At 34.1% G+C, this 144,179-nt stretch overlaps 1 protein-coding gene, 3 long non-coding RNA genes, 1 other non-coding gene and 4 pseudogenes across 11 annotated transcripts; 6 read left to right on the top strand and 3 right to left on the bottom strand.

Moving 5' to 3' along the window:
• Positions 1–10,672: 10,672 nt before the first annotated feature.
• LOC121209011 (small nucleolar RNA R71) lies at positions 10,673–10,780 on the bottom strand. The gene has a single exon (XR_005904129.1). It is a non-coding gene; the product is annotated as a small nucleolar RNA R71 (small nucleolar RNA).
• A 14,236-nt stretch (positions 10,781–25,016) lies between these two features.
• LOC121208101 (probable disease resistance protein At4g27220) lies at positions 25,017–30,563 on the top strand (annotated as a pseudogene).
• An 11,139-nt stretch (positions 30,564–41,702) lies between these two features.
• LOC107934536 (probable disease resistance protein At4g27220) lies at positions 41,703–45,265 on the top strand (annotated as a pseudogene).
• Positions 45,266–48,844: 3,579 nt separating this feature from the next.
• Positions 48,845–55,298, top strand: LOC121208099 (probable disease resistance protein At4g27220; annotated as a pseudogene).
• Positions 55,299–61,321: 6,023 nt separating this feature from the next.
• LOC107934532 (uncharacterized) lies at positions 61,322–67,020 on the bottom strand. 4 transcript variants are annotated; one of them, XR_001693929.2, is made up of 6 exons: positions 66,831–67,020; positions 66,619–66,666; positions 66,397–66,487; positions 64,262–64,581; positions 62,540–62,608; positions 61,322–62,458 (listed from the first exon to the last, which is right to left on the bottom strand). It is a non-coding gene; the product is annotated as an uncharacterized lncRNA (long non-coding RNA). The 4 variants fall into 4 exon arrangements; XR_001693931.2 differs by lacking the exon at positions 62,540–62,608 and having other exon boundaries at positions 61,322–61,497; positions 66,831–67,019; XR_001693937.2 differs by lacking the exons at positions 61,322–62,458; positions 62,540–62,608 and having other exon boundaries at positions 63,792–64,581; positions 66,397–66,502; positions 66,831–67,018.
• An 11,267-nt stretch (positions 67,021–78,287) lies between these two features.
• On the top strand, positions 78,288–82,168 carry LOC107944017 (probable disease resistance protein At4g27220). The gene is made up of 2 exons (XM_041078079.1): positions 78,288–78,546; positions 78,995–82,168. The coding sequence occupies exon 2, from the start codon at positions 79,013–79,015 to the stop codon at positions 81,890–81,892; it is 2,880 nt and encodes a 959-aa protein (XP_040934013.1). The 5' UTR covers positions 78,288–78,546; positions 78,995–79,012; the 3' UTR covers positions 81,893–82,168.
• Positions 82,169–83,909: 1,741 nt separating this feature from the next.
• LOC107950327 (uncharacterized) lies at positions 83,910–86,545 on the bottom strand. Of its 4 annotated transcripts, none has more exons than XR_005902830.1 (5): positions 86,229–86,545; positions 85,798–85,941; positions 84,682–84,824; positions 84,276–84,462; positions 83,910–84,188 (listed from the first exon to the last, which is right to left on the bottom strand). It is a non-coding gene; the product is annotated as an uncharacterized lncRNA (long non-coding RNA). The 4 variants fall into 4 exon arrangements; XR_001697986.2 differs by having other exon boundaries at positions 85,798–85,951; positions 86,229–86,543; XR_001697985.2 differs by having other exon boundaries at positions 84,268–84,462; positions 85,798–85,951; positions 86,229–86,511.
• On the top strand, positions 84,408–84,906 carry LOC121207709 (uncharacterized). The gene is made up of 2 exons (XR_005902831.1): positions 84,408–84,501; positions 84,642–84,906. It is a non-coding gene; the product is annotated as an uncharacterized lncRNA (long non-coding RNA).
• Positions 86,546–99,448: 12,903 nt separating the features above from the next.
• Positions 99,449–102,544, top strand: LOC107934540 (disease resistance protein At4g27190-like; annotated as a pseudogene).
• Positions 102,545–144,179: the final 41,635 nt, after the last annotated feature.

Here is a 144,179-nt window from a genome sequence, read left to right as displayed (position 1 = left end):
TATTTGTTTTAGCCATAACGATGCCATTTTGTAGGTTTTTAGTGGCATTTTTGGTTAAACGCCGCAATAGGTAGGGATTTAGCGGCGTGAGTGGATAAATGCCACAAAAGATGATGATTTCTTTTAGTCAAAACGTCGTCATTTTGCTCTCCCCCTTTTTCCAACCAATAAACCCAATGATAATGTATTCATTTCCCTCTTCTTTCCTCTGTTTTTTTCCCTAACCAAAGTCTGAAATCCCTAAATTTCTCCTAAAATTTGCAGCCCACCCTTTTTTCCTTTGCTTTTCTTCCCCAACCTTGTCTCTTTATTCTTTTTTCCCCCTAAAATCCCTAATTTCCACCTGAAATCAGCAGCCCAACTATTTTTCCCTAAATCGGCAGCCTTGAAATCGATTTTGGCGCATTAAACAAGTATCAAAAGCGAAACAACAAAATGAGAAGGAGGCTTTCGCCATGCCTACTTGCAAGTACGTAATTTTTTTGTACATTAATATCTTGGTATGAAAGCATTCCATGCTATTTACTAAGGATCCGGTTTAATCAGGTGGTGGCTTAACTTTACATGTGTTCAACATCCAGTGATTTGGTCGACTACAAAAGAAAAGTTATGTTGCCATTTACAAGGTTAAGGAATGAGAAATGAATAAAGCAAAAGCAGGTGAATAAACAAAAGTGATTTTCTGGTTCCTGTTCGTGGTTTGAAAAAATCCTGTTAGTTATTTCTTTAATTTAACCTATTTGGATTCAAGTGCTCTTTCTGCCAAACTTACCAGCCACTTTGAGCAACTCTTGTATTGAATCAGGTAGGAGTATCAACTTTCCAAGTTGTCTAAGCAGCCCAACTATTTGATTATCCTTGCTAAAACTTCATGCTATGTTTTAATGAGATTTTGGCGCATATTCTAAACTCATTTGATAAGATATATCCATATTCCATGGCATAGGAACTGTAACTTTGCTTGCATATTGTATTGGGGTGATGGAATAAACCAACAGTCTTGTCACGTTTGCGGTAAATCTCGTTGGATGAATAGAAATACAGAAGATGTGAATGAGGATGAATATAAGGCACAGTCAAGAAAGAAGCCAATAAATATTTTGTGATATTTTTCGCTAATACCAAGGCTTCAAAGGCTTTTCATGTCATCAAAGACAGCCGAGTCTATGACGTAGCATCATGATCAACGAACTAATGATGGATTATTAAGGCATCCTGTGGATTCTTTAGCTTGGAAATCATTTGACAGTAAATTTCCAGGTTTTGCAAGCGATCCTCGAAGTGTGAGGCTTGGGCTAGCATATGATGGATTTAATCCTTATAAAATCATGAGCACTTCGTACAGTACTTGGTCTGTAGTGCTTGTTCCTTACAATTTGCCTCCATGGATTTGCATGAAGCAATCTTCTTTTATCTTATCTATGATTATCCCTAGAGATAAAGGTCCCAAAAATGATATCGATATTTATTTGCAGCCACTTATTAAAGAGTTAAAACAGTTATGGGCGGGTGTTGAGACATATGATGTATTGGGAGAACTTTTATTTACGTGCAGCTTTGTTGTGGACTATTAATGATTTCTTGGCTTATGCTAATTTATCTGGTTGGAGTACCAACGGACGTTATGATTGTCCTTGTTGTGCTGCGCAAACATGTTCGAAGTGGTTATATAATGGGAAAAAGTTCTCTTATATGGAGTATCGCTGGTGGTTAGATGGAAATCATAAATTTAGATTTCAAAGGACTCTATTTGATGGTACTATAGAGTTCAGAGAAGCTCCTAAGTAGACCATTGGATCTGAAATCTTATTCATGTTGAAAGATATCAATTTTAGTTATGGGAAGATGAATCAACCACCCAACACGTAAACAAAGAGAAGATCGAGGGATGAATCTGATGATGAATCTAATGAAGAGGATGATCCTAATGAGGCAGACTTGTGGAAAAAATGAAGTACTTTTTTTTGAGTTGCCTTATTGGGAGCATCAGATTTTACGACACAATCTTGATGTCATGCATAGTGAGAAAAATGTTTGCGAGAACATCATTGGGACAATTTTGAATATCGATGAAAAATTGAAAGATAATCTTCAGAGTCGACTTGATTTAGTTAACATGGGAATTCGGCGTGATCTTCATCCCCAAGTACTTCCAAATGGGAAATATCGGTTGCCGCCTTTTATTTTTGCAATGTCGAAGGAAGAGAAAGAAGTGTTCTGCATGGTGTTGAAGGATATAAAGGTCCCAGATGCGTATGCATCAAATATATCTCAATGTATGAGTCTTAAAGATCAAAGACTATATTCCTTAAAATCACATGATTATCACATCTTGATGCAAAATTTACTGCTAGTTGCTTTACGGTGCTGTATGTCAAAAAAGGTGATGTCCTGTATAATTGAACTATCCAATATAATGAAAGCTATTTGTGGCAAAGTTTTGAATGTTGACGAACTTGAGAAAGTACAAGATTGAGCCGCTTTGACTTTTTGCAATTTGGAGAAGATCTTTCCACCTTCCTTCTTCACTATTATGGTGCACTTGCTAATCCATCTCCCTTGTGAAGCAATACTTGGTGGACCAATTTTCTATCGATGGATGTATCCTATAGAAAGGTGCTAATTTATTTGTAACGTATTCATTCATTCACCTCTATACCTTTAATTATAACTTTTGATAATGTTGTATATCGTGTTTAGGTTCCTATGCAAATGACGTCGCCGCTTTGACTTTTTGCAATTTGAAGAAGATCTTTCCACCTTCCTTCTTCACTATTATGGTGCACTTGCTAATCCATCTCCCTTGTGAAGCAATACTTGGTGGACCAATTTTCTATCGATGGATGTATCCTATAGAAAGGTGCTAATTTATTTGTAACGTATTCATTCATTCACCTCTATACCTTTAATTATAACTTTTGATAATGTTGTATATCGTGTTTAGGTTCCTATGCAAATGACGTCTTATTGTCGTAATAAGCGTTATCCAGAAGGATCAATTGCTGAAGGTTACTTGGCAGAGGAATGTATGACTTTCTGTTCTAGATATTTAGAAGATGTTGAAAAAAGACTGAATAGACCAAGTAGAAATGCTGGGCTCACTGATCATAACTTGGCCAAAACTTATTTATTTCAAAGTTATGGAGAACCAATCGATAAATTTGAAATTGCAGAATTAGATAATAGATCTCGGATACAAGCACATCGATATGTTCTTTTTCACCATGATTCAATTGAACCATTACGCAAGTAAGTTATAGAATTTGATAAATATTCATCTTTTTGATTTGTTTATCTTCTAACCAATTAAACCTATTTTTAACATAGCGAGTACAAACAAATCTTGAGATCTCGTTCAAGTCCCCGAAGATTACAACATCGAGAGATTAATAAGTTATTCACAGAATCTTTTCATGAATGGTTAAGCCAAACGGTATGCAACTGAAGTTAATGAGTTATACATAATCGCGATATTTTTCTATCAAATAATAATGTTTTCTCATAACATTTATAATTACTCAATTTACTTTTGATTCAATAGGTTTAGAGTTGGAAGGGCGTCAATGACAAAGTTAAATGGTTTTTCCAAGGTCCGAATAGAGTAGTAAAGAGATATAGTGCCTTCCTCATCAATGGATTCAGATTTTATACAAAATATAGCGAGAGAATGAGGAAAACTCAAAATTGTGGAATTGTTGTTAATTCTTTAATTACAAGTTATGCTAGTGCTAGGGACAGTAATCCTGTTGAAGGAAATGTGGAGTATTACGGACTTCTTACTGTCATTATTGAGTTGGATTACTATGGAAATGGAAGTTGTCTTATTTTGATGTGATTGGGCTGATGTTAATACTGCTCGCGGAATTAAAAAAGATCAATTTGGTTTTACAATGGTGAAATTTCTCTCGCTAGATTCACACTGGACAACAATTGATATACGAGCCGTATGTATTTTCTTCTCAAGTGAAACAAGTTTTTTATTTGAAAGATCCAACTGATGAGGGTTGGTACGTTGTACTCCGAAACACCCCTAGAGACTTGTTTGACATGGGCAATGGAAGTAGAGATGATATCGTCGAAAGATCAGAAAATTTCCCTTTTCCAGAACAAAAATTAAATAAAAATATCCCTAGTACTAGTGCACAATTTCAATGGGTTTGCTAGGATGTGGATGAAGATATTTACGAATTATGATGTAGGAAGATTTTACGATTTTTTAATTATATATAATATTATAATTTAAATCTTAGTCTTGTTAAATATTTCAACTATTTTATATGTACTATTATTGTTGTAATTACTTATTAAAATTTCAACTATTTTATGTGTATTGCAAAAAAAAATGCCTAGAAGAAGATTACGAGATCTAAGTATTATTCAGAATACTCCAAATTCAGAAGAAACAAATAGTGAACAACAGATTGCTACTGGATCTTCGAATGTTTCAGAAACACCTAACGAGCCTGTAGAAATTCAAAGTAATGTTAAATTTAATTTACATGCGTGTTGACTTTTATTATTGATTTCTTTTTCAAATTCTTATATTATAATATACCATTTTTCAGCTGAAAGTTGTGGGACGCGCAGAGGTCGAGGACGTACGCTACTTAAAGATTTATACGAGTTAAATCCTGTTGAGCATGTCAAAGTATCTAGAAACAATTTTGGTCAGTTTGTTGGATCAAAAGCTCGACTTTTAGCAGGATATTTGGGCATTATAGCACGAAATGCCAATATGTTGCCTATCAACTACGAATCATGGCATCAAATGCCTGATAGTAACAAAAATCAAGCTCTCGATAATATTAAGGTAACAAAACATAAATGTAATTTATAATACTTTGGTTTAAGTTTCATTTATATTTACTTTCTAAACTTGTGTTTCTTCAGGAGAGATTTGCTTTAGAGGTCTCGGATGCTTATATCAAGAAGGCATTGGGGAAAAAATGGAGATACCATACAAGCACCGTAAAAAAAGAATATTTTAAGAAAGATATAAGCCTCAAAGAGAAATTGCGAAATGTCCTGCCGGGAATGCTAAGGTACCAACGGGAAGATGCGGTTAGATTCTGGAATTCAAAGAAAGGAGAGGTATTATGTACTTCCAAACTCTTATAATTATTTCAGTTTATAGTATTTACTATATACGTAATAATAATTTCATAATGTAGGACCGTGTGTGAGTTGGAACAAGCAGCAAGCAAAAACAAAAATTCACGCACACAGTAGGGTAGAAAAGTTTTGTTTGTGTAGCTGAGGTCGAGGTATTTTGAATTTATTAATTGTGTCAAATATAATTACTTTCTATTAAATAATATTTTTACTACTATATTGTAGGAACTCTCGTTTAGTCAAAAAACACCTTCAGCTTTTTGACATTATACATAGGAAGAAAGATGAATCTCCAATAACTTCTGAAGCTAGTGAAATTATGGTATATTTACTTAATAAAATTTGATTTATTTTAAATATTTATAATGTTTAATTATAATGGTTTAATTCATCGTTAGTAGTTTTAAATAATGTTAAGTTATGTTGCATTTGTTTTTATTATATATTTCGTTTCTAACTTTTTGATTGATTTATTAGGAGAAACTAAAGGATAAAAAAGGCGGAGTATGAAACGATTGCTTCGAGTGATAGTTCTGTTAATCTTGAGGACATTGATAATAGAATTATTACTGAAGTTTTGGGTCCTGAAAGGTATGGTCAGGTTCGAATTCAAGGATCTGCTGTTAATCAAGCCTAATATTTTGGATCCAGCTCATAGCAATACATGCCTTCGGAGAGTCAAGCTCAAGCTGAAGTTCAGAGGTTAAGAAACCAGATGGCTCAGATACAAGCGAGCACAGTTGAGCAAATTGCTCAACTTAAAGTGGAGGCAGCATCGACAGAAGTAGAGGTTCAAAGAAAATATGAAGAACTCCAGCTACAACTTAAAGAGGAGGCAACAGCGAGGGAAGCTGAGCAAAATAGAAAATACAACGAACTCCAGCAACGGCTTCAGAATATGATGAAGATGTTTCAGCAGTCACAGAATCCGCCATCTTAGACGTTTATTTTCTTATTGTAAGAATGTTTTAACAATATAACTTTTAACATTACTATAAAAATATTTTGTTATTTCATTTATTAATTTAGATAATATATTTTTCGTTGGATTTTTGAAGCATCATTTAGATTTGCTGTTATTGGTTGGATTTGATGTTACAGGAAGGATTGTATATGAATGAAAATAGGACATTAGAAAACTGCTAAAATTAGTGGCGTTTTTACTAAAAATGTCGCAAAAGAACATGACCTTTAGTGGCGTTTTTTAGAAGAGCGCCGCTAAAGGTCATGTTCTTTAGCGGCGTTTGCATGAAAAGTACTGCTAAAAGTCATGTTTTTTAGCAGTATTTTTTTACATAAACGCCGCAAAATGTTAGCAGCATTTTTTGCGGCGCTTGGGTAAGTGCCGCAAATAGTTTTAGTGGCGCTTATTAAGCGCCGCTAAAGGCAAAAAAGAGGCCGCTAAAAACCTGTTTTATTGTAGTGTTTGATTACATTTTACTTCTTTTAAATTCAATTCATAGGTTTAAACTCAACCTATTACCTCGTCTAGCCTAAGGGTCGTAATATTTATTACCTCTTTTATTGACATGACTTTAATATCAAAATATTTTGACAAAAGAAATGAATAATTTCCAATTGATTTTAAATTTTTATTAAAATGAAAATTTTCATAGGTGACCAGTCACACCTAAAAAAAAGAAACTAGTGACCATTTCCTTTTTTTTTTTAACTTGTTTAGTGATCTTCAAAAAAACCATTATGATAAGCTAAATGTTATTGGTTGTATTTTCACATGGCATTTATTGGAAATATATTACTACAAAATGAAATAGCTAGTTCTGATAGGATAAATAAATTGAGTATAAATAAATAAAATAATCGTTGTGTCATAGAAGAACTACTGCCTTAGAAACAATTTTTCCTTGACCGGTATAATTGTGTAGTAGACATCGCCCAATAGTGATCATACCTCGATTTTGAGTTTAGATTTTGGAACTTTTTTATAGGTGATTTATTCTAGTTCAGTGGCTAAGTGTTGTGTTTGTGTGTGAGAGGTTCTTGGTTCAAATCCTATCTTTTGAAATTTTGCTACTTTTGATTAAACCCCTGTCTTTGGACACATGGGTTATCAGTTAAATTTAGTCAAATGATAATAAGAATGAGCCTATTGGTTCAATGGTTAAGTTTTTGTGTACTATTCGGTTTGATGTTTGAATCCCTGTTAAAGCAATAGGAAATGTTTAATTTTTGAATTGCTTTCTGTGGTAGTTATTTTCGGTTCGTTATTAAACTTCCAAAAAACCTCCTAGGTTGGGGCATTTGTTTTGTTTTTCTTTTTACTTTCCATTTATGTTTCTATCATTCCTCCGTTATTTCTTTATTTTCTCTTCGTTTTGATTTTTCTCTTCAAACTACTTTCCTTTTTGCTATGTTATGCCAAATTGATTCTGTACGGGGTCGGACTTCCCTTTTTGGTTCAATTTGGCACCGGTAAGTTCGATTTAAAGCTTGTGTCGAAATTTCTTCAACTTAACTTCAGTCTCGGACACTAATCTTAGTATTTTGAGTGCAAATACGTTGTCTGATTTGTCTTTGTAATGTCGTTTTAGGGACGGGAATTCATCCTTGTTGCTTCTACATTGAATTTTTATCAGGTGGGTACCGAAACCCCTTATTCTTTGAGTTTTAGTCATCAAAAAATAGGACTGTCGAAGCCACACGGTCGTGTGCCAGGCGGTGTGGTAGGCTATGTGAGCCACACGATCGTGTGTCAAGCCGTGTAACTCATTACTCACAAAAATTTGAGGCACACGGGCATGTGCTAGGTCGTGTGAAGGCACATGGGCCAACTATCCAGGTTGTGTGAAACCATATGGGCGTGTAGACCAATATTTGATATTTTTCCCTCAGGCCACAAACGTCATTCAAAACGAATGCAAGCCTATTGTAGGGTCTGTACAATCTGAATTAGGCTATATAACTTGATATCGAATAATCTAATAATGAATAACTTGTGATATGTATGCATGTCTGCTATGTTTGAACCTAAGTAGGATCAGTCAGAACGTAACCTGCTCTTGTTTAATGTATACGAATTATCCAAGTATGACTCGTTTTCTTTTAAGTCTGATGGTACACCCTACATTACTCTGTGATTTAGAATATGAGATATCCGAATATGTTGAATTGATTGGTATTGATTTTGACTTATAACCATGCACATGATTTCATGGCAATCTAATGCGATCCGTCGAGATTTGATATATTTGTTTTACAAAGCATGGACTTTCATGACTATTGATTCTATTATTGTACGATAGCGTGAACTACATGCTTAGCACATTGACTCTGTATTTGCATGTCATGAAATACTGCATGAGATTTAGATCATGTGAGAGGAGGAAGTTTGCGGCAATTTAATTATTTGCATTATCTAGTGGTTATCAACAATTCTGTTCTAGCAGTATCTCTGCAATATAGTGGCTCGACCACATATTTTTGATATGGTAGTTGATAAACTGCAATTTATACATATTTCTATCCCATGCTTAGCATGTTTTTGGGTGATTTATTCTTAGAATTGGTGAATTCGATGCTCCTAACCCTTTAATTTCATGTTTTATACTTAGGTGAGCTTAGGAGAGTAAAAAGAGCGAGAAACGGACCGAAAACGGAGAAAATGGGCCAACATATGAAATCAACACGGCTTGGACTTCCTCACACGGGTGGACCACACGGCCGTGTCAATCTGGCAGAATCGAAGCACGACTCACACAGGTAGACCACACGTCCGTGCCCATTTAACAGCCTTGACCACGGCTTGAAGATATCGCACACGGGCGTGTCACACGGGCGTGTTCCTGTTGAGCCCAAGTTTAGTTCTATTTGGAAAAGGGCACTTTTGAGGGCTTGGGGACATTCTAAAGCCTATATAAACACCCTAGAGGAGGATTAAAAGGGACATAGAGTAGGAAGTGAGGAATTACTTGAAGAAAGCCAATTGATCCATCTCAGAAGCCGGATTCACCTTCAAGACGAAAGATCTCCCTTCAATTTCCCTCAGGAGTTTTTGGGTTTTCTTTATGTTTTGTATTAATTATTCTTCTGAGATATTTTCCTTTTCAATTATGAGCTAAACCTCCTAAATACCTAAGGGGAATGAAACCTAAGACAAATCTTGTTATTATTTTCTGAATTGTATGATAAATATTTGACTTGTTCTTAATTATGTGTTCTTAATTCTTGCTTCAATATTTCAGGATATTGTCTCAAGTTTATGCGCTTATTCAAATGAGCAAAAGTCCCCGTTTAAGAGTAACTTTGTCATAATTAAGCAGAGTTGATTGCACGCCTAGACATAAGATGACAAGATTTTTTTGGATTAGGGTGAAACCTAATAAGGAAATCCATAGATCGAGTTAATGCAACAATAGGGAGTTAATTAGAAAGAGATTTCAATTAATCAACCTAGGGTTAGACGTTGTTAGTCTCGACGGAGATAATAATATAACTTAGGGATTTCTACAGATCAAGTTAAATGAATAAATCGTCTGATTCAGAGTCAAATAACAAGTGAAGTCAAAGTGGATTTCTCCCTGGGTGTTCTCTTAATCAATCAGTTTTTCCTAAAAGTATTTTCCCAAATTTTCTTTCTGTGCACCCTTACTTTAGTTAATTAAGTTTAGATAAATAAATCCCTTAATTTTTAGGTTAGATAATAAAAAGAAGGTAATTACTAGTACTTTTAGCTCTTTTGGGTTCGACAATTCGGTCTTGCTAAAGCTATACTACTATTCAATAAGTACACTTGCCTTTATCGTGATAATAGTTACTTTCAAGAACGATTAATTATAAATATTTAAAACCTGTCGCGAATATCACGTATCAATTTTTTGGCACCGTTGCCGGGGAACTAAGATATTAGGGACACTCGATTTTTATCACTTTAGCCATTTACTTTTATTGCAATTTAAATTTTGTTTTCATTTTATTTTACTAAATTCTCCTTTTCTTTCTCCTGGTAGGTTCTTATAGTTTATGAGTAGAAGAAACCCGTCAGGACCATTGCTTTTTGACAGTGAGATTGATCGCACAGCTCGTAGAAACCGAAGATAAATAAGGCGAAGCTTAAGATACACAGAGGAAGAGCAAGAGGATGATATTCAAACCACAATCGAGGAGATGGCTGAAAACCAGGAAAATCCGCTACCTCCTACGATTGCCGCTGAACAAGTAAATCAGAATCATGCTCCACGCACTATGTATGACTATGCTAAGCCAAATTTAACAGGAACTGAGTCAAGTATAGTTAGGCCTGCTATTGTTGCAAATAATTTTGAACTAAAACCTAACACGGTTCAAATGATACAGTAATTGTTCAGTTTGATGGTTTGCAGGACGAGGATCCCAACGCTCACTTGGCAAACTTTCTGGAATTCTGTGACACATTTAAAATTAATGGCATTTCTGATGATGTCATTCGCCTTAGGTTATTCCCTTTTTCATTGAGAAACAAAGCTAAACAGTGGTTGAATTCGTTACCACAAGGGTCAATCACTACTTGGAAACAAATGACCGAAATGTTTTTATTAAAATATTTTCCGCCGGCTAAAATGACTACATTACGTAATGATATCTCTTCTTTTGTGCAGATGGATTTAGAAACATTCTACGATGCATGGGAGAGATACAAGGACCTCTTGAGAAGGTGCCCTCACCATGGGTTACCACTCTGGATACAGGTTCAAACGTTTCACAATGGCCTGAATCCCTCGACTAGACAAATGGTTGACGCAGTCGCTGGTGGAACTATCAATAATAAGACACCTGAAAATGCTTATGAATTTATAGAAGAGATGTCACTGAATAATTACCAGTGGCAAGTTATGAGGACAAAGCCGACAAAATCAGCCGGCGTTTTTAACGTCGATTCAGTCACCATGCTCTCAAATCAGGTAGAATTTTTGAATAGAAAAATTGATGGTTTTATTGCCTCTTCACAGGTTCACCCAGTAATACAATGTGAAGCTAGTGGAGGTGGATCGAGCAATACAGAATATCCACCCTATGTCCACAGCATGGAGAACAAGCAATTAAATTATATGGGTAATAATCTTCGACCTCAAAATAATCCTTATAGTAACACCTACAATGCAGGTTGGAGAAACCACCCAAATTTCTCGTGGGGAGGTCAAGGGAATCAGAAACCACCACCCCCTCTAGGCTTCCAACAACAACCTTACCAGCAAGATAAAAGGCCAGACATTGAGGAGATGATGGCAAAATTTATTTCAGTAGCAGAAACTAGTTTTCAGAACACTAAAACTGCACTTAAAATTCAGCAAGCATCGATTCAAGGGCTCGAGAATCAAATTAAATAGTTGGCTAAGATGATTTCAGAAAGACCACTAGGAAATCTACCTAGTAACACCGAACCCAATCTAAAAGAACATGTGAAAGCAGTTACACTAAAGAGTGAGAAAATGTTAGCTGAATCTGAAAAGAAGCCACAACAAGAAGCTGACAAAAGCAAAGGAGAGGAGGTAAAACCCGAAAGCAATGATAATCCAATGCCGAAGGAATTTAAACCACCATTCCCATATCCAGCAAAGTTGAAGAAAGATCGCATGGATGCACAATTTGGTAAATTTCTTGAACTTTTTAAACAACTGCATATTAACTTACCTTTTGTTGAAGCTATATCGCAGATGCCTACATACACAAAATTTTTAAAGGAGCTTCTAACAAAAAAAAGGAAGTTTGAAGATTTATCTACGGTGGAACTTAACAAGGAGTGCTCGGCTATTCTCCAAAATAAACTACCAACCAAACTAAAAGATCCAGGAAGTTTTACTATTCCCTGCTTAATTGGTAGTTTGAATGTTGATAAGGCACTAGCTGATTTAGGCGCTAGCATTAATTTGATGCCATATAAAATGTTTAAACAACTTGGTCTTGGGGAACCTAAACCCACTAGGATGAGTATTCAACTAGCTGATAGATCTATTAAATGTCCTAGGGGTATTATAGAGGACGTACTTATAAAAGTAGGTAAATTTATATTTCCTATTGATTTCATTGTGCTTGATATCGATGAAGATGTTGAAATGCCTTTAATTTTAGGGCATCCATTTTTAACCACTGCTAGGGTTGTTATTGATATGGGTGATGGTAAATTGGTACTTAAAGTAGGTGACGAAGAGATCGTTTTTAAAATTTATGATGCCATGAGATATTCTAGGGATAGGATGACTCATGTTATTTTATTGACTCTATTGATCATGCTACTCAAGACTCTTTTCAGAAAATCATACATAAGGACACGTTGGAACTGTGCCTTGCCCAAGGAGAGGAGGTAGATGACGATGATTCCGAGACACGTAAAATAAAAGCTGAACTAAACTTCAATGAACCCTTCCCTAAACAAGCAGAATATGAGGGGATTAAAGTAAACAATAATCTTAAGCAAAAACCCTCTATTGAAGAACCTCCCAAACTGGAACTTAAACAATTGGCAAATCACTTGGAATACGCATTCCTTGGAAATAATTCTACATTACCAGTGATTATTGCTTCTAATTTGAAACCCAAGTAGAAAAAGGAATTACTCCAAGTATTAAAAGAACATAAAAAGGCCATAGCTTGGAAAATTTCTGACATTAAAGGAATCAGCCCTTCTTTTTGCACCCACAAAATTTTAATGGAAGATGAATATAAACCATATGTGCAAGCTCAAAGATAACTGAACCCCAATATGAATGAAGTTGTTAAAGCTGAAGTAATTAAACTTCTAGATACTGGAATTATTTATCCTATTTCTGACAGTTCTTGGGTAAGTCTAGTGCAGGTTGTCCCTAAGAAAGGAGGCATGATTGTTGTAACCAATGAAAAGAATGAATTAATCCCAAAAAGGACAGTCACAGGCTGGAGAGTGTGCATTGACTATAGGAAGCTGAACGGTGCCACGAGAATAGATCACTTCCCCCTTCCATTCATTGATCAAATGTTGGAAAGATTATCCGGGCACATGTACTACTACTTTTTAGACGGACTCTTTAGTTGTTTTCAAATCCCAATAGCTCCTGAAGATCAAGAAAAGACAACTTTTACATGTTCATATAGTACGTTTGCTTATCGTAGAATGCCTTTCGGATTGTGTAATGCTCCTGCCACTTTTCAGCGCTGCATGACGGCCATCTTTGATGAACTCATAGAGGATATTATGGAGGTATTTATGGATGATTTCTTGGTATTCGGTAACTTTTTCCATCTTTTCCTTAAAATTTTAAAACGAGTTTTAATAAGATGTGAGGAAACGAACCTTGTGCTGAACTGGGAAAAATGTCACTTTATGGTTCAAGAAGGTATTGTGATAGGACATAAAATTTCTAGTAAAGGGATTGAGGTTGATAAATCAAAAATTGAAACCATTGAAAAACTACCTCCCCCTAGTTCGGTTAAGGCTATTAGAAGCTTTTTAGGACATGCTGGGTTCTATAGAAGATTTATTAAAGACTTTTCTAATATAGCTAAGCCTTTGACTAAATTACTAGAAAAATATGTGCCTTTTAATTTCGATCAGGAATGTTTAGAAACATTTAATACTTTAAAGGACAAATTGATTAATACTCCAATTATAATCGCACCTGATTGGAATTTACCTTTTGAACTAATTTGTGATGCGAGTGGTTTTGCAGTGGGAGCAGTTTTGGGATAGCGAAGAGACAAGCATTTTCAACCTGTTTATTATGCTAGCAAAACTTTAACAGCCACACAAGAGAACTACACCACCATGGAGCAAGAATTGTTAGCTGTGGTTTTTGCATTCGATAAATTTAGGCCATATTTAATACTGTCTAGAGCTATCGTTTATACTGACCATTCTGATGTTCGCTACCTTTTAACTAAGACTGATGCAAAACCTCGACTCATTCGAAGGAATTTGTTATTACAAGAATTTGACCTGGAGATTAAGGATAAGAAAGGAGCAGAAAATCTCGGGGTTGATCATCTTTCCAGGCTTGAAAATTCAAGTACTAAAGAGTTAGACGAAGTGGAAATTAATGATTCGTTTCCTGAAGAACAATTTTTTATTATATCTGACTCTGAGGTACCTTGGTTTGCAGACATTACGAACTTTTTAACCGCTAACGTTATCCCAAAAGGGTTGACACATCAGCAAAAGAAGCAATTCTTTACTGATGTGAAAAATTACTTTTGGGAAAACCCTTTTCTTTTCCGTATATGTGCAGATCAAGTCATTAGGAGATGCGTTATAGAATCAGAAGCATTGAAGATCTTAGAACACTGCCACTCAAGACCGACCGGAGGACATTACAGTGGAACTAAGACCGCACATAAAACGCTTGAGTTAGGTTTTTATTGCCCCACGCTATTCAAAGACGCCAACAAGTATGTTACTTCTTGTGAAAAATGCCAAAGGACAGGTAATATCTCCAAACATGATAAAATGCCTCAAACATATATGCTTTCTTGTGAAATATTTGCATTTGGGGTATCAACTTCATAGGTCAATTTCCTAGTTCATTTGGGAATAAATACATCTTAGTAGCCGTTGATTATATGTCCAAATGGGTGGAAGCCCAAGCTTTACCCATAATGATGCTAGAGTGGTAGTACGATTCCTTAAGAAACTCTTTTCTCAATTTGGAACACCTAGAGCAATTATCAGTGATAGAGGTACTCATTTTTGTAACGCGCAATTTGATAAGACCCTTAAGAAATACAGAGTTCACCACAGAACCGCTACCCCCTACCATCTTCAAACTAGTAGACAAGTCGAAGTAGCAAACCGAGAGCTTAAACATATTTTTAGAAAATATGGTAGAATCAAATAGGAAAGATTGGGCAATGAAAGTAGATGATGCTTTATGGGCTTATAGAACTCCTTTTAAGACTCCCACAGGAACATCACCGTATAGACTTGTGTATGGAAAAAGTTATCATCTACCATTTGAGCTAGAACACAAGGCATTCTGGGCTATAAAATTTCTAAACTTGGATCCCAAACTTGCAGGTGAAAATAGGTTGATGCAGTTGAATGAGTTAGATGAGTGGCGAACCAATGCATATGAGAATTCATGCCTCTACAAGGGAGCAACAAAGCACCGCCATGACACTCGTTTAAGGTAACACAAACAATTTAAAGTCGGAGATCTTGTCTTGTTATATAACTCGAGACTTAAATTATTTCCTGGGAAGCTTAAATCATGATGGTCAGGTCCTTTCATAGTCCAAACTGTCTTTCCATATGAAATAGTAGAGGTAAGCCACCCATCACATGGCACTTTCAAGGTAAATGGACATCGTCTCAAACTTTATAACTGTGAGAATTTTAAAGAAGATAGAGAGGAGCTACGGCTCCACGAACTTCCCTAAATACCCTGACAAGGTAAAGTCGAGCTTAGACTATAAATAAGCGCTTCTTGAGAGGCAACCCGAGCACTAACAGTGTTGATTTTTCTAGATTTTAGTTTCTAACATCTAAATCATTAACTAAGTTCTTAAACATAGGATGTCCAAATCCATACGACCAGGCACACGGGCGTGCCATAGGCTGTGATCACACCACGGGAGGCGACATGGCCATGCGATACGACCGTGTGAAAATAGGGAAAAAATTTTCCCCACACACGGGATACGATAAGTTGCCACGGCCGTGCGACATGGCCGTGGGAAATCATGCCAAAACAACACGGGCATGTGACACGCCCGTGTCTTAGAACTTTGGTTGAAACTAAGAAAGTAACACGGGTGTGCAACACTTCCGTGCCCAATACCCATGGTCGACACTGTCAAACTACCACGGGCGTGTGCATTTATACACGAGCGTGGGAGAAGCGAATAACATCGCACATGGTCAAGTGATACGACCGTGCAAACCACACGGCCGAGACACGTAGGCGTGTCCTCAGGCCGTGTTAGACAATAAAATTTCGCGATAGACACGGGCTAAACTTGAACCACACGGGCATGTGATACGACAGTATGGCCCATGTCCAATTATTTTAATTTTAATTCCATTCATTTATTAAAAAAACCTATATTTCATACTTTGCTTATCTTTATGGTTCTTTTCGAATTGTTCCCTATTTCTCTTCCAAAGTGGTGTTTATTTTCTCAGAATCATGCCTTTCATTAGCCTTATTTACAATTCCTATTTTTGCTCTTCCAAGGATTTCATCCAAAAATTCAAGGCAGTTTCGCTTTTCTCCCTCTCTTCTGATATTATGCTTATATTGCCATTATCTATCTTTGTACATTGAGGACAATGTACATCTTAAGTGTGGGGGGTCATTTATACCATTATCAGAAAAACCCCTAAATTTTGTCTTATTCTCAAGTAACTCACTCATATCACTATTAGAATTGAATTTTTATTAATTTATGATTTTTATTAATATGTCTTGAATTAAAACATAGGCATCCATGCATTGATTGTTAAACTTTAAGACATTAGAGAATCAAGCATGATAAGTTGATTTCTAAGAATTTAAATTTTTTAGGTTGTTTTCCCAAGTTTAGGTATTATCTTGAGTTGAAATTCACAGGTTTAAACATCAAAAAGCCATAATTTTGGTGAGATCTTGAGCCTTTAAGATCATCTATTATTTCTTTCATGCTCACTTTTATTATTGTTATGAGTACATCAATATTGATTTGTTATTCTAGAACTTGCGTCAATTATGCATGTCAAGACCACACCGTTGATTTGATAGGTCGAAATGATAAAGGCACTTAGGTTTAACCCACTCATTCCATAAAAGCCTACCTTCATAATTAACCCTTAGTGAACCCCCTTGAGCCTAATAAGCCATTCATTTATTAACCCATAACTCATTATTGTTGAAATCCTTCAATTAATTTTATCCCTATTTTTGTCGAGATTTGATTTGAATAAATTGCTTAGCTTTGATTTATCTTGATAGTTAGCCGATGTTATTTGACTTGTTCTATATATATATACATACATACTTATATATTAGTAATAATTCGTTATTTTTGAGCTTAAGTGTTTAATTCTATATTCTAAGAAGAAGCTCACTTGTACTCAATTGATGATTAAATATTTTTTTAGTTAGGTAATTTTTCAATTCAATCTCGATTCTAACCTTTTCTTTCAGCTTGTGACCACACCCCCAACCGAAGCCACGTTACAACCCTTTAAAGACCTTTTGATTGATGTATCATCTCAATATATAGTGGTGAAGATTTGATTTTCATGCAAGCCTATGGTAATAGCTTCTCATATTGACTGTTGAGTGCTAAATTTCTTGTCCTTAAACATCTTGAGTGATTTGAGTGAATCTTTAGTGAGAATGTTAAACTCTGTGGTATTTTGAATTAAAGGTAATTACTTAAATAAAGGGAGACACCTATGTTTTCGTGCAAAAATGCTCAACTTGGAATATTTGAAACTTTGATGCTCTTCTAGTCGAATTTTCAATGTATGATTACTGATAGGTTATTTTGAGAAAGTATTGATAGGAATTATAAGTTGTGAAAAATTTATTTTAATTGTGAGTTGAGGGTTTTGCTTGAGGACAAGCAAACGCTTAAGTATGGTGTATTTGATAAACCGTAATTTATACATATTTCTATCCCATACTTAGCACGTTTTTAGGTGATTTATCCTTAGAATTGGTGAATTCGATGCTTCTAACCCTTTAATTTCATGTTTTATACTTAGGTGAGCTTAGGAGAGTAAAAAGAGTGAGAAACGGGCCGAAACCGAAGAAAATGGGCCAACATAGGAAATCAGCACGGCCTGGACTTCCTCACACGGGTAGACCACACGACCGTGTCAATCTAGCAGAATCAAAGCATGACTCACACGGGTAGACCACACGCCCGTGCCTATTTAACAACCTTGACTACAGCTTGAAAATATCACAAAAGGGCGTGTCCCTGTCGAGCTCAAGTTTAGGTCTATTTGGAAAAGGGAACTTTTGAGGGCCTGGAGACATTCTAAAGACTATATAAACACCCTAGAGGAGGATTAAAGGGGACGCAGAGTAGGAAGCGAGGAATTACTCGAAGAAAGCCGATTGATCCATCTCAGAAGCAGGATTCACCTTCAAGACAGAAGATCTCCCTTCAATTTCCCTCAGGAGTTTTTGGGTTTTCTTTATGTTTTGTATTCATTATTCTTCTGAGATGTTTTCTTTTACAATTATGAGCTAAACCCCCTAAATACCTAAGGGAAATGAAACCCAAGACGAATCTTGTTATTATTTTCTGAATTGTATGATAAATATTTGACTTGTTCTTAATTATGTGTTCTTAATTCTTTCTTCAATATTTCAGTATATTGTCTCAAGTTTATGCGCTTATTCAGGGAGCAAAAGTCCCTGTTTAAGAGTAACTTTGTCATAATTAAGCGGAGTTGATTGCACGCCTAGACATAGGGTGACAAGATTTTTTCAGATTAGGGTGAAACCTAATAAGGGAATCCATAGATTGAGTTAATGCAACACTAGGGAGTTAATTAGAAAGAGATTTCAATTAATTAACCTAGGGTTAGACGTTGTTAGTCTCGACGGAGATAATAATATAACTTAGGGATTTCTACGGATCAAGTCAAATGAATAAATCGTCTAATTCAGAGTCAAATAACAAGTGAAGTCTAGAAGGATTTCTCCCTAGGTATTGTCTTAATCAATCAGTTTTTCCTAAAAGTATTTTCCCCAATTTTCTCTCTGTACACCCTTAGTTTAGTTAATTAAGTTTAGATAAATAAATACCTAAATTTTTAGGTTAGATAATAAAAAGAAGGTAATTACTAGTAGTTTTAGTTCCTTTGGGTTTGACAATCCGGTCTTGCTAAAGCTATACTACTATTCGATAGGTACACTTGCCTTTATAGTGATAATAAGTAGTTTCAAGAACAATTAATTATAAATATTTAAAACATGTCGCGAATATCATGTATCAGTAGTTTCACTGCAAATTCAAGTGGCACTATCCACAGTTATCTATTAGTATGACTTGATTGGACAAGTTCTGGGAAACTTTATTTTGGTGTGTAGTAGAGTTAGGTAGGATGATTTCTGATAAATCTACACTCTGATTGGTTTTGAAAAATATTGCATTGACATCGACATACATTTTTTGTTATGTTTTGTACTATTTTGTTCGGTTCTGCTCTGGTTTGATTTGTTTTGTTCTGCTTTGTTTGGTTTTGTCTTGTTCTGTTCTGTTGTGCTACCATTGTTGAGATCTCTATGATACTCTAGAATTGTTTTGTACTGGTTACTAAATTGTTATTAAATTCTATGCATTATTATGATTTATATGTTACGATCTGTCTATTTGTATTTGAGTTTGGTTATACGTGATGCTTGGTATCTCAACTTTGTCTTATCTTTATCTGTTCAGGTAAACATCTGACTTAGGATTGAACGACGTCCGAGATCTCATATTATTCTTGCACTAATGTAAATATGTTTGATCTTTTGGAATTATAAACTATTTTTGAACTTGTTTTGGTTTTGCTAATTTCGTCAATAATTGACAATTTCTAACACGAAGCTACAAAATTGTTAAGTCAACCAAAATGGATTTCAGTTTTCAGAATAAGACTCCGAAAAGATTTTTTGCTATTAATCGAGTAATCTTTGAACATTTTTTGGATACCTATTGACATCAGTTTTCTATGTGTTGATGTAACTTCTCCAGATTTAGTCATAACTTCTAGGCCAAGTTTTGGGTGTTATAGTACACCTGAACAAAGAAGGTGAAACACAAATGGTATTGCTTTTTTTAACAGTATTCAGAAAAGTACACTGAAAACTAAAGTTAAAAACTTGGTCGAAAATCAGACCGAAAAAATTTTCTGAATAGAAAACAGGTGAGCTAAGAAAGGCAGAGAAGAGATTGTTGTTTGCTTATTGTTGTGAAAAATAAGAAATGACCTGCTATTTATACTTCTTTTTTGAATAGGGAAAAAATGGTAAAATAGAAATGTCAGTTTCTAAAAATAGCAGAGGATTTTTCTCAACCCAACATATTTTGCAACAGCCAACAGATTTTCTACAACTAAAAAAATATTCTAAAAACAAAATAAAATATTTCTAATAAAATGAATATAAATTTTATTCAAAAAGAAACACGCATACAAATCGGGTGGTAGCATGTGTGTGTTGAGCCTTTAACCCCAATTACCCAAAGAGGATAAGAAGCAAGGCTAAATTTAAACCATCAATGTGGAATTACCCACTTTACATTATCAACATTGATTGTGGATCCAATAACAAGAAATTTTATTCCTAGTAATCACTTTAACAAAATTACTTAATAATTATAGTGTGGAAGGTATCCACACATTGCAATTGCATATGGTGAGACTTAGTCTTTATCGGCAATGCAAACACCTCATTGGCAACTACTTTTTACATTTTAGTGAATTAAAAAATGGTAACTATTTTATACACTTTAGTTAATTAAAAAATGTCATAAATGAAAGAAATTCATTTCATGGCCAACTATTTACCTCTTTAAAGAAGACTCGTGGCAAGAGAGAATAGCCATTACTACTAGCATTGGATACTCTAATTTCAACCAAAAATGCATGAAATTATATACCACAAATATGCATCAAATATACAACACATTTTAGCTAAAATTAAGAGACTATTTGCTGGGTTTTACTTAGTTTCATCGTCTTCTACATGCCGTAAAATTTTGTATAGTATTTCCCTGTTGTGAACAATGCATGAAAATGGTGCAAAGAAACCTGAGTTCAACCGGTAAATAACCCACTTACCTGCATATTATAAATTGAAATGAAATATAGCTATATACATAGTTACACACCATAGCTAAAGGTTTATAATTAAAAAATATTTCCAACTTTAACACAAACCTTATTCCTATATGGAGTCATGCTTCCAAATTTGAATGAAAGCTTAATTTAGAGAGGTCGAAATTATATTGGTCGTACTATTGATTTGGGGTTTTCTTGGTCACAAACAATCGAAAATAAGTTGCGCACATAAAGGACTTTTTTTGGGTATGCAATAGGCACGCTTACCTTTGCTATTAATTTATATGGTAAACTTTAGTATTTGTTTAATAAATCCAACACTTCATTTCCTTGAGATTTGGATCCATGGTTGATCAGCCAGCTAAAACGCATTATTTTGCCTAAATTTGACCCATCGCCGCCACTATTCGACTACTATTGTCTAAGAAAAAAAACAAGAACAATACTGAAGATTGTTCTTGGAGTCATTGATTTTACCTATTCTTAAGCAAACGCTATTAATTCCTTCTTTAGTTGGATCTTTTGAAGTGGAGAAAAGAGTTTTCCACTACCATTCTTTATTCCAAGCTAGAATCAAGCAAGCTTCAATAAATTGGTCATTGTAGCACCCCAAACCCGGCCCAGACGTTATGACCGGATCTGACATGCCACATCGAAGCGTTCAAAACATTTTATATTGTTGATCCAGAAAAACTTACTTAGTGTTTTAAAAGATAATTTCATTATAGGTTAAAGTGAATGGAAGCTGTGCACCAGGTAAGAAACCAGAAAAGAGGTGGTGAGTCCATCGGACTGCTTAAGTACCAAGCTCCCTTCAGATCCAATCCTAGACATGCATACCGCCATTACCACACCTTAACGTCATGGATATTTCTAGGAAACCGATTTGATTAAGTCATTTTTAGGAAAAGTGATTAATTTTGAAAAATACCTTCATTGAGGAAGCTTTGCTTGTTGTCGTGTTATTTTGAAATCAATTGTTGTTTTTGAAAACGCGCCCTAAAGCTATCCAATTTCAACAGTTAAAATAAGTAATACCTATCTTAGTAATACATATTAAAACCATCAAAAATAATTAAGCGGCCTTATTACATTTAAAAACCCAAAACTTCAAACGTAAATAAAAGGAGGTCCAGTTCACCAGAAGAAAATCGAACTTTCAGAACGGGTGGCCACTCCGAATTCCCTCATAGCTCCAAGCCCACTATGGTTGGGGATTACCTGCGTGGATGAAAATAAAATGGGTGAGTTTGGGGAAACTCAGTGTGTAAATTAACCCAACCATAGCCTATATCAGCTCAAACCACAGAAATAAAATAAGTTGGCCTTAGCCCAGAACAGAATTCAGAATAAAGCCCATAGGCCCATAACAGAACAAAACAGATATTACATGTTTATGCAGAAACCCAACCCAGATTCATCCATAACACCACCGTACCAGCCTTACACCATGTGGGGAGACTACTCGACCCACCCAACCGCTACACACCACAAAAATCGCAGTGAGGCTGCCAGATATTGTGACAAAGTCACCAGATACCGATATTGTGGCAGAGCCACCAGAACAGATATATGTGGCAGAGCCACCAGATCAGATAATTGTGGCATAGCCACCAAGACAGATATATTTGACAGAGCCACCAGATCAGATAATTGTGGCATAGCCACCAAGACGCTTCCTCCATAGTATAACCCAAGTCCCCATGCAACAGATATATAATCATGGCATACATCATACAGAATCAGATCATCATGCTTTTCAGTCAAAAGTAACCCTAGGGGTATAATGGTAATTTTGCATACATAGGGGCATTCAAGGAATTTAACTATTCTTAAGGTTTTCATACATAACATAGCCATTTACGTATGATCAAAAACACTTACCTCGTTTTCTTACCAATTTGGGCCCGTTGGCCCAGTATCCCGTTTTTGGCCCATTAAGCCCAAAAATATCGAAATGCACAGAATCACGCACTCTGCAGTCTTATCACTTTAATTTACCATATACATCAAACTATTAATTTCATAAGCATTCACACACTCGCAAGATCTCAAAATACCGGCTTTTCGGCTTGTGCCAGTCTAGTCTATAAGAGGGTGTTAGTTACACACTTGTTTGCGACGATATGCTGACGAGATCCACACACGAACTGCCTACAATTGGATTACTAACACGTTAATCTAACTATTCAAATACGAACTATGTATTAACCCCTTACAATATTCGGCCAACCACACTTACAGATCATAGTAAGCTTATAAGAAATCAATAAGCAACTCATTAACAAATTTTTGTCAATGTTTACCACATAATCATAATTTCACTGCAAGCTGTCTTCCTGAGAAATAGTCACTAAATCATTTATAACTGGAGCTACGAAAATCCAAATCAAGTTCCATTAATTTTCCCTGAAAATAGACTCATATATCTTCTATCCATAAAATTTTCAGAATTTTTGGTTTGGCCAATCAATACCAGATTTTTCTTAAAGTTTCTGATGTTTCACTGTTTGACTAATCTGACCACTCTTCATTACAAATCAAATTTCTCATTGTACAGAATTCAAAATATGTTCTCGTTTATTTCATTTGAAACTAGACTCATTAAGCTTTAATTAAATAATTTATTCACCTTCTAACTCATCTCTTACAATTTATGGTGATTTTCCAAAGTCACATTATTGCTACTGTCCCTAGCAGATTTATTACCAAATCACTCTATCACACATAACTTGTATGCATGTTATTTAAACATGTATATCACCAATCAATCACCACATATCTATGAGTTTACTTAAGTATAGTCTCCATTTCATCATTTTAAAGCACAACATGTTAGCCGATTTTTCCCCTTAGCATCTAAGGCACATGCATGCTCATTTATTTGGCTCAACTTCACCTATCTTCCATTTTCCATCAAAAGAACATGAAACAACAACCATTTCCTTCATTTTAATTCATGACCAAATGCTCACAACACAACCAAAAACCGAAATATGCTTCAAGAGTTAAGGTAGAATTAAGAAGAACTCATGAACATCAAGATAGAAGCAAACTACTATGAACTTACCTTCAATTTTCTTCCCCAAGTGACCAAACATTCAAGAGCTTTCTCCTCTCTTTTCTCTTCTCTAACTTTTAGCTATGATGAACAAAGATGGACAAAATTTTGTTCTTTTCACCCCTTTTTCTTTTAATAAAATTTCATATTTCATCGATTTAATTCTTTAATACAAAAGACATGAAATGCCCATCATGGAACATTTACCTAAACCATTATCATGGAACATTTACCTAACCCATTATCATGGAATATTTACCTAATCCATTATCATGGAACATTTACCTAACCCATTATCAATTTGTACCATGAATTATGGATATCAAGTGCTCATATTGTCTACAACAACATGATGGCTAGCCACTTCATGTAAAATGGGAGGTTTTTATGCAAATCCTCCTATTTTGCCCTCCTATTTATTTGGCCACTTCAATTTAGCCTATAGCATTTTCAAACATTTTCACATAGGTTCTATTTCATAATTTCACCCCCTTTTTCTTATGGAACAAAAATTAACTAAAATTGCCGAGTTCTATCTTAAGCTTGGGCCTTCTAGAGGCCCACTAACATAATTAAATCTATGCCAACATTCACAGAATTCCCGAAAATTGGGGCGTTATAGCCATAACATGCATCTTACACTCTGCAACTTGTGTTGCCTTTTATTCTAGTATTATCTTTAAATTCACCAACATGTGAAAAACAAGTTGTGCTAACACATATATACACCCAAGTCCTAAGTGCTCTTACGTACGTTGCATATATATCATTTTGTTTAGTCCCTTTTTATGGATCTCGTATACATTTATGTAAAAATGGAGTGTATTATTGTATTTGTAAGGAAAGATGTATTATTTGAATACTAGATCTGGTGGTTTGGAGTTGGGACCTATGGTGTCAACAACCAGATCTATGGTGTATCCTCTCATCATGTCTGTAATTTTAATGAATTTTGTTTGAAGTTATAAGTTCTGCATATGGTTAGAGGATTCAACCACTTAAACAAGCTCAAGTGGCTCTATTTGTATTATTGTAATTGCAATTTTGATTTTCTAATATTCTTAAACTTAATCAGTAATATGCTAAATTTGATGCAGGAAAGCTAGACCTTTTTTAATGGTTGAAGTCATTGGGCCAATCCTTGATGTTCTTAAGTACTTCGGTCATAATGCTAGCAAATATCTAAAATACCAAAAGAAATTCACGGAATACGTTGATGATTTCAATCAAGCACAAGCCGATTTACGTGCCAAGGAGGCAGATTTTCAGCAGCAGTTGGAAGACGAGCATCACTTTGGGAAAATGCAAAAACAGGAAGTTAAAAGATGGTTTGAGAAAGTGGAGAAAAAACTTGGTCAGGCTCTACATGTTAAAGATAAAATCAGTAAAGGAAAATATAGCTTCCACTCATGTTTGAGGCAGCTTGTTGATGAGGTAACTCAAGCAATGAAGGAAGTGCATGCTGAAGGAAATTTCTCTAGGGGCTTGGTTGTTAATGATCCTTCTACCATAGCGGTTAATCTACCTACACCAGAAGTAGTAGGTGCGATCAATGTTAGAGAAGAAATTTATCAGTACTTGATGGGAGATGCAGTTGGATTGATTGTTGTGTGGGAGATGGGCGAAATCGGGAAAACAACCATTATGAAGGATGTCTATAATAGGTTGCTGAAAGAGAGTAAATTTAGAAAATTGATTTGGGTAACTGTATCCCAAGACTTCGACATTCCAAGACTGCAAAATAACATTGCTTCTTAATTGGGGAGAAATTTGTCAGATAATGAAGATGCAATCGTCTTTGCAGGGAAGTTGTCAAAAATGTTGAGAGGACAAATGAGGTATGTACTAATATTGGATGATGTATGGAGAAGCTTTTCCCTTGAGGATATTGGAATCCTTGAGCCTACAACATATAATAGATGCAAATTAGTGTTGACTACACGTTCAAAAAGGGTTGTTGAATCAATGGGATTTAAGAAAGTTAAAGTTCCTTGTTTTTCTATGGAGGAAGCCATGAACTCATTCTTAAGCAAAGTTGGACAAGACATGTTGCCCAATCCAACTTTAGAATCATTGTTAGTATCTCAAGAGTGCAGCTATTTTTAAAATAATAAGACTAAGTCTTAGAAGGATTTGTTAGCTTGTTAGTAGGAGGAGGAGTTGTTAGCTTGTTAGTAGCAATTTGAATTTATTTCTTGTTGAGGTTGTTACTTGGGACTTGTATATAAGGGCTGCTTTGTTAGTCAATGAAATTATCCCTTCATTCCATCTTTAGTTCTATATTTCATTTAAGTTTTTACTAAACCAACAGTGGTATTGAGAGCCATTTTTCTTGAGGGGCTTGTGAAAAGTTTTGTGAGAGTTCTAAAAGAAAAATTGAGAGATACACTTGTGAGGTTTTTGAGGAAAATGGAACCGGGATCGAGTAACCTGTCCATCTTAGCCCCACATGTGTTTGATGGAGAGAATTATCAAGCATGGGCCGTGAGAATGCAAGCATACATGGAGGGTTGTGATTATTGGAAAGCTATCGAGGAAGACTATGAGGTGACTCCACTTCCTAATAATCTAACTATGGATCAGATCAAAATCACAAGGAGAGAACCACCAGGAAGGCTAAGGCAAGGTCTTGTTTTTATACTTCGGTTTCGCCAGCCATATTCAATAGAATTATGGCTTTTCAGCGAAGGAAATATGGGACTACCTCAAAGCTGAGTATCAAAGAGATGAGAGGATCAAGAGCACGAAGGTGTTGAACTTGATCAGAGAATTCGAGAGGCTACAAATGAAGGAGTCTGAGTTAATCAAAGAATATTCAGACAAGTCGATAGATATGGCCAACAAGGTAAGAGTTCTTGGGGCTAATCTCTCTAATTCTAGACTGGTGCAGAAGATACTTGTCTCTGTGCCTGAGAAATATGAAGCACCTATTAACTCTTTTGAGAACACTAAGGACTTGAGTTAATTGAGAGTAGTGGAGTTGATCAGTACTTTACAAGCACAAGAGCAGAGGAGGCTAATGAGGCAGAAGGGAGCATAGAAAGAAGTATGAAGGAGCATTGAAGGCTAAGATGCAGCAAGGCGAAAAAATAGAGGAACGAAAGTAGAATGGGAAGAAGAGTGAACAGTGGTTCAGAAACTATTGCAAAAGGTAATAGTACTGAAAATTATAATAAGTATTCTTCATGTAAGTACTGTGAAAAATAGAATCATCCCCATTTTAGGTGTTGGAGAAGGCCAGATGTGAAATATAGAAGGTGTAACTTGATGGGGCATATTGAGAGGTTTTGCGAGGAATCGAGAAATCAGCAGCAGGGTTAAGTAGATACTGTAGTTGAAGAAGAAGAGGATCATTTGTTTGTCATCTCTTGCTTCTCATCAAGCATTTTATGTGACAGTTGGTTAGTTTATAGTGGTTGTACCAATCACATAACTTATGATGAGAAGCTGTTTAAAGACTTTGACAGGTCATTGAAATCGAAAGTAAGGATAGGAAGCGGACAATACCTAGAAGTGAAGGGAAGAGGCACAATAGCAATAGAGAGCTATGCTGGAACTAAATTGATTTCAGATGTTTTGTTCGTACCTGACATTGATCAAAACTTGTTGAGTGTGGGGCAATTGGTAGAGAAGAGATTCAAGGTGATGTTCGAAAAGAGAATGTGTCTGATCCTTGACTCTAGTGGCAATGAATTGTTTAGGATCAAGATGAAGAAGAAGAGGTTTTCATTGAATCCATTTAAGGAGGAGCAAGTGGCATCCAAGTGTCAGGAAGATAATCCTATTGTGCAAGAACAACTGCAAATCAAGTGTTTTGAGAATGAGGAGTTGCATGCAAAGGTAACTCTCTTGGAGCAGCAGGTGACATCTCTCACTGATAAACTATCTTTTTTTGCACATAAAATATCTGAAGAACATGCTGAGGAGCCACGGAAAAAGGATCTATCTTAGAAGATCAAGAGTAATGTGCAACTTTTAGAAGAGAATAGTGGGTTATGTTTTCAAAATCAAAAGCTGACTGAAGAAGCTTCATATGCAAAAGAATTGACATCTGTAGATGTTGTTGACTTTAAGAATTTAGTTAGTAAGGTGATTAAGCTTTCAATGCAAAATAAAAAATTGAAAAAGGAGTTATTAGCTGTGAGAAGATTGGTTAATTAAATTATAAATCGTATTAATCGCAAGTATAGTGACAACACAAGATCTTGGAAGAAGGGAAAGCATTCTGGCCACTCTCATGACTTTTCTAGAGCAACTTGTGATGATTTTGAATTATGGAATTTTGATTTAGATGGCATTGCATGCTAGGAAACAATTAGAGGCAACTCTTGAAGCTGCACTAGTCGAGAAGGAATTCATAAAAGGCGAATATTTAAGAAACTGGTTTTCAGAGATCAGATGACAGATATTTTACTACATTTTTCATGTTAGTCGTTTTGAGTTTCTTAATAATAAATTTGGTGTCTGCAGCACTTGAGTTAGGAGGAGAATGTTAGTATCTCAAGGCTGTAGCTATTTTTAAAATAATAAGACTAAGTCTTAGAGGGATTTGTTAGCTTGTTAGTAGGAGGAGGAGTTGTTAACTTGTTGTAGCAATTTGAATTTATTTCTTGTTGAGGTTGTTACTTGGGACTTGAATATAAGGGCTGCTTTGTTAGTCAATAAAATTATCCCCCCATTTCGTCTTTAGTTCTATATTTCATTTAAGTCTTTACTAAACCAACAATCATTAATGAAACTTGCTGTGAGGGAATGTGATGGACTTCCTCTAGCAGTTGTCACACTGGCTGGTTGTATGAGGGGAAAATCCGATCCTCGTATGTGGGAAAATGCTATAGATGAATTACGAGGCTACATCAGAAACATCCATAATATGGAAGATAAGGTGTATGGATGTTTAAAATTCAGCTATGATCGTCTACAACGAATAGACTAATATTGCCTTTTGTATTGTGCATTATATCTTGAAGATGATGAAATCGATAAAGATTTGATAATTGAAAAATGGATTGAAGAAGGGCTTATAGATGAAATGGGAAGTAGAAAAGCAATGGAGGGTAGCGGTCATTCCATTTTGCAAAAGCTTGAAGAAAATTGTTTGCTAGAAAGGGTTGAATATAAGCCATGTATAAAAATGAATGATCTTGTTAGAGATATGGCATTGTATATCACAAGGAAAAGATTTCTATAAAATCGAGTATGCGGTTGGAAGAGGTGCCAAACATGGAAGAATGGGGTGAAGATTTGGAGAAGGTTTCTTTAATGGGAAACTACATCTCAACAATTCCTCAAACCATGAAATGCCTGAAATTTCCAAAACTCATAACATTGTTGCTCTCATGGAATCCATTGAAAGAAATACCAGAATCTTTCTTTGAGCACTTTCTTAACCTTAAGATTCTTGATCTTTCTAATACGCTTTTAGAGAGTTTGCCTAATTCTATTTCTAGTTTGGAGAAACTCACGGTATTGTTGCTTAGAGGATGTTGGTGTTTAAAGAGTTTGCCTTGTCTATCGAAACTTCTAGCTTTGAAGAAATTGGATCTTAGGGACAGTGGAATCGAGAAAATCCCTCAAGGTTTAGAAATGTTGGTAAATCTTAGATATCTAAATCTTAAACGTACCTCTCATCTAACAGTGATTCCTGCTGGATCACTCTCAAAACTATGCCAGCTTCAGTATTTGTCAATTCATTCAAAATTGAGAAGCGCAGAAGAGTTGAAGGAATTGAATAAGTTGGAGGTTTTTTATGGCTCCTTCCATAACGTGGGTGACTTGACCAAGTTTGCAAGTAAGAAAAAAACGCTTTAGAAATACTACATTTGGGTATGTTCTGAAATCACCTATTTTGATCCCCCGGGTTCTAGTAATTTTGTTAAATTTGAAGGGATTAAAATTGATGTTGGAGATGAAATTATACTTCCATACGGTGTCGACGAATTAAGTCTACTGGGATGCAAGGGTGTGAGAAGTATAAACGATGTTGGATTGAGAGATGCAACTGATTTGAAAGAATGTGAACTTTGTGCTTGTAGTGAATTGGAATGTGTAATTTCATCCAAGTGTGATCAGCTTCAAAAACTTGAGTCTCTGAAGCTAAGTGAGTTAGAGAATTTGAAAGTCGTGGTTGAAGTTGGAGCTAGAGAACCATCAGTCGGCATATTTTCCTCCCTTAGAAGGATCAGTCTATCGCGTTGTGATAAAATTAAGAAATTGTTTTCAGCTGATTGGGTTCTAAGCAACCTGGAAGAGATGGATGTTGTGGGTTGTAGTGAATTGGAAGAAATAATAACAGAATCCGAGAAAACAAGATTGGGTTCCAATAATGATACCATCAAATTCCCTTTCCCCAAGCTGAGGTTTTTAGTATTGACTAGTCTAGTACAATTGCAGCGCATTTGTAGTGAAAATAGAGTAATGGTTTGTGATTCTCTCCAACACATTACAATAAGTAATTGTCCAAAGCTAAAGCGGATTCCTCTATATCTTCCACAGCTTGAGAATGATGATGGAGAACTATCTCCTTCTAATTCTCTCCAGATAATCCAAATGCATTCGAGAGATTGGTGGGAAGCAGTGGAGTGGGAGCACCCTAATTTCAATATTAAGAACGTTGTTCGACCTTTGCTCGAGTTTTGGAGCACCTCAGATGAAGATGCTTGATGAAGTCTGTTTAAAACCATAACAGTGTAAGCAAATCTTTTATCATACATTTGCAGATCTTTTTCTTGGTCTTTGTTTTGGTAGAAACAATTGAAGAAGAAGACGAAGGTTTTGGTGTTGTTTGCTTTGCAATTCTAGAGGTTTTAATTTTTAAAATTAGCTGCAATTCAAGATTCTTGAATAAATATTTACTTTTTCTGCTGTAATATTTACAAGTAGATTTATGCAATTTTTTTTTTAGTTTTAAAAGTACAAAAAAAGTACAATTACATCTATATATATTATTAATTACAATTCACAATGAATGAAGAATTGAATAAAATCTAAACAAGTGTTGGAGTTTGAGTGTAATTTAACCGGGTAAAGTAAGAGTTGCAAACAGAGCACCAACAACAACGTAATATACCCGGGTAAAGAATGAAGAAAAAAATGCTTGAAGTTCAGGCTTTAAGAGCAACAATTGGAAGGAAAACAAGAACAGAACTAAAGCAAAGAAAGAAGGAGCATGAAGAATAGTTGAGAGTATTGATGGAAAAATGAATTGTATTTTTTTCATACATTCATCATAGGCAGATTGCCATTACATATATCAAAAATAAAGAAAAAATTACAAGTCAAATTTCTACCTAAACATACACCTACTTCCACTAAGCTTTCCAAATAACAAAAACTTAACTTGTACATTAACACAAAGCTGGTTAACAGCTCCATCAACATCAAATTACATCAATCAAAAAGCTTATAGCAAACTAGACTTCAAAATGAACAAAATATTAGTTCAAATCTAACAACAACACAAAACCAAGGTTGCTGCATGCTTGTCACGAGCCTGCATGGCCAGCTTCCAACTGCACTTGCTTCATACCAGTTGCATGGAGATCAGCTTCAACACTTCTCCTTGAGCTTCATGCTGCAAACTCCCATGAGCTTTCTTAACTTCTTAAATCTCGACACGCCAAGACCCTTGGTCAAGATATCAGCAATTTGATCCTCCGAATTGCAATGAACCAGCTTTATTTCACAAGCTTGCTCCATCTCCCTTATTACATGCAGCTTTATGTCAAAGTGCTTAGTTCTACAATGGAAGACAGGGTTCTTTGCAATTGCAACAGTAGATTTGTTGTCACAAAGTATCTCTGTTGCTTCTACTTGAGATAAGTTCAAATCAGCTAAGATTTTCCTCAGCTAAATAGCTTGGTTTACTGCACTAGCAGCAGCTACATATTCGGCCTCAGCAGTCGATTGAGCTACCTGATGTGCTCTTCATATCGTCTTTAGAACCAACCCAGTCACTATCTGTGTAGCCTTTCAATCTAAGTTCTGCAGCCTTGCTAAACAAGAGACCATGATTTAGAGTACCTTTAATGTATCTCAGTACTCGTTTTGCAGCTTGAAAATGTTGTACATTGCAGCAGTGCATGAATCTAGAAAGTAGACTTATAGCAAACATGATGTCTGGTCTCGTTGCAGTCAAGTATAGAAGACAACCAATTAAGCTTCTGTAGGTAGTTTCACAGACTTCTTCATGACCCTCATGGCTTGATAGTTTCAACCCAGTTACAATAGGTGTAGGAGTTGGCTTGCAGTTCAGCATTGAAAAATTTGTCAACACCTTCAAGGCAAATGATTCCTGTTTCAAGAAGATGCCTTCTTGTGTCTGGCTTACTTCCATTCCTAGGAAGTATGTCATCAGCCCCAGGTCAGTCATTTCGAACATTTGCATCATCTTTGTCTTAAATTCTGCCAAATCAACTTCATCTCCTCCTGTTACCAATAGGTCATCAACATACAATGACACCACAAGCTGAGTTTCAGTTTTATTCTTCTTGACATACAGCTTTGGCTCACTAGCACTTCTCTCAAACTTCAAACTAAGCAGATAAGAGTCAATTCTAGCATACCATTCTCTGGGTGCTTGTTTTAGGCCATATAAGGCCTTTCTTAGTTTGTAAACCAATTCTTCCTTGCCAGGTACTTCAAATCCCTCTGGTTGCTCGACATAAATTTCCTCTTCAAGGATTCCATTTAGAAAGGCCGATTTCACATCTAGTTGATAGACATTCCACTGCATATGAGCAGCCAATCCAACAATCAGCCTAATCGTATCCAATCTGGCAACAGGAGCATATGTTTCAAAGTAATCTAGTCCATATTTTTGACTGAATCCTTTTACCACAAGTCTAGCCTTCAGTTTATTCAGACTTCCATCAGCATTCTGCTTGGCCTTGTAGACCCATTTTACTCCAATAATATTCCTGTTAGCAGGCTTCTCAACCAGCTTCCAAGTCTGGTTCTTCTCGATCATGGCAATTTCATCTGCCATTGCCTGTTTCCAACCTTCATGCTTCACAGCCTCTTCAAAATAGGTTGGCTCTACTAAGGCTAAATGTGCCCTTTCATAGATTTCAGCCAAGGATCTGGTACCTCTGATTGGCACATCATCAAAGTCCATATCAGGACTATTTTTTCTGACTCTGGTTGATCAACCACAAGTTCTTCAGAGACAGCTTCAGGTTCATTCTTGTCCCAATTCCAGCTTGCTCTCTCATTGAACACAACATCTCTACTTGCAAATACTTTGTTTGTTGAAGGATCTAAGATTCTATAGCCCTTTTTCTCTGAGCTATAGCCTACCAGGATGCCTGCTTGTGCTCTTTTGTCAAACTTACTTCTTTTAACAGCTGGAACTTGTGAATAGCATAAGCAACCAAAGATTCTTAAGTGAGCCAGTGATGGCTTGAATCCAAACCAAGCCTCAAATGGAGTCCTTTTCTCTAAAGCTTTGGTTGGAAGTCTGTTTTGAACATAAACAGCAGTATTTACTGCCTCAGCCCATAAATTTTTGGGCAAGTTCTTCTCAAATATCATGCATCTGGCCATATCAAGTAGGCTTCTATTTTTTCTTTCACTTACCCCATTTTGCTGAGGTGTGTACATATTTGTTAGTTGATGTTTAATGCCAGCTCTTGCACAAATGTCTTAGAACTGAGCTGAAATATATTTTGTCCCATTGTCTGATCTTATGGACTTTAGTTTACAGCCAGTCTCTGTCTCAGCTGCTGTTTTAAACTTCAGGAAGGCTTGAACAACTTCAGTCTTATTCTTTAAGAAGTAAATCCAGCAGTATCTGGTACTATCATCAATGAAAAGAATGAAGTACCTGCTGCCATTGAGTGACTCAGACTTCATAGGGCCACACACATCTGTGTGCACTAATTGAAGTTTCTCTGAGGCTCTCCAGGCTGTGTTTGTCAGAAATGGAAGCCTAGCTTGCTTTCCCATCTAATAGACTTCACAAACATCTTCATTCTGAATTGTCTTGGTGAAGTTTTCAACCATTTCCTTACTGACCATCCGAGCCATAGACTTAAAGTTGGCATGACCAAGTCTTTGATGCCACAGCTTGGTATTTTCTATTGAAGCTATATGGGCTGTGTGTGAGTCACCTGACCAGTCAACTTCAAAACATTTGTCACTCATGGTGACTGTCATAAGTATGGACCCTTTTTGGTCACTGATTTGGCACCCCTTTCCTTTAAAGACCACAGTATATCCTTTTTCCAGCAACTGAGCTATGCTCAACAAATTTCTATCAATTTCAGGTACAAACAGTACATTTGGGATGAGTTTGTTACCTGATGGAGTGCATATTATCACATCACCTATGCCTTCTGCCTGAATACAGTGTCCATCTCCAATTTTTACTCTAGTCTTACAGCTTCTATCTAGAGTTTTGAAGATAGTTGCATCTGGTGACATGTGGTTGGTGTAGCCACTGTCAAGGAACCATCCCTTTTTAACCTTGCATTTTGCAGCTAAACATGAGACTGCAAACACTTGTTCTTCACTGTCACTGCCTTGTTCAGCTACTCGAGCCTCTTCATTCTTGTGTTGAGGTTGGTTTTGGCCAGGTCTGCCTTTTTCTTTGCAGACTCTTTCAACATGGCCCTTCTTCTTGCAATGTTGACATATGGCATCTGGTCTGAACTAGCATCTGGCCTCTGGATGACCGGGCCTTTTGCAATGTCTGCATGGTCTGTCCCATTTTTTTGAGGCATCAGCTTTGGATTTATCCCTCTAGTTTTTCTTGCCTTTGTAGGCAGCATTACTCGAGCTAGGCTTGCTCTTGGCCTGAAATGCACCCTCCTGGTGCTCATTGAACCTGCTGGCTCTTCTCTGCTCCTGAGTATAAAGAGCATTGATAAGCTCAGTCAGGGAGATCCTTGTCAAGTCTCTCGAGTCCTCTAAGGAGGATATCTTTGCCTCATATCTCTCTGGTAAAGTAGAGAGAACCTTCTCAACTATCCTTACTTCATCAAACTGCTCACCAAGGAGCCTTATACTGTTTACAACAGCCATTATCCTGTCAAAATATTGTTTGACAGTTTTCTCTTCTTTTATTTTTAGATTCTCGAAATCCCTTCTCAGATTTAGAAGCTGCTGCTGCTTGGTCCTCTCAGTTCCCTGGAACTCCTCCTTAAGCTTGTCCCAAGCCTGCTTCGGGGTCTCACAGGTCATGATCCTGGTGAAGATCACATCAGAAACACAGTTCTGAATACAGGACATGGCCTTGTGCCTTTTGGTCCTCTCATCTGCATGTTGTCTGATTTGAGCCACTGTTGGGTTAGCTCTCAGTGGAGCTGGCTCGATGTCTGTGTTAACAACTTCCCACAGATCAAAGGCCTGCAGGTAAGTCCTCATCTTAACCTGCCATATGTGGAACCCTTCACCATTAAAGACTGGTGGTGCAGCAGGAGAAAAGCCTGATGAAGCCATTTAATTTTCAACAACAGGTCCTCTAAGATGGAAGCTCTAATACCAATTGTTGGAGTTTGAGTGTACTTTAACCGGGTAAAGTAAGAGTTGCAAACAGAGCACCAACAACAACGTAATATACCCGGGTAAAGAATGAAGAAAAAAATGCTTGAAGTTCAGGCTTTAAGAGCAACAATTGGAAGGAAACAAGAACAGAACTAAAGCAAAGAAAGAAGGAGCATGAAGAATAGTTGAGAGCATTGATGGAAAAATGAATTGTATTTTTTTCATACATTCATCATAGGCAGATTGCCATTACATATATCAAAAATAAAGAAAAACTTACAAGTCAAATTTCTACCTAAACATACACCTACTTCCACTAAGCTTTCCAAATAACAAAAACTTAACTTGTACATTAACACAAAGCTGGTTAACAGCTCCATCAACATCAAATTACATCAATCAAAAAGCTTATAGCAAACTAGACTTCAAAATGAACAAAATATTAGTTCAAATCTAACAGCAACACAAAACCAAGGTTGCTGCATGCTTGTCACGAGCCTGCATGGCCAGCTTCCAGCTGCACTTGCTTCATACCAGCTGCATGGAGATCAGCTTCAACAACAAGGCTTATGAACAGTGTAAAAGGTAGTTCCACACATTGCAAATGTAGATGATTAGACTTAGTCTTTATTAACAATGTTAACACCTCATTAGTAACTATTTTATGTACTTTAGTAAATTAAAAAATGGCATTAATGCATTACCGTTTATTTCTTCACCCATGGCAAAAGAGATTAGTCATTGCTACTTGCAGTGAATACTCTGATTTCAACCAAATTATATACCACAAATGTGCATCAAATATAAAACACATTTTAGCTCAAATTAAGAGACTATTTGCTGGGTTTTGCTTAGTTTCATCGTCTCCTACATGCCGTAAAATTTTGTTTATTATTTCCCTGTTGTGAACAATGCATGAAAATGGTGTAAAGAAACCTGAGTTCAACTGGTAAATAACCCACTTACCTACATATTATAAATTTAAATGAAATATAGCTACATACACAGACACAGTTACGCACCATTGCTACAGGTTTATAATTAAAAAATATTTCCAACTTGACCACAAACCTTATTCCTATATGGAGTCATGCTTCCAAATTTGAATGAAAGCCTAATTTAGAGAGGTCGAAATTGTATTGGTCGTACTTTTGATTTGGGGTTTTCTTGGTCACAAACAATAGAAAATGAGTTGCGCACATGCAAATTTTTTTTTGGCATGCAGTAGGCACGTTTGCCTTTGCTATTAATTTATATGGTAAACTGTAGTATTTTTTTAATAAATCTAACACTTTTATTGCCTTGAGATTTGGATCCATGGTTGATCAGCCAGCTAACACATTATTTTGCATACGATTTGACCCATCGCCCCACTATTCGACTACTACTATCTAAGAAAAAAAAAGTTAAAGAACAATACTGAAGATTATTCTTGGAGTCATTGATTTCAGCTATTCTTAAGCAAACGCTAGTAATTCCTTCTTTAGTTGGATCTTTTGAAGTGGAGAAAAGAGTTTGGCACTAGCATTCTTTATTCCAAGCTAGATTCAAGTAAGCTTCAATAAATTGGCCATAGCGTGCATCTTATACTCTGCTACTTGTGTTGCCTTTTATTCTTTTATTATCTCAAAATTCACCAAATTTTGAAAAACAAGTTGTGCTAACACACATATACACCCAACTCTTATGTGATATCTTACGTATGTTGCATACATATCATTTTGTTTAGTCCCTTTATGCGGATCTCATTTGTGTTGGATAAATGGCAGTACAAAGAAGCAAATCAAATGAAGCAAAAAGAGAACAAAAAAAACTCAGCAAAGAATTGTAACTGAAGTCATATATTTTTTCATTCAAATTTTTGAATATATGGGAGTTACAAGTAATGTTTGACAGTTACCTACTAACTTAACTGCCCTTACTTAATACATACTAAAATAATGCAAGTTGATTACAAAAGAAGGCTGGCATAGCTATTACATCAGTCAATTTTCCTACTGACTTTGCTGTCAAAATACAAAAGAATTGAACAAAGTTCCATAGGAACAAAACATCTAAAATGTGATCTTCCAAGAGAACCAGCTTCATTACTTTACTTCAAAACAGTGTAGCAGCTCAAATTATACAATTTGTTGCTGCTGGTCTTTGATCAATTTTCTGCTGCTGGTTCTCTGTTGCAATGCAGGCCACAGCTTCAACACTCCTCCTTGGGCTGTATGCAACAAACACCAATCTTTTCTTTCAAAGCATTAAATCGGTTGGCTCCCAATGGTTTAGTTAAAATGTCAGCTAACTGAATTTCTGAACTGCAATGAACTAAGCTAACCTCCCTCGATTGCTCAGCTTCTCTAACAAAATGAAATTTGATTTTGAAGTGTTTAGTCTTATCATGGAAGACTGGATTTTTGGCTATGGCCACAGCTGATTGGTTATCCACTCTAATCTCAGTAGGCTGAGCTTGATTTTCATTCAAATCATCCAAAATCTTCCTAAGCCAAATGGCTTGATTTACTGCTGCTGCAGCTGAGATATACTCAGCCTCTGCTGTGGATTGTGCAACAGTTTGTTGCTTCTTTGAACTCCAGCTGAAAACACTCGAGCCTAAGGTGAAAAAATAACCTGAAGTGCTCCTCATGTCATCAACTGACCCTGCCCAATCGCTATCAGAATAGCCTAAGAGTTTCAGCTCCTTTGCCCTCCAAAACTTTACACCAGCATCGATGGTTCCTTTGACATACCTTAACACTCTTTTTGCTGCCTTCAGATGTGCCACATTACTGCAGTGCATAAACCTTGAAAGTAGACTAACAGCATAGACAATGTCTGGTCTAGTTGCTGTTAAATAAAGCAGACAACCAATTAAGCTTCTATATGCTTTCTCATCTACTCGATCATGCTTACTAGCACTTGACAATTTCTCCCCCAATGCAACTGGTGTAGTGACTGATTTGCATTTCGACATGCAAAATTTTTCAAGCACCTTGGAAGCAAATGTTTGTTGACTTATGAAAATACCATCACTTCCTTGTCTGATTTCCATACCAAGAAAATAAGTCATTAGACCAAGGTCAGTCATCTCAAAGACATGTTGCATCTGCTTCTTAAAGTCTTCTACCAGTTCATCTTTACAACCAATGACTAGCAGATCATCAACATACAAGGAAACAATTTGCAAAGTTTCCTTCTGATCCTTCTTAACATAGAGTGTAGGCTCACTGACACTCTTTATGAACCCGAGCCTTGCCAAGTAGCCATCAATCCTCTCATACCAGGCTCTTGGAGCCTGCTTTAGGCCATATAAGGCCTTTTTCAACTTGTAAACCTTCTGTTCTTCACCAGAGACCTCAAAACCCTCAGGTTGCTCAATGAATATTTCTTCATTAAGAAAGCCATTTAGAAAGGCTGACTTAACATCTAAATGGTGCACCTTCCAGTGCTTTTGAGTTGCCAAAGCAAGCAGCAGTCTGATAGTGTCCAACCTTGCAATAGGTGCAAAGGTTTCAGAAAAATCAACCCCTTGGAGCTGACTATAACCTTTTACAACCAATCTGGCCTTGTGTCTGTTCAAAGTACCATCAGCATTGTTTTTAGTCCTAAAGACCCATTTGACACCAATGATTCTTCTGTTTTCAGGTCTATCCACAAGCTCCCATGTATCATTTTTCTGAATCATTTTAAATTCAGTTTCCATAGCATCCTGCCAGCACTTTTCTTTTACAGCTTCTTCAAAACATGAAGGCTCTACTATGGTTACTGCACATCTCTCATAGATGTCTGTTAATGTCCTAGTGCCTCGAACAGGTTCATCATCATAGCCATTTTCAGTTACTTCTTCATTTTCAGCTTGCTGCAGATCAACATCAATCTGTTCTCCCTCGGGCAAATTTGCTTCAATTCCATCCCATTTCCAGCTACTTACTTCACTAAATTTCACATCTCTGCTCACTACAACCTTCTTGGTCAGTGGATAAAAGACTCTGTATCCTTTCTTCACATTGTTGTAGCCAACAAACACCCCGGGCATGGACCTCCTGTCCAACTTGGTTCTTCTCTCCTCAGGTACCAACACATAACATAGACAACCAAATACCTTCAAATGTGAGACAGATGGTTTTTGTCCAAACCAGGCTTCAAAGGGTGTTTTACCCTTGACTGCATTAGTTGGCAGCCTATTCAACAAGTAAATAGCTGTATTCACAGCTTCAGCCCAAAAAGCATTAGGCATTTTAGCCTCAAATAACAAACACCTAGCCATATCAAGGACTGTTCTGTTTTTCCTTTCACAGACACCATTTTGTTGTGGTGTGTACACAGTAGTCAATTGGTGTTGAATTCCAGCATCATCACACAATTTTTGAAACTTCTGAGATACATACTCAGAACCATTGTCAGACCTCAAACATTTCAATTTGCAATTTGCTTGGTTTTCAACCAAGGCTTTAAATTTGCAGAAAGAACCATAAACATCTGACTTATGCTTTAAAAAATTCACCCAACAGAACCTTGAATAATCATCAATAAAAAGTACAAAGTACCTGCTGTCATTTAAGGAGGTGGTCTTCATTGGTCCACAAATGTCTGTATGAACCAGCTGAAGCTTCCCATGAGCTCTCCATGCTTTGTTGACAGGAAATGGTAACCTGGTCTGTTTTCCTAACTGACAGACTTCACACACAGCATCCCTTGGCTCAATTTTAGACATGTCACTGACCAAATCCATCTTTTGCATCATATTCAGAGAATTGTAGTTCACATGTCCCATCCTCCTGTGCCACAAATCAGTCTCATCAGACTGAGATGCATATGCTTTAGCCTGAAGCTGATTCACATCTAAAATGAAAGTCCTATCTTGCATAGCCACTGTGGTTAACACTTCACCAGCAGCATTTTTGATCAAACAGTTCTTGCCTTCAAAAATCAGAGAATAGCCTTTCTCCAATAACTGGCCAACACTTAGCAAGTTTTGGTCAATATCAGGTACATAGAGAACCTTTGAAATGGTTTTAATACCTGACTTGGTGCTTATCAAAGCCTTGCATTTCCCTTTTGCCTCCAGTAGCTCACCATTGCCAATTCTGACTTTGGACTTGAAGGTAGTGTCAAGCTCCTTGAATATACTCTTCTCAGAAGCCATATGGTGGGTGCATCCACTGTCAATCAGCCAAATTTTGTTAGCCTCGCTCGAGCTTGCAAAGCATGATGCTGAAAAAACATGCTCTTCTGGTGTTTCAACCTCTTCTGCAGCTTGAGCTTGGTTTTGAAATTGTGGTTGTGTTTTTGACTTGCTCTTACAGACCTTTTCAATGTGGCCAAATTGCTTGCAGGCTCTGCATTGAATGTCTGGTCTGTACCAGCAGTATTTCTGAAGATGAGTAGTCTTCTTACAATGGACACAAGGTGGGAACTTCCTTTTGACAGGTTCTTTCTTCTTCTTCTCAGTCCAAGGCTTCTTGCCTTTGGCATTTAAGTTTGCATTTGAGCTTTCTCTGCCTCTAGCCTGAAAAGCTCCTTCATAGTGGTCCTCCTGCCTATTTGCCCTTCTCTGCTCTTGAGCATAAAGAGCATTTATAAGCTCTGTCAAAGGGATTGTTGACAAGTCCCTTGAGTCTTCCAGAGAAGAAATTTTTGCCTCATACTTCTCTGGCAAGGTTGTTATGACCTTCTCAACCACTCTTTGGTCACTGAATTCTTCCCCAAGCAGCCTTATGTTGTTGACAGTAGCCATGATTCTGTCAGCATACTACTTGATGGTTTCTGAGTCCTTCATTTTGAGATTTTTAAAATCTCTTCTCATGTTGATCAGCTGCTGTTGCCTGGTCTTGTCAGACCCCTGAAACTCCTCCTTGAGTTTGTCCCAGGCCTGCTTTGGAGTGTCACAAGCCATTATTCTTGTGAAAATAACATCAGAAACTCCACTTTGAAGGCACGACATAGCCTTATACTTCTTGGCACAGTCTTCATTGTGCTGCCTGATCTGGGCTATGGTCGGGTTGGCTCTTAGTGGTGGTGGCTCAATGTCATTGAGAACAACATTCCACAGATCATGTGCCAGTAAATATGTTCTCATTTTTACTGCCCAGATGTTGTAATTTTCTCCAGCAAAGACAGGTGGAGGAGGTGGTGTAAAACTCATTTTCAGCAACCAAAAACAACCTTTGCTTCTTTTGTTTCAAGTATAGCTTGCTTAATGACAGTGTACAACCAAGGCCCTCAAAGACTGAAAGCTCTGGATACCATTTGTTGGATAAATGGCAGTACAAAGAAGCAAATCAAATGAAGCAAAAAGAGAACAAAAAAACTCAGCAAAGAATTGTAACTGAAGTCATATATTTTTTCATTCAAATTTTTGAATATATGGGAGTTACAAGTAATGTTTGACAGTTACCTACTAACTTAACTGCCCTTACTTAATACATACTAAAATAATGCAAGTTGATTACAAAAGAAGGCTGGCATACCAGCTATTACATCAGTCAATTTTCCTACTGACTTTACTGTCAAAATACAAAAGAATTGAACAAAGTTCCATAGGAACAAAACATCTAAAATGTGATCTTCCAAGAGAACCAGCTTCATTACTTTACTTCAAAACAGTGTGGCAGCTCAAATTATACAATTTGTTGCTGCTGGTCTTTGATCAATTTTCTGCTACTGGTTCTCTGTTGCAATGCAGGCCACAGCTTCAACAATTTGCATATATGTCAAAATGAACTGCATTATTGTGTCTGTAAGGAAAGATGTATTATTTGAAGACTAGATCTGGTGGTGTATCCTCCAATCATGTCTGTAATTTTAGTGAATTTTGTTTAAAGTTATAAATTCTGCATATGGTTAGAGGATTCAACCACTGAAACAAGCTCAAGTGGCTCTATTTGTATTATTGTAATTGTAGTTATGATATTCTAATATTCTTAAACTTAATCATTTACATGCTAAATTTGATGCAGGAAAGCTAGACCTTTTTAATGGCTGAACTCATAGGGCCAATCCTTGATGTTATTAAGTTCATCGGTCGTAATGCTAGCAAATATCTAAAATTCCAAAGGAAATTCACGGAATACGTTGACGATTTCAATCAAGCACAAGCGGATTTGCATGCCAAGGAGGCAGATTTTCAACAGCAGTTGAAAGACGAGCATCAGTTTGGGAAAATGCCAAAGCAGGAAGTTGAAAGATGGTTTGAGAAAGTAGAGCAAAAGCTTGGTCATGCTCAACATGTTGAAGATAAAATCAGTAAAGGAAAATATCTCTTCCGCTCATGCTTGGGGAAGCTTGTTGATGAGGTGACTCAGGCAATGAAGGAAGTGCATGCTGAAGGAAATTTCTCCGGAGGCTTGGTTGTTAATGATCCTTCTACCATAGCGGTTAATCTACCTACACCGGAAGTAGTAGGTGCGATCAATGTTAGAGAAGAAATTTATCAGTACTTGATGGGAGATGCAGTTGGATTGATTGGTGTGTGGGGGATGGGCGGAATCGGGAAAACAACCATTATGAAGGATGTCCATAATAGGTTGTTGAAAGAGAGTAAATTTAGAAAATTGATTTGTGTAACTGTATCTCAAGACTTCGATATTCGAAGGCTGTAAAATAACATCGCTTCTCAATTGGAGAGAAACTTGTCAGATGATGAAGATATAATCGTCCGTGCAGGGAAGTTGTCAAAAATGTTGAGAGGACAAATGAGGCATGTGCTAATATTGGATGATGTATGGAGAAGCTTTTCCCTTGAGGATGTTGGAATCCTTGAGCCTACAACATATAATAGATGCAAATTAGTGTTGACCACACGTTCAGAAAGGGTTGTTGAATCAATGGGATCTAAGAAAGTTAAAGTTCCTTGTTTTTCTATGGAGGAAGCCATGAACTTATTCTTAAGCAAAGTTGGACAAGACATGTTGCCCAATCCAACTTTAGAATCATTAATGAAACTTGCTGTGAGGGAATGTGATGGACTTTCTCTAGCAGTTGTCACACTGGCTAGTTGTATGAGGGGAAAATCTGATCCTCGTATGTGGGAAAATGCTATAGATGAACTACGAGGCTACATCAGAAACATCCACGATATGGAAGATAAGGTGTATGGATGTTTAAAATTCAGCTATGATCGTCTACAACGAGTAGACCAAGATTGCCTTTTGTATTGTGCATTATATCCTGAAGATCATGGAATCTATAAAGATGAGATAACTGAAAATTGGATGGAAGAAGGGCTTATAGATGAAATGGGAAGTATAAAAGCAATGGAGGGTAGCAGTCATTCCATTTTGCAAAAGCTTGAAGAAAATTGTTTGCTAGAAAGGGTTCAGGATAGGCCATGTATAAAAATGCATGATCTTGTTAGAGATATGGCATTGCATATCACAAGGAAAAGATTTCTGGTAAAAGCTGGAATGCAGTTGGAAGAGCTACCAAACGAGGAAGACTGGGGTGAAGATTTGGAGAAGGTTTCTTTGATGCACAATCGCAGCTCAACAATTCCTCAAATGATGAATAGTCCGAAATTTCCAAAACTCACAACGTTGTTGCTCTCGTGGAATTCATTGAAAGAAATTCCAGAATCTTTCTTTGAGCACTTTCCTAACCTTAAGATTCTTGATCTTTCTTATACTCGTTTAGAGAGTTTGCCTAATTCTATTTCCTTTTTGGAGAAACTCACAGTACTGTTGCTTAGAGGATGTTGGTGTTTAAAGAGTTTGCCTTGTCTATCGAAACTTCAAGCTTTGAAGAAATTGGATCTTAGACGCAGTGGAATCGAGGAAATCCCTCAAGGTTTGGAAATTTTGGTAAATCTTAGATATCTCAATCTTCAACGTACCTCTCGTCTAATAGAGATTCCTACTGGAACACTCTCAAAACTATGCCGGCTTCAGTATTTGGCAATTCATTTTAAATTGGAAAGCGAAGAAGAGTTGAGGGAATTGAATAAGTTGGAGGTTTTTGAGGGCCGGTTCCATAACGTGGGTGACTTGAACACGTTTGCAAGTAAGAGAAAAACTCTTTATAAATTCTCCATTTTGGTATGTTATCATATGACCGACCTTCATCCCACGACTTCTAGTAATTTGGTTAGATTTGAAGATGTTACATTTGATATTGGAGGTGAAATTATACTTCCATACGGTATCAAGCAATTAAGTCTATTGAGATGTTGGGGTGTGAGAAGTATAAACGATATTGGATTGAGGAATGCAACTGACTTGAAAGTATGTGAACTTCGTGCTTGTAGGAAGTTGGAATCTGTAATTTCATCCCAGTGTGATCAGCTTCAAACACTCGAGTCTCTGTATCTAAGTGGCTTAGATAATTTGAAAGTCATAGTTGAAGTTAGAGCTGGAGCTGGAGAATCATCAGTCGGCTTATTTTCCTCCCTCAAAGAGATCACTCTAAATGATTGTAACAAAATTAAGAAATTGTTTTCGGCTGATTGGGTTCTAAGCAACCTGGAAGAGATCAGTGTTATGAATTGTAGAGAATTGGAAGAAATAATAACAGAATCCGAGCAAAAAAGATTGGGTTCCAATAATGATACCATCAAATTCCCTTTCCCCAAACTGAGGAGGTTAGAATTGAGTAATCTAGTACAATTGCACCGCATTTGTAGTGAAAATGGAGTGATGGATTGTGATTCTCTCCAATTCATTAGAATAAGTTTTTGTCCAAAGCTAAAGCAGATTCCTCTATATCTTCCACAGCTTGAGATTGATGATGAAGGAAAACTATCTCCTTCTAATTCTCTCCAGAGAATCCAAGTATATCCAATAGATTGGTGGGAAGCAGTGGAGTGGGGGCACCCTAATTTCAATATTAAGAACGTTGTTCGACCCTTGCTCAAGTTTGGGGATGATAGGGGATGGTTTTAAGATGTATGATGAAGTCCGTTTAAAACCATAACAGTGTAAGCGAATCTTTTATCATACATTTGCAGATCTTTTTCTCTCTTTCTTTTAAGTGTTTATTATACTAATACTTGTCTTGGTCTATTGTTTTGGTAGATACAATTGAAGAAGACGAAGGTTGTGATGTTCTTTGCTTTTCAATTCTAGAGGTTTTAATTTTTAAAATTAGCTGCAATTCAAGATTCTTGATTAAATATTTTCTTTTTCTGCTGTAAAATTATTGCTTCATGACTTCAACTATCTTGTATTTGCATCTTGTACTCTTCTTTTAGTGATTATTTGGGTTTTATTGTTTTGGTTTTGATTTTTTTTTATCTTGTACTCTTCAATGGTTTGTCGAATTAGTGAAGCCTCTTTTGTCCGTGGTTTTTATCCTGTTCGGAGGAATTTTTCACGTAATATTTGTGTTCGATCTTTTTTACTTTTTCTATTCCGTTGTTTATACAGGTCGATATCCAAAGAGGTTATTTTATAAGTCTTTCATATTTGGCTCTTAAAAGGTTTAATTTTAATTTTGGTGATGCATTTATACTTTAGTATCTAATATATTAACAATGTACTCTCTTTTTTTATTCCATAAACAGTTTTAAAAAATAGTTATTTATTTTTTTAAAATATTTCTTTTTTTAATATTTATTAATATCTCTATATAACACTTATCAATCATTACTTCTACTTGTAAAGTCTAAAAGCTCTACTAATATAATTAATATTTTTCTTCCCCAAATTAAAGGCATTGTTTTTGTTGAGAGAGTAGAATTGAAGCAACTTTGCAATAAAAATAAAGTATGGATGGGATGTATAAGGGATAAATCCTAAAATTATACATGAATTAAGATTTAATGTATAATTGTATATATAAATTTTAATTTGATCCAATTCTTGTAAATTATTAAAATAATTATTGATATAACATCATTTTATGTTTTTATATTGCATACATAAATAATATATTTATCCAATATAAAAATAAATTAATGTATTATTTCTTTAAATGTGTATGATTAAATCAAAATTAAAGTTTCAAGTATACACTTGGACCCCAATTAGAGTTTTATGTGTGTAATTATACCAAATTAAATTTCATGTATACAATTAGAGTTTCAAGTATACACATTAAATATTTTTTGGGTAAATTATAAAAATAGTCAATTTTGTTTGTCTCGGATGACATTTTAGTCACTTATGTTTGAAATGTTACGTTTTAGTCACTTACATTATCATTTTGTTATGAAGTGACCACTCTACCATTAAGCTCTATTACCTCCCTAAATGCTATTCTACGTGGCAGTCCAAATGAGTTTTAAATGTTAACTTGGATGTCTTACTTGGCAGTTCAAATTTAATTTATTTAATTAAAAACTTATTTCCATCCCAACAAATGGACATCTAAGTTGGCATTTAAAACCTATTTGGACTACCACGTAGGACTGCCGTTAGGGAGGCAACGAAGTTTAACTGTTGAATGACTACTTTGTAACAAAACGATAACGTAAGTGACTAAAACGTAACATTCAAACTTAAAGTGACTAAAATGTAATCTAAGGCAAATAAAAGTGACTATTTTTGTAGTTTACCCATATTATTTTATAAAAATCTAGAATATAAATATAAATTTCAAAATAATATATAAAAATTAAAAATTTTGTATAAATTAAAATAGGTATTTAAGTTTTAGAAAATTGTAAAAAAAATCTTAAATTTTTAAATATATATTCTAGAAAATTAGATTAATGGTTGAATTAGTTAGATTATTTGTTCTTTAGTTAAATCGATTCATCTAATTTGATTAAAAATTCATAAAAATGAAAAAAATATATTAAAAATTTAATTCAATTGATTTAATTATACATTCAAACTTATTTTTTAATCCGGTCCATATTGATTTACGAACCAATTGATTTAACCTCTTATTTCCAACCACGAACCGATATCCTGACCGTTATCGATCTAGCTAGTTCCAAAAACCATGTTTAATTTTTTCTCTGTACATATTATTCTCGTTTGTACGGGTTAATTATAAATTTATTATACTAACCAAATAAGTAATGCAGTTAAAATCTTTAATTAAATTGCTAATTTAGAAATCAACTTCTCTGCAATTTAAATTTTAAAAATTAATAAAAATTGCTTTGCCTTTTTTAAAAAATTATAGCTGTTAATTAAACGGAAAATTTATATTTTAACCTTTCTAAAAAATTAATAATTCTATTTAACTATTTTTTATCTTTGATACCTAAAATAGTAAATTTTAAATTTTTGAAGGTAATATTTTAGCTTTGTCCCCTAAAATTTTGTAACTTTTTTGAGTGCTCCTAAACAATATTATTGACTTTCACAAGACAAAAACTTTCCCACCATGGCGGAAACATAAATCATATGTATCCTTTGGACCATTGCTATTCTTGCTTCCAAATTGATTGCCATTAAAGTTGATTATATACATATATATAGATAGACAGATAGATAGATTGATATACTTCAACTGATGACACTTAATCCATCTTCAGTTTGAACAAACAAAGCATTGGAAGTTCCGACAAAAGGAAACATTGGAAAGCCTAAGATAATATCAAAGAGCTAAGACAAGTAGCTGGGAGTTTCACTCCATGAAGAACAAAAGAATCTTACCCTTTTTTTCAGTTCTGAATTGCTTCTCTGAAACCAAGTTCTTCGGCAATCATGACATGTTTTCTTTCGTGTCGTGTTTATCGCAAGTGTAAAACAGTTGACCAAAGAGAATAACAACCGCAAAATAGCTCATCCCATTACAGTTTCGATTTGAATCTCCAGTCACTTCTAACTCCATCCCATTCGTCTCCTTTATATTCCGACCCCCAACATAAAATTCTTGATTTCACCTTTATGGAAAGATTTGGCACTCGAAACTTTTGTAGAGATGGAAAGAATGTTGATTGGAAAAGGTGGTTTTAAACCGTAACAAAACCTTAAATCTTGAACACTTGATGCAATAAGATGAAGTTGTTTGTTGATGGTCATCTAAACATCATTTCTGCGGGTGTATTCTATCGGTTCGATTATCCAAAAACTGCTTGAACAAAGAATTGGCGAGATGAAAAATGGCTTAGATGACCATAAACAAACACATTCAATAATGCATTTTCATGAAAAGAAAAAGAACATATCCAATCTTGCATGTAAAATCAAGAGAATATGTTGATAATGTAGGATTATCCATTTTGGTCCAAACCTGCAAGTCTTTGCTAACATCATCCACACTTCAATAAAAAGCATATTCTGAGGAATAATTCACATGAAAAAGCATATGCTTTCAGAATATACTTATATTAGACTCTAATTGATTGGTATATGGAGGAATGAGGGTTTTAATTACTGGGCCATGCATCTTTTGGCATCTTCCTCATGTGTAGCAAATTGGAACAAGTCATTGACCATTTGGATCTATCTTGCTTTGATTCTTTATTTTTTTTTAATATGTTTCAAGAAACTTTAAAATATATGTTGTTCATATCTGAAATTCAAGTATGGTTAAGCTGAGTTCACAAACTCTAGTGTGATTGTGAAGGCTGAGGAACTAACATGATGTTACGCCAAGTGTCAAAGATAGATAAGACAACGTGCTTCGATTCCTCATCGGCCGGGAAGGATAAGAAACCTTATGGTAATTTATATAATGATGATAACCTTGTGTTGATAATAGTTTGGCCCTCCCAATCATTAATTTTTCAATTTTCAAAACAAAAAAATTTAGTTTTGCCTCCAAAATTCTATAATTTTATTCCGATCCTTTCATATCAAATTCTTTATTTCGCCCTTCCTCTTAGGAGTGTGTTTAATTTAAAGAATGTAAATTACCTTTAATAATAAAATTACGAGAATGTAAGATTATAGTATGGAATATCGATTATGTTATATTACCTTATTTGGTTCACTCAGTTGGAATGTAATATTTTAATGTTTGGTTGACGGAGTATAATATTACCTAAAAAAATATTTTACTAAATTGTTGTTATAGAATTTGTTTTTATAACATTAAATTTAATTCCTTTAATACTTTTTTAGTCTTATTTTTCATTAAATTATGGTAAGTCTTATTTTTATTACATCTTATATTTTGAAATAATTTTATAAATAATAATTACAATAATTAAGAAAAGTAATTATATCACTAACCATAATTTATTGATCATAATTAACATACTAATAGTACATATAATAATTATAATTTTTTAAAAAAAACATCTATGGTTTCATTGTTAAGAGAAAGAGAGGGTTTTGTTTTTAATTAGACTTAAATTTTATTTAAGAAAAAAGAATGAAATTGTTTGAAATAATAAAAAAAGGGTAAATTTATCCAAATTTTTTAATTCCACCTGTAATCTGAAATAGCTTAAAGAATGTAAAGTATTAAGATTATACTTTATATTTCGATATTGTTTAGAAATGTGAGATTTCTTGTGGAATGTTACATAATGTGAACCAAATGCAAGTATAATAAGGATTTGATTGATTTTCAATCCATCAAGCATTTCATGTTAACTTACATCTAAGAAATATACTCAAATGTTAATAATTCTAAGTACCATGGAGACCCTTGTAATAGGAGTTAGGTTGTATTTTGCCCCTTCTATTAAAAAAATAGTAAATTAGTATTTGTACATTAGATTAAAGAGCAACTTAGTCATTTTTGTTATAAAGCTCATCTATTTTTACTTTTAAAAATTGGTCTCTATATGTCAACATGACGTGCATGTGGCACGCCATGTGTCATTGTCTGGTTATTTGGTTATGCACGCTTGTTTTTAACAGTACAAATAAATGAAATTTTTAATAAAAATTACTAATTTACTCTTTGATCTAATGTATAAAGATTAATTTACTAATTTATTTGAGGGAACAAAATACATTTTAACTTCTAATACAAAACGTATGATACTTTTATCAATTTTTATCAAGTAAAGAATTACAGAACAAATTTTATACTCATTTAGGATGAGTGGCTTACTAGGCCCGTAGGCTTAGACCAATTATAAATGGGGGCCTTATTCAAGGATTTCAAGCCCAAGTTTGGTCAACCAATCCACCATAATTTCACACTGTGAATCAAGTTGAGTTGATGATGCCTTAAAGCTACATTCTAAAAGCTTAAACTTTGAAAAATATTCGTTGGGTTTAGGTATATGCAAACAGAAAAATCCAAATTCTGAAAAAATATTTGTAATAAAAGGTGTATGTGGTTTGAATGAGTAGAGTTAGATTTTTGAATAATAAAAAATATTACTACTTTTCTATTCTATAATAAAATTTAAATTCAAAATTAATGTTAATTAAAAATTTAAATACAAATTATTTATTACTTTATTTGTGCATCAATCGGGTCAAATTTGTTAAACTAAAATAATTGATAAGATCACACATCTTAATTATATCATTTATATTCTCTATTCAAATAAATTAGTTCCAATACTTTCTTTCTTTCTTTTTCAAAATTGTACTGAATTAAAAAAAAATTCATTCCCAATAAGATGATATTGTTGAAAGGAGCAGTTATAAACTCTGAATAGGAACTGTAAAATGAATATACATAATATAATAAAAAATTAAAAAACTTTAAGCTAGTGAACATACAATATACCCAAACTCACGTCCTTTTACATTGATAGCAATGCTTATGTTAATCGAATTAAGACTCAACCGGCGAGATATTTTTAACTTAAATTTGAATGAGATGTATATCTCAAATTTGGTTTTGATGATCAAAGGTGAGGCTTATAAATAGGCTGCTTGTGTCGCATATTGAATGGTGCATTTTAAGGTGTTGTTTGATAAATTAAAAAAAATCAAGTGTTGAAAATTTAAGTACTGAATTTAGGTTATAAATTTTATTTGATATACTACTTAAAATTAATTACGAAATATAGTTAGACTGTTTGATAAATATAGATTTTAAATTATAAAAAATTTATATTCTACATTTTATCTTTATTTTTTTAAACATTTCACCTTATTCTAAACAAAAATTAAAATTTTAAATATAAAGTTTTTATAAGATAATATACCATTAAAATAAATATAAAGTAAAATTGAAATAATTGAAAATATTCTCTATTAAGTGATAAGTTACTCTTATCTACTTATTATTTTCCATACTTTTTTTATAGAAAATATTCTATCAAAAAAATTTTAATTTTGGATTATCAAACATGCATAAAAAATTAATTTTCAATGGTTTATCAAATAAAGCCTAGCACTACATTTGGTTCGTTGTAATGGAATAGATCAGCTTTAATCAATAATTCAACTGTTTAGTTGAATGGAATGGAATAGAATTGTGATAGTATTCTTTTGTTTGTTGAATGGACTATTGTAATAGCATAAGAAAAAAAACTTAAAATGACCAGAATACCCTTAATAGAATTTTTTTGTAGGTAATTAATTATTGTTGTTGTTATTACATTTTAATAGGATTATTTATTAATCATATTTTAATATAATTATTATTAAATATAATTTAATAATATTTTTAATATAATTATTTTTATATTAAATTATATTAAAATATTTTATTTTAAATTTAAAAAATATTTTATTTTTTATATTTTCTAAGTCCAAGTTTTAAAGGATTAATCTAAAGCTTTTTTTTTTGTTATTCAATGTTGCATGGAATAGTCATTTTTGATAAAATAAAAAAATAGCTATTACGGAAAGACAAGTAATAGAAGAATAATAATCATTCAATTGAATGAATATTATGTTCAACCAAACAAATGAATGGTTTACCATTCAATGAACAAGGAGAATGCTATTCCATTTCCCCAACCAAATATAGTGTAAGTGTCATTTTTGTATTGTGTTCTCAATATATTTTCGATTCTCTTTTTAGGTTTTTATTTGATAGTTTCTATTGAACATAAATAAAGTTATTGAGAAGAGTAATTTTAACATTTTGAGCTCTACTTAGAGGCTGTAATTATCCATTATAACATAATAGAATAGGTTTAAGCGAATCAAATATTGTTTGTTGACTTTACTCTGCTTGTCTTATTCCATTTTCCTATCTTTAACTCTTACTGCAACAACAAATGGAATAATAACTCAGAAAGAAGAACAAATAGAACATTGATTTGGGTAACTGTATCTCAAGTCTTCGATATTCGAAAGCTGCAAAAGGACATCGCTTCTCAATTGGAGAGAAACTTGTCAGATGACAAAAGTACAATCGTCCGTGCAGGGAAATTGTCAGAAATGTTGAGAGGACAAATGAGGTATGTGCTAATATTGGATGATGTATGGAGAAGCTTTTCCCTTGAGGATGTTGGAATCCTTGAGCCAACAACAAATAATGGATGCAAATTAGTGTTGACCACACGTTCAGAAAGGGTTGTTGAATCAATGGGATTTAAGAAAGTTAAAGTTCCTTGTTTTTCTATGGAGGAAGCCATGAACTTATTCTTAAGCAAAGTTGGACAAGACATGTTGTCCAATCCAACTTTAGAATCATTAATGAATCTTGCTGTGAGGGAATGTGATGGACTTCCTCTAGCAGTTTTCACACTGGCTGGTTATATGAGGGGAAAATCCTATCCTTGTATGTGGGAATATCCTATACAGGAATTACGAGGCTACATCAGAAACATCAACGATATGGAAGATAAGGTGTATGGATGTTTATAGTTCAGCTATGACCGTCTGCAACGAATAGACCAAGATTGCCTTTTGTATTGTGCATTATATCCTGAAGATGATGAAATCGATAAAGATGAGATAATTGAAAAGTGGATGGAAGAAGGGCTTATAGATGGAATGGGAAGGAGAAAAGCAATGGAGGGTAGCCGTCATTCCATTTTGCAAAAGCTTGAAGAAAACTGTTGCTAGAAAGGGTTCAGGGTAGGTCATGTATAAAAATGCATGATCTTGTTAGATATATGGCATTGCATATCACAAGGAAGAGATTTCTGGTAAAAGCTGGTATGCAGTTGGAAGAGGTGCAAACATGGAGGAATGGGGTGAAGATTTGGAGAAGGTTTCTTTAATGGAAAATTCCATCTCAAAAATTCCTCAAACCATGAAATGCCTGAAATTTCCAGAATCTTTCTTTGAGCACTTTCCTAACCTTGAGATTCTTGATCTTTCACGTAATTGTTTTGAGAGTTTGCCTAATTCTACTTCTAGTTTGGAGAAACTCACAGGATTGTTACTTAGAGGATGTTGGGATTTAAAGAGTTTGCCTTGTTTATCGAAACTTCAAGCTTCGAAGGAATTGGATCTTGGAGGCAGTGGAATCGAGCAAATCCCTCAAGGTTTGGAAATGTTGGTGAATCTTAGATATCTCAATCTTAGACGTACCATTCGTCTAACGGGGATTCCTACTGGAACACTCTCAAAACTATGCCGGCTTCAGTATTTGGCAATTCATTTTAAATTGGAAAGCGCAGAAGAGTTGAGGGAATTGAATAAGTTGGAGGTTTTTGAGGGCTGGTTCCATAACCTGTGTGGCTTGAACACGTTTGCAAGTAAGAGAAAAACGCTTTATAAATTCTCCATTTTGGTTTCTGAAATCACCTCTGTTCGTCCCCTGGTATTTAGTAATGTTGTTAGATTTAAAGGGATTAAAATTGATGTTGGAGATGAAATTATACTTCCATACGGCATCAAGGAATTAAGTCTACTAGAGTGCAGGGGTGTGAGAAGTATAAACGATATTGGATTGAGGGATGCAACTGATTTGAAAAAATGTGAACTTCGTGGTTGTAGTGAGTTGGAATCTGTAATTTCATCCCACTGTGATCAGCTTCAAAAACTCGAGTCTCTGGATCTAATTGAGTTAGAGAATTTGAAAGTCATAGTTGAAGTTGGAGCTGGAGAATCATCAGTCGGTAGATTTTCCTCCCTCAAAGAGATCACTCTATGGAATTGCGACAAAATTAAGAAATTGTTTTCAGCTGATTGGGTTCTAAGCAACCTGGTGTTGAAAAGTCAAATTAAAAGGGGTGTTGAAAAGTCAAAAAAATGAGAGGTGCAAGTGGCACCGAAAGGAAAAAATGGTAGGCAAGTTGTTTAAAGTTGAATGGAATAATTGCAATTTTGGTCCCTAATTTTTTAGGCCATTTGCAAGTTAATCCCTAAACCTCAACTATAAATAAGCCTAACCATTTCTCATTTACACCATCCCAACCAATCTTTCTCTCTTAGTTTTCTTTCTTCTCCCATTTGAGAATTCTTAAGGAATTCTATTTGTTTGTAATATTTTAAAGATAGTAAAGTTATCATCTGGTGTTAGTGCCCGAGGATGTAGGTATAATTTACCGAACATGTACAATAATTTACACGCTTCCGACCCTATTGGAACAACACCTGGAAGTGATGGATGTTAGGCATTATAGTGATTTGGAAGAAATAATAACAGAATCCTAGAAAAAAAAGATTGGGTTCCAGTAATGAAACCATCAAATTCCCTTTCCCCAAACTGAGGAGGTTAGAATTGTGGAGGCTAGTACAATTGCAGCGCATTTGTAGTGAAAATGGAGTAATGGTTTGTGATTCTCTCCGATCCATTACAATAAGTGATTGTCCAAAGCTAAAGCGGATTCCTCTATATCTTCCACAGCTTGAGATTGATGATGAAGGAGAACTATCTCCTTCTAAATCTCTCCAGAGAATCCAAGTGCGTCCATTAGATTGGTGGGAAGCAGTGGAGTGGGAGCACCCTAATTTCAATATTAAGAACGTTGTTGGACCCCTTGTTCGGGTTGTGGAATGGGATTAAGATGTTTGATGAAGTCTATGTAAAACCACAACAGTGTAAGCGAATCTTTGACCATACATTTGGAGATCTCTCTCTTTCTTTTAAGTGTTCATTATACTAATACTTCTCATGGTCTATTGTTTTGGTAGATACAGTTGAAGAAGAAGACGAAGGTTGTGGTGTTCTTTGCTTTGCAATTCAAGTTTCTTGAATTAGTTTGTACTTTTTCTGCTGTAAAACTGTAGCGTCATGACTTCAACCATCTTGTATTTGCATTTTATACTTACTTTGTGGGTTTATTTGTATCAGAACGCCCTATCTCAGCTTCTTTTTTCCAACAAAATGCTTTTATTAAAAAACTTTAAACAAAACAAACAAACAAAAAATCCTAAAACAACCTAATATGCCCAAAAAAACAAAACAGTAAAAGCACACGACCTAAACACAAATCTTTTTATTTTTTAATGTTATATATTATAGATTTTTAAAATTTTCAATATATTTTTAAAAAATTACAAAAAAATTATATTTTATAAAAAATTCATATTTATGAAAATTATTTGAAATTTAAATTAAGTGGTTGGTCAACAATCAGTCAACGTCTAGTCAATGAATGGTAAAATTTAAAGGTTTTTTAATATTTAAATATTTTATTTTTCTAACTTGTAACGCCCCAAAATTTTAATTTTTAATTTCGTGTATGTGTGATACATAAGTGTGTATTTGCTTCAGTGGTTAAGTGTTTTGAGTGCGTGTGTGAGGTCCTGAATAGTTTTATTTTAGTGGGTTAATAGGGAGTGATTTTAGGAGATAATTGGGGAGAGGTTATCAGAAAATAATCTGATTATCTTTTTGTTGCAAAAATATAATAATAATAATAATAGAGTTTCAGTTTTTTTTCCAATTTCCCAAACTTTTTCTGACGTTTTTTTCTTCTTCTTTTTTCTCTCCTCTGCCAATTCTCTCCACTAGTTGCTGCCGAAATTTTCATTATTTTTTTCTCTTTCCGTTTCTTTCTTTTTTTCCAATTGATTCAGTTGCTCATCGTTGGTTGTGCATGTTCGATAAGTAACGGTTTTGTCTATTGTTAATCGTTCTTGGTTAATCTCTAAAAGGGGATTCTTTTTTGGTGTTTAGGAGTTAATCAAGGGGTTGGTGGTTTTGAATCGACGCTATGATTGTGCGAAGTCGTGGTTACTCAAGCGATGTAAGGTTTTGTTAGGTTTTTCGTCGAGTTCCTTCCGAAATTGGTTGATTAAAAATGAATTAAGTGATTAATCTGGAGATATATTAGTCGATTTCTAGGTTCTGGAGGCTAAGGAGTGTTTACGCATTAGAAACGGTACCAGGTGTGTACCCGAAATGCAGAAAATGGGATTCGGCCAAAAGTCGAAATTACTTGCTATCGAGAAATAAGAGAAAAGGATGAGAAAAAAATTGTAGAGAAAGGAAATAAGGGTGTTATACACTTGGAAATCAACATTTTACACTAAAATAGTTTTGGACAGCAGTAGTAGTCTAAATTTAAAAAATCATCAAAAATAGTGGAAATTGAGTTAGAGGTTGAATAAAATATGAAATTAAATTTTATTAAGTCTAATTTTTCATGGAAAAACAATGTAAGCAATGAAATTATAAATTATGAGATATAATAAATTTTGTGAGACAAGGTCAGAATGATTTCGGGTTCCCCCGTTCTGACTTTGGAAAATAATAAAAAAATTGTATAAATTAATTAAGGGCTTAAATTTATATTTTTAAATCCTTAACAAGTCTATTTTCAATAGAAACAAACAGAAACATCATCCAAATTCTGTACTAAAAGATAAATAATTTTTAGTAAGGAAAGGTTGAAGCTATCAAACAGTAGAATAGGTATATATTTGAAGATTTTACTGTACTTATTTGATAAACTATAAATTCTGAAAATTTTATGGTAAAAAAGTATTTGAGTCTAGTTTAAAAAACATCAAGCGGATATTAATTTTGAATTCTTTAGCTCAAGATATAAATAATTTAGTGACAATAACTCAAGTAGACAACTTTGAATGAACATATAAGTAAATAGTGAAAATATATATGAATATTTAGCTAGCATGAGTTACATTAAAAATGGATCACACGGCCAAGGTCATTTTGGGCCGAGTGGGCCACACGGGCGTGTGGGCCCACACGGTCAGATCACATGGGCATGTGAGCTCATTTTTACCGAAATATTTTTAAGGTTGCACGGGTCGCTCAAGTCAACTGTGAACCTACTGTAAGGTCAGTAAGCGCTACTTAGACCCCTAAATGTGTGAAATTAACTGAATGATATCTGTACTGAGCATGTTAATATATGAACTGAATATATGTACTGAAATTGCATAATAGCATATCATCCAATGTATATTGCATTGCATTGGGCTGGGGGTTGTTATTCGGAAGAAGTGTACTGAAAGGCTTTAAGCCTAATTTACTGGCAACTCAGCTGCAAACTACTGTTTTGTGCCGCATTCAGTACTACTTGGAGTGGAAGGATAGGTGGGTTGATTATATCCCCACATGGAGTGTAGGGTTGGACAGAGATGATGTATGGAGGTTGGTTGGGTAGGATTTTGCTACTGCATAACTGTTACGGCTATTGATACTATGATGGGCTAAGGCCCTACTGCATTTTTGACACTGTATTAAGATGGGCTACGACCTAAATTGTCACGATACTAAAAGGGCTTAGGCCCAAGACTGTTAAACTGTGCACTGTGAATACTGATTGTTTGTTTGTTTCTGCGGGATTACACACTGAGTTTACGTAAATTCACCCTTTTTGTTTAATGTGCACAGGTAATCCCCAAATTTAGACAAATCGGTGCGACGGAAGACTCAGCGGTGACCACAGTAATTTTTGGATTTCATGGTTTTCAATTTACGATTTATAATTTAATTATGATTGATTATTTGGGTTGTAATTTAAGGACTCTCTAGGACTTTGGTTTTAAATTTGAGTTTTTATTTATTTATTTTACTTTATGGATTTATACCTGCTGGTCATAGGAAATTCGGTTTTCAAAAAGTTAAACGCGTGATTAGTTAAATAGTTTTATTAAAACTTCCACAACGAGGGATGTTTCAAAACAAATGTTTTAAATGAATAAAGATGACTTCCTAAGTTCTAACAAAGGTTTACTAAAGATAATAACATGGAATGTTTTTATCGTAACAACGAGGTTTCAAAAATACTATTGTGTGACATTGCCAGGTATGGCCATAACGTCTAGGCCGGGTTTGGGGTGTTACACAACTTTTTTTGTTTTTTGAATTTATGTTTTTTCTTATTTAAAAAAAACCTAAATGTCATAGGATTCATTCTAAGTGGCATATCATAATTGGTTTCACATGTTCACCGGTTTTTTAATGTTGTTACAAAAAATAGATTGAACTAGGTATCGAAATGATAGCTTAAGTACCAAATTGAGATAAAATAAATTTGAAGTACTAAAGTGAAAAACAAGAAAACGATAGAGGAGATTGAAAATGTTTAGAATCTGAATGATAGAGGGTTCCAATTTCAAGTTGTTGAAAATGTTTAGAATCCAACTATGAAAATCAAACAAATGAACGATTACAAAGATTGAAAATAAAATAACTTTGGAAAGTAAGAGATTGTGTTAAAAAATCGAACGTTGATAATGACAATGTATTGCAAAGAAAAGAGAAAAAAAAATAAAGAACACAAAGATTTTTACGTGGAAACCCTTTCGGAAAAAATATCACGGGTAGAAAATAGGATAATTCACTATGTCAAATTGGAATGAATATAAGATGAGTAGACTATATCTATTTATAGGCTTGAAAAATCATATTCTAATAAAATGAGTGTGGTAAGATTAAAACACATTATTTTAATCAATATCAAATAGATAAAGTGTAATAAGGTTGAAAAACCTTATTCTAAAATAAAATAAAAAAAGTGTAATTTTTTATGATTTTTATTTTTATTTTATTTTACCACTGTATTTTATTTTAACAAGGATTCGGGTCACTTCTCAAGTAATTTCCTATTTAAACATGTTTTTCTCGTTGATGATTACAAAAGTCCCTTCCCAAGCAATTTCCTCAACCCTAATTGCTTTTGTAATTTTTTTCCTAAGATAGGAAAGCTATCATAATCAATAAAGAAATTTATATTTGATTTGGGATGAGTATAGTTTGATTTGATTTGAAATTTTTTTAAAAAATTTTTGAATTAATTAAATTAATAAACTTGAGTTATTTGAGTTATTAATTTTTTTGAGTAATTTGAGTTCGAGTCAAGTTGAATTTTAAAATTTGAATAATTCGAATAACAAATTTGTGTAAATACTCGTTTGGTCCCTATCAATTTTGAAAATAAACAAATCGATCTCTCTCTTAACAAAAATTACAAAAAAAAGTAATTCAAAGTAATTTTCAAAAGTTAAAAATAATTTTTAAAATTTTAAATATTTATAAAAATTATAAATTTTATACTTTTTTAAATATATAAAAAAATTTAAAATTTTTCTAAAATGATAATTTTAGGACTTAAATAAGTTAATTAATAATTCAAATTTATATGGTTTTAAACTAATGAAGAAAAGAGATCATCTCCAAGCAAATATCAAATAGTCATGATTCTAATCATTCTTAAATCAAATAATTAAATTTCAATGCTCGGATCTCAACAAAATTTTGACACGAACTAAGAACATATTACTCTTGAATAAAATGGTGCTGATAACGTATTATAAAACTAAAAGAAATATAGAATAAACAAGTGAGAAGAATAAAAGATTAAATGATGATTCAACTTCTACTTGGGATCCATCAAGCTTGAACATGCCCTCTATTTATAGGGTTTCAAAAATCATAAGTTACAAAGTTTAAGGGCCAACATTAAGGTGTCCTATAAATGATTTTAGGGTTATAAGATAATGAATTTAAGGGTTATGGCCATGCATCGATAATGAATTTAAGGGTTATGGCCATGCATCTTTTACAAATTACAATAGGATAAATTTAGGGCTATGGACATCCATTTATTAATAGATTTGCAACAATATAAACAATTTATATTTTTAAAAATAAATTATTATGATAAATTATATAAAATACAAAATTAATATCAAATTAACATTAATTATTCTCCAAATCAATCTTGCCTATTTTTATAAATTCATCTACCATTATCTTCTTTTTTTCAAGTACCTTAATTAATTCTCACTTATCCTCAACATTATAGTATATGATTAGAGCTGGGCAAAGAAATTGAAAAATTGATTCCAACCAATGTATTTGATTTAGTTTGGTTCAGGTTTTGTAATGTTTGGTTTGATTTCAAGTTGATATTATCACCCAAATTGCATAATTTGATTCGGGTTCATTTTTTTCATATGGAACCTGTTTTATTCAAATTAACCCAAATGAAAAAAAAATTATATTTAAAGGAATAGTTTTAATAAAATAAGAAATTGATAATTTCAATGTTTATATGGAGTAATTAATTTAATTGTATTATTATTATTATTATTATTATTAAAAACTAGATATGATCATACAAAAAGTTAAAATTATAGAAATATTTCATAAAAAAAGTTATAAAAGTGTGGTTTTGTATTAGAATAAGTGGATTTTTTTAAATATAATATTTATAATAATTTTTATAATAATAATTATAAGAATAATTATAAGCATAATGATAATACTTTAAAATGACATACTTTTATGTGTTAATTACATATATATTTTGAATATGATCTTACTAATTTGGGTTTTTTATGGTTTTTTATCTTTTAGGGACTAAATTGAAGGTAAAAGGAAATTTGGGGACAAAAAGCGTGAATTTAAAAACAAAATAGGTTAGCATACAAAATAGGAAAGAAGTGGTGCCGAAAATACAAAGTGTAGAAGACTTGGGGGCAAAAATTTAAAGCAGTGATTTATAAACATAAGCCTTTATTTAAATTTGAATTTTATTTTTAAGATTATTGTTAGGATTATTATGATATTGTTACTGTAATACCCCAAACCTGGCCTAAACGTTATAGCCAAATCTGGCGATGTCACATGGGATGGAATTAAAATCGATTTTATTAAAATTAAAACCATTTCTATTTATTAACTTCTATTTATCTCTCATCAATTTCAAAACTATTTTCTCGTTAATTTGATTCGTTTAAAAACATATTCTGTAGCGGAAGCTTTTAAAACTGTGATATTTAAAGAAAACCACTCACGTTTAGGAAAAACGTTTAGTTTAAAAGCTTTTAAAATCACTCTAGTTTCTGTTGAGTTTTGCAGTTTAAAAGTCCATGAAAACAATTAAAATCCAAAATTAAAGCAAATAGTCCAAAAAAACCCAAATTACATCGAAAATACCCCAGAAAGCAAATAGAAAATAAAATCCATAAACGAACTTAAACCAGTTCAATGTACATGTGGTCACCGTTGAGTCCTCCGTAGCACTGATCCGTCTAAATTTGGGGATTACCTGTACAGATAAAACAGAAAGGGACAAGTTTACGTAAACTCAGTGTATAATTCCCACAGATAACATGCATACAATCAATCAACAGTTATCAGTCACATACAGTCTGGGGCCTAAGCCCATTACAGATTCAAATACAAATTAGGGCATTAGCCCATTGCAGATACAGTATGCATTCAGTAAAAGAAATCAGTATCCTACCTACCAACTTTTACATACCATCTCCGACTATCCCTACACACCATGTGGGGTTTAAAACACCCACCCAGCCCTACACACCAAATCGTACTGAATGTGGCACATATCAATAATATTGCAGCCGAGCTGCCAAATAGTAGGCATGAAAGCCTTTCAGTACACTTCCTCCAATAATCAATCATCCTACCCCAATGCAGATGCAACTAAACATGCTCAATGCAGATATTCAGAGATACATGCTTACATGCTAAAATTCAATTATTAGTCATACATACAGCTCAGTAAACATGCATAAATTTAACATGCTTAATACATGCATTATATATATTCAGATCACACGATCTAGGGTTTGAGTAGCATTTATCGACCCTACATTAGGTTCACAGTCGACTTGGGCGACCCGTGCAACCCTAGAAAACATTTTAGCTAAATGGGCCTACACGCCCAGATTGGCCTTGCCCGTGTGGATCACACGGTTTGGCCCAGATATCACACGCCTGTGTGGACCCACACGCCCAGTTTGGCGTAGCCCGTGTGGATCACACGGCCACACCCTGGCCATCACACGGACATGTCTTGTACACGGCCTGACTTTCATAGATCACACAGCCGTGTTGACGCACACGGCCTACTATACAGGTGACCACACACCCATGTGGCGTCGAAAGTGGCATTTTTCAGCTTTTACTGAAAGTTCTATTTCTGCGTTTCGGGTACACACTTGAATCGTTTTCACTGCTAACACAATCTCGAGCCTTCCAAAAGCCTAAAAATAGAATAACTATTAACGATTTAGCAAATTTACTAACGAATTCGATACAAAAGAAACGACACGAAACTCACTTACCGCCAACGGCAATTACTGCTAACACGTTCTAAACTATTGAAGTTCTAATGGATGGTTCCTCCTCAGTTCCTGCACATAATGATCTTTTAGAATTACTATCCTTTCAAAAAGAACCCCATTGGTAAAAACCCCACCATTCGAATAAACTTAACAAAATCGAAACTCTATTTACAACAAGGCAAAATGATCACGAAATAACTCACCACGAGATTTTCACGGTAAAAAGAAGGAATCGAACGTAGGAATGAAGGAAGGAAAAAAAAGAAAAAAGGAGCATAGAGAAACCTACGTGAATCTTTTCTAAAAAGAAGAGAAAACAAAAATAACTAATTAGATATTCTTAAAATCCCCTAATTTTCTCCACTACCCCACTACTGATAACTTCCTTAGAATTTTAGTTGCACTGAAACACTTACACAAAACTAAGCAAAAATAAACTCCCATGCTCATGCAGGGATTCGAACACAAGACCTTCAACAACCTAGCACTCAACTTAACAACCAGACCAGCAAGCCTATTCTGATATAGTTTTATAAATAATTTAATATAAGCCCATTGATCAAGTATAAGTTTCGAGTCAGAAAAATACCAAAATTTACCAAAGTTAAGGCTTGAACCTAAGACCTCTCAGACACTCCCAGAACACTTATCCACTGAAGCAAATACACGTAGAAATAAGAATTTTAGGGCGTTACAACTCTACCCCCTAAAAAAACACTATAGGAAAATAGACTTTTAGAGACATTTTTTTTGCCTTTAGCGTCGTTTTTAAGCACCGCTAAAGCGCCGCAAAAACGTCGCTATATGCAACGCCGCAAAACTTAGCAGCGTTTTTCCGAAAAAAAATGCCGCTAAAGACCAGGACTTTTAGCGACACTTTTCTAAAAAACGCCGCTAAAGACCAAGACTTTTCGCGTCGCTTTTCCCGCAAACGCCGCTAAAGGTCATAAAATTTAAAAAAATAAAATATTATAAAAGTCATGAAAAATATAAAAAGTTTAAAATTCATTATCAAAATATTGAGAAGAATAATATCCATGATATAAATATAAAAATTTCCTATTAAAATTCTATTAAAATTCATTATCAAATTAAATTTTCTATTAAAATTTAACTTTAAAACTAAATACAAAAATTAATGAATTTAAATTTAAAATTTAAAATAATAAATTAATAACACAATTAAAATTTAAAAGTTAAAACTCAAGTTATCTTAAATATTAAAATAAAAATAAAAATTTAGAATCAAAACTAAAATAAATAATAAAAATTAGATTAAATATAAAGATATCAATAAAATAAGATATTATAATGAAGTTACTTAAATGAAATAAGGACTTAAATCATAACCATGTAAAATATAAGATTTGAATATCCATTCCCATGTGAAATATCAACATTGATTATTTAAATTGATTAAGCTGCTAATGAATATTCTATTTTCTAAGTCAAAATTACAATTCATTTTTTTCTTCTTTCAACTCAAATAAAAATAAAATGTTGAAAACAAAACAATTAAATAAAAAATAGAATAATTAGTTGACATGAGATTATTATTAAATATATGCAAATATGCAAGTAGACTATTACAAAACTAGGTGTAGTTTTTGATCAACTAATTAGTTGATCCTACTGCAGGTTCTATCTATAATCTGCTTAACTAACATACAAACATAAGGCACTCTAATACTTTTTTGCACATAAAATATCTGAAACTCACACCTGAATTTGCATTCAAGACCATCTGCAGCAGCAAGCTAAGTCCCCTGACCACTGACCATAAACTAGTGGAACAAGAGTTTTTAGTAGTCCGAAAACTTAATAAACTAGTGGACAAAAATCTTTAAGATATAATACAAATTTCAAAGACATCACCACAATACTTAATAGGTACATATAAAAGTACATATCAGGCAATACAATGAACAAAAAAATGAATTGAAACAGAACAAATATAAAGAGTTCTAGGCTTAGTACTTGCTAGATTCACCTAAAGTTTGCACACAGTCCCAATCACCATCAGCATCCTCTGACCATCAAACCTACAAGGAAAAGTGAATGTATCACAATTTGATCACATTTCTCAATCTTGTTGGCATATAATGAAATTTGCAAAAACAACCAAGATTTCTATGGTCTTTTTAAAGAAGGAGATCCATCTAGCTTATACTGCAGTGTTATATGCATATAGTAAAATATTAAAAGTACCCTCAAATAATAAAATTTATTAACAATGCAATTACTTGTATATATAAAATATAATACAGAAAATCAACTGAAAATGATGAATATATAAATTTCGTTTGACGTTACACGGTTTTCCATCGATAAAGGTTTACTTTCTCAGAATCCTAACGACAACACAGTGCTCCCGCACATCCTTGTATCAACGAATGGAAACAACGGAAAAGGATTTGGGAAAGACAAGCTAGGTTTCAGAAGGCTAACTGCCAGGCTCTTATTTCTCCCTAAAATAGATGGCAAAACTGTGAAGTATAAACAGCTTTCTTTTTCCTGATTAATTTTATGAGATGACATCAACATGGCAATGGAAATGGGAAAGGATGAGAAGAGGCCCAGGATAAATGAATATAGAATTGCAATGTTAGAAAGACCACACAGTATAAAGTGAACAAGAAAGACGATTAGTCAGTGTCACATTTAGTCCATGCAACCAGTTGAGAACCTAACTAACGCAGCCAGTACAAGAAAGACGAGCAGTTAAGCTTTTGGACTGATGAAGTGAAACTCTTAGTAAGTTGCAGAATTTTGGAGGATTTAACTAATGCAGGAGACTGGTCTACTCAATTTTCTTGCAAATTTCGACCACCATATTTGCTAGTCTGAAATAACATGAAGAAATTCGATATCAATGCAGAATGAACTGAAAGGTCCCAACAAAAATCCATGAACAAATTGCAGAGAAGAATGCAAAGATATTATCTCTCCTGTTAACCTCTTTAATTGCTGATATAAAGTACATATCGAAAAAAATTTCCCTGAAATCACTGGCCGTCAAACGTACATGCTGATGAATTATAACTAATTTGACCAGAGAAAAATACAAAAACCCCCAAAAAATGAATACAAAAAGAAGGGAAACCTAAGCTTGTAATGGAACAATGATGGCTGAGATTCTCTGTTTGAACTGTCCCTTCATAGCATTTATATCATTGATTTTATATTTTTAACCATTCATTGCAAATGAAAGTTAAGAAACAAGACATAAACTAGTTAACAAAACAGGAACAAGTGAACCAAATGACTCCTTGGTTTTGAACTTAACCATCTAATTAAATCCCCAAGCACTCAAGGAGTCATTCCTTTGAAAAGAAATCTTGCTACAATCTTCTCTATTCCTATCTCCACTCTCCTATCTGATACCCTTACAATTGGATCTTTCTCTAAAACTCACTTGGAAGAAAAAATGGACAAAGGAAAAGGGGAAAGAAAAAGGAGGAATCGAAATAAAACAGGGACTGATTACATAAGCCTCTATTTTGTGCTTCACTTCACTAGTTCATGCATGGGTGATTGGGTATGTCAGTACCTTCATTTATGGCATAACAAATAACATCCATGAAATTTAACCATTTTGATCGGCAAAATACTAGAGATTGAAAAACCCTCGTCAGGCTAACCTTGTAAAGCATCCATTGAAGTACCAGCATGAGATGGGCTTAAAAAATCAACAAAACAAAGTTTTATTGGACGGTCTTTAAAGCATTTTTGCTGTTCTTGATGAAAATTATTTCAGTTGATAAAGGTCATAATAATACATAGAAATGCTTAGTCATTCAACATTCACTAGCAGAGTCTCTACACAGAAATAAAATTAATGCATGCACAATGCTGACCTTTTCAACTTTTAAATTAACAGCTTCCACCCTATCTTCAGTGTCCTGTGCTTCCGATTCCAAAACATGAAGCATCCCAAAGCAAACGTACCTAGGAGAACGAGGCCTACTACTCAAGTCAGATGAATATTGCAAATAAAGCAAGCATTACAGGCAAGGAATCCAATAGTAGAAAAAAATGGAATTAGGGATTATATTTATATTAAACCATTTAAAACGAACCTCCTCTTGTAGAGCCTTAAGCTTTTCATCAGCAAGTAATGAATCATCCTGCAATTAACATAATATAGAAATTAAAATTCATAGCTGAATAAACCCTAATTTAGTACACTGTACTCTTCAATCTACGCTTCTTTAGGGAAAGACATTCAATAACTGAAAATAATTGAAAACATAATAATAAAAAAGCAAAGCTTCTTGGCTAAGAATTGAACCTTAAGAGTGGATATAACAGACTGCAGATAAGTGATCTTGTTTTCCATGTCTTCGAGAAGCTTCTCGCGTTCCTTGAGAGTAAAAAGAAATTTGTTTCTAATGAAGCGTTTATCGTTAAAAAGAAATTGAGAGTAAAAGGAGATGAGACAGAAGCTGAGAAGCAGGTAACCAAAATTTATTTTTTGGTTGTGAGCGAGATTTTGAAAACGAGATAAAAAAATAATAGTTTTTTGTGGCGTTTTAAATAAAAAACGCCACTATAGTTCATTTTTTTGATTGCTCAATGTTAATTTTTTTTCATTTTTAACATATTTTTTTCTATTTTTCTTATAAATTTTTTGTTCTGACATTATCATTTTTTAGAATTTTTTTTAAAATTTTGAATATTGAACTTTTTAACTGAAATATGAACTAAAATATTAAATTTTAAATATTAAATTTTTAAGTTTTTTATTTTTTATTTTTTAAATTTTTTATGAAGATTTTTATAATTTTTAAATTATCATATAAAATACAAAAGGAAACTTTAACAGAAATAAAATGAAATCGATGAACTAAAAAAATACAAAATGACACAGTAATACAAGTATTATTCTTTTAAGTATGGTCCGCATTAGTTGTTTAGATTTTTATATAAATGGCATTTAATTATATGTATACACCTAAATTTTAATAGAGATACATCTTAGAATTATATATGAATTTCGGTTTAATGTGTAATTGTAGACGTGAAATTCTAATTGTGGTTTAAATGTATAGTTAAAATTTTAATTTTGATTTAATCATACAAATTTTAAAAAATAAATACATCAATATATTTTTCTATTGGATAAATATAAATATTTATGTATGCAATATATAAATGTAAAATGATGTTATATCAATAATTGTGTTAATAATTTACAAGAACTGGATCAAATTAAAGTTCTTGTATACAATTGCACACTAAACCATTGTTAGAAAAAGAAACATTTATCATATAAGAAAATATTTATATAATGATAATTGATTCAATATTTTAAAATTAATACTATCTCTTTTATAATTATATAAGAAAATATTTATCATATAATTAAAAAACACTAACTAATCTAAACCCTAAACTCCTAAACCCTAAACATTAAACCCTAAAACATAAACCCTGAACCCTAAACCCTGAACCCCTAACCCCTAACACCTAAACTTTAAACCCCAACCCTTAAACTACCTTTAAACCATAATCCCTAAACCCATAATCCATAAACCTTAAAATAGTGAGACTAAGATAAGAACCTAGTTGGTATCTTTAGCGGCGTTTTACCAAAAGCGCCGCTAATGCTCTAGTCTTGAGCAGCGTTTCACTAAAAGCGCCACTAATGCTCTGGTCTTTAGCGGCGTTTCACCAAAAGCGCTGCTAATGATCTGGTCTTTAGCGGCATTTCACCAAAAGCGCCGCTAATGCTCTGGTCTTTAGCGGCGTTTTACCAAAAGCGCCGCTAATGTTCTGTTTTTAGCGGCGTTTTAACAAAAAACGCCGCTATTGCTCTGTGTTTTACAATTTTGCAACGTTTTTTGATAAAACGCCGCTAAAGCCCTATTTTCCTGTAGTGGAAATTTTGACCTCGAAATTTACCTGATCGGAACAAATGAGGATACTGTTGACGCATCGTATGCTCAGGCTCCCATGTGGCTTTCTCAGTGCTATTATTCTGCCACAGCACATTTACTAAAGGAATAGACTTCCTCCTCAGAACCTTAACATCTTAATCCAGAATCTGAATCGGTTCCTCCTCGAAGGTCAAATTTGGTCTAACCTCAATCTCCTCAACAGGAATAATATGAGTAGGATCAGAGCGGTAAAGCCTCAACATTGAGACATAAAATACGTCATGAATACGGTTTAGCTCTGGAGGTAACTCCAACTGATAAGCTACCGGTCCCATTCGCTTTAGAGTTTGGTACGGTCCAATAAACCTAGGGCTCAGCTTGCTCTTCCGACCAAACCTCAGAACTTTCTTCCATGGTGAAATATTAAGAAACACAAAATCCCACACAGAGTATTCAATCTCACGTCTCTTCAGATCTGCATAAGACTTCTGTCTATCAGAAGCTGCCTTCAAATGATCTCAAATCAGTCGTACTTTATCTTTAGTCTCAAAAACCAACTCAATACCCAAGACTCGACGTTCACCCAAGTCAGTCCAACACAAAGAAGTACGACACTTACGACCATACAAAGCCTCGTAAGGTGCCATCTGAATACTCAACTGGAAACTGTTATTGTAGGTGAACTAGGCTAACGGTAAATAATCCTTCCAACTGCCTCAAAAATCGATAACACAACTCCTCAACATATCCTCTAGTGTCTGAATCACCCTCATCGGTCTAAGGATGGAACGCAGTACTGAAGTCCAATCTTGAACCCAGAGCCTTATGTGACTTTTTCTAGAACCAAAACGTGAAGCGAGGATCCCTATCAGAAAAGATTAGGACTGGTACCCCATGCAGTCCCACTATATTAGAGATGTAGAGCTTCACCAACTTCTGAAGAGAATAGTAAGTCCTAACCGGAATGAAGTGAGCAGACTTGGTCAATCGATCCACAATGACCCAAACAAAATCCTTCTTTGTGGGTGTTAGAGGCAACCCACTAACGAAGTCCATAGTTCCTCACTTTCACTTCCATAGCGAAATCTTAAACGGCTGCAGCAAACTCGAAGGTAACTGATGCTCAGCCTTAACCTGCTAGCATGTCAGACATAGTGCCACAAAATCCGTAACCTCTCGTTTTAATCTCGGCCACCAGTATAGTTTCCGAAGATTTCGATACATTTTATTCCCACCAGGATGCATAGCATAAGGGCTACTATGTGTTTCTCTCAAAATAGATTGTCTCAGATCAGTATCATTCGGTCCACAAATCTGACCATGGAAACAGAGTACCCCATCATTATTCAACCCAAAGTCCATAGTACTGCCACTTTTAACCTGACGAAACTGAAGACCCAACGATTTATCCTCTAACTGCCTAACCCGAATATGTTCTATCCAAGTTGATTTAACCTGCAGCTCAGCCAACAAACTTCTATTGTCGAACAAACTAAGTCGAGCAAATGTCACTCTCAGATCAATCATCACTTTACGGCTCAACGCATCGGCCACCATATTGGCATTGCCAAGATGGTACTCAATATTACAGTCATAGTCATTAAGTAACTCAATCCATCTACGCTGCCTAAGATTCAACTCCTTCTGGGTCAGGAGGTACCTGAGGCTTTTGTGATCGGTGTAGATAATACACATCTCACCATACAAATAATGCTTCCAGATTTTTAAGGCAAAGACTGTGGCGGCCAATTCCAAATTATGGGTCAGATAGTTTTCCTTATGCGTCTTGAGCTAACGAGATGCATATACCACAACCTTACCATCTTACATCAGAACACAACCCAGACCCATGTGCGATACGTCACTATAAATCATAAACTCTTTCTAGGTTCAGGCTGTATCAGAACAGGAGCCTCAGTCAGAATAGTCTTGAGCTTCTCGAAGCTCTCCTGCTGTACATCACTCCAGAGAAACAAAACACTCTTATGTAGCAGTTTAGTTAAAGGTACTGCAATAAGTGAGAAACCTTCCACCAACCGCCGATAATAACCCACCAGACCCAAAAAACTGCAAATCTCAAACACATTCTTAGGTTGTTTCTGATTCAGTACAACCTCAATCTTCCTAGGATCGACTTGGATCCCATCAGCAGATACTACATTCCCCAAAAAATGCCTTCACGAAGCCAGAACTCACACTTACTGAATTTAGCGTAAAGTTGCTTCTCACGCAGGATCTGAAGTACCACTCTAAGATACTCATCCTCAGTCTTAGAGTATACCAGAATGTCATAGATGAAGCGACGAACTGATCCAAATAAGGCCGAAATACTCAATTTATCAGGTCTATAAATGCGGCCGGTGCATTCGTCAACCTGAAAGGCATAATTAGGAACTCGTAATGCCTATAACAAGTCCTAAAAACAATTTTATAAATGTCCACTTCGTTAACTCTGAGCTGATGGTACCCAGAACGAAGATCTATCTTAGAGAATACAGAAGCCCCTCGGAACTGATCAAATAAGTCATCGATCCTCGAAAGTGGATACTTGTTCTTAATATTTAGCTTGTTCAACTGCCGATAGTTTATGCACATCCTCATTGTCTCATTCTTCTTCTTAACAAATAATACTAGTGCTCCCCACGGAGACACACTGGGACGAATGAAGCCACAGTCTAACAACTCCTACAGTTGAGCCTTAAGTTCCTTCGGTGCTATTCGATAGGGGGCGATAGACAGTGGAGCTATACCAGGAAGAAGCTCAATCTCAAATTCCACTTCCCGATTCAGAGGTAAACCCGGTAGCTCTTCAAGAAAGACGTCCAGAAAATCCCTTACAATTTTGATGTTCTTTACAGTAGAATCCCTAGAAATAGAAACACTAATATAGGCCAAGAACGCATCACGTCCCTTACGAACCAGTTTTTTAGCCACCAGTACAGATATCACATTAGCAAAATAATTCTGACATTCTCCAATCATGATTGTCTCACTATCATCCGTAGTTCTTACGACGACTCTCTTAATCGCACAGTCTAGACTGATACGGTGCTTAACCAACCAGTCCATACCCAGCATCAGGTTAAACTCCCCAAACGGAAGCTCTATCAGATTAGCCAAAAATACTGACCCTTGAACCTCTAGTGAAACATCTCTATACCATTTGCTAACCAGAACCGATTGCCCCAGTGGACTCAGTACAATCACCTCACTAGAAGTACTTTCAACCAAGATCCCTAAGTTTCCAGACACAGTGCTAGCTACATAGGAATGTGTGGAACCTATGTCTATCAAAATAAGATAAGGTACATCATAAATTAAGAACGTATCGGTAATGACATCTGGAGCATCTCTGTCCTCTCGGCAACGAGTAGCATAAACAAGAGCAAGCTGTCTCTCCTCAGTCTGTCTAAAACCTCTACTTTGTGCTATTTTTCCACGACCCATACTGTTACCACCCTTATTCTGACCACGAACCCTCAGTGGCTGCTGAACTCTACGGCTGCATAGTACCAGAACTAGGAGCTTGCACTTGATCGGCCCTCAGCGGATAATTCCAAATACGGTGCTCTAATGACCCATACCTCAAACACGCCCCAGGCCTCCTCCAAAACTCGCCCTGATGGCGTCTACCACAATCTTCACTCGGTTGCAATCTAGTAGGAGCAACAGGGGGCTCAGCTCTAACTGGCCCATCAGTCTTGGCCTTTTTCTTAGGCCTCTGTACCGAACTCGATGGCTCCAGATTCCTCTTGCTCTTACTCTTCTCACGATCTCTGTTTTGGCGCTCAGCGCGCTTAACCTCTTCAGTGATCTTCATATTCTCTACCAAAACAGAGAACTCTTGCTCCCTCTACCATCCTCAAATTAGACACATTTATCATATTCAGACGCCACCATACCTCGCGCATAGCGGCTCAATTTCAAAAATTTGGCCTCATACTTGGCCACTGATCGGTCTCCCTGAGTGAGGTTCAGAAACTTATACCTACGAGTATTGATATAACTTGCTCCCACATACTTTCCTTGGAAGGCAGACTTAAAGAACTCCCAAGATAGATGATCGGGCTGAATGTCCTCCTTAACAGTCAGCCACCACTGATAGGCCTCATCGCGAAGCAACGAGACTGCACCATTCAATTTCTGCTCAGGGGTACAGTCTAAATCATCTATTATCATCTCAGTAGCCTCTATCCAATACTCAGCCACATTAGGGGTGATTCCAGTGACACCCCTAAAAAGTTCAGCTCCATTGTATTAGAGTCGTTCTGTAACCTACCCTCGGCCCCCAGATCCAGTGTTGGGCCTAGTGACCTTCTCCAGTATCCTTAACCTAGCCTGGGATAATGCGTCATCATCAGCCGAATAATGCGTCATCACCGGCCGAATGACTCAGAGACCCAGTCTCAGAAGCAGGCGAAGCTGGTGTCTCACTCGTGTCTAAATTTGGCATACTACCTAGAGATGAGGACTCAGCTCGAACCCCTTATGGCCTCTACCACGGCCTCGAGTACCACGTCTACAGATACCTTGTGCGCTCATTGTAAGTTTAGAGTTAGTTTGTATTACGAATTTTATGAATTAGTTACAGTTTCAATATTTATTAGCAGATGTTTTATGTAAAGCAGTATCATAAATTCAGAATTTGTTTTCGCAAGAACAGTCTCTATCAGTTTCAATTTCATTACAGTTTCAGTATGCACTAACTAGAGTGTTTTCAGAACTGACTATCTATAATAACAATTTATCAAAGTATTTACAGAACCGATGTCAGAAACTCAGTGTGCCACATTCTCAATCAACTCATTTTAAATTATTTGACAATCAATTCTTAAAAACTAAGTTTTAAAACCCAAAATCTATAGTCGAGTTTTGTAACCTAGCTCTGATACCACTAAATGTAACATCCCAAACCCGGTCTAAACGTTATAGCCGAATCTGGCGATGTCACATAGGATAGAATTGAAATCGATTTTATCAAATTAAAACCATTTCTATTTATTAACTTCTATTTATCTCTCATCAATTTCAAAACTATTTTCTCGTTAATTTGATTCGTTTAAAAGCATATTCTGTAGCGAAAGCTTTTAAAACCGTGATATTTAAAGAAAATCGCTCGCGTTTAGGAAAAATGTTATTTTTAATTAAACCGAATTTCTGTTGAGTTTTACAGTTTAAAAGTCTATGAAAATAGTTAAAATCCAAAATTAAAGCAAACAGTCTAAAAGACCCAAATTACATCGAAAATACCCCAGAAAGCAAATAAAAAATAAAATCCATAAACGAACTTAAACCAGTTCAATGTACATGTGGTCACCGTTGAGTCTTTCGTAGCACCAATCCGTCTAAGTCTGGGGATTACCTGTACAGATAAAATAGAAAAGGGGCAAGTTTACATAAACTCAGTGTGTAATCCCCACAGATAACATGCATACAACCAATCAACAGTTATCAGTCACATACAGTCTAGGGCCTAAGCCCATTACATATTTAGATACAAATTAGGGCATTAGCCCATCTCAGATACAGTATACATTCAGTAACAAAAATCAATATCCTACCCACTAGCCTCTACACATCATCTCTGACCATCACTACATACCATGTGGGGTTTAAAACACCCACCCATCCCTACACACCAAGTCGTACTGAATGCGGCACATATCAGTAATATTGTAGTTGAGCTGCCAAATAATAGGCATGAAAGCCTTTCAGTACACTTCCTCCAATAATCAATCATCCCACCCTAATGCAGATGCAACTAAACATACTCAATGCATATATTCAGAGATACATGCTTACATGCTAAAATTCAGTTATTAGTCATATATACAGATCAATAAACATGCATAAATTTAAGATGCTCAATACATACATTATATATATTCAGATCACACGATCTAGGGTCTAAGTAGCATTTACCGACCCTACATTAGGTTCACAGTCGACTTAAGTGACCCGTGCAACCCTAGAAAACATTTTAGCTAAATGGGCCCACACGCCCATGTGGCGTGCCCGTGTGGGCCCACACGCCCATGTGGCGTGCCCGTGTGGGCCCACACGCCTATGTGGTCCACATGCCCAGATTGGTCTTGCCCGTATAGATCACACAGCCTGGCCCAAATATCACATGCCCATGTGGCATGCCCATGTGGGCCCACACGCCTGTATAACCTACATGTCCAGTTTGGCGCAGCCCATATGGATCACACGGCCACACCCTGGCAATCACACGGTTGTGTCTTGCGCACGGCTTAAGCTTGGTCGATCACATGGCCGTGTTGACGCACATGGCCTACCACACGGGTGACCAAACGCCCGTGTGGCGTGGACAGTGGCCTTTTTTGACTTTTTTTGAAAGCTCGATTTTTATGTTTCGGGTACACACCTGGTTCATTTTCGCTGCTAACGTAATCCTAAGCCTTCCAAAAGCCTAAAATAGAATAGCCATCAACGATTTAATAGGTTTACTAACAAATTTGATATAAAGGAAACAATACGAAACTCACTTACCGCCAATCACCCGTGTGGCATCAACAGTGGCCTTTTTTTGACTTTTTTCAAAAGCTTAATTTTTACGTTTTGGGTATATACCTGGTTCATTTTCGCTGTTAACGTAATCCTAAGCCTTCCAAAAGCCTAAAAATAGAATAGCCATCAACGATTTAACATATTTACTAACAAATTCGATATAAAGGAAACAATACGAAACTCACTTACCGCCAACGACAATTACTGCTAACACGTTCTAAACCGTTGTAGTTCTAACGAATGGTTCCCCGTCAGTTCCTGCACATAATGATCTTTTAGAATTACTATCCTTTTAAAAAGAACCCTATTGGTAAAAACCCCATTATTCGAATAAACTTAACAAATTCGAAACTCCACTTACCACAAGGCATAATGATCACGAAACAACGCACCACGAGATTTTCAAGGCAAAAAGAAGGAATCGAACGTAGGAAGAGAGGAAGGAAAAGAAAAAGAAGAGAAAATGAGCACAGAAAAACCGACGTGAATCTTTTCTGGAAAGAAGAGAAAACAAAAAAAACTAATCAGATATTCCCAAAATCCCCTAATTCTCTCCACTACCCCACTATTGATAACTTCCTCAAAATTTTAATTGCACTGAAACACTTGTGCAAAACCAAGCAAAAATAAACTCCCACGCTCACGCAGGGATTCAAACACAAGACCTTCAGCAACTTAACACTCAACTTAACCACCAAACCAACAAGCCTATTTTGATATGGTTTTATAAAAAATTTAATATAAGCCTACTGATCAAGTATAAGGCTTAAGTCAGAAAAATACCAAAATTTACCAAAGTTAAGGCTTGAACCTAAGACCTCTCAGACACTCCCAAAACATTTAACCATTGAAGCAGACACACGTAGCAATAAGAATTTTGGGGCGTTACAGTTATATTTAATTTCAAATTATATATTTATTTATCTTCTAGAGTTTAAATAGTAACAAACTAGTTTTTTATGTACTATAAACAGATGATAAAGTGACATGAATATCTACTCATCACTTCTGTAAAAAAAAACTCCTTCCCCTTAAGGCTCTTAGCTTTTTGTTATCAAGACTCCTCCAAAAGAGTTCAGCCTTTTCAACGAGTATTTATCATTTCTCCGTATTATGGGACTGACGCTTCTGTCCATGTCCTTCCAAAAGTAATCTTTTCATCTTGTGCAATGAAAGGTTACTTTGTATGTTTTGGGAAGGTTGCACAGTTGGTTCGTTAACTTACTACACCAGAGGTTGTCAAACCCAAATTCCACTATAACTAACTTATTCGATCATGAGAAGGATCATCTAAAAAGTCTAGGATTGAATCCAATGAGGATTCAGATAACCGAATGTTGGAATCCCTCAAATCAAAAAATCTCTTTCCTCAACTCTGTTTCATTTTACAATTGCAATTTCAATTTATACAAATTCAACTCGTCCATATTTTTAATTCTATTTTTTTATATTTTTCCCAGGTTAAACATTTTTCTTGGGCACGATTGTGCACAGGATTTTGAGAAACAAGAAGTTGTAGCAATTCAGTGTTATTTTTTGTGCTTTCAATGACACACCATTATAATTATAATTTTTAATTTTAGGAAAATAGTTTATTAAACTTTATAATATTTTATTTATAAAAGAAGCAATTCTACACAAGCTATTAATTATATTTATTTGATAGTTATGAATTTAATAAATTATATTGACATATAGTAATGACTCAAATTTTTTAGGTATGTAATGATTCAATTATAACTAATTAAAGTTAGCAACTAATTAGAAGAAATGACACAACAAAACATTAGGCATAAGAATGTTTTATCTATTAGCTTTCCTTTTAACCACTTTAAATGATTTATACGCTAAATAGCTCAACTTAAAATGATTTTTAAATGATTATGACATTAATTTAATTATTTAATTTACTTTATAAATGTATAAATGTATCTAGAGCATGTATTATGATTTTTATGAAGAGAAAAAAAAATCAAGAATTGCAATATTAGATTTTTTAAAACTAAGATAAGGAGACAAATTTTTTTGACAAAACTCGTGTTTCCTAAAACCGTTGAATTCTCCCGTATATATGATATATAGGAATTGGTAAGAAGATATAACTTCAAAGCTCCAAATTTCTTATGTTTTCATGACTTTGAGGGATTATTTTTTTGTATCATTCATGTCTGTTTTATGGGACATGTTTAGCGTTCATGACTGCCATTCTTAATAATATCCGTTTTAAATCTCCCTCTAAATATACAATATACTTTACCATGGTACCTAACACTTATTGTTGATATACTACTTTTAGGGCATAGATGTTTTGTTTTGAAGGATAATGTGAGGTATATATATTCTCTTATATTCAATGGTTCTTATTCTTTTTTGTGTGTGTTTTTGGAGTGACATGCCTTCTGAGTTTTCAATTATTTTCCTTTGCAAACTATTCATAGATATATATTCATTATTATGGGAAAAATTAATATTTTTTATAATATCATTTAAAATTTGTTTTTCAATTATAGGTATAATGTCAAACTTAACTCTTAATTGTTATATCATTTATCAATTTAACTCTTGTTCTTATTTTGAGCTAAATTTAAAGATTAATCTTTTAAAAAGAGTCAAATTGTTGTTTTAAAACAAAAATGTTGACTAAAAAAATTAATTTTTTTAATAACGTTAACATGACAACTCGCGTAAAAGTTCATTTATACTTCATGTTGACACTTGACATGTCATTATTTATCTTATATGCCACATTAATAAATAATTTAAAATTTATATAAATATTTAAAAAGTAAAAAGATACATAAAAATTTCATAGAAATTTAAAAAGAAGAAGCATAAAGTGTGTGTAGGTTTGCATACGGGTTGCCATGTTTAAGCCTTTAATGTTTTTGTTTGTATTTTAATTTTAAAAAAATCAATTAGTTTTAAAAAAGTTAGCGGTTAAATTTTATTTTTTTTAAAAAAATAGGAGGCAAATTGATAAGAAAAAAAAAAATATTGAAGACTAAATTTGACATTATAACTAAAATACATATAAAAAAATAGTAGATAGCTAGCCATCCCTAAATTATTAATTTATATAAAATAAATTAAAATTATACATATTCAAAAAATAAATAAAAGATAACCACCTAAAGAAATTACAATATATTTACCAATTTAATAACTAATTTTTCACATTTTATAAATTCATTAAGAGGATAGATATTTATCACAAATTTTAAAACTACTCCAAACTTGAAACAAGAGTTAAGTTTTAACCACAGAGTACAACAAACATCACCATCTCACATAACTCCTTATTTAAATTGCTTAGGTTTCAGCCTTTACAAATTTGATTTCTTGGAGATTTCAACTAGATTTAATTGGTATAATTATGATTTTATTGCCAGCTGTAACGCTTTATTTTGCCTAAGATTTGACCCATCGCCCCTCACTATTGGACTACTACTGTCTAAGAGAACAATACTGCAGATTGTTCTTGGAGTCCTTGACTTCAACTATTCTTAAGCAAACGCTAGTAATTCCTTCTTTAGTTGGATCTTTTGAAGTGGAGAAAAGAGTTTGGCATTAGCATTCTTTATTCCAAGCTAGATTCAAGTAAGCTTCAATAAATTGGCCATAGCATGCATCTTATACTCTGCTACTTGTGTTGCCTTTTATTCTGTTATTATCTCTAAATACACCCAAGTCTTATGTGATCTTACGTATGTTGCATATATGACATTTTGTTCAGTCCCTTTATTTGGATCTCATATGCATATATGTCAAAATGAACTGCCTTATTGTGCCTGTAAGGGAAGATGTATTATTTGAAGACTAGATCTGCCGGTTTGGAGTTGGGACCTATGGTGTCAACAACCAGATCTGTAGTGTATCCTCCCATCATGTCTGTAATTTAAGTGAATTTTGTTTGAAGTTATATCTGCATATGGTTAGAGTATTCAACCACTTAAACAAGCTCAGGTGGCTCTATTTGTATATATTATTGTAATTGTAGTTTTGATTTTCTAATATTCTTAAACTTAATCATTAAAATTTGATGCAGGAAAACTAGACCTTTTTAATGGATGCACTCATTGGGCCAATCCTTGATGTTATTAAGTTCATCGGTCGTAATGCTAGCAAATATCTAAAATACCAAAAGAAATTCACGGAATACGTTGATGATTTCAATCAAGCACGAGCGGATTTGCGTGCCAAGGAGGCTGATTTTCAACAGCAGTTGGAAGACGAGCATCACTTCGGGAAAACGCCAAAGCAGGAAATTAAAAGATGGTTTGAGAAAGTAGAGCAAAAGCTTGGTCATGCTCAACATGTTGAAGATAAAATCAGTAAAGGAAAATATCTCTTCCGCTCATGCTTGGGGAAGCTTGTTGATGGGGCGACTCAGGCAATGAAGGAAGTGTATGCTGAAGGAAATTTCTCTGGGGGCTTGGTTGTTAATGATCCTTCTACCATAGCGGTTAATCTACCTACACCGGAAGTAGTAGGTGCGACCAATGTTAGAGAAGAAATTTATCAGTACTTGATGGGAGATGCAGTTGGATTGATTGGTGTGTGGGGGATGGGCGGAATCGGGAAAACAACCATTATGAAGGATGTCCATAATAGGTTGTTGAGAGAGAGTAAATTTAGAAAATTGATTTGGGTAACTGTATCTCAAGACTTCGATATTCGAAGACTACAAAGTAACATCGCTTCTCAATTGAAGAGAAACTTGTCAGATGATGAAGATATAATCGTCCGTGCAGGGCAGTTATCAGAAATGTTGAGAGGACAAATGAGGTATGTGCTAATATTGGATGATGTATGGAGAAGCTTTTCCCTTGAGGATGTTGGAATCCTTGAGCCAACAACAAATAATAGATGCAAATTAGTGCTGACCACACGTTCAGAAAGGGTTGTTGAATCAATGGGATTTAAGAAAGTTAAAGTTCCTTGTTTTTCTATGGACGAAGCCATGAACCTATTCTCAAGCAAAGTTGGACAAGACATGTTGCCCAATCCAACTTTAGAATCATTAATGGAACTTGCTGTGAGAGAATGTGGTGGACTTCCTCTAGCAATTGTCACACTGGCTGGTTGTATGAGGGGAAAATCCGATCCTTGTATGTGGGAAGATGCTATAGAGGAATTACGAGGCAACATCAGAAATATCAACGATATGGAAGATAAGGTGTATGGATGTTTAAAATTCAGCTATGATCGTCAGCAACGAATAGACCAAGATTGCCTTTTGTATTGTGCATTATATCCTGAAGATGATGAAATCGATAAAGATGAGATCATTGAAAAGTGGATGGAAGAAGGGCTTATAGATGGATTGGGAAGTAGAAAAGCAATGGAGGGTAGCGGTCATTCCATTTTGCAAAAGCTTGAAGAAAACTGTTTGCTAGAAAGGGTTCAGGATAGGTCATGTATAAAAATGCATGATCTTGTTAGAGATATGGCATTGCATATCACAAGGAAAAGATTTCTGGTAAAAGCTGGTATGCAGTTGGAAGAGGTGCCAAACATGGAGGAATGGGGTGAAGATTTGGAGAAGGTTTCTTTAATGTGCAATTCCATCTCAACAATTCCTCAAACCATGAAATGCCTGAAATTTCCGAAGCTGACAACATTGTTGCTCTCATGGAATGAATTGAAAGAAATTCCTGAATCTTTCTTCGAGCACTTTCCTAACCTTGAGATTATTGATCTTTCACGTAATTGTTTTGAGAGTTTGCCTAATTCTATTTCTAGTTTGGAGAAACTCACAGTATTGTTACTTAGAGGATGTTGGGATTTAAAGAGTTTGCCTTGTTTATCGAAACTTCAAGCTTTGAAGAAATTGGATCTTGGAGGCAGTGGAATCGAGAAAATCCCTCAAGGTTTGGAAATGTTGGTGAATCTTAGATATCTCAATCTTAGACGTACCATTCGTCTAACGGGGATTCCTACTGGAACACTCTCAAAACTATGCCGGCTTCAGTATTTGGCAATTCATTTTAAATTGGAAAGCGCAGAAGAGTTGAGGGAATTGAATAAGTTGGAGGTTTTTGAGGGCTGGTTCCATAACCTGTGTGGCTTGAACACGTTTGCAAGTAAGAGAAAAACGCTTTATAAATTCTCCATTTTGGTTTCTGAAATCACCTCTGTTCGTCCCCTGGTATTTAGTAATGTTGTTAGATTTAAAGGGATTAAAATTGATGTTGGAGATGAAATTATACTTCCATACGGCATCAAGGAATTAAGTGTACTAGAGTGCAGGGGTGTGAGAAGTATAAACGATATTGGATTGAGGGATGCAACTGATTTGAAAAAATGTGAACTTCGTGGTTGTAGTGAGTTGGAATCTGTAATTTCATCCCACTGTGATCAGCTTCAAAAACTCGAGTCTCTGGATCTAATTGAGTTAGAGAATTTGAAAGTCATAGTTGAAGTTGGAGCTGGAGAATCATCAGTCGGCAGATTTTCCTCCCTCAAAGAGATCACTCTATGGAATTGCGACAAAATTAAGAAATTGTTTTCAGCTGATTGGGTTCTAAGCAACCTGGAAGTGATGGATGTAAGGTATTGTAGTGAATTGGAAGAAATAATAACAGAATCCGAGAAAAAAAGATTGGGTTCCGGTAATGAAACCATCAAATTCCCTTTCCCCAAACTGAGGAGGTTAGAATTGTGGAGGCTAGTACAATTGCAGCGCATTTGTAGTGAAAATGGAGTAATGGTTTGTGATTCTCTCCTATCCATTACAATAAGTGATTGTCCAAAGCTAAAGCGGATTCCTCTATATCTTCCACAGCTTGAGATTGATGATGAAGAAGAACTGTCTCCTCCTAAATCTCTCCAGATAATCCAAGTGCGTCCATTAGATTGGTGGGAAGCAGTGGAGTGGGAGCACCCCAATCTCAATATTAAGAGCGTTGTTCGTCCCCTTGTTCAGGTTGTGGAATGGGATTAAGATGTTTGACGAAGTCTATTTAAAACCACAACAGTGCAAACGAATCTTTTATCATACATTTGCAGATCTTTCTCTTTCTTTTAAGTGTTTATATAAAATATTAATACTTTTCTTGGTCTATTGTTTTGGTAGATAGTAGATACAATTGAAGAAGAAGATGAAGGTTATGGTGTTCTTTAATAAATAGCTGGTTGTAAATGGTGTTTTATTTCCATGAATAAAGATTAAACCGTCAACTACATTTTATAATTAATTTTTTTCATGCATTTTTGTTAATTTGGGTGTTAGGGTTTTATTGAAATCTTCTTTTAGTGTAGGATAAGGATTTTGTTATTTGATATTTTTAATTCTAAGTTAAATATTAGTTATAAAATTATCAAGTCAAATAAAATATCTCTTAGCCACGTCAATTAAAAATTTATATATAAATATGTTACGTTAACACCGTTTTTATTTTTTATTATAAATTAAGAAAATTTACTCGCTTTAGGCTACACTATTGAAATAAAATAAATTTCATTTTGTTAAAATGTGTAAATGGTAAATATGTTTATCACTGAATTCATTATATATTTTTATTATATCTGTTTTTTATACAATATTTATAATTACATATAACTCCTCATCAATCATTAAATAAAAAGACAATGTGCTTAAATACACTTCAACTTACGTTCTTTTACACTGACAACAATATCGATGTCAATCGAGTTAAGACTAAATCTACAAATTTGATGTATTGTTAAATTTTATATTTTTTAATTTTTAATTTTTATATAATTTATTTCATGAAAATTGTAAAATATTAAATAAAAATAATTTGAAAGGACTTAGATGAATTAAAATTGTAAAAGATGTGAAATAATTAAAGTAAAATTTGAGACCTAATCCTGGCATTCCACGTACAGGTCGTTCTGGCCCCAAGCTGCCTTGTGCATGACATGCTAATAAATGGGTTGCAAGGGTGAGCAGTAAATTAATAAATGAACAGACATATATGTTAACTTTAACCCCTAAGACTTTGATTTCCATTTACAATAGATTAAGAGCACGTTTGGTTCGCTGTATTGGATTAGAGGCGTAATGGAATAGAGGTGTAATGGATTAGAGGTGTAATGGATTAGAGGTGTAATAGCAAATCAACTGTTTGGTTGAATGTAATGGAATAGAGGCGTAATAGTAATCTTGTGTTTGGTTGAATGGAATAGAGGTGTAATAGCATAATGGAAAAAACTAAAATGACTAGAATACCCTTAGCATAAATTTGTTTTGGTAAATGATTATTGTTATTGTTATTTAAATTTTAATAAGATTATTATTATCAATAATAAATAATTTAATCATATTTAAACATAATTATAATTAAATATATTATAATTTAATAAAATTCTTATATGAATTTACTAAAATTATAATATATAATAGTATAAAATATAATTTAAAATAATAATTATTAAATATAATTTAATAAAAAATATAATTTAATAAAATTCTTAATATTAAAATATTCTTATATGAATTTACTAAAATCATAATATATAATACTATAAAATATAATCTAAAATAATTATTATTAAATATAATTTAATATAAATATATAATTTAATAAAATTCTTAGTATTAAATATTCTTATACGAATTTACTAAAATCATAATATATAATACTATAAAATATAATCTAAAATAATTGATTTTGTGGATTTGATTAATTGATGACTTAATAATTATTATTAAAAAAACCCATTTGAATAATATAGTGTGTTAAATATCTTTCTTTCTTTTTTAAAAAGAAAACATGATTTGTTTGTAGCATTTTACTTTTTTTTGTTTCGTTTGTTGAGATAATTTTTGTAGTGTTAATTATAATTGAACATAATTAAAAAATTAAAAAAGAATTAAAAAATAAACTCCATCAAACCTGTGAGCCATTCAAACTCCATCAAATTCCATTAGTACAAGACTCTTGTAATTCTACAATAACAAACACAATGATACTATTTATTTTGTTACAAGAAAATTGATCAGAAAAGATCTCTGCTTGGAAATGAAAATAATTTAGATGTAGATATTCAAACTCCAAATCTACTTGATAACACATAGTACATACTGAAAAAAAATCAAGGACTAACTGATATTTAGGAAGAAGCTCTAGGTAAAGCACATTCTACATTTTTGGATATGTTCCCACAGCAATATCGGTATATTGATCTTTAGAAAGAAGCTCTAGGTAAAGCAAACAGTTCTAGTGCATTCAAGATGAACATGAAGGCAACATATTTGTAGAATGCAGGTCTTGCTGCAGAAGGACAAAGAAGCAACAGTAAGTCTATGATTAATCAACTTGCAAAAAATGTAAGTAACTTAGATGAACATACCAGGTTACCTTTCTCTCCACTTGGAATTATGCATTTAGTGGATTACATTTGTGCTTGTATGGTTCTTGAACACAACATGATTCCAACAAATTTTAGGCGCTACTTACCGCATGAATCACAAGTTACAAATGCATAAAACTGTAGATCCTTCGTGCATCCTTTAGCAGCTTCAGAAAAAGAGAGCAAGATCTCTGTCTACAAGTTTTCCAAACAGAACATATTTTAACTTGAAATGTAAGGCATGAACGATTATTTTTATATTTATTTAACACCATTAGCATGAAATCACATATTTTTCACAGCAGGAGATGCATGCTTCAATATAAATTTATAATCTGCATCAATGGCAAACTACTTACTGATTTAAAATGCAGAGTCCAATACTATATACCAGCGGAAAGAAGAAAATAATACCTGATGGCCATGGCATGGCACAATCCCAACTTGAATTGTCTGATAGTTAATGTTTTGGTCTCGGGATATCTTGTATCTTCATCATATTCACCTCTGGTAATATGCAAGTCAGGACAAAGTGTCTTCAAGTAATCTTGAACTTCCTGAAATTTTAGTCCGAATTAGCTGGGCCAGTGGTAATTTTAATAAGAAAAACAAAAACCGTAAAAGTTCAATTGGTAGAAATACTATGGCATAATTTCCATAAAGCTAAAGCTAACAAATCAGGTTCATTTGATTTGTTGTTGGCTATGCAAATAAGAAAAAAATAGCTTTTCAAAAGTGCTTTTAGAGCCATAAGCAATACTAAACAGATAGTAAACTCTTAAATTTTAGACCAAGCTTTTCAAAAGCATTTTTCATAAGCATTTTTTTGCAGCACTTTTCAAAAGCAATGAGAAACTAGCCCTTAGTGACTAACTTCCTACATGTTTCTAAGTTCAACCAAATATGTACTTCAATCCTACTTAATGCTATGCTACACGGACTCTTCTCGTTTTCTCAAAAGTGGCACATATGCCCTACACATATTCAAAGGATTGAGATAAAATCCTTCAAACATACGGAAAAGCTTCGGAAATTTTGAACATACTCATGTCAGAGTTGGGCACAAACTAGTATCTGACACGTGATTATACGCATTTCAGATCAAACATGACAGGAATCATTCTTTGCATGTATAAATGCAAGGTAGCAGCAATGGCTATTCGGATCAAAATTACAATTATCAAATAAAACAATTGCTGGCGATCATTTAAAATACTGATAATTCAGGTATGGTAGCTTCTGCTGCTTTTCCCAAATTCAAACTAGCAAATAATATCTCTTCGCATATTACAACTCAAAGAGAAAATAATTGGGCAAAAACATGAAATCCAGATTAAATTAGGCATAAATTTAGCATAACTACTACAAAGGAATGAACAATCCATAGTTCCAAAAAAGGAAGAGAAAATTAATATATTCAATTGCTTGCTGAGAAACATAAAACCCAAAGTGCTAAAGAACTGGAACCAAATTCAACTATGATTTCAGCTACAAAAAAAAAATCCAGAAAGGAAAAGAAAGATGGGATACCTTGATGCAAAGATTACCAGTGCAAAAGACGTGTTGGATCATTCCAGGAACTAGCATGAACTTGAATTTGGGAGGGAGATCAGCCGCCCGATGGGGTATATGCAAATCCCCAAAGCCAAAACCAGCACTATCTTCTTCTAATATCTACCAATAACTACAGCAATTTGATTCAGAAATTTTGAAAGAAACCCAAACAAGGAAACATGAGCATGAAAAGAAATTGTATAAAAATGATTGATTACCGGTGAAAGATTTGGCTTTCAATTTTGGGAATGAAACCCAAAAATGCACATAAAACACTATAAATCGGGTGAAATATCAAGTAGTTCCAGAAAAGAATAACTTCAAAATCATTTCTTCCTAAGCACCCAAGCACCGAAATATAAAATCAAACAATAAATCGTGAAATGGATGTGAGAAAAAGGGGTGACCTTGGAAGGATCGACTTTGGGGAAGCTTTTGACAACGTCGAGGACTCCGTCGATTACTTTGGGGAAGCTTTTGACAGCGTTGAGGATGAGGGCAGAAAACGGAAGAGAAAAAAGGGAAAGACGCGGAATGGGTAATCGGCGCTGAGGGGCCGTAATGCCTATTACGCGCAATCAATGTAATGGGGGAGTAACCGATTCGGCGGGGAATGGGAAAACAGCGAACCAAACAACCGTTTCCTGGTGGGCCTGCTGCATAGGGGGGGAATACGCATGCAGAGGGGGGAAAACAGCGAACCAAACACGCTGTAAGTTTTCATTAAACCTGTTTTTCTTGTTGATGATTACAGAAGTCCCTTCCCAAGCAATTTTCTCAACCCTAATTGCGGTTGTAAGTTTTTTCCTAAGATAGGAAAGCTATCATAATTAATAAAGAAATGTGGATTTGATTTGAGATGTAAAATTTAATTTGATTTGAAAATAATTTTAAAAAAATAAATTTTGAGTTAATTAAATTGAGTTATTTAATTTTTTTGAGTCAATTTGAATAAATAATTTGAGTCTGATTGGATTTGATTTTACAATTTGAATAATTTAAATAACAAATTGGTATAAATATTCCTTTGGTCCTTATCAATTTTGAAAATGAGCAAATCGATCTCTCTCTCAATAAAAATTACAAAAAAGTAATTCAAAGTAATTTTGAAAAGTTCAAAATAATTTTTTAATTTCTAAATATTTATAAAAATTCTAAATTTTATACATTTATAAATATATAAAGAAATTTAATTTCTTTCTAAAATGATAATTTTGGAATCTAAATAAGTTAATAAATAATTCAAATTTATCATACTAAAGTATCTTATTTTTACTTTGAATTTTTTTAAATATATATGGTTTTAAATTAATGAAGAGAAAGAGATCATCCCCAAGCAAATATCCAATAAGCTTGTGCATGCTCTCTATTTATAGGACTTCAAAAATCATAAGTTATAAAATATTAAGGATCAACATTAAGGTGCCCCATAAATGATTTAGGGGTTACAAGATAATGAATTTAAGGGTTGTGGACATGCATCTTTTAAAGATTATAATAGGGTAAATTTGAGGTTACGAACATCCATTTATCAATAGATTTACGACAAGTTATATTTTTAAAAATTGAATTATTATGATAAATTATATAAAATACAAAATAAACATGAAATTAATGATTAATTATTCTCCAAATCAATCTTTCCTATTTTTATAAATTCATCTATTATTATCCTTTTCTTTTCAAGTACCGTTAATTAATTCTTACTTATTCTCAACATTATAGTATATGATTAGAACTAGGCAAAGAAATCGAAAAATTGATTCGAATCGATGTATTTGATTTATTTTGGTTCAGGTTTTGTAATGTTCGGTTTGATTTTTGGTTGATATTATCACCCAAACTGCATAATTTGATTCGGGTTCGTTTTTTCACAGAGAACCTATTTTATTCAAATCAACTCAAATGAAAAAAATTATATTTAAAGGAATAGTTTTAATACAATAATAAATTGATCATTTCAATGTCTATATAGAGTAATTAATTTAACTGTATTATTATTATTATTATTATTATTAAAAACTAGATATGATGATATAAAATATTAAAATTATAGAAATATGTCATAAAAAAGTTATAAAAGTGTGGTTTTGTTTTTGTATTAGAATAAGTGGATATTTTTTAAATATAATAATTATAATTATAAGCATAATTTTAATTTTCTTTTAAGAAAATGGTTTATTAAACTTTATAATATTTTATTTATAAAAGAAGCAATTCTACACAAGCTATTAAATATATATATTTGATAGTTATGAATTTAATAAGTTATATTGACATATAGTAATGACTCAAATTTTTTAGCTATGTAATGATTCAATTATAACTAATTAAAGTTAGCAACTAATTAGAAGAAATGACACAACAAAACATTAGGCCTAAGAATGCTTTACCTATTAGCTTTCCTTTTAACCAGTTTAAATTATTTATACACTAAATAGCTCAACTTAAAATATTTTTTAAATGATTATGATATTTATTTAATTATTTAATTCACTTTATAAATGTATAAATGAATCTAGAGCATGTATTATGATTTTTATGAAGAGAAAAAAAATCAAGAATTGCATTATTAGATTTTTTTTAAACTAAGATAATGTGACAATTTTTTTGACAAAGCCCATATTTTCTAAAACCGTTGAACCGAACTGAATTCACCACTATATATGATATATATGAAGTGGTAAGAAGATATAACTTCAAAGTACCAAAATTCTTATGTTTTCATGACTTTTAGGGATTACTTTTTTGTATCATTCATATCCGTTTTATGGAACACATTTAGCATTTATGACTACCTTTTTTAATAATGTCCGTTTTAGGTCTCCCTCTAAAAATACAATATACCTTACCATGATACCCAACACTTATTGGTTGAGATACTACTATTAGGGCATAGATATTTTGTTTTGAAGGATAATGTGAGGTATAGATATTCTCTTATATTCAATGGTTCTCATTCTTTTTTTGTGTGTGTTTTTCGAATTGTCACATATGCCTTCTGAGTTTTCAATTATTTTCCTTTACAAACTTGTAACACCCCAAACCCGGCCTAGACGTTATAGCCGAATCTGGTGATGTCACAAGGGTTGAGTTTTGGAAACAGTGTTGCTCGATAAACCATCCAAGTTTTATAACTATTACTGATAACGTTATTTAATTAATTCATTTACCAAAACAATATTTGCAATGGAGGTTTTAAAATCGTTATATTTTGAAAAATCCAGTTCGTACTTTCGAAAAAAACCCTTTGATTTTGTAAAATCATAATTTTAGTCAAACAACGCTGTAAAAGTTTAAACATAACCAAAACCAAATAAAAAAATTTTAAACAGTCCAGAGAGTCCAACAATTACAAAACTCCCAGAAATAATTCGAAATTAAATAAAACCATTACTTAAAGTCAATTCACAAACTTGTGGTCACCGTGAGACTCCGTCGTACCGATCCGCCTAAGTCTGTGGATTACCTAACAAAATAGACAAACTGAAGTGAGTTTACATAAACTCGGTGTGTAACCCAACAGAATTAAGCATGTAAACATACAGTTTCATAAACACAGTCAGAAGCAGATACAATTTTAGATTCAGAATCAATTCCAGAAGTAGACATGCATAAATTCTACCCCCCATCCTCTACAAACCATCTCCGACCATCCATCACACCATGTGGGGTTAAAAACACCCACCATCCCTACACACCAACTTGTGCCATTACGACACGTATCAGAATATATGTAGCCATGCTGCCAGAGTATACGCGATTAACGCCGATCATAATACTTCCTCCTCAAATACAAATCTCACCCCAAATTAGATACAAAATTATCCAATTAAACATGCTTTACATGCTTTCAAACAAATAACAGATATATATATGACAGTATAGTTAGGCATACATTTAGTATCCTACTCAAATCAGTCTATCAGAGTATCATAACATTCAAAATAGGGTTTAAATAGCCCTTACCGACCCTACAGTAGGCCTACAGTCAATCAGAGCGAACCGTGCGACCCTAGTAAAAATTCCAGAATTATAGGCCCACATGCCTATGTGGGCTCATACGCCCAGATTGGTTTTTACCCGTATGGCCCACATGGCTTGGCCCAAAGTTCACACGCCCAACTTTTCCATGCATGTGTGGCCCACATGGCCACACTCGAGCCACCAAACGGTCGTATGCTGCGCATGGCCATGCATTCATCGACCATGTGATCATGTTTCACACACGGCCATCTACACGGACGACCACACCCCTGTATGGCGTCGATAGTGTAATTTTTTGGCTTTCACCGAAACTCAGATTTTCACATTTTGGGAACACATCTGGTACGGTTTCGATGCACAACACCCCCGAGACACTTAGCATATTCAGTCGCATAATAGAGATTCCGCATAATTAGGCCGCTGATTAAAAACCCCCAACCCCTTGATCTTCTTCAATAACGAACGAAGAGCATCGAAATAGCGGAATACGAAAATTTGGCAACAAAAAGATAACAAGAATAAAAATGGAGGTAAGAAGGAAAAAGGGAAAAAGTGGCAGAGAGCAAGAAAGAAAAAGGAAAAAAGTGGCAGAGAACAAGAAAGAAAAGGAATAACTTCAAATTTTTGAGAATTTCTGAAAGAGAGGAAATTTGGGAAAAAATAAAAATAAAATTATATCGGACAAGTTATCAGGAATCCCCCAAATTCCTCTCCACTATCCCACTGACAACCACTTCCTCAGAAACCCAATTCCATTGAAACTCTACAGATAACAAAGCAAAAATAATATCCACGCTTCCGCAGGGATTTGAGCACAGGACCTCCAACACACCAGTTCCTTTACCACTCGAACCAGCAGACTCATTCTGATATGAAATTATAAGCAATTAAATATAAGCCCATTGAACAAAGATAGAGCTTAGATCCAAAAATAACAAAAAATTGCTAAAAATAAAACTTGAACTTGAGACTTCACACACACACTCAGAACACTTAACCATTGAAGCAGATATATACTTGTTTCTGATTTTACAGAAGCAGAAACAAATTATTTGGAATGTTACAACTCTACCACCTAAAAGAAATTTCGACCTTGAAATTTACCTGATCTGAATAGATAAGGATGCTGCTATCGCATCGAGTCCTCAGGTTCCCACGTGGCCTCCTCGGTACCATGATTCCGCCACAGAACCTTTACTAAAAGAATAGACTTCCTCATCAGAACCTTAACGTCTCGATCCAGAATCTGAACCAGCTCCTCCTCAAAAGTTAAGTCTGGCCTAACCTTAATTTCCTCAACAGAGACAACATGAGATGGATCTGACCGATATCGCCTCAACACCAAAACATGAAATGCGTCATAGATATGGTTTAACTTTGGGAGTAGCTCTAACTGATAAGCGACTGGTCTTACACGCTTCAGAATCCGATGCGGCCCAATGAACCTAGGGCTCAACTTGCCATTGCGACCAAATCTCAAAACTTTCTTCCATAAAAAAACCTTAAAAAACACAAAGTCTCCCACAGAGTACTCAATATCTCTCCTTCAGATCTACATGAGACTTCTGCCTATTAGAAGCCGCTTTCAGACGATCTCGAATTAGTCTAACCTTATCTTTAGTCTCAGAAACCAACTCATGACTCAAAACTCGACGTTCATGCATCTCAGTCCAACATAGTAGAGTACGACACTTACGACCATATAAAGCCTCGTAAGGTGCCATCTGAACGTTAGACTTAAAGTTGTTGTTGTAGGCGAACTCAACTAGCTGCAGATAATCCTCCCAACTACCTTGGAAGTCAATCACGTAACTCTGAAGCATATCCTCCAGCATCTGAATCACCCTCTAAGATTAACCATCGGTCTGAGGATGGAATGCAGTACTGAAGTCCAACCTTAAACCTAGAGCCTGATGCAATTTCTTCCAAAACTGAGATATGAAGCGAGGATCTCTATCAGAAATGATCTATACAGGAACCTCATGCAGTCTCATAATCTTAGAAATGTAGAGCTTTGCTAACTTTTGTAAAGAATAGTCCGTCTAAACTGGAATAAAGTGAGCAGACTTGGTCAATCGATCCACGATGAGCCAAACAGAATTCATCTTAGTGGGTGTCAAGGGCAACCCACTAACGAAGTTCATCGTCACACATTCATATTTCCATAAGGGAATCTTAAATGGCTGCATCAAACCCGAAGGCAACTGGTGATCAGCCTTAACCTGCTGGCACATCAGACATTAAGCCACAAAATTCGTAATCTCACGCTTCAAACTCAGCCACTAGTACAACTCACGGAGATCATGGTACATCTTATTACCACCGGGATACATAGCATAAGGGCTACTATGCACCTCCCTCAGAATATACTGCCTCAAATTAGTATCATTCAATATACAGATTCGTCCCTAAAAATAGAACACCATTATTATTCTACCCAAAATCTAAAGTACTGCAACTCTCAACTTGACGAAATCGCAAACTTAGAGACTCATCCCCCAACTACCTATCTCAAATCTACTCAATCCAAGTCGGCTTAACTTGTAACTTGGCTAATAGACTCTCATCATCGAACAAACTAAGACGAGCAAACATCACCCTCAGATCAGTCATCGTTCTACGACTAAGAGTATCGGCTACCACATTAGCCTTACCAGAATGGTACTCTACCGTGCTGTCATAATCCTTAAGCAACTCAATCCATCGGCGCTGTCTAAGATTCAACTCCTTCTAAGTAAGAAGGAACTTGAGACTCTTATGATTAGTGTAGATAATACACCTCTCACCATACAGATAGTGCCTCTAAATTTTCAACGCAAAGATCACAGCTACCAACTTGAGATCATGCGTCAGATAGTTTTCCTCATGTATCTTAAGCTGACATGATGCATAAGCCACAACCTTTCTATCTTGTATCAATACACATCCCAAACCGATGTGTGATGCATAACTGTAGACCAGAAACTCCTTGTCAGATTCAGGCTGTATCAAAACAAAAGCCTAAGTCAGAACAGACTTGAGCTTTTTGAAGCTCGACTACTACGCATTAGTCTAGATAAACGAAACACCCTTTCAAAAAAGCTTAGTTAAAGAAGCTGCAATCAGAGAGAATCCCTCAACAAACCACCGATAATAACCCATCAAACTTAAAAAACTGCGGATCTTATACATATTCTTTGGCTGTTTTCAATCCAGCACAGCCTCAATCTTCCTCGAATCTACACGAATCCCCTCAACAGACACTACATGGCCCAAGAAATTTACCTCTCATAACTAGAACTCACACTTACTCAACTTAGCGTAGAGTTGCTTTGCACAAAAAATTTGAAGTACCACTCTAAGATGCTCATCATGCTCATCATCACTCTTAGCGTAAACCAAAATTTTATCGATAAAAACCACGATAAATTGATCCAGATAAGGTTGAAAGACATGATTCATCAGATCCATGAATGCAGTCAAAGCATTCGTCAGACCAAAAGGCATAACTAGGAACTCATAATGTCCATAACAAGTCCTAAATGTATTTTTATGAACATCAACTTCCTTAACCCTCAACTAATGATACTCGGAACGAAGATCTATTTTAGAGAACACCGAAGCTCCCCGTAACTGATCAAACAAGTCATCGATCCTCGGAAGTGGATACTTATTCTTTACAATTAACTTGTTCAACTAGCGATAATCGTGCACGTCATCATGGTTCCATCCTTCTTCTTAACAAACAGAACTGGTGCTCCCCACGGAGACACACTAGGACGGATGAAACCACGATCCAGAAGCTCTTACAGTTGAGCCTTAAGCTCCATAAGCTCCTTTTGTGCCATATGATACGGAGCGATAAGCACAAGATTTGTACCTAGTAGAAGCTTAATTCCAAACTCGACTTCTCGATTCAGAGGTGAACCTGGTAACTCTCCAGGAAAGACATCTGGAAAGTCCCTCACTGTTTTGATATCCCCAACAGAAAAACCCCAAAATCAAAAACACTAACGTAAGCCAAATACGCCTTACACCATTTCCGAACCAATTTCTCAACCACAAGAGCAGAGAGCACATTGGACAAATAATCTCAACGCTCACCAATTACAACCACCTCCAAATTATCCTTCATCCTCAGAACGACCCTATTAGATGCTTAGTCTAAACTGACCCGGTACTTAACCAACCGGTCTATACCCAAGATTAGATCGAACTCTCCAAACAAAAGCTCCATTAGATTTGCCAAAAAATAGTTCATTACACCATTAGTGGAACATTTCTATAAATTTTACTAACCCGAACGAACTGCCTCAACGAACTTAATACAGTAACCTCACTAGAAGTAATAGTTACGTAAGAGTGTGTAGAACCTATGTCTATTAGAGCAGTATAAGGTGCATCAAATATAAGGAACGTACTTGTGATGACATCAGGAGCATCTCTATCTTCGCGACTTCGTGCAACATAAACTAGTGCAGGCTGCCTCGCCTCAGTTTGACCATCACCTCTGACCGGTGTTTTCTACTCGCGACCCATACCATTACCACCTCTAGCCTGTCAATAGCCCCTAGGCTGCTGTTGAACTACCCTCTAAGGCTGCACAGAACCCGGTGCCAAAGCTTGTATCTGATCAGCCTTCTGTGGACACTCCTTAATACGATGCTCTAGAGACTCACACCTCAGACAAACCTCTAACCTCCTCCAACACTCACCCGGATAGCGTCTACAATCACTGCATGGCTGCAACCTAGTAGGAGCAACATGGGCCCCTACTCTAACTGGCCCGCCAGATCTGGCCTTTTTCTTAGACCTCTACATCGAACTTGAGGGCTCTAAATCCCTCTTGTTCTTACCCTTCTCTCGATCCCTATTCTGGCACTCTACGCGCTTAACATCTTCGATGATCTTCGCCTTCTCTACCAGAACTGTAAACTCTCACTTTCGCTCTCTCTATGGAGGTATTAGCACCCTCAAATTATCCCTTAAACTATCCTCAAATAAGACGCACCTCTCATACTCAGTCACCACCATATCTCGAGCGTAGCGGCTCAGCATCAAAAACTCAACCTCATACTCGGTCACAGATCTATCGCATTGCGTGAGATTCATGAACTCATACCTACGAGCATCCACATAATTAACTCCCACATACTTGCTCTAGAAGGTAGTTTTGAAGAAATCTTAACTCAGACAATCAGACTAGGTATCCTCCTCAACTGTTAACCACCACTGATAAGCCTCATCGCGAAGCAAGGAGACTGCACCCTTCAGTTTTTACTTAAAAGTGTAATCTAGATCATTCATGATCATCTCAGTGGCCTCCAACCAATATTCAGCCACATTAGGGACGACTCCAGTGACGGCCCTAAATAACTCAGCACCATTAGACCGGAGTCGTTTAGTTACCGACCCTCAACCCTCAACTCCAGAGTGGGGTCCAGCAACCCTCTCCAAGATTCTCAACATGGCTTGGGACAATGCGTCATCCCCAGCCGAGTGACTTTGAGACCCAGTCTTAGTAACAAGCGATACTGGTGTCTCACTCGTATTCAAGTTGGGCATACTTCCTAGAGAGGAAAACTCAGCTCAAGCCCTCTACGGTCTCTACCACAGCCTTTAATACCACGTTCGCGAGTTTCACAAGCGCTCATTATAAATTTGAGTTTTAATCTACATTAAAAGTTTTATACATCAGTTTCAGTATTTATTAACAAATATTTTATGTATAAATTATTAGAAGTTTAGAATTATTTTCAGATATTTCAGTCTCTAGCTAACTCAGTACAGTTTTAGAAGATACTATCTATAGTGTTTTAGAGCAATTCTAACTAAGTTTCAGAAATTCTTATAGGATCGGCACCGGAGACTCGGTGTACCACATAATACTTTTCTTTTTCAAATTATTAAGGATATTTGAAAACCAATTATATTTAAAACAAAATTTTGAAACCCAAAATTTACAGTTGAGTTTTGCAACTTGACTCTGATACCACTAAATGTAACACCCCAAACCCGGCCTAGACGTTATGACTGAATCTGGTGATGTCAAAAAAAAGTTGAGTTTTGGAAACAGTGTTACTCGATAAACCATCCAATTTTTATAACTATTACTGATAATGTTATTTAATTAATTCATTTACCAAAACAATATTTGCAGTGGAGGTTTTAAAAATGTTATATTTTGAAAAATCTAGTTTGTACTTTTGAAAAAAAACCCTTTGATTTCGTAAAACCGTAATTTTAATCAAACGACGCTTTAAAAGTTTAAACATAACCAAAACCAAATAAAAAATTTTAAACAGTCCAAAGAGTCCAACAATTACAAAACTCCCAAAAATAATCTGAAATTAAATAAAATCATTATTTAAAGTCAATACACAAACTTGTGGTCACCGTGAGACTCCGTCGCACCGATTTGCCTAAGTTTGTAGATTACCTGACAAAACAGACAAACAGAAGTGAGTTTATGTAAACTCAGTGTATAACCCAACAGAATGCAAACATACAGTTTTATAAACACAGTCAGAAGCAGATACAGTTTCAGATTCAGAATCAGTTTCAGTTTCAAAAGCAGACATGCATAAATCCTACCCCCATCCTCTACGTACCATCTCCGACCATCCCATCACACCATGTGGGGTTAAAAACACCCACCCATCCCTACACACCAACTTGTGCCATTAAGACACGTATCAGAATATATGCAGCCATGCTGCTAGAGTATAGGCGATTAACATCGATTAGAATACTTCATCCTCAAATACAAATCCCGCCCCAAATTAGATACAAAATTATCGAATTAAACATGCTCAACATGATTTTAAACAAATAACAGATATACATATGACAGTATAGTCAAGCATACATTTAGTATCCTACTCAAATCAGTCTATTAGAGTACCATAACATTTAAAATAGAGTTTAAATAGCTCTTACCGACCCTATAGTAGGCCCACAGTTGATCAGAGCGACCTGTGTGACCCTAGGGAAAATTTCAAAATTATGGGCCCACATACCCATGTAGACCACACGCCTAAATTAGCCTTTGCCCGTGTGGCCCACACGGCCTAGCCCAAAGTTCACACGTCCATGTGACATGCCTGTGTGGGCCCACACACCCAACTTGGCCATGCCCGTGTGGCCTACATGACCACACTTGAGCCACCACACGGCTATGTATTCGTCAATCACACGGCCGTGTCTCGCACACCGCCATTCATACGGCGACCACACACCCGTGTGACATCGACAATGCAGTTTTTTAACTTTCACCGAAACTCAAATTTTCGCATTTTGGGAACATACCTAGTACGGTTTCGACGCAACAACACTCCCGAGACACTCAGCACCTTCAATCGAATAACAGAGATTTCGCACAATTATGCCGCTAATTGAAAACCCCCAGCCCCTTGATCTTCTCCAGTAACGCACAAAGAGAACCAAAATAGCAGAATACGAAAATTTGGCAGAAAAAAGATAACAGGAATAAATTCGACGGCAAGAAAGAGAAAGGGAAAAAGTGGCAGAGAGCAAAAAGAAAAAGGGAAAAAGTGGCAGAGAGCAAGAAAGAAAATGAATAACGTCAGATTCTTGGGAATTACTAAAAGTGAGAAAATTTGGGAACAAAATAAAAATAAAAAATATCAGATAAGTTACGAGGAATCCTCCAAATTCCTCTCCAATATCCCACTGACAACCATTTCCTCAGAAACCCAATTCCACCAAAACTCTACAGATAATAGAGCAAAAACAATACACACACGCTTGCGCAGAGATTCAAACACAGGACCTCCAACACACTAGTTCCCTTACCACTCAAACAAGCAAGCTCATTCTAATATAAATTTACAAGTAATTAAATATAAGCCCATTGAACAAAGATAAGGCTTAGATCCAAAAATAACAAAAATTGCTAAAGATAAGACTTGAACTTAGGACCTCTCACACGCCCCAAACTATTTAACCACTAAAGAAAATACATACTTATATCAAATTTTACAGAAGCAAAATTAAATTATTTGGGGCGTTACAAAACTACTTGTAGATTTATATTCATTATTATGGGAAAAAAATCAATACTTTTTATAATTTAATTTAAAATTTGTTTTTCAATTATAGGCATAATGTCAAATTTAACTGTTAATTGTTATATCGTTTATCAAATTAATTCTTGTTCTGATTTTGAGCTAAATTTGAAGATTAATCTTCTATAAAGAGCCAAATTATTGTTTTAAAACAAAAATGCTGACTAAAAAAAATTAAAATTTTTTTAACAATGTTAGCATGACAACTCACGTAAAAATCCATTTATACTTCATGTTGACACTTAACATGATCTTATTTGTCTTATATGCCACATTCATAAATAATTTAAAAATATTAAAAAAAAGTAAAAAGATATATAAAACGTTCATAGAAATTCAAAAAAAAAAAAGTATGTGTAGATTGGCATTCCGATTGTCATGTTTAAACATTTAATGTTTTAGTTTGTATTTTAGTTTTTTAAAAAATTCAATTATTTTTAAAAGGTTAGTGGCTAAATTTTTTTTTTAAAAAGTAGAGAGCCAAATTGATAAGAAAGAAAAAAATATTGAAGGTTAAATTTGACATTATATCTAAAATACATATAAAAAATAGTAAATAGCTAGTCATCCCTAAATTATTAATTTATATAAAATAAATTAAAATTATACACTTCCGAAAAACAAAAAAAAGATAACCAACTAAAGAAATTATAATATATCTACCGAACGAATTTAATAACTAATTTTTTATATTCTATAAATTCATTAAGAGGATAAATATATATCTCATATTTTAAAGTTACTCCATATTTAAAACAACTTTTAACCACCGAGTACAACAAATATCACCATCTCACATAACTCCTTATTTAAATTGCTAAGGTTTCAGCCTTTACAAATTTGATTTCTTTAGGATTTCAACTGGGTTTAATTGGTATAATTATGATTTTGTTGCCAGCTGTAACGCTCTATTTTGCCTAAGATTTGACCCATCGCCCCCCACTATTGGACTACTACTGTCTAAGAGAACAATACTGGAGATTGTTCTTGGAGTCCTTGATTTCAGCTATTCTTAAGCAAACGCTAGTAATTCCTTCTTTAGTTGGATCTTTTGAAGTGGAGAAAAGAGTTTGGCACTAGCATTCTTTATTCCAAGCTATAGGTTCAAGTAAGCTTCAATAAATTGGCCATAGCATGCATCTTATATTCTTCTACTTGTGCTGCCTTTTATTCTGTTATTATCCCTAAATACACCCAAGTCTTATGTGAAAAATAAAATAAAATAAAGAACACACAAATTTTACTTGGAAACTCTTTCAGAACTAGATTGAAACACTTTATCCTAATTAATATAAAATAGATGGAGTTTAATAAGGTTTAAAAAACTTTATTCTAAAATAAAATAAAAGAAGTCTAGTTCTTTATGGATTTTACTTTTTTTTTTTTATTTTCTATCGTATTTTATTTAAATAAAAATTCGGGTATTTAATTCTAACATATTATGTTATCTTACTTATGTTGCATATATGACATTTTGTTCAGTCCCTTTATGTGGATCTCATATGCATATATGTCAAAATGAACTGCCTTATTGTGTCTGTAAGGGAAAATGTATTATTTGAAGACTAGATCTAGTGGTTTGGAGTTGGGACCTATGGTGTCAACAACCAGATCTGTGCTGTATCCTCCCATCATGTCTGTAATTTTAGTGAATTTTGTTTGAAGTTATAAGTACTGCATATGCTTAGAGGATTCAACCACTTAAACAAGCTCAGGTGGCTCTATTTGTATTATTGTAATTCTCCTTTTGATTTTCTAATATTCTTAAACAATATGCTAAATTTGATGCAGGAAAACTAGACCTTTTTAATGGCTGAACTCATCGGGCATATCCTTGATGTTATTAAGTTCATCAGTCGTAATGCTAGCAAATATCTAAAATTCCAAAGGAAATTCACTGAATACGTTGATGATTTCAATCAAGCACAAGCGGATTTGCGTGCCAAGGAGGCCGATTTTCAACAGCAGTTGGAAGACGAGCATCACTTCGGGAAAATGCCAAAGCAGGAAGTTAAAAGATGGTTTGAGAAAGTAGAGCAAAAGCTTGGTCATGCTCAACATGTTGAAGATAAAATCAGTAAAGGAAAATATCTGTTCCGCTCATGCTTGGGGAAGCTTGTTGATGAGGCGACTCAGGCAATGAAGGAAGTGCATGCTGAAGGAAATTTCTCCGGGGGCTAGGTTGTTAATGATCCTTCTACCATAGAGGTTAATCTACCTACACCGGAAGTAGTAGTTGCGACCAATGTTAGAGAAGAAATTTATCAGTACTTGATGGGAGATGCAGTTGGATTAGTTGGTGTGTGGGGGATGGGCGGAATAGGGAAAACAACTATTATGAAGGATAAATTTAGAAAATTGATTTGGGTAACTGTATCTTAAGTCTTCGATATTCGAAAGCTGCAAAAGGACATCGCTTCTCAATTGGAGAGAAACTTGTCAGATGATGAAAATATAACTGTCCGTGCAGGGAAGTTATCAGAAATGTTGAGAGGAGAAATGAGGTATGTGCTAATATTGGATGATGTATGGAGAAGCTTTTCCTTTGAGGATGTTGGAATCCTTGAGCCAATAACAACCAATGGATGCAAATTAGTGTTGACCACACGCTGAGAAAGGGTTGTTGAATCAATGGGATTTAAGAAAGTTAAAGTTCCTTGTTTTTCTATGGAGGAAGCCATGAACTTATTCTTAAGCAAAGCTGGACAAGACATGTTGCCCAATCCAACTTTAGAATCATTAATGGAACTTGCCGTGAGGGAATGTGGTGGACTTCCCCTAGCAGTTGTCACACTGGCTGGTTGTATGAGGGGAAAATCCGATCCTTGTATGTGGGAAGATGCTATAGAGGAATTACGAGGCAACATCAGAAACATCAACGATATGGAAGATAAGGTGTATGGATGTTTAAAATTCAGCTATGATCGTCTGCAACGAATAGACCAAGATTGCCTTTTGTATTGTGCATTATATCCTGAAGATGATGTAATCGATAAAGATGAGATCATTGAAAAGTGGATGGAAGAAGGGCTTATAGATGGAATGGGAAGTAGAAAAGCAATGGAGGGTAGCGGTCATTCCATTTTGCAAAAGCTTGAAGAAAACTGTTTGCTAGAAAGGGTTCAAGATAGGTCATGTATAAAAATGCATGATCTTGTTAGAGATATGGCATTGCATATCACAAGGAAAAGATTTCTGGTAAAAGCTGGTATGCAGTTGGAAGAGGTGCCAAACATGGAGGAATGGGGTGAAGATTTGGAGAAGGTTTCTTTAATGTGCAATTCCATCTCAACAATTCCTCAAACCATGAAATGCCTGAAATTTCCGAAGCTGACAGCATTGTTGCTCTCATGGAATGAATTGAAAGAAATTCCAGAATCTTTTCTTTGAGCACTTTCCTAACCTTGAGATTATTGATCTTTCACGCAATTATTTGGAGAGTTTGCCTAATTCTATTTCTAGTTTGGAGAAACAGTATTGTTACTTAGAGGATGTTGGAATTTAAGGAGTTTGCCTTGTTTATCGAAACTTCAAGCTTTGAAGAAATTGGATCTTGGAGGCAGTGGAATCGAGAAAATCCCTCAAGGTTTGGAAATGTTGGTGAATCTTAGATATCTCAATCTTAAACGTACCATTCGTCTAACGGGGATTCCTACTGGAACACTCTCAAAACTATGCCGGCTTCAGTATTGGGCAGTTCATTTTAAATTGGAAAGCGCAGAAGAGTTGAGGGAATTGAATAAGTTGGAGGTTTTTGAGGACTGGTTCCATAACGTGTGTGGCTTGAACACGTTTGCAAGTAAGAGAAAAACGCTTTATAAACTCTCCATTTGGTTTCTGAAATCACCTCTGTTCGTCCCCTGGTATTTAGTAATGTTGTTAGATTTAAAGGGATTAAAACTGATGTTGGAGATGAAATTATACTTCCATACGGCATCAAGGAATTAAGTGTACTAGAGTGCAGGGGTGTGAGAAGTATAAACGATATTGGATTGAGGGATGCAACTGATTTGAAAAAATGTGAACTTCGTGGTTGTAGTGAGTTGGAATCTGTAATTTCATCCCACTGTGATCAGCTTCAAAACTCGAGTCTCTGGATCTAATTGAGTTAGAGAATTTGAAAGTCATAGTTGAAGTTGGAGCTGGAGAATCATCAGTCGACAGATTTTCCTCCCTCAAAGAGATCACTCTATGGAATTGCGACAAAATTAAGAAATTGTTTTCAGCTGATTGGGTTCTAAGCAACCTGGAAGTGATGGATGTTAGGTATTGCAGTGAATTGGAAGAAATAATAACAGAATCCGAGAAAAAAAGATTGGGGAAACTGGTACAATTGCAGCGCATTTGTAGTGAAAATGGAGTAATGGGTTGTGATTCTCTCCAATCCATTACAATAAGTTATTGTCCAAAGCTAAAGCGGATTCCTCTATATCTTCCACAGCTTGAGATTGATGATGAAGGAAAACTATCTCCTTCTAATTCTCTCCAGAGAATCCAAGTGTATCCAATAGATTGGTGGGAAGCAGTGGAGTGGGAGCACCCTAATTTCAATATTAAGAACGTTGTTCGACCCTTGAAAGAGATTTGGTGAAGATGTTTGATGACGTCTGTTTAAAACTATAACCGTGTAAGCAAATATTTTATCATACATTTGCAGAATTTTTCCTCTCTTTCTTTTAAGTGTTTATATAACATATTAACCATAATAATTTATTACTACTTATATTTCAATAAGTGTTGAAATAATTTTATAAATCGTAATTACAATAATCATGAAAAATAATTGCTTCACTAGCCATAATTTAGTGATCATAATTATAATTATAATTAACATACCAATAAATAAATTCTTAGTGCATATAATAATTATAATTTTAAATACATCTATGGTTTCATTATTAACAGAAAGGGAGATTTTTGTTTTTAATTGTACTTGAAATTTTTTTTTCAAATACGAAATTATTTGAAATAATAAAAATAAATAGAAAATTTATTCAAATTTTTTAGTTTTGCCCGTAATTTGAAATAACCTAAAAAAATGTATGGTATTGAATTTATACTCTCTATTTCAACATTATGGTATTGTTTGAAAATGTGAGATTGCGGGTGGAATGTTATATAATGTGAACAAAATGCAAATATAATAAGGATTTGATTGATTTACAATCAATCAAGCATTTCATGTTAACTTACATCTAAGAAACATACTCAAATGTTAATAATTCTAATAAAAGAGTTTTATGATAAAAGTATCATAAAAGCCCTTGTAGTAGGAGTTAGGTTACATTTTATCTCCTCTATTTAAAAAATGGACAAATTAGTATTTGTGTACATTAGATCAAAAAATAAATTCGTTATTTCTATTAAAAAATTCATCTATTTATACTTTTAAAAACTGATCTCTATATCTCAACATGATGTGCATGTGCATGTGGCATGCCACGTGTCATTGTATAATTATTTGGTTAGGCACGCTAGTTTTTACAACACAAGTATGTAAAATTTTTAACAAAAATGACTAATTTACTATTTCATCTAATTTGTTTAAATAGAGAGGAAAACATACAATTTGACTCCTAATACATACCTCTAGGATACTTTTACCAGATTTTTTCAATTAAAGAATTACAAAACAATTTTTATACTCTTGTAGGATCTATCATTGGCGGAGTGACTTACTAGGCCCGTGGGCTTAGACCATTTATAAATGGGGGCCTTATTCAAGGATTTCAAGCCCAAGTTTGGTCAACTAATCCACTATAATTTCACACTGTGAATCAAAACTATGTTGAGTTGATGATGCCTTAAAACTTTATAAATAATATAAATGATCAAAACTACAATTAATATACTGAACATTTAAAAAGCTTGTAACTGTGTAAATTCAGCTAAATGAGTTACCGTGTAAATCATGACACAAGAAATTTAACATAACTAAAGCATGTCATTATGAAAATTAAATGGTCATAATATATAAATATATACTTTAAACGAATTATTAATGTGTAACGTTTAATTTCAAAAAAGAAAATTAATGCGTAACATTTTATATAAAATTATAATATTTCACACAAGAAATAAATAAATAAAAATGATATAAACCATTTATATTTTTAAAAACTGAATTATTATGATAAATTATATAAAATATTGTAACACCCCACACCCGGTCTAAGCTTCAAAGGTCAAGTCTGGAAAGTTATATTGACGCCACTAGTAAAACCCACCTTCTTATAAACAAAAATAACATAAAACTATTCGACAATTAATAACAGTAATAAAAAGAAATCAATCGATCATTCAACAATCTAGAAGTTGTACTACTAAGGAGTATTGAAACGTTTAACACTATAATAACGGGGTGATAAAGCAGATTGACCGAGCTTCCGTCACCCCAACTCGATCAAGACTGTGAATTACCTGAAAATCAGTTAACAACAAATGAGTTGTGAACTCCAAGTATAATAGGAATAGATTCAACTAAAGCACATTTATAATAATAAATTCTTGGATCTCAAGTCCAATCGGAATCAGAGAGTATTCAGTACAGATTTAACGTATCAGTTATATGGCAGAACAATTCTAATTCAGATACAGAACATATCAGAAACAGATGCAGTCATTCCTACCCCTATTCGCTACCCACTATCTTCGACCATCCTAACACACGATATAGGGTATTAAATATCGATTCATCCCTACACACCACTTAGTGTCGATACAACACTTTCTAGAATATTTGTAGGTTAACTACCAGATCAATAGGCGAATACACAACAAATTCACATATAAGTCGTGGCTTAGCCATTGAATCAAAATAAATCACTTCCTTCTTTACATAATTCTCACCCAATGCAAATGCAGTTATAGATGTAAAAAATGTACACATAGTCGTTCAGATTCAATTCATAGTTAGGTGGTACAGATCAATATCATCAACAGGCATCATAGTCAATATACATTTGCGTAATCAATATCTCAGTCTCAGATTTTCAAGTAGCACTCATACGATCTAATTTAGATCATAAGTATACTATGGAGGGCCTACGTTTGCATTAAACAATGCTCACGGCCTTAAAGATGAATTACAAATCTGACCTACACGCCCGTGTGGCACCACATGCTCGTGTGCCCAGTCGTGTCTCTTAAATGGCCTGACACATGTCCGTGTTGTTTGTCCGTATGGTTCTAAATCACAAACAGTGAGTCATACGGCCTGGACACACGCCTATGTCTCTGGCCCGTGTGATCCTTATCTTTTACTCAGTGAGATATACGGCCTAGAAACATGACCTTGTCTTTGGCATGTGTACACCTTGCACTAACATGCCGACACACGGCCTAGACACGCGCCTGTGTCCCTTGGTCGTGTGGCTCATATTTGGTAAACAGTGTATTGCACGACCAACACATGGCCTGGCACACGACCGTGTGGCACAGACAGTCATATTTTTCGATGTCTGAAATTTGTAAAAACTCGAGTTTTCCTGTGTAACACCCCAAAACTTGTCCTAGAAGCTTAGACCAAACCCTGGAGGTTACATGGATCACCGAGGTTACATGGAGCTTAGATAAAACGAATTATCAAAATCTCATTTCAAATGCAGTTTGCTTGATTCAAACTAAACAGTTTAGCCCTTTAGGATTCAAAACAGAAAATTTTTTTATTACGTCAAAAGCATTCAAAAATAAGTTCTGTAGGTTCTAGATTTCAGACCAAAGAAAACAATTTACGAAAACTCAAATTAGAAATGTATCATAGTCCCTATAGAGTTTTACAGTCCAAAATAATTTACAAATCAAAGTATTCAAAAAAAGATTTTATTAGCCTGATTTATAACGCATCAATCCGAGACCTCCGATATGTCGAGTCCAGCGTCAGAATACGAAAGTACCTGAATGGGGAAAACTAAGGGGTGAGCTACACGAGCTTAGTATAAGTCTGAAACACAACAAACGACGAAAAGCGAAACAATAAGACAAATACTCCAGAAACAGAATATGAACACAAATCAACCGAAAAACCCATCAATAAGTCGATAGTAAAACACACCAAAACACGTATCATCATAAACACATCATTCCTAAGTATCATATCACTAACATCAATACTCGTACAATCAGTTACATGTAATAAGACATATAATCATATGCGTATAAATGCAACAAGTCAAAAACCCAGCCCACCAACCGAACACCTCTTCAACCACCCTGCACACCACATATGAGCTAATCAAGCCCAACCAACCATGCACACCACATAGGACCTTGAAAGGCCCATCCACCTTACACACCATATACATGGAACTAAGCCACTCAAATTACAATACGCAGCTGAGCTGACATATGTATAGTATAGTGCAGTAAACCAATATACAAATGTATTGCAGTTGAAACTGCCAAATCAGATCATACTTCCTTCTCTTTCGCAACCAAACCTAGAATTTTATGCAGATGTATGCATGCGAACAGACCACTAACAGACTCACAGAAACAATGTACACAACTTACAAATTGTCATACATCAGTCAAACAAAATCAGAGGTGCACTTAATCAGTCGATCAAATTTAGAACCAGTTGTAATGCTACTTAACACTTAAACAAACCATTAAATTAGTGCTACGAATACGAATAACACATAAGTTTGGGCTAAAACAGAGTCTCAACCACCCTTACTAAGACCTAGCCGATGGTCAAAACACATAGAAACTCAAACATGTCAAAAAGTGATTCAGAATAAAAATTTATGAAACAGGGACACACAGTCGTATGCCCCGGCCGTGTGGAAAAGCCCAAGCCATATGGGGGTCTACACACCCATATGGAAGTTACACATGCCCATGTGGAAGTTACACATGCCCATGTAGAAGTTACACATGCCTGTGTGAATGGGACATACGCCCATGTGTGTAGCATGTGTAACTCACTGTCCAAAAGTGACAAAATTATATGCAGAGCATACACGGCCGTATGAAAATCACACACACCCGTGTGGCTAAGGGACACGACAGTGTGACTAAGGCACACGCCCATGTGAAAATTGAAAAAATCTCAAAATCATAGCCACACGGCCATGTGGCACCAAAAATTTCCCAATAGCCCTAATTCCTAATTTCACACAACAGTGGGAACTGCCCGTGTGCAGAACATGCCTGTGTGGTCACAAAACCACACCGACATAGGCTACAGATCATGTAATTGCTGTCGAAATGATCCCCAACCTTCAATAACCCATAATACACTAAAAATACACACAATTTCAAGCAATTACACAACAAATGACACTTCGATTGGTCAATTTCAAAAGCACACAAAATATGCCAAATTTTACGGAATCAAGTTAGAAATTCAATAACGAAATTGATGAGTTTCCGAACACACACCTTAAACGCGATAGCAAACACCAGAATCATTCAATTCACTCCTCCAAACAGATTCAAAAACCTGATTCAAAATGTGATTAGTCGAAGTGCATGAATACGACCTCCCTTGACAGACGAAAAAAATGAGAATGCCAAAAATAGAAGCGGCAAGAAAAATCCAAGAAAGAAACGAAAGAAAAGTGATCGTGCCAAAAAAAATTGAGAGAGAAAGAGGAGAAAAAAATGTGTGAAAAAGGAAGGGAGGAGGAACGTGAAAAGATTTTTGAGATAACTCCCTATTTCAGATACCAACAAAATAAAAATAAAAATTAAATAAAAAACAAATAAGTATTGAAACTTTAATAAAAATAAAATTGATTCCTCTAAAACACTCACGAGAACTTGAACCGAGACCCAAAGGTACACTAACACTCAACTCACCACCAAACTAGCAAGCCCATTTTGATACTAAAACGTGAAAACTAACCCAACTGTTTGACCTACTCACAGGTTACTTCAAACCTTAAATCTTCTAACCCAAAATCCGAGGTGTTACATCCAATACGCACCTGCTATAATTTTGAAGTAAGAACAATGTAGAAGAATTTCGAAACTTAAAACGACCATCCAATAACCAATTACACAATTTTCTCAAACACATCACTAAAGTTAACGTATCACCAATATTATGTCGAAAAGCTTCAACACAACCTCAACTCAAAATTCACAGACTCACCTTGCACATAAAAGAGAAAAACAGAACTAGCATGATGGAGGAATGTCTCCCATAAGATCAAAACAAGCAAAACAAAACTCGAGCAAAACAATCGAGTACTTAAATAGAAAATTCAAGCAAAACAAGCAGAAACCTTGTTTCGACAAAATAAATGATAACAAAACAAAAACTCACAGAGACAGAAGGGAATAACGACAGAACTTACACAATAATTGTACAATCGACGCAATAAGCAACGAAGAACTCCCAATTAAACCCAGTAATAATTTATAGAAGTAAGCAAAAAGAAAAATAAAAGAAAATAGGAAAAAAGAAAAAAAAAGAACGGTAAAGTAACTAAAACATCAATAGAGACAAGTTTTAAAAGAAACTAAGTTAAGCACCAACCAAATTCCTAGCATTTAGCAAAAATGTCCACTATCGCATACTTCAGGGCTTAAACATAGGACCAAACAGAATACAAATGCTTAACCAACAAACTAGCACGCTCATTGTAAACATATGTTTACATTGAATTAAACTTAATTATGTAATTCAAGAATTGAGGTTGCTTAGAATAAAATAGCAAAACTTCTAAATATGCGACTCAAACTCCTAACCTCGACCACATAAACAGAACACAAAACTACAAATATAAAGGTTTAATTACGATAGAATCTAACAATCAAACATTCAAATTTTTAGGGCATTACAAATACAAAATAAACATGAATAATTATTCTTCATATCAATCTTCCATGTTTTTATAAATTCATCCATTATTATCCTTTTTCTTTCATGTACCCTTAATTAATTCCCACTTATTCTCAACATTATAGTATATGATTAGAGCTGAGTAAAGAAATCGAAAAAATGGAAAAATTATTGGAATCGATGTATTTGATTCAGTTTGGTTCAGGTTTTGTAATGTTTGGTTTGATTTCAGGTTGATATTATCATCCAAACTGTATAATTCGATTTGGGTTCGGTTTTTTCACATAAAACCTATTTTATTCAAATCAAACCAAATGAAAAAAATTTATGTCGAAACCATTTTTGGCGACGATTGACTTATTTAAAAAAACAAAAATTGAGTCGCCACCAATCCTTTTTATTAGGTGTGATTGGGTCACCTTGCAATTCGATCGCTTTAATAAACAGTTTTGATTTACTAAAACAACGACTTTGGTCTACATATTTCGAGAAAATGGGTTAGAGAGTCGGTTACGTACGAGAAAGGATTAGCACCCTCATAACGCCCAAAATTGGTACCTAATTGATTAATCAATGTCTTAATGTCAAATGTTAGAAATTTGGAATGAATTAGAAGTACGATCCCTTTTTACTAATGTTAATTTTACTTAAAATTTGCTTTAAAAAAATTGAAACGAGCATTAAAGGCTCTCTCGTCCCACGATAACAAAATGTCACATCCCGTGAGTTAGGATGCAACACTTGAACCCTCAAGAATAAGCTTGCCTTTAATTTTTATTGAAATTCCATGTTATTTGAAATTTAAAAGAATATCCGGCCATTTAGGTTTAACGAGAAAATCGAAACCCCATAAGTTAGGACACGATTCCTCGAAGTTTCAAATACGAAATATTGCATTTATATTTTTTTAATTTCCCTTCTTTACAAATTTAGGTAAAAAATTTAATGCAATATTTAAAATGATATACGTTTAATTTATTTAATTATCGTAAAAAAGCAGCTAAAACATAAAAAATGTCATGTTTAATGAATAACGATAATGCGACGTAATTTGTTGTAGCACAATAAAACATAAAAAATAATAATAACAATAGATCATGATACCAATATGTATAATAGGACAATAATAACAATGAAAATAATAATTGTGATAATAATAATACTACTACTAATAATAATATCTAAAATTTGAAATATTGAAAGTAGCAAATAAATAAAAGAATAAATAAAAGGCACAATAAAAGAAAATAAATCAAAGAAGCTGATTATAAAAATAAAATAAATAAATATTAAGTAAATAAATAGATAAATGAACATCAATAAGACATTTGATTAAAAAAATTGAATCTAAACAAATAACAAATAAAATAAATGAAACAGTTATTGAGAGAAAAAATTTAAAGGAGCAATTTGTAAATAAATACATAATAGATAATAATAAAAATAATAGAATATAAAAAAATGAAATAGATAAAATATGTATACATAATGTTAAGTTCAAATATTTTAAGAGTAAAGAAAAAAACAAACAGAAAAAAACAAACACATAAAATAGTACCTAATATTAAAATTAAATATTTTAAAAGTAAGAGAAAGATAAATAAATAAATGAATTGATAAATCAAATATAAATAATCAAATTAATCAAATAGGAATTAAATTGAAATCAGCACAAAATTTAAGGGGAAAAATGGAATAAAGAAAAGCTAAGGATCAAAATATAACGCGCGAATGATATGGGGGACAAAATGGGAAATATTCCTTGCCCTCCGAAACGCATCGTTCCAAAAGGACCAAATTGAAGCAAAAATAAAATGTGTGGCTAGATTAAAAGAGAATAAAAAGTGAATAGGATCAATTTGAAGCGCGCTGTAAAAGCTAAAGGGCTATTCGCGCAAATAGCCCATTGGTCAAAAACGCGCGGATCCCTCTAGAGCAGGTCGGGTCACACGCGGATAGATGTTAAAACAACACCAGTTTGGAGCCTGAAACTAGGGCCCAAAACGAATTCGTATGGTCCTTCTATAAATATAAAAAATTCAACAAAAAAATCATTCTTTCAGCCTTAAAAAACAAAAACTCTCTATTCTCCTTTCTCTGTCTGGGCTAAACCTAGAAATTAGCCAAGAAGCCCACTGGCGGTCAGTCACCGCACCAGCGCGGCCCTGCCGTAAACGGTGGCCGGAGGTGCACCAAAATTGGCCCTTTAGACCTTTTTTCCCCTTTGCAAACCTGATTTGGGTTTTTTGAACCAAAAAAAGGATAAAAATGAAAAGAGAAAAATAAAAAACAAGGGTTTTCGGTCTCACTGTTTCCTCTTTCGGACCCTTATCGGAAACCCAAAGGGTTACAAGGTGTCCAAGAGTCGACGATAGCCTCCGACAACGACAAGAAAGCGAAACGACGGTAAGTTTATTATTATTTATTTATTTTATTTCGAATAACAAAATAAAAAAGGCAGCTTTTCGATTCTTGAATCTATTTCAAAATTCTTTTGTTATTGTATTTGATTTCTCTATATTGAGGGGGGAGGGAAATTACAAAGATGATGTTAGGGCTTTTATAGCCAATATTACAAAATCCATTTTTGTCTTTTTGTTTTTGTTTGCTATTGTTCCTTGTCTTTTCTTTGTTGTCTCTTGTATTTTGCGTGTTGGTTTTTTTGCAGGTGACCGTAATAGAGTGTCAGACGCGCGTGGAGAGGCGGTGGCGTGCGACGATAGGAATGGGCAGGCCTAAAGTTCGGCGGCTAAGGTTTCTACCCTTGCTGAAAATTAGTTTAGTTTTGGGCCCTTTTGAGTGATAAACCGTAATTTATATATATTTCTACCCCATGCTTAGCACATTTTATGAATGATTTTTCATTAGATTTGGTGAATTCGATACTCCTAATGCCGTAATTTCATGTTTTATACTCAGGACAACATAGGAGGATAAAAAGAGCGAGAAACGGGCTTAAAACGGAGAAAATGGGCCAACGTACGAAATCAACACGGCCTGGACTTCCTCACATGGGCAGACCACACGGCAATGTTAAATTGGCAGACTTGAAGCACGATTTATACAGGTACAACACACGCATGTGCCTATCTAACAGGCTTGACTACGGCCTGAAGTAATCGAACACGGGCGTGTCCCTGTCAAGTCCAAGCAGAGTCCTATTCAGAAAAAGGCCACTTTTAAGGGTTTTTAGGCATTCCAAAGCCTATAAATACACCCTAGAAGAGGAGAAGAGACACACAAGTTAGGGAAGCAAGGAATTGCTCAAGGAAAGCCGATTGATCCATCTCAGAAGCCGGATTTATCATTAAGATCGAAAATCTCCCTTCATATTCCCTCAGGAGTTTTGGGTTTTCTTATGTTTTGTTATCTTTATTCTTTTGAGATGTTTTCTTTCATAAGTATGAACTAAAACCCTTAAATACCTAAGGGGAATGAAACCTAAGACGACTCTTGTTATTATTTTCTGAATGTATGATAAATATTTGGCTTGTTCTTAAATATGTGTTCTTAATTCTTGTTTTAATATTTCAGGATATTGATTCAAGTTAATACTCTTATTCAGAGGAGGAATAGACCTTGTCTAAGAGTAAATTTGTCATAATTAAGCGGAGTTGATTGCGCGCCTAGAGATAGGGTGACAAGATTTTACCGGATTAGGGTGAAACCTAATAAGGGGATCCATAGATCGAGTTAATGCAATTCTAGGGAGTTAATTAGAAAGAGATTTCAGTTATTCAACCTAGTGTTAGTCTCGAGAGAGATAATAACATAATTTAGGGATTTCTACGGATCAAGTCGAATGAATAAATCGTCCGATTCAGAGTTAAATAACAAGTGAAGTCTAGATGGATTTTTCCTTAGGTATTGTCTTAATCAATCGGGTTTTCTAAAAAGTATTCTCCCCAAATTTCTTTTCTATGATTTCTTAGTTTAATTAATTAGTTAGATAAACAAAACCCTTTTAATTTTTAGGATAGATAATAAAAAGAAAGTTAATACTAGTACTTTTAGTTTCTTTGGGTTCGACAATCCGGTCTTGCTAAAACTATACTACTGTTCGATAGGTACACTTGCCTCCATCGTGATAATAGTTAGTTTCAAGAATGATTCATTATAAAAATTTAAAACCTGTCACGAATATCACGTATCATTGAGCTGCTAGGGTTTTAATATTATTGGGCTGTTTGGGCTATTGTAATTTAGGCTGGTAATTTGTAATTGGACTGCTTTAGACTATTTATTTTTAGGTTTTATTTATGTTTATTTTTGGGTCTTGGGCCCGGGTTCAAAATTGGCCTATTACAGCTGCCCCTCTTTGTTCGTATTTGTGTAACGAGAATAGAGCAAAGACTTCAAAAAGGGCCAATTTTGCCCAGTCTTGCCAAATCTCGACTACTTTTGGTACCTCTTTTCTTCAAGTAGCCTTATTCCATCCTACTACATCTTTAGGGGTATAGGAATTAGTGCTTCAATCTACTCCACTGTAACTTTAGGGAGACTAGACTCGCATCTACAATCTGTTCCACTACAACTTCAGGGAAATAAGATCGCATCTTCAATCTGCTCCACTGAAACTTCAAGGAGATAAAATTCGCCATCTTCAATCTACTCTACTGCAACTTCAGGGAGATAAGATTTGTAACTTCAACTTGCTCTACTACAACTTTAAGGAAATAAGATTTGTGGTTTTAATCTGCTCCACTGTATCTTTAGGGAGATAAGATTAATGGTTTCAATCTTCTCTACTGCAACATCAAGGAGATAAAATTCACCATGATAGATTTCATCCGACCTATTGCAACTTCAGAGGTATAGGACTTGTAACTCGTAGCTTTAATCTGTTCCACTGCAACTTTAAGGAAATAAGATTCGTTATCTTCAGTCTGCTCCACTGCAACTTTAGGGAGATAAGACTTGTAACTTCAACATGCTCCACTGCAACTTCAGAGAGATAAGGTTCGTGGCTTTAATCTGCTCTACTGCAACTTTAGGGAGATAAGATTTGTAGTCTATCTTCAATCTGCTCCACTGCAACTTTAGGGAGATAAATTTTGTTTATTTTTAACCTGTTCCACTGTAACTTTAGGGAGATAAGGTTTATAGCTTTAATTTGTTCTACTGTAACTTTAGAGAGATAAGATTTGCTATCTTCAGTCTATTCCACTACAACTTCAAGGAGATAAGACTTGTAACTTCAACCTGTTCTACTGGAACTTTAGGGAGATAAGGTTTATAGCTTCAATCTGCTCCGCTGCAACTTCAGGGAGATAAGATTTGCCATGATAACTTTAATTGTCCCACTGCAATTTCAGGGGTATAGGATTAGTGGCTTCAATCTGCTCCACTGCATTTTCAGGGAGATAAGATTCGTCATAATAATTTCAATCCATCCCACTGCATTTTCAAGGATATAGGACTTTTGGTTTCTCTGATCTCTTACACCATTTCTTACGGAACATGACCTATTGAATCCATTTCATGGGCCTATTTATGCTAAGTGATTAGGATGTCGTGATCAAAATGAATAAACTGCTCACAATTAGATGTGTATGAATGATATTTGCATGAATGCAGAATGTCATAAGAATGATCCATTTTTAATGTTTGGGTGTCATTTCTCATTGTTCATCAAGGTTCTATCACTGACGCATTACCCTGCCTTCCTGTTCAGCTAGTATCTTTGACAGAAAATTCAAAAAAACAGTCATAATTTAGACTATTCTTTCTCCAAATGTTTCCAACTCTTGAATTTGGTTAGTTCTGACTAGTGGTCATATTTCAGGTCCTCATACTATTTAGAAACTCTTCAGAGCAATATGCAGAACTCCTTTTGTTTGAATATTATCAGTCCAATAATCGTTGTTTCAATGAAAAATGCTTGAAAAGATTATCACAATGGACAAGATGAAATTTTATTGAGAGAAAAGCTCAAAATGAATAAAGTAATCAAGATAGCAAATTTTGGTAAGATATAAAATGAATAAAATAAAAATAGATGCCCTAGATATCGTAGCATAAGCTTCTCCGCCCAAATTCCTCGAGGACCCTTTTGAACTTGATATATGTCTAGAAAACCTAGAGTACTTTGTTGATGCCCCAAAATGTAGTATCCCTCCTTCTTGTTAATTCGGAGAGGACAAGACTATTGTATGCCCCACCTTTAATCAAAATTTGAATTGCCCATTCTTGGGTTTTCAACTCAAAACCCCTTTGGTCACAAGGCGCCCTTTTACGGGCTTTCGTCTTGGCTTCTCCTTTTCAATTTCTTTTCTTTTTCTTTTTCTTTTATTTTTATTTTAACAAAATATTTCTTGATTTAAACTCATAGGATTAGGCAAGTCCTTGTTATCCCACCTAGTCAATAATTGATGCTTTTCTAAATAAGGTCTTCTTTACCACACAAGGTCCTTCCCAATTTGACATCCACTTTCTTTTGAAGTCCTTTTGTATGAAAAGGATCTTCTTTGATATCAGGTCCCCATCATGGATTTCTCTAGGGTGAATCTTTTTTGGTAAGCTCGGGTCATTTTTTTGGTACATTTGACCATGACAGATAGCTTTTAACCTTTTCTTCAAATAGGGTTAGATCCATTCTGCTTCATCCAAAAACTCAGTAAAAAGAAATCTCGAGTTCCATAGGTAAAACCATCATAAACCAAAGAGAAATACATTACCCCGGTAGAGGTTTTGATCGATGTTCGACTTCTCATGCCAATTTTGTAGGTCTTAGTCATTTTCCCCATGATTTCCTTAATATTCTTATTGGCTGCCTTAACTGCACTGTTCACTTTTGGGCGACACAGTGACGAGTTGTGGTATTTGATCTTGAACTGCCTGTAAACTTCTGATATCGCAATGTGGTTTAGGTTCAGCGTATTGTTAGATACAATCCTTTTTGGCATTTCATATCGACATATGATCTTTTTTTTTGTGAATACCGACTTTATGACATTAGCGTATAAAGTAGCTTCCACCCTCTTAGTAAAGTAATGGACAACTACATAGATGAATCAATGCTCACTAGAAGCTTTTGGTGAGATCGAACCAATGACATACATACCCCATATAGATGAAGGCCATAGATTCTACTAACTCTTTGTAAGGTAAGATCTATTTCTCATCCTGTTCTACCATTCTTAACAAACCAGGAGATAAACTATAGTCTCAGTTATCTTCAAAGTTCAGGGGTTTCTTTGGACACATATCTTGCACAAAATGAGGTTCTAAGCCAATAACAATATTGCTCATATCATTGATATCTGGAGACCTGTTATAAGAATGAAGGAAGATCCAAAGAACAAAAGAATCTAAGAATATTTATCTGTATAGTATGATTATGAATGAAATGAAAATAATCAAAGAATATTTGCTCGAATTGAGAAAAAAGATGCATTTTATTGAAATAAAGATGATGGACATAGGCCTATTTCACAAAACGATCCTTATTGCTCTTAGGCTTAAAACAATAAGGATGTTTGGACATTACTTCGAATTAGCTCTAAAAAAATACAGAGATCTCTTCCACGGTCTTATTGTTCAAACATTCCCAAGTATGTAAGGGCAGATGCCTGATAAATTCTCTTCCCCGACTCTCTCTTCGGATACAGCATCAATGTTCAGATTTCTCAACATTCCTTCTAAGTTTTGATCTCTTTAAAGAATTCTAAATCTTTTTTATCCATTAGACTCTGCACCAAGGCTTTGAATTCAGCGCACTCCTAGATTTCATAATCTTCTTCAGCGTGGAAATCACAGTAGCTCCTCATCCCTTTTGGTCTTTTCTCCAAATTCTGAATGATTAGTCTCATGTCTATCATTTGTTTCAAAACTCATTTCAGTGAGGTTTTTACTTCTGCAACATTGGTTTTGGTTCTCTTTCCTCTTTTCTCAATTTTCGCGTTTACCCCTTGATCTGAATGACTGGGTAATAGATTTTCTGCTACGTGAGATCCCAATGGATCATCGAATTTCACGATGCCCATCTTAATGAACCTTTCAGTTAACTTCTTAAATGTGGTGAATTTTTCAATTAAGTGTCATGTAATTCCCGCATGGTACTCACATTGAGCGTTCGGGTCATACCATTTCAGGAACGGAGGTTGCATGGGTTCCAAATAGAACGGAGATACCACATATGCATCAAACAGATTCTGATACAGCTCTCTATATGTCATTGGGAATCTGCGTGAATTGGAGTCTTTCTGTGTTTGGCCCCAAGTTGGATTCTTGCCTTGAGGTGCCTTGATAGCTAATAGTCACGGTCCTCGGCTAGCCTACAGTGATCGATTTGGAATACCCTTTGCTCATATTATTCATTTTATTTTTATTTTTCTTCGGGGCAGATCTTTTGGCGCTTTCTCCTACGTCTATCTTCCCACTCCTTACCGTGTTTTCTGTAACGCTCCAATTTTTTTTAATTATGGCTTTTTTAAATTTGTAACACAAATATCTATCTGCTTCAGTGGTTAAGTGTTCTGGGTGTGTGTGTGAGGTCCCAAGTTCAAGCCTTGACTTGGGTAAATTTTGGTATTTTTATGAATAAAGCATTACTCTTGTTTTGTAGGCTTAAGTTTAAATGTTAGGGAGGTTATATCAGAATGGGTCTACTGGTCTAGTGGTTAAGTGGAGTGTTACGTGCCTAGAGGTCTGGAGTTCGAATCCCTATGCGAACAAGGGATTTATTTTGCTGCTTGTTCAGTGTGAGAGTTTGAAATGGACTTAAATTCCGATAGTGGAGAGGTTGATGGAGAAAATTAAAAAGACATAAATAGGGAAGTTATCAGATTTTTCATTTTGTTTCCCTAAAATTTTTACGAACGTTTCTTTTCTCCCATATCTCTCTCTGTCGATTTTTCCTTTACCAAAATTCTCCCTTCCCTTTGCCATATTCTGTTGATTTTTCTGTGGAGTTCGGGTGTTCTCGAGTTTCGTTATCTAACGTATTGGTAAGTGTATTTCGATACTTTGTAAATTGGGATGCTAAATTTTTGACTGGGATTATATTGACTTTTTGACAGCAGCACATCGCGAGGATTAAGGTTCTCTTGGTACTGTTTCGTAGCAAATCGATTCGAAGCTTTGCAGTAGGTGCTCATCGCTTTAGGAATGAGCATTTTGGTTTCGGGATGTTTATTAATCGTAAAGTATGACTAATTGTGGTGTTGTCTTAGTTAATATTTAGGTTCTGGAGTGCTCGAGAGTGATTAGGCATAAAAACAATCAGGTGTGTAACCGAAAACACAGAAAATGAGAATTTTCGAAAGTCGAAAAAGATTCTGTCGACACCAAACGGGCGTGTAGTCGCTTGTGTGGTAGGCCGTGTGGCAATACAAGGGCGTGTGATCGACGAGTCAGGCCGTGCAAACCAGATACGGGCGCATGACATGGCCGTGTGATGGTCAATCGAGGCCATGTGCAAGACACAAGCTCTACCAATTGGGCTGTATAGGCCACACGGGCTGTGATAGCCCGAAATAGGGCCTAATCGGAATAGTGGTTTCGTAACCACAAATCTGAAGTGAAATAGTTTAATTTTATAAATTTTTATTAGTTACTGATTGATTAAAATATTGTGTGAAAATATGGATAGGAAATTTTAATGCTTTAGTGCTTAATTGAATTTTTAGGACTAAATTGAGAAAAATGCAAAGTGTGTCTAATTAGTGATTAAATGACTTAAATGAATTATTGCATGAAATTGGAAGTGTTTATGTGGCAATTAGACCATAAATTAGTGTTATGGACACAAAAGGGTAATTTCTAGAAAAATATCTAAGTAATGGGTCAAGGGCATTTTTGTCCAAATTGGGTAAAAGACAAAATAAAGAGAAAATAAGTGTCCATCTTCTTCAAAAAAATCAGAAGCTTGCCGCCGAAAGTTTCAGGTTACCATAGTTAAGGGTTTTGATTTTCCTAAGCTCAATTGTAAGTGATTTCTTGCCCCGTTTTTAATTATTTTCGTATTTTTATGCTTATTGAAGCTTGAATTTCATGTTTCTACTATTTAATTTAAATGAAATTAAAGTTTAAAAATTGACCCATTCATGATATAATTGTAAATTGATTAGTGATGTTAGATAATGAATGTTTGAAGTGTTAATTACAAGTTTTACTAGATGAATTTCAATGAAAAATGTTGAAAAAGGGCTAAATTGTGAAAGATGGTAAAGTGTGCATAAAGTTGTGATTTTGTGAAATTGAGGCCCGTTATGAGCATGAATTATGATTTAGTGAAGTTTGAAATTTAAGAATTTAGAGAATTTTATTTTTACGAGCTTAGGGACAAAAGTGGAATTTTTGAAAAGTTATGGGGAAAAATGTAAATGTGTCAAAATGTTGTGTATGAATTGTATTTGAATGGAATATTGATAAAATAGATCAGGTACCAAACTCAAGTCCTTGGCGTCGACTCCACAATGGTAGTCGGTGTTCTCCATGGCTCTAAATTTCTCCTCTAGCCATCTACATCGGTCCTCAAGTTGTTTTGACAAGTCCATTTTCGCTTTCTCCATCTCTGCCATGTTATCGAGATCAGGAAACACGGGGTTGGTAGGATTATCACCGGGATTAGAACCCGAGCCTATTGGAAAGTTCATCGATACTGGGGCACCGACCTGGTATTGGGATCTAATGGTAACAGGTGCCCTCTGCGGGTACACCTCTGGTTGCACTTGGATGTTAGTTGGGGTGAAACCTGGAGGATAGGCAGGGTCATCGTGATCATCCCCAGCATCAACTAAAGGGCCTTTTCCTTTGTCATTCCTTACAGTCAATAACTGCTTTAATTGGTTCATCACAGTGTTCTGGGATTCTAACATGTCTTGCTGGATTTTTTCCAGTCGTTCGTGCATCTGATCTTGAATCTCTCGTTGCAACTGTTCCAATCTTTCCAACCTTTGATCCATTGCTTTCGTTTGGCGACGAGTACCGTAGTGATATTTGATTAGATTTTGTTGGTTTCCAGGGTAACTGAAATAATTTTACCTAGTTAGGGTCACTTCGTGAAAGTCTAATGCATATGATGCAATGTAATGCAAATGCATGAAATGAATGCCAAAAGAAACGTTGATTCTTGGTTCAATTCTATTAGAACAACTGGAATAGAAAACAAATCTATTTACATAAAGCAGATATATATACGGCTTTGCCGTCATAGGCGGGGACATTCGATCCTCTTCTTCATTCGAGCGTTAAGATAAATCTCTCGAACTCTTCAAAAGGGACATCCCTTCTATCTCTTTTTTCTTCATCTGGGCCGCGACTCGTTACTCATTCATCCTTGTGATGCTCGTTGGTTTCTCTTTAAAAAGTTTAACAGTTCTCGAATAATCTTTGTCATCTTGAGTCTTCAGGCAACGAGGCAAAGTCGTATAGTCCTCTACTGAACTATCATCCTTCTTTTGTTATATCTTCTCGGACCGTATTAGGACAACCGTATCGTCATCCACTTTATCAAGAAACCCATTTTCTTATGACAAGCTCTCTATTTAGCAATTGAACGTGAATCAACACCTCTTTTTATGATGAAAATGCAATGCAATCATAACAAAAAGAAAACATGTTAGTACAAAGCAAAAGCAAGCAAGAATAAATAGAACACCTATTTGGGTGAATACTAGGGGTTCGAAGTGGTTCTACCTAGGGTGGGCTCCTAAGGTTCACTACATGGGGTTTGGTTCTAAAGTAAGGGTACCTGAACCAGCAGATTCCTCGATCCTCACCCATTATAGGCTCATATGGACCGAGTTCAGTTCAGGGGAATACATTTCCCTATGGCCATGCGGAGATGAAAATCTCACGAAGACATAGGTACGGATGTATCCCGGAAGCGATTCACTATCCCATGCGGAGGTGAAAACCTCACGAAGGCGTAGTTTCTCACTCCCACTTAAAAGGATATGACCAGCGGTCACGCAATGCAATGTGCAGAGGTATAAAACAAAATACAGAACATGATAAAAAAAATATAACTCAAAATAAAAGAGATGCAATGAGAGGATCGTAAATTTAAATCGAATTTTCCACTTTCAACAAAAAGACAAGAAATAATCAACACGTGGCTTGACTCTCTTACTATCCCCAGTGGAGTCGCCAAGCTGTCGACACCATTTTTTGGATGAAAACGGGGTTGACTTGGGTTTAAAAAAAGAATGAAAACGGGAGTCGCCACCAATCCTTTTTTGACGAGGTGTGATCGGGTCACCTCAAAAAGTGGTTGTTTTTAATAAATGATTTAATTTTATTAAAACAACGATTTTGGTCTACGAAATTCAGAAAAATGAGTTCGGGAGCCGGTTACGCACGAGGAAGGATTAGCACCCTCGATACGCCCAAAATTGGTACCTAGTTGATTAATTAGTGTCTTAGTGTCGAAAATTGAAAATTTGAAGAGTTTTAAAAATTACGATCCTTAAAAGAAAATCTGATATCGTGAATTGAAACATAAGATTCTTTTGTTCCGAAGGAATATCACATCCAGCACGTTAGGACACGATACTCTAAACCATCGAAACCAAGATCACCTTATAGTTTAATGAAACCATACTTTGAAGCTTTAAGAGGATATTTGGCTATTTAGTCAAACGAGAAATCGAAACCCAGCACGTTAGGGCACGTTTTCTCGAGTTTCCAAACGCGAAATATTGCCTTATTTAGAAAAATTTTCCTTTTGGTGTTTAGTGTCAATGCTTGACAAAACAATAACGAATACGACAAGGTGAGCAAAGTAAAGTGAGTAACAACAATGCAATAGGCAAAATGAAATGACGAGGCGATTACATAAACAAAGCATACAAATAAATAAATAGAACTAACATTTAAAAAAGGCACAAGTGTACACGAATAAATAAACAAACATCAAACAACAATGATGGCAATAAATACAATTATGTAAAAATGTATATGCATGTATAATTTAAAGCCATAAAATAAGAAATGCATATAAATTATAGAATATGAAACATAGATAAATATATACATATATATAAAATCGGTAAGTATTATAAAAACAAAAAATGTAAATGTGTTTATATATATTTACAAATTGTGATAATATAAAATATATGTATGTGAATTATAAAATATGTGAAATATACAAAAAGCATTTTTAAGAATATAAAGAATATATATAAGTATGTATATGATGTAAAATATGCATAAATATATGTAAGTATATAAGAATTATGAAATATGAAAGATATATTTAAGTATGTATAAGTACGTATATATATACATAATAATTTAGAGTATAAAGATACATATAAAAATTTAAAATGAATATTACGTATGATGATTCAGAAGAAATAACATATATGCAAAACTTTTAAAATTGGTAATGATTTATAATATGTGATATATTCAAAATAATGCCAATAATTATAGTAATAATAATGTAGATAAGAAACAAGAAAATAATATAATATAATATGACAAATTTAATATAAAATTGGTTGATTTGATGACATAGTGGTGATACTAATGATAACACAATAATAATGACATAGAACACAATGATATCAATAAAATAATAAGGACAAAAATAGCTCCAATATTAACAATAATGACAATAATAGAATAACAACAATAACAAATAAATAATAATAATGATTATAACTATTATGTAAAACAGTGATATAAATAGTAACAACAATAATGATAAAATATAAGAAATAATAGAATAATGGCAATAATAATAAGTAGCGATAATAGAATTAATAATAAAAATAAAGTTGATTAATTAAAAAAAGGACTATATTGAATTTTGGAACACAAATTTGGGGCGAATTCAAAATAAAAGGAAGGGAGGACACATTGAAATGCGCTAAGAAAGTAGAGGGATCCCATGCGCAAATAGACCATTCGGTCAAAATGCGCGGATCCTCCGTGGGCGTAGGGCGGGTCGCGTGTGGGAGGTCCAAAACTGTGTCGTTTTGGCACCTGGACCCCCCACTCCCAAACGGCGCCGTTTTACTGCTAATATAAACCAAAAAATATTTTTTTTACTTCACTTTTTCATATTTTCTAAAAAAAACTGAAGGGGCCTCAGTTTTTCTCTCAACATCCTCCCTTCTCAAATGGCCGACGGTCTCTCAAGACCTCCGTCGCACCACCAAAGTGGCCGGCGACCGCCGCCGAAGAATGGGCCCGTTAGCCCCTGCTCCATGGCATCCTTGAGAGCCAAAGCTCCCTCAACCCATGGGAGTCGAAAACAAAGGAAGTTCTCAGCCTCTTGGACCCGATTCGGGCGATGGATGAGAGACCCTCCGACGGCGCAACCATGGCCACTTCCGGTGAGTTCCCCTCCCCCTTTATTTTTTGCTATTGTTTTTTTATTATAGTTATTTAAAATAGATTTGCAAAAGGCGAAAAAAAATAAAATAAAATAAGATAAAACAAATAAATAAGAGAAAACGAAGAAGAAAATAGCACAGATTCAACCTTTAAAATTTTCTATTCAGCTTTTGATTTCTGATGTGGGTTTTTTACCCAGAAAATCGAAGCCCCTTTGTTTACATGCTTGTTTCGGCTTTATAGCCTTATTTTTGCTCTCTGTTCTTTGTTGTTTTGCAGGTTTTGCAGAGCAAGTGGGCATGGGCGGTGGTGGCAAGTGCTTGGGCGGTGGCAGCTGGTGTCAGACGCGTGGGGGTATGGGGTGCAGACGGTGATGGGCATGCGGGGGTTTGCTGGTATGGGCCCGGGCAGATTTTGGGCTGTAACTGGCTCTTTTACCCGTAACTGATAATAACCCGATCGGAGATCAATCTTTGAAAATACTGTGGCACCTTTCAGTTGATCAAATAAGTCATCAATTCGAGGCAATGGGTACTTATTCTTTATAGTTACCTTATTAAGCTGCCGATAGTCAATACACAATCTCAAAGACCCGTCTTTCTTTTTCACAAACAGAACTGGAGCACCCCAAGGTGAATGACTCAGACGAACAAAACCTCTGTCAACAAGTTCCTGTAACTGTGCCTTTAACTCTTTTAATTCTGTAGGAGCCATACGATAACCTCAATTTACACTATAAACCTGGCTCTGATACCAATAAAATGTAACACCCCTTACCCGAGACCGTTTCCGGAGTCGAGCACGAGGCATTACTTAGCTTATCTTACCAATTCGGAGCATAAAAACTAGGTTTGAAAATTTATTTCATTATTCGCAGCAAATCTGTCCAATCGCGCAGTAGTTACTAAATTAATTATAACTTGAGCTACAGAACTCGAAATTTAATTCCGTAAATTTTCCCTGAAACTAGACTCATATATCTACTCACCATAAAATTTTTAGAATTTTTGGTTCAGCAAATTAGTACAGTTTATTAGTTAAAGTCTCCCCTATTTCACCACCTGACTGCCCTGACCTCTAGTCACTAAAAATAAGTTTTCTCACTGTAGGATTTTCATATGAAGTTCTTACTTGTTTCTACAGAAAATATACTCATTAAGAAATCTAAGCATGTAAATTTCAACTCATAACCATTTTTGTACAATTTGTAATTATTTTCTAAACTCAGAACAGGGGACTCCAAAAATAGTTCTGACCCTATCTTACTAAAATTCACATATATTAAAATATAAATTTCCTTTTTCTACACCATTATTTTTTCATGAAAATAGACTCAACAAGCTTTAATTCCATATATCTTTCACCCTCTAATTCATTTTATACTATCTTGGGTGATTTTTCAAATTCACGTCACTGTGCTGCCTGAATTCTGCTTCTTTGCAAAATTTTATCCTTTCATGATTTCCATGCATAATTTATCACCTAATCTTTCATAACAACAAACACCTTCATCCTTAATCATTTTAATAACCATACATCATCAAATACTTACACATCACTCATTAGCAAAATCATCATTACAAACATACAAAATAACTAAATCCCTATACATGCCATAACTCAAACGTGTTTCGATATAAAATACCGAGCAGTTGTAGTTGATAGTGTGGACGATCTCCGACTTCTTTAGGATCCTTGAAGTAGCTTTGCAATACTATAAGAGAAAGAGAAATAAAAGAAGTAAGCATAAAGCTTAGTAAGTTTACTAGCAAATAAATAATAATATTTAACTTAAATAATTAAACTCAATGTCTATATCTCTAGTTTACTCTTTAGTTAATCTCATACTAGTTCTCTTACTTGTTTACTTAGAATACTTGTGTGCATAACTTACTCAATCCTTGCTGCATTGTTGAACATCAATTGATAGTATAATAAGTTCTTAAGTCTTACAACTTACCTGAGCTTGCCATTTATGCTTTAAACTGAACTTTCATGAACATGATTCGTTTACAAGCCCGTTGAGCTACATTGGAATAATAAGGATACTCGGGTCTCTTCTGATAATAACATGCCAAAGCCATGTCCCAGACATGGTCTTACATGGGATCTCTTTACCCAAATGTCATGACATTCGTATCCAGTACCATCCTTATGTATCAACGGGACTTTTAAATTTTAATTCTCTATCATTTCATGCTTGGATCATCATCAAATAAATTCATAAAATAAATTCATAATTGCTGGAAATTAACAGCATTAATAATAAATATTGAAATATTGCATTTATTTACCGTAAACTTACCTCGGTACCAATTATAGCCAAATTCACCAACTTAGTCTTCAACTTTATTCTTCCCTTTGTCTAACCTCGAGTTTCGTACTTCTTGATCTAAAATAGTAAATTTAACTTATTTAATAATCACATTCATCAAAACAGCCCTCGACTCTAACTTTTTCAAAATTACAATTTTGCCCCTAAACTTTTACATAATTACATTTTTGCCCCAAGGCTCGGAAATTAAACTTCATCTCTTATTCTTATGTTTTATAACATTCTGAACATTTTTCCCTTCTATGGCAACATCAAATTCCCACTCTAACATGTACTTATGAACATTAGGTATTTTTACCGATTATGTCGTTTTACTCGTTTTCACTTAAAATCGCTTAGCAAAAGTTGTTTAACATAATTTCTAGCTTTTTATTCTATCATAAAACATCAAAATAAACACTTTTCACCTATGGGTATTTTTCCAAATATAAACCCTAGGTTAAATTATTGCTAGAATAAGCTAAATTAAGCTACCGGGATCTCAAAAACGTAAAGAACATTAAAAACGGGGCTTGGGATCACTTACTATGGAGATTGGAAGCTTGAAAACCCTAACTATGGCTTCCCCCCTTGCTGATTTCGTTCATATGAAGAAGATGATGATTTTTGCCATCTTTTTCCCTTTTAATTCATTTTAATTACTAGATTACCAAATTGCCCCTAACTTAAAAATTTTCTATTTCACTTATCTCATGTCCATTTTTGTCTACCAAGTTACCAATGGTATAATTACCATATAAGGACCTCCAATTTAAAGTTTCATAACAATTGGACACCTCTAACATGTAGAACTCAACTTTTGCACTTTTTACAATTTAGTCCTTTTGACTAAATTGAGTGCCCAAACGTCGAAATTTTCGAACGAAATTTTCAAAAAATCATTTTGTGAAATTGTAGACCATAAAAATATAAGAAAAATAAAATTTTTCTCATCGGATTTGTGGTTCCGAAACCACTGTTCCGATAACCTCAAATTTGGGCCATTACAAAGAGTGCCTTCAAGAGATGGAGCTAACTATATGCTAACTTTTATTGATGATTTTTTTAAAAGAATTTGGGTGTTCTTCCTGAAGTAGAAAAGCGATGTGCTTTCCACATTTAAGTCTTGGAAAACTATGATTAAAAAACATATATGAAAACAAATAAAATATCTCCGCACAGACAATGGCTTGGAATTCTGTTCCGATGAATTTAATAAACTATGCAAGTCAGAAGGGATCATAAGACACTTGACAGTTCATCATACTCCATAGCAAAGCAGCGTTGCAGAACGAATGAACAGAACGATCATGGAGAAGGTTCAATGTATGTTATCAAATGTCAACTTACCAAAGTCGTCATACTACATTTTTTTGATCAACCGATCTCCATCCGTTGTCATTGAGAAAAAGACTCCACAAGAGGTATAGTCTAGTAATCTTGTTGACTATTCTAATTTAAAGATCTTTGGGTGTCCTACGTATGCTAATGTTGATAATAGAAAATTGGAACCAAGATCCATTAAATGTGTTTTTATTTGTTATAAAGCTGGTGTAAGAGGGTATAAGTTATGGTGTCCTGAAAATAGAAAAGTTGTGCTTAGCAGAGATGTTTTTGATGAAATTGCTATTCTATCTAACTTATCTCTTAAAGGTTCTTCCAATAAAAAAAATCAATAGCATGTAGAGCATCAAATTAATCCAGAATCTACAACAGAGCCAACTCCTCAAGCCAATACAAAAATTCAGAATAGAGTTACTTCTTCACCATAATACTCTATCGCCAAAAACAGAACTAGAAGAGAAATTAAACCTCCAAAGAAGTATGTCGAGGCTGATCTATTTTCTTATGCTTTAAATGTGGCTGAAGATATAGATGCAAATCAAGAACCATCTAATTATTCTGAGGCAGTTAGCTGTGAAGACTTAGAAAAGTGGATGTTTGCTATGCAAGAGGAGATGGAATCACTCCACAAAAACAGAACATGAGATCTTGTGAAACTTCCTAAAGGTAAAAAGGTTGTTCATTGTAAATGAGTGTTTAAAAAGAAAGAAGGGACTCCATGAGTTAAAGAACTTAGATATAAAACAAGGCTTGTTGTAAAGTGTTATTGTCCAATTCCAAGAGTGGACTTCATACATGTGTTCTCCCCAGTTGTGAACATAGTTTGATTCAAGTTTTGCTTGGTATTGTGGCCATGCATGATTTGGAGCTTGAGCAGTTAGATGTAAAAACTGCATTTTTGCATAGAGAACTTGAGGAAGATATTTACATGCAACAACCAAAGGGTTTTATAGTCTCAGAAAAAGAGGACTATGTTTGTTTGGCCATTCTCTATGATAATTTAAAAAAGGTTTTAGGAGAATATTATCTTTGGCATTTTATTATAAGATTTCTACTTTTATATTTTAACATATATTATATTTTTAGTGTCCTGTACAAATTTAAGAATTCTACTGATAATATATAAATTTATAGTCCTTTGTAACTTTATCATACAAAGGATTAATAAAGTAAATGGGCATAGAGAGAGCAGCAACTAGACCACGCTAGCAATGTGCATTTTATAAATTAGTCCAGATAAAAGGTAGTTTTTAGGGGAATTTTACATTTTACACTTTTTTCTAGTAACATTTCTGTTACTTTTATGTTTGCTGAAACAGTCACTAAGACAGTGGTACAAAATGTTTGATTCCTTTATGACTTTTCATGATTTCAAAAAAAGTAGCTTTGACAGTTGTGTTTACTTTAAGAAAAATAGTGATGGTTCTTTTGTATATCTACTCCTTTATGTTGATGATATGTTGATAGTAGCGAAAGATAAAATAGAGAAAAGAAAGGTTAAATCCCAACTAAGTGAAGAAGTTGAGATGAAAGATTTGGGACCAGTAAAGAAGATACTTGGTATGAAGATTCTGAGAGATAAAAAAGTATGTAAATTGTACTTAAGTCAGAAGGGGTACATTGAGAAAGTTCTTTGCAAGTTCAATATGTAGAGTGTTAAGCCTGTTAGTACTCCTTTAGTAGCCCATTTCAAACTTTCATCAGTTTTGTCTCTACAATCAGATGATGAGATTAAGTACATGTCACATGTTCCATACTCTAGTACAGTGGGATCTCTCATGTATGTTATAGTTTGTTCACGTCCAGATTTATCGTATGCAGTCAGTGCAGTTAGCAGATACATGGAAAATCCTAGTAAAGAACATTGGAAAGCAGTTCAGTGGATTTTAAGATACTTATGAGGTACTACTAATGTTTGCTTACAGTTTGGAAAAACTAGAGATAGAGTCATTGGGTATATTGATGCTGATTTTGCTGGAGACCTTGATAGAAAAATGCCTCTTACAGGTTATGTCTTTACAATCGGATATTATGCAATTAGTTAGAAAGCCACTTTGCAAACTACAATCGCTTTGTCTACCAGTAAAGCTAAGTACATGAAGATTACTGAGGCTTGTAAAGAAGCTATTTGGTTGAAGGGGCTCTTTAATGAACTCAATAAAGACCTTCAAATCAATACAGTATTTTGTGATAGTTAGAGTGCCATCTTCCTTACAAAAGATCAAATATTTCATGAGAGAACAAAACACAATGATGTTTGGTATCATTTGTTCATGATATTATTGCTCGTGGTGATATTGTTGTGAGCAAAATTAGTACTCATGAAAATCCTGCAGATATGATGACTAAGTCACTTCCTATAACCAAGTTTGAGCATTGTTTAGACTTGGTTAGTGTTCATTGTTGAAGTTAAACCCTTAAGGGGTTTTATGGAAGAGACGGAGAACTTGTTCGTTGAGAGTTCGCGATGAAGAATTTGTTCATTGAGAATTCGTGTCAAGGTGGAGATTGTTAGAATTAAGTGCCCCGAATCCTTATTTAAAATACAGTGGTAAAATAAAAGCAAAATCCCTACAGAACTACACTTATTTTATTTTATTTTATTTTAGAATAAGGTTTTTTAAACCTTATTAAACTTCATCTATTTGATATTGATTAGAATAAGGTATTTCAATTTTACTACACTCCTATTAGAATATGGTTTTACAAGCCTATAAATAGACATGGTCTATTCCTCTTGTAATTATTCGAATTCGACATAGTGAATTTTCTTCTCCTCTGCCCATGGTTTTTTTCCCGAAAGAGTTTTCACGTAAAATCTGTGTGTTCTTTTTTTTTATTTCTTTTTTTTTTGTGATATATATTGTCATTAACAACATTCTATTTTTTTACAATTTTCAATCGAGTTAGGATGATAAAATAAGACTCGATTAACTCAAAAATTTTTCACTCAATTCAACTCGATTTGATCAAAAACTCACTCTTAGATTTAATTACCTTTTTTATATAATATATTAAAAATTATAATATGAATTACGATAAATAAAAAAATGATATAATAAGCGCTAGTGACGGATCTTGGTGTTTTGGTTTTGAGGGGCTAATAACAACTGAGTCCGTAAATTTGTTTACCACTTGCAATTCAATTAATACAAGTTCTATTGGTTTTAGACCATGATTTACAAAGTTGAAAATTAATTAAATACATCGTTGTAATCATATATATATTTAATTAAGGTAATAAATATATCATCCAATTACAATTTCAATAACTAGTGTTAAAAACTTAGTTTTTGAAGGGGTCAGGCCATTCATCTAGGCTCGAAAGTTTGCCTAAAAAGTGAGAAGATTTGAGCAAAAATATAGGCTCGAAAATTATTTTTCGACAAAAAAAAAGTTTCACTTTTTAAATGGGTCGGGCCTTGGGTAAGAACTTTTTGGCCCGGGTCCGACCAGACCCAAATTTGGCTAAAAAAAATTCCCATGTTGCTTTTGTTGTCATTTTGCTATTATATTACTACTATTTTATTATTATTGTTTGGATACATATAACTCTTATTTTATTGTTAATTTTACTACTATTTTAGAGTCATTTACTTGCTAAGTTGCGACTATTTTAGTGTTATTTAAGTATAAAAAAATTTAATATATTTTTAATTTGTTGGAAAACATTTATTTTAATGTTTTTAGTGTATTTGATGTATTATATTTTTCAATTTGTTTTATATTAAAAAATAGTATAATTTTTTTTAATACGAGCAGGTTGGACTCGAGTTTAACATTTTTTATCTGGGTCGAACATGGACAAAATTTTAAGCCCATTTTTTAGGTCAAGTCTAGGCCTAGAACAAGAGCCTAAATTTTGCATCAGCCTGATGCATAACCAGGCCTATTTGTGACTACCTTTACCAATTACAAACTATCAAGGTTTTCAAATAAAAAAAGAAGATTATTATAAAAGTAACAAAGGTAAGAAAAACTTAAAATATGTCATAAGTTTTTGTATTCTTCGTAAATTTAGAATTTAATTTTTATACATTTACTTTTATGAATTTAGCTCCATTCAGATTTCAAAATTCAAGTCCGATTGTTAATAATGCTAAAATTATTTTATTAAATTTTGATTCATTACAACATCATTTTTTATTTACATTACTACCAAGTGAGTATTTAATTTGTTTCAAAATGTCACACCAATATATTTAACCAAAAAATTAATGGTGTAAACAACTAGACCAATATTTTGAAATCTGAAAAGTAAAAAAGACTAAATTCCTGAAAATAAAGTACAAAGACTAAATTCTAAATTTGTGAAAAGCACAAGGACCTATAACATATTTTAACCAAAACATAACCTTGGTTGTAGTCATGCAAATAAATATAATAAGGATAAATATCAAAATATCAAAATTATATATGAATTTTTGTCCAAATTATAATTTGATACATGAACTTTGATTTGGTATAATTATACACATGAAACTTGACTTGTGGTTCATATATATACATAAAACTTTGATTTTGATTTAATTGTATACATTTAAAAAATGAATACATACATTTACTTTTATATCAGATTAATATAATTGTTTGTGTTTACAATATATCAACATAAAATGGTGTTAATTCGATAATATTGTTAGTAATTTGTGAATATTTTATCTAGCATGAATTGCATTATTAGTTACATCCCTTTTTACACATAATTTTAGCTTGTTTGATAGTTAAATCAAAGCATCTTAGTATATATTTATGTTTTCATGCTTGAAGTCGTATTTTATGCTTTTCAGTCGTTTTTATTATACTTTAGATACTTAAATAAAGTTACATGATCTTGTAGGACAAATCGGGAGCTAAAAATGCATATTTGGGTCAAAACTATTGCCTATGTTGTGACACCAAAACATTAATGTCGCAACACCGAAGACAGAAGCAAAAACAAGCCTTGGAACGAAATTGTCTGTCGTGTCGTGTCACAGAACTATGTTGCAACACGGCTTCTACGCGGTCTAAAAATCTCTACACGTGACAGTTACATTTTTTAAGGCAATTAAGGATATTTGTCCTAGTTGAACTCTAAGTACTTCAAGGATAGTTTAGGTGAATTAACATTCCGATTTTAGCCTATATAAAGTTCATTGTAATTAGATTAAACACACAAATTTAGGAAGACCGAAATCATTCTTAGGTTTTTATTTCGTTTTTAGTTTTTACTTAGTTTACGTTATGATCTTGTAATCGGAAGATTCTATTCTAAAGTGAGACTTTCGTGAGCGGAGATTATTCCGGAGTCACGCTTTCATCAATTAATTCATGAGCATATCTTCCTTTTATTCTATTCTTTATATCTCTTTCTTTAACATTGTTAATTGAATGTTTGTGCAAATATTAGAATCAATTTATGCTTTATACATATTTCGCATGTTTCAACTATATTAACCTAATTAATTGATTGGAAGGTAAAGTCTAATTTGGATTGGTTGGATCTGGTTGAGTGCAATTAAACCCTAGGATTGACGACCTTAAGAAATCATTTAGGTAGATATGAACCCAAAATTTGTATAGTGTACGAGTATCACTTAGCAGATCAGTTAGTTGGGAAAGGAAGAACCTAATCATGAAGGTAGGAATGAACTCGAAATCAGTATTGCACCTTACCCTGACCCGGTTTGAACAGTGACATCGAAAGATAAGTAATTTTTGTTAAGTAATTAGGTTAGTAGAAGGCTGAGAGGCCTTACTGGGTTAACTATTAGCCAATTATTTAAAACTCTACATTAGTAATTAATCGGATAAAACAATTGGATTTAAGTTAAAGGAACTTGCATAGTTGAAACAATGAATAGGAGAAATCGATACATTAACCTAGGAGTATATTTAGGTTTAGTATTTAATTAGTTTATTATCATCATCTTGCTTACAAATTAACACTACTTATTTGTGCATCAAGTAGATTAGTAATTATTTTTGGTAATTGACTTAATAACAATTTTCCCTAAACTGCAATCCAATACGATCCTCGGAGTACTCTTTGTGCTTCATTGTACAAAAACTATATTACAATTTGACACGTACACTTGTAGACACCATTTTAATTTCTATATTTAGTTGCAATATTCTCACTTCTAACGTTAGTACATTAGAAGGCAGTCAATATTAGATCAAATCAAAATTTTATGTATAAAATAATACAAAATGAAATTTTATTTATAACATTACACATTAAAGTAAAATTCATGTATGAGATAACACTTTCAAAAGTTAATTTTGATTTCTTTTAACTTATACATAACAGATTTATTTTGAGGGGTGAACTTAATTTTATTTAATATTTAAACATGTATAAAATATATACTAAATATATGAACCAAAGCCCCTTACACGCTTTACCGACTTACCGTGCATCCGTCCTTGATAAGCATGACATGATATATTTAAACATAATTAATACATCTGTTTTCTTTTAAATAATAATATATTAATAATTTTTATTTTATTTATATTTTCTCAATTAATATAAAAATATAAAATAAGAAATATATATACCCAAATTATTAAATTTAAATGTAAATATTATTTTCAAATTTATTTTGAATTAAATCACACTTTATGCACCGATTAAAATTTTGATCTATATCAATTACATCAATTAAAATATTGTATATCGATTGATAAATAAATAATATAAAAAATATAAATATTTTAACATTTTTATCGTTATAGTAATAAATAATAAAAAAATTATTAAAATATTATGTCTATGATTAATATTAAAAATATATAAATTCTAATTTTTTTACTGTTATGGTAATAAATAATAAAAGCTTTTATGAGAACATTATGCATCGGCTCGTGAATGAGTATTTATATTTCAAATTTATTTAATATATTTAAATATTTATATCTATTTAATATAAATTAAGTTGTATAATTTTTGAAGCATATAGTTTTAATATTTTAAAATCTATAATAATTAATTAAAAAGATGAAAGCACACGATTGCCGAGGTGTACACGCTTGCTTACTTTGCCTTTGAGGCAAACTTCAGTCATCAGTCAAACAAATGGCAACCCCAAAAAGGAAGATCTAAGCAAAATCTAAAGGAAACTCTTTAGGATAATCTTAGGATTGTCCTTTAATTATTGGGAAACCCAAAATTTATATATATAATTTAATTTATTAGTTTTAACCTCGTTATTCTCTAAATTGCCATATTTAATTCTCTACTTTTTGTTTTTAAAAAATATAATTTAAGCTTTTGAATACTTTTAATATTTCAAACAATTATTACTTATATAATTTTAAACACTATAATAATTCATATTATAATATTTTTATATATTTAATATATTAACGTGTTTTGATTATTTTTTTAAGCATTTATCATGTCATGTTTAAAATTATTAAATTATCAATTATCATTTTGAAAATACATATTAATGAGTATCGGTATATTGCAGTTTTAAAATTTAAAAATAATATTATTAAAAGTGATAATCATGAATTTTAAAGTATAAATTGTAAAATTATGATTAATTATTATAACTATTACAAAATTACATCCATTAACACCGTTTTCTCTTACAAAAGTTTTAAATATACATTTAACTTTTAAATTTATTATTTTTCTTTAATTTAGTATTTATGGTTTTTTATTCTAAGTTAGTACCTAGATTTTCATTTCATTAAGGGTTTTGATACTTATTTTCATTTCAAATTTTCATAAATACCAAAACCCTTGAGAAAATAAAAATTCGAATATTAACTTAGGATAAAAAAACACCATACAAATTTAAGGGTTAAATGAATATTTAAGCCTAAAAATAATAATAAAACAATCCCTTTGTTTGAGAATGGATGACAGACCATTTGGTCTATAAAGGAAGTTACCTTTTAACCCCTCAAGTATTGATATAAAACAATAAGATATACTAGGGTGTTATAGTCTTTCTAGATGTCCAATTAATCTATGTCCTTGAACATTATTATAAATTATATAAACCCCCAAAAATGTCCTCCTTCTTCACCATCCACCAAACTATACTACCAAGAAAAAAAAAACCAATCTCTCTCTCTCTCTCTCTCTTTTCGTCTAAATTAAATATATATATTCACAGTGAAATGAAGGAGGAGAGTAACACTAACAGAAGCTTCTGCGGACGACACGTGGGGGATCGGTGTAAGGCATTCGGACGGCGGTGCAGCCGGCTGGTGAAGGAGCAAAGAGCAAAGTTCTACATTCTCCGGAGGTGCGTCACCATGCTTGTTTGCTGGCATGAATGTGGTGACACTTGAAGAAAAGAAAAACCGTAGACAGCTAAAATGTAGAAGTTATATTAGTAGAAAATCCATGTTAATATATATTGTGGAAATTAATACATATAAGGTTTCTTTCTCTTTCTCTTCCTCTTCCTCTTTAGTTCAGTTTTGTCATGAATTTAGGGCAAAAAAAAACAAAAACAAAACACAGTGTAGATCATCAACTGTCAGAAAAATAGTTCCATATAATTTCATGGAATTTTTGTCGGTTTCATTTTTCTTATTTTATCCTATATATATATATAGAGAGAGAGAGAGAGAGAGTTCATTGTTGTAATGAGTTTAGGGCAAAGAAACAGTGTAGACTGCATCAAATGTCAGAAAAATAGATCCATATAATTTCATGAAATCTTTTGTTGGGTTCATTATTTACCAGATTTTTTGAATGCTTTACTTATTTCAATTTTCTTTTCCAAATACATAGCCCTAAGAGAAGGAAAATGTAAATCTGGGTTTTGGTTGATTATTTTATTTGTTTTTTTTTAGGATTTTTTTGTTTATTTATTGAATATAATTATCATCTGTTAGTCCATAAGTGAATGCTTATATCTCTACAGATTTAATTTGTTGGGCAAAAAACAAAATTATACCTTTTTTGGGGGGTTTTTTTGTTGGATAACAATGGCAAGTTGGCAACTATATATGATTTAACATATTATAATTTTCTTTCTGAAAAATAAAATAAAATGATTTTCTAATTTGGGTTTCAATTGAATTACTAGTTTGAAACTTTGATGGTGAGTGATGTATGAATTATGTTGCAATTATATTGATTCATAATTATAAAGATTATTAGATGTTTACTGCAGTGATATTCTATGTAATAAATTTATAAAAATTAAATGGTAAAATTGAGACTATAAAAATCATAATTTTATGAGTTCAAATTTTATTATGTATACGTGAAACGATAAAAAAAATTATTAAAATAAAAAATTATTTTATAAAAATAATATTGAGATTTTGATAATTTCATAATTAAATTGAGACTCAAGTGATTGATGACATTAATTCAGTTTAAGTTCTTAATAATACAAATATATGGTGGAAATTAAATCAAAAGTAAATTTAGACAAAACTCACATATAATTTATATAATATGAGAGCACTTAAAAGTTTAATTCGAATTATGGGCAATTTCTTTTAAAAATAATAAAATATATTTTATGACTTTTAAATTTACCAAAAATGGATTTAAATTAAAATTTCACCATATTATATATTTAAATTTTGTCATTGGAATTGAAGTATATTAAAGTTCATAGCTATACTTGCAATTTTGTTGAAAAATGGTTTAATTTGATTAGTGCAAGGGTTTGTTTATCAATTATGGAGACTTCACTGGATGTCTGAAGTAATTTGGGCACCTCTTCTTATTACTCAATATGTTTACTTTTCGAAAAAACATTAAAATTAGGAAATTATAAATTGAAGCCGACGAGGCTTTGGCTGTATTTACAAAGCCAAAGTCTTTGGATTTTCATATATTAAGTTGGATTCTCACCTTGCATAAATTATAAATCAGTGGGTGGGTGTTTGGGATGCCAATAAAACTTAAATTTAATAGGTTTTTATTCGATTTATTAAAGTTTTTTTTTCCTAAAAAATCGGATTTGGAGCAGTACGGGTCGGGTGAAATTAGAAAAATAGTTAGGTCGAAGTCAGGTTTGAAATATATTCGTCCAACCTTAAGATATTTACAAAAATATCTCATAATATATATGGTAAGTTTTTTTCTTTCAATAAATAAATATATATTGAGTTTTAGTGTAAAAAAATAATCTTATTTAACAATTAAATTAAATTCGAGTGAAGTCAAAATGAAATTAAATTTTTTATTAAATTTTGAGTTTGAATTTGGGGTAATTTTTTTCTTTAAAAATCGAGGTGGCAGCGAATCGACTAAATTTTAGGTCAAGGTCGGAGTAGGTGATTTGAATTAAGAAGATTTGGATTTTGAGAAAGCAAAGAAGAAAGAAATAGATAAAAGGAAAAGAAATGATATTTACATCGAGCTTTCAAATTTGGACAAGGATGGTTGTTGGTTATTGATTGAGTTGACTCAACCAACGGGATTTGGCGAACTCGGTAAAACTGAGTAGACTCAAATAGGTGGTTTGTTGAATCAAGGATCCCGAGGAAAGACGTAGACGTAATAAGGCCGACAGCGAGAATCGTTCGAAAGAGCGTGACGTTGAGGCTCCGTTAAATCGTTTTCACCCGCACGTGCAACGACCTTTCACGCTCTGTCTCAAGTTCCTTTTTTCAAACATTCAAAAACATATAACTCATACACTAAGTGGACCCCACTTCTTTAAAACTATAAAATTAAACATATATCCCCTTAATCTTACCTAATAATACTAGGATTTAGACATAATATTCAGATCCGAAACAACCTCTGCTAATCAACACCTAATCATGGGTTGGGTTGGGTGGGGTTTGGACCAATGTAAAATTTAAAATTTTGTTTTGATTCGGTTTAAAATTTTGTCCAAATTTAATCCGAATTAAAAATATTAAACTTGAACTCGATTCAATTTGAATGTATTAATTTTTAAATTATTTTTACATAAAAATAAATCTAAAAATATAATATATCAAATACATTAAAAGCATTAAAATAAAATTTTCCCAATAAATTAAAAATATATTTAAAAAAAATCTTTATACTTAAATAACAATAAGACTGTTGTAACTTAACAAGTAAATACCTCTAAAACAGTAGCAAAATTAACAATAAAATAAGAATTATACAATACCCAAACGACAACAACAAAATAGTAGCAACTTAATAGCGAAATGGTAACAAAACAACAGTGGATGACAGCAAAGTAGCAATGAAACAGCTAATTCAGTCCGAGCCATACCCGAGCCAAAAAATCTTATTTGAGACTTGACCCATTCAAAAAATGGACATTATTTTTGTCTAAGCCCAATTTTTGGGCCTATATATTTTTCCAAACCCTCGTACTTTTCCAACAAACCTTTGAACTTGGATAGATGTCTCGACCCATAATTAGACCTATCTACAGTCCTATCATATGCTATTGTATTTATATTTATAAACTCTCCAAACAAAATTTTGAACAACATGTTCTCATTAACCTTATTTAAAAAAATTTGTTTAAATAATATTTTCTATATTGTTATAGGCTTTTAATGGACTTTATGTTATGAGTCAGATAATACTAATTCAAACATTTAAAATATCGAAAAATCAATAAAATTTTTAAAAAAAATTGAAAACTAAGGATGGGTTTGGATGAGCAATTGGGTGCGATGCAATGCATTTAGCTTATTTTTTGTCTCAAGTTACTATATCGCTATAGTATCTAATTTCACCACAACTGTTGTTTTTATACTAATCGTAAATAAACATACTACTAATGCAAATCCACCTTGAATTAAGGGTACAATATCATTGCAATTTCTATACAAAGTTTAAAAACTATTTACAAATATCATTGCAATTTCTATACAAAGTTTAAAAACTATTTACTTTTTATTAAATATTTTAATTAAATTAATAAATGAATTACATTATTTGAGTCACACCAATTTTTGAGTTCAAACTTAAGACAACGACACTAGCTCAGTGGTGTGTTCTTACAATAGAGTCCCACCATACCTAAATATTGTCGTAAAAACTATTAACGCTATTACTTTTTAAAATATAAAAATTATATAATATAGTATTATGCTTTGAATTTGGGATAAATTCTAGTTATCTCTAATAATATTAAATATTTTATTAAATTTAGTATTACGAGTTAATCAAATATTAATTAGTTAAATAATTATTAAAATACCTACACTTTATAAAATAAATTATATTATTTTAAGGTATTTTTATCATTTCTTATCATTTATATAGAAAAATAAAAATATAAAAATATAATAATATTTAAATTCAAGCCATTATAATTTTTAAATTTTATATTTTACCATTCAACCAAACCCTCATTTATTAACCATGTCATTTCTTTATAAATATATTTATTACATAATTTTATTTTTCACTCATATTGTAAGTGCGTCATGATCTAGTATATATAATTTCTTTTGAGTTAATCAATATTTAATGTCAAGTAAAATTAGTCAACAAAAATAATTTAAAAATATCAAATGAAATTATTTGAAGAAAAAAAGAAAAGAATTTTTAAATTAAAAAAAATCATCAAAAGATGATTAAAAAATAAATCAAAATTACTCTGATACCATATTAAAATGATCAACGGTGAATGGAAACAGACTAAGAATTGATTAAAAGAATTTAATTTTAATTCTCATTGAAAGGAAAACATATCAACCGAACAATCAATTAATCGTTAATTAAATTAAAAAAACCTATTTAATAATGAAAAGGAATATTAAATTAATTCATACATTCTCATGAATAACACGCAAAAATGCAAAATCAAATCATCAAATTACATATACATATTTTGGGTGAGATAATATAATTTAGCTAGCCATAATTGTTCTCAATTTCCATCCTCTCATGATATCTTCCCAATTCACAGCTAGAAAGATGGTGCAATGATAAAATTCCCACTTTTGTATGCTTTGTCCCTTATTCTAAGTTCATCTTACTAGTCTTTCTTTGTGGCCCCCAACTTTAGGGATGAAGCAAATGTGATGACAGATGGTCAAATTTACGAAATTTCCTTTTCTTTTTAGATACATTCAAAGACATGATACCTATCAAATTCATTGGTGAAGATAAGGTTACTACTATTATGGGGTAGGTTATTTGTTTTGGACATGTCTCTGTCTCCCATATCTAGATAATGGAAATGAGTTTGATTATAATTTTAATCGAATTGAAATTAGTATTTAGGTAAGTCTTTTCAATAATATCGATTTCAATATTTGAATTTGATTCAAATGATTAAGTAAAAAGTTTACTTCCACTTCTTCTAACTATTAGTTATTAGCTTCCTGATTTTCATCATCCAATCACTTTATTTTTGCATAGATTTTGATCATATCTGCTATTTTTTGGACAATGCCTAAAATTACCCATAATCCTTTCTCAACCCATAAATAGGAAGATAGTACGCTCTAGTGTCACGGACTTAGAGTTTTCCCAAGCAATCCGTGCGGCCTTAAGCGTTCCACCGCTCGAAAACGCCTAAGTCAGCCTATCTCGCAACAATTGAGGATTCAATGGAACTCCTCTCAAGAACGCACGAAGAACAGCAGAAGAACGAAGTAAGAACGGTCTCAAAAGATGAATAAAAGCCACAGAAAAATAAGAACACTTGAGAGAAAAGTTTGAGTGAATGCTCTCAAAATTCTATTAATCACTGAATGAATACAATAAGGGGGAGATGCCTCTATTTATAGTTGAGCCTTCCCAATATCAACGGTACAAATCGAAATACATCAATGGCTAAGATCTAAAGCTATCAAGATATCAAATCTCTAAGATTACAAAATTGTATCTTTTAAAGATTACATTAAAGTCTAGGATCGCATATCTTTGAAGATCCCCTTCCATATTTGCCAAGCTCCGAAGATGGGCTTTCAATCTCTCCAAGCACTGGACCAATCTGATTGGGCCAAATGACCTCCCTCAAAAGCGATAAATCGCACAAGTCCATCATGGTTGCAAGTTTCCCTTCGCAACCCATGACATTCTCCCCCACTTGTTCTAGCGACGCCCTCGTCGCATCCCCCTCATGGAACTGGGCTATCTTCTCTTGGAATTGCCACAATGCCTCGGCAGGTTCCCAACTTGCTTCGCTATCAGGTAGTCCTTTCCATCGTACCAAGTATTCATGTCGTGGCCGATGATACCTTTGTCTCACCACACGATCTGCCTCAATGTTTTCAACTTCTCGGTCATAAGAGACCTTTACCCTCATTGGTGCTCATTTTGACTTGCCTCGATTTGGATCCTCTTGATCCCCATGGTATGACTTGAGCATACTTACATGGAATACTGGGTGGAGCTTCAGCTTTGCTGGCAACTCAAGTTTGTAGGCCACCTTGCCTACCCTCTTCAAGACTTTAAACGGCCCCTCATACCTTCGCACAAGCCCCTTGTCACCTGAAACTGCACATCCCTTCGATTCTGACCGGCCCACTTCTTGTTGCGCTTACTTGCTTTGTGTAAGCAAACCCTAGCCAAGTCATTCTTTTCTTGCCAATCCTTCGCAAATCGATACGCAGCAGGGTTTGGTCCTTTATAACAGGTTGCAACAACGTTGGGTGTGAGTGGCTGTTGGCCCGTCACTATCTCGAACGGACTTTGGTTTGTTGCCCCACTTCGCTGCAAGTTGTATGAAAATTGGGCAACATCCAACAACTTGGGCCAATCCCTTTGCGTGGCACTCACATAGTGTCGAAGATATGTCTCCAACAATGCATTCACTCGTTCAGTTTGCCCATCAGTTTGTAGATGCATGCTTGTGGAGAAGTTCAAGTCCGAGCCTATTGACTTGAACAGCTCTGTCCAGAACCGGCCCGTAAATCTCCCATCTTGATCACTGATAATAGACAGTGGCACTCCCCAATATTTTACCACGTGTCTAAGAAATAAGCGAGCTGCCTCCTCCGCATGGCACTCCTTGGTAGCAGGAATAAACGTCGCATACTTTGAAAACCTGTCTACCACAGCAAGAATACTTACAAATCCGTCAGACTTAGGCAAACCCACAATAAAATCCATGGATACACTCTCCCATGGCCTTTCCGGAATGGGCAAGGGTTGTAGCAAGCCGGTGGGACTCTTTAACTCAACCTTGTCTTGTTGGCATACTAGACAAGTCTTCACATAGGTCTCCACATCTTCACCCATGTGAGGCCAATAGTATCGATCCTCCAAAAGGGCCAAGGTACGGTGCATTCCTGGATGGCCCGCCCATCGTGAGTCATGGCATTCTTTCATTACTTCCTTGCGCAATTTCCCATAATGAGGCACATAGAGGCGGTGCCCATGAGTGTTGTAATACCCCTACCCGTATTCATTGCCGGAATAGGGTACGAGGCATTACCGGAGTTTACGAATTAAATATTTTTTTTATTCAATATAGCCCATTTATAAATATCTAACCTTCCCTGCAATATTAAATCGAGACCAATCCACATCAACCAAATCAATTCAACATATTTTTATGATAGATTCATACATTTATATAAGATAACGTCATCACATATCTATAACCAGGTTTGTTAACCATACTAATGGCTAACTTTACATTCATTTCACGTTAACATTTACTTTGTTAACTTATACATGCCATTGATTTCCAAAATAAAGTTTCTTTATATACCGAAATCCTGAGGTTGACAGTGTGATGTGTCTCCGACCAAATCCGACCTCCAAGCTCTGAACACTACAAAACAGGGAAAAAGGAAATGGGGTAAGCACTTTGTGCTTAGTAAGCTCATGTAACAAGAATTATACTTACCTAATATTTTCAATACAATACAATAAACATCCATATATCCATTCAATGCATTATTACCCTAATATGCACAAACTCAACATTCAAGTTAGTACAATAATTTCCATGTACCAATAATATATACTATGATTGATGAGCTCGTCAATACCATGATTTCCATTTCCTTGTTATTTTTCCATATTTATCCTGTTGAATTTCTTGGAATTTTCGATGGATTTTCAGAGGTACACTTTTAGTGTACAATTCTGGGTCTGTCAATTCATATTCATGTGCGCACATTTCCATTTCAGAGAGCACACTCCCGCGAACCTCAACCTTGCAGCGGGATTACCAGTCCAGGCTAAATCCCCTGTAATATAAACTCATAGAGTATTGTCGGGATTACCAGTCCAGGCTAAATCCCCTGCAACGACAATTACTCTAATGAGCTTGGATCTGAATTACCAGTCCAGGCTAAATTCAGACCCTAATTCGGATTACCCGTCCAGGCTAAATCCATTTTACACATATTCTTCGGGAGGGCTATATCAGGATAGGATCACCCGTCCGGGCTAGATCCTTTTTACCGTCAATTCCTTTTCAGAGATCCATCGAATTTTCCTTTCATTCAAACAGGATTTATTCCCATTTTATCAAATATATCAATGTTTCATAAATTTCCATATAATGAACATTCAAATCATATTCATATCAAAAACATGCATTTCAAGCATTTAAGAATATAATTCAAGTACACGAACTTACCTTGATACTTGTTTGTAAACAGTAAAAATCTACTAATCCCGAACTTTTTCCTTTCCTCGATCTAGCTTCGTATTTGAATCTTCTGGATCTAAATAAATAAATTTAATTATCAATTTAATACATTTCATGTTCATATGCAACATTCTCTATAATTCAACTATTATTTATAATTCATTCAAAGCTGTCTACTTGAGTCATAGTCACTAAATTATTTATAACTTGAGCTACGGAACTCCAAATTAAGATCCGTTAATTTTCCCTGAAACTAGACTCATATATATTTTTACCATAAAATTTTCAGAATTTTTGGTTTATCTAATCAGTACAGTTTATTCTTCAAAGTCACCCCTGTTCTGTTGTCTAACAGTTCTGACCCTTCTTCACTAAAAATAAATTATCTCTTTTTACAGAATTCAAATGATGTTCTCGTTTGTTTCTATTAAAAATAGGCTCATTCAGAATTCTAGACATATAAATTTAAGTCCCTAATTATTTTTATTCAATTTTTTTATAATTTTTCAAAGTCAGAACAGGGGAACCCGAATTCATTCTGACCTTATCTCACAAAATTCATTATATCTCAAAATTTACAAATCCATTGCTTACAATATTTCCTCTATGAGAAACTAGACTCAATAAGCTTTAATTCAATATTTTGTTCATCTTCTAATTCGATTCCTACAATTTTTGGTGATTTTTCAAAGTTAGTCTACTGCTGCTATCCAAACTGTTTTAGTGCAAGCTGTTTATTACCATTTTTCCCCTAAGCTTTTAATAAATGATAATTTCGTCCCTACTCAATTAGCCTCTCAATTGAGCTGATTTTTCTCAATTAACATTTTATTCTATCACCTTAAACTAGTTTACAACCTTTAGGAATCATAATTTCAGCAATAGACTTTAATTCCAAACATTTTCACAATTAGGTCCTAAAAATCAATTTCCATTGAAATTGCCTAATAAAATCATTTCATAAACAAATTAAAGCTTTAATTTCATTCTATTTAATCATAAACTTACAGCACTCAACCATGGTGACTTTCAATTTCATCCATGAAATCAAAAACTAATGAATTTAATAG

Source organism: Gossypium hirsutum, chromosome A10 (genome assembly GCF_007990345.1).
Source record: "Gossypium hirsutum isolate 1008001.06 chromosome A10, Gossypium_hirsutum_v2.1, whole genome shotgun sequence".
NCBI lineage: Eukaryota > Viridiplantae > Streptophyta > Magnoliopsida > Malvales > Malvaceae > Gossypium > Gossypium hirsutum.
This window is presented reverse-complemented; position numbering and strand designations above follow the sequence as displayed.

Bases quoted from the DNA above. Each gene is read 5' to 3' on its own strand.
- LOC107944017 (XM_041078079.1), top strand. From the start codon at position 79,013: ATGGATGCACTCATTGGGCCAATCCTTGATGTTATTAAGTTCATCGGT.